The sequence below is a fragment of the Cannabis sativa genome, chromosome 2 (genome assembly GCF_029168945.1).
Source record: "Cannabis sativa cultivar Pink pepper isolate KNU-18-1 chromosome 2, ASM2916894v1, whole genome shotgun sequence".
Lineage (NCBI taxonomy): Eukaryota > Viridiplantae > Streptophyta > Magnoliopsida > Rosales > Cannabaceae > Cannabis > Cannabis sativa.
The window spans coordinates 6,604,682-6,748,860 of NC_083602.1; the positions used below are offsets into that span (position 1 = coordinate 6,604,682).

A 144,179-nucleotide genomic window follows, 5' to 3' on the forward strand; every position below is an offset into this window, starting at 1 on the left:
ATACAATTGTAAAATCCATGCTTCAAGCTAACATTGGGCCCTTACACCCACATAATGATGGTTCTTATACACGAGTACGTCACTCTGACTGCTTCCTGGACTGATGACTAACCCTACATACCAATATGAGTGTTTTCAACATGCTTTGTCCTCACTCGCACGCTTCCTGGGAAAACTTCCTAGGAGGTCACCCATCCTAAAATTACCCCAGGTCAAGCACGCTTAACTGCGGAGTTCTTTCATGATGGGCTATCAGAAAATAAGATGCACCTTATTGACATAGGTAGTACCAATCAATCTATTTAAGCCCTCTTCAACTGTGTAGTCCCATATCTACAAAGTCTCAGGATCATGACACTTAAGCTTCCCTAGGCGATGTGGGATTGCATAGCTCCCGATCTTTCCCCTTGAAGATCACAAGACTTTGACGGTCATAATCACCCCCCTTTTGGGGGTCTGACGTCCTCATCAACCACACTTCTGACTAGGTCAAGGCTCTGATACCATTTGTAACGTCCCTACTTCAAGCCTCCATCGGGCCCTTACACCCACAGAATGATGGCTCTTATACACGAGTACGTCACTCTGGCTGCTTCCTAGACTAACGACTAGCCCTACAAACCAACACGAGTGTTTCCAGCATGCTTTGTCCTTACTCGCACGCTTCTTGGGAAAACTCTCCAGGAGGCCACCCATCCTGAAATTACCCTAAGTCAAGCGCGTTTAATTGTGGAGTTCTTTCATGATGGGCTACCAGAAAATAAGATGCACCTTATTGACATAGGTAGTACCAATCAATTCATTTAAGCCCTCTTCAATTGTGTAGTCCCATACCTACACAATCTCAGGATCATGACACTTAAGCTTCCCTAGGCGATGTGGGATTGCACAGCTCCCGATCTTTCCCCTTGAAGATCATAAGACTTTGACAGTCATAATCACCCTCCTTTGGGGGTTTGACATCCTTGTTGACCACACTTCTGGTTGGATCAAGGCTCTGATACCAATTATAACGTCCCTACTTCAAGCCTCTATTAGGCTTACACCCACAGAATGATGGCTCTTATACACGAGTACGTCACTCTAGTTGCTTCCTAGACTAACAACTAGCCCTACAGACCAACACGAGTGTTTTTAGCATGTTTTGTCGTCACTCATATGCTTCTTGGGAAAACTTCCCAGGAGGTCACTCATCCTGAAATTACCCTAGGTCAAGCACACTTAATTGTGGAGTTCTTTCATGATGGGTTACCAGAAAATAAAATGCACCTTGCTGACATAGGTAGTACAAATCAATTCATTTAAGCCCTCTTCAACTGTGGAGTCTCATACCTATATAGTCTCAAAAATCATCACACTTAACCTTCCCCAAGTAATGTGAGATTACACAACTCTCAGTCTTTCCCCTTGCAAATCATGAGACGCTGTCTGTCACAACAATCTTCATGCCATTCCATGGCTCAATAGTACCAAGTGGAAGATAGTACAACCACTATTTAGCTGCATCCTTCAAGGAGAAAGGAAAAGTCTATAGATTGATTTATTCTTCAGTCATCAAAGGAGGTATCATACTAGAGCAGACAATATAAAACTCCTTCAAATGCTTGTTAGGATCTTCACTAGGCAACCCATGGAAAGACGATAATAAGTGAATGAGGCCTAATTTTAGTTCAAAATTAATATCCAAAGGTGGATAATGGATGGACAATGGTTGTTTGTGACAGTCAGTAGTCCCGTGATCCGTAAGGGGAAATACCAAGTAAGTTGTGCAATCACACACCGCCTCGGGAAGGTCAAGTGGGATGATTCTGAAACTGTGTAGGTATGGGACTACATAGTTGAAGAGAGCTTAAATGGATTGATTGGTACTACCTATATTAACAAGGTGCATCTTGTTTTTCGGTAGCCCATCACGAAAGACTTCTATGGTTAAGCGTGATTGACTTGGGGTAATTTCAGGATGGGTGACCTCCTGGGAAGTTTTCTCAGGAAGTGTGCGAGTGAGGACCAAGCATGCTGGAAACACTCGTGTTGGTCTGTAGGGTCAGTCGTCAATTCAAGAAGGATCCATAGTGGCGTACTTGTGTATAAGAGCCATTATTCAGTGGGTGTAAGGGCTCAATGGAGGCTTGAAGCGGGGACATTACAAACATAAATTAGAAAGCAAATAAAATATGATACTACGATATTCAAAGAATAGTGAAAGGTTAATCTCCACCCTCAACAATCATCCTTAATTCCTAATAATGTTTGTTATTTCGATTTTCCAATCAAACAATTAATTCAGCAGATAACGCTGAAGTAGTCAATTATCTCACTCTCCCTATTACAATTAATCAAGGCGAAGCACTCAATAAGTAATTCTTTTATCTAAGCAGTAAATCTATGAAGCATACAATTTATTTAACTTAGATAAAGCTTTAAATTCAATGGAGATAAATTAATCTAGGCAATAAATTAATGAAGCATATAACTTATTTAACCTAGATTTTATTCTTCATTGCAATTAAAAATACATTTGACAATATTAAAAATTGCAAATTATCACAAACACTTAGAACCCTAGACTATTAGGTGAATAATAATTCTAAGATGATAATAGATTAAAATAAAACCTAATTTAGTGATCATCTAAACAAGATTAAAACAATAATTATGGCATTGAAAATAGAAGAGTAGAAGTAATTCAATATAATGGAAACTAAGAAAATAACATTCATCATAGAAATTAAAAATTCATGTCTTGAGTTTTAAAATAACATTTAACTAAAAAAAACTATTCTGAACTAGACATTATAATATAAATCATAATAAAAAGTACGAGATTACGGAGAAGAAAAGAAATAATGATGTATAATAATTGGTGTCGCAATGTCCTTCTTATTGGTGTCGAACCCTATAAGTCCTATATATATCCCCTCAAAAATCTGCAATTTAAAAAAAAAAAAGATAAAAAGCTTTGAAAAGTAGGAATCATGTCCTCCCCGCAGCGAGCTTCACCCTTCATTACAGCCACAGTCTTCTATTGCAGTGAGCCCTTACCCTTGTTGCGTCCATAGCCTCTTGCAAGCTTCAATTATGAAATTGTTATTTCATAGCTTCTCTACTTCTTCCTTCAGGGCTAAACCTCGCTCTTTGTCCAACAGCCTTCACTTTTTTTGAACTGGTCGGAAGTTGGGATCAATATTTAGGACGTGCGAAATTATAGAAGGATCAATTCCGACCATATCCTCATGTGACCAGGAAAAAATGTCCAGGTTTGCCCTCAAAAATTTTATCAATGCTGATTTTACTTCGAGCAACAAACCTTTCCCAATTTTTAGCTTTCTGGTCGGAATATCTGGATCGATCTCGATCTCTTCTAGTTCTTCCACATGTCCAACATTGTTGCTTGGGTCCCCAAGTCGAGGATCCACATCTTCATCCCTGCCTTGGGAAGTTCCTTACTTAGAAATATTTTTTCCCTTGTCTGTGCTCTGGCTAAAGGATGCTTCCTTTTTAGCCTTGGCTACGGCAAGGTTATAACATTCCCGAGCAATCTGCTTGTTTCCTCTTAGACACCCTACCCCATTCTTTGTTGGAAACTTCAAGCATGAATAGAACATCGACGTAACAGCCTTTAAGTCACATAAAGCTGGTCAGCCTAACATGACGTTAAAGGCTGATGGAACGTCCAATACCAAAAATTATGCCATTATAGTTATGCTCGTCATAGCTTGCCTAACAGTGAGGGGTAGGCAAATTTTCCCTAGAGGTGCGACTCCTTGGCCGGAGAAACCATATATGGGCAGAACACAAGGGGGTTAGATCTTTGAGTTCGAGCCCCATCTTTTCATATGTGGTCTTAAATAAGATGTTGGAAGAGGCTCCATTATCTATCATGGTTCTAGCCACCATCTTGTTGGCTATCTGGACTTCCACAACCAACGGGTCGTTGTGCAGAAATCTGATTTTGACAGCATCCTCATCATTGAATGTTATGGTGGGCTCTCCTGCCCGTGGGATTTTTGGCTTCCTCTCTTCTACGGCCAGGACTACTTCTTCTTGCTCGTGTTGTACTGTTCGGGCATACTTCTCCTGGGCTTTGCCTGATGTGCGGGCCTCCAATAATGACTTGCACATGTCCATCTACTGGTGGTGGTAGCAAGTCTTGGTTGTTATCACCCCTCTGATTCTGATCGGTCTTTACAAACTTCTGTACGTGCGGATTAGTTTTCCTTATCAGGAATTCAATTTCTCGCTTCAGATTGTTACATTCATTGGTGTCGTGGCTGTAATCCCCTTGAAATCGACAAAACTTGGTCATGTCTCTCTTGCTAACATCTTTTTTTAGGGTTGGGGGCTTCTTGTACGGGGCTAATGACTGAGTGGCCATATAAACACTTTCTATGTCCTCCATCAGGACGATAAATGCAGTATACTTGGCAGGATTTTCCCGGGGAGCTTGTTCGATTTTGCCAGTGAACTTTCCCTTTTTCCCATTCCCTTGCCTATTATTGTTGTTGGACTGTTTACCATTTGAGCTTGAATTGCTTGGGTAATGGGGGAGCTGGACGGATGTCCCAGTAGAAAGAGCTTTTGACTTGCCAGCTTTTTTTCACCTTCTGCTCGCTGAATAGGCTCTTCAAGTTTGATAAAACCTTCTGAACGGTCAAGAAAATCACTTATCGAGTCCACTGGTCTGTTCTTCCTTATGTCCTTCCAAAGCTCACCAAGGACTTCAATGCCCCCCAGTATCGCAGACAACTTTCCGTCCTCGGTTACCCGTGAAACCTTAGTCGCCTCCGTCATGAATCTGCTGATGTAGGCTCGGAGAGGCTCTCCTGGTCTTTGCTTTACTTCGACCAGATCTCCTAGGTGCAACGGAAGTTGGCAAGAGGAGGAGAATTGTGCATGGAACTCTGAGGAGAAAGCCTTCCATGAGTTGAACTTTCCGGACGCCAACTTGAAATACCATTAATGGGCGGCTTCCGAGAGGGTGACAGGAAAAACTCTGCAACATACATCTCCTCGTACTCCTTGCGAATCCATTTGCATCTCGAAATATTTGAGGTGGGATAAGGGATCTTCCTTCTCAGTATACATCTTCCAGGTTGGCATCTTAAACTTATGGGTGCAACTCCAGGATATTAATCTCGGGGGAGAAAGGGGTTCCACGTGCTCGATCCAACTCGAGACCGTTGTTCCTTTGACTGGCCAGGCCTTGGAACATATTTTTTAGTTCGTCCAACTATGCCTGCACGGCTGGACTAACTTGTTCGGCCTCTTGGCCGATCTGAATCACATCAGCATCTTTTTGAGTGGGATTTTAAGAGCGGGTTTCGGGTTGCACCATTGGCGCGTCAAGCTGATCGTCCACTCCTCTCCTCCTGTTTAGATCATTTCTGAGATCATGAGTCATTCCCAGTCTATCAAATACAGAAACTGTTAGGTTTTATGCCCTAAATAAAACTCCATTTCAATGTAATCTATTTTATTCAACATCAATAAAGAAACAAAAGTATTTTTCATTCATTTGTGTATGTTTTGGTTCACTTTATCAATTGCTTGTCTATTTGATTTATAAATTCATCTTAAACCCTTTTCACATACTTGATCATGTTTATTGTGCTGTCATCACATTGGAAAGTAAACATGACTATGTGAATAAAGTTTCCTAGATTTATCAGACACAGGGTTTTACTGATATGATAATCTACAACAAGAGTTTACTTGTATTTGGAGAAATACTATGTTCTTTCCAGAACATTGGTTAAAGTAAAGCTCAGGTTGGATGCATGGAGTATGCATCGGAAGGGACCGATATTGAACTTTGACTTAGATTTAATTAAACTTACCGTAGAATCTATTCAAGTCAATATCGCCAAGTTGATCCTAGATCAAATGATCTTAATCCTGTTATGTTTAGGCTCAATCTTGAAAGGCTATTCGTGTTCTTTGATTTGTTAGTTAAGCCTACTTTTAGGTCAGGGTGATACGTACATTTTGGGAACACGGTAGTGCAATTGAGTGGGAGCGCTAGCATAAACATGGAATCTATAGCTTCTATCTGGGGAATAGTAAGCAAAGGATGATCTCCTTCGAGCTTGACCAAACGAAAATAAATGGTGGAGATCTCATTTCACATAAGCTGAAATATCATTTATACGGGGTCAAGTGTTTTAAGGATAAAATACATAGTAGGGTGTTACGGTAATCTAATCCATTTACTGTGTAGATTATTCATATAGAGGATCATTGATCACATTAGGATTATAACAATGGATAACTAATGATGTGTCTATATGGTGGAACATATAGAGCATTCTATATACTGGGAGTGCAATTCTAAGTTCTATGCGTGGATTCAACGAAGAATTAATAAGTTAGTGAATTTTAGTGCTAAATTCTTGATCTACTTATTGGAAGCTCGGTTATATAGACTCATGGTCCCCCCACTAGTTGAGATAATATTGTTTGTAAGACTCATGTAATTGGTTTTGATTAATCAATTATAATTCACAAATTAGACTATGTCTATTTGTGAAATTTTCACTAAGTAAGGGCGAAATTGTAAAGAAAGAGTTAATAGGGGCATATTTATTAATTATGATACTTTGTATGGTTCAATTAATAAATATGATAAATGACAATATTATTTAATAATTATTTATAATTATTAAATAGTTAGAATTGGCATTTAAATGATTGAATTAGGAAATTGGCATTTTTGAGAAAATCAGATACAAAAGGTGTTAAAATTGCAAAATTGCAAAAAGCAAGGCCCAATCCACTAAGCCATGGCCGGCCACCTTTGTAAGCTTTTTAAGTTGATATTTTCATTATTTTAATGCCATATAATTCAAATCTAACCCTAGTGGAATGCTATAAATAGATAGTGAAGGCATCAGGAAAATTACACTTTCTGAATCAAAAAAACCTGAGCCTCCTCTCTCTCTTCTCTAGCCGCCACTCTCTCTCTCTTCTTCCTTGATAATTTCGACCTACCTTAGTGATTAGAGTAGTGCCCACACACATCAAGCAATACCTCAATCATAGTGAGGAAGATCGTGAAGAAAGATCATCAGCAAAGGAGATTCAGCATCAAGCATTCAGAGAAAGAGATCCAGGTTCAGATCTTGATAATACTCTGCTACAGAAAGGATTCAAGGGTTAGAGATCTGAACGGAAGGAGTCATTTAATTCTGCTGCACCCAATGTAAGGTTTCTTAAACTTTATATGTGTTTAATTTATCGTTTTAGAAAGTTCTTATTTAGGATGTTAATAAACATACTTGTGAGTAGATCTAAGATCCTGGTAAAATAATTTCCAACAACTGGCCTCAGAGCCATGGTAATTGATTTACTTGCAAGAAATTTGGACTTTAAAACGATTGTTTGTATGTTTTTGGATGGTATCATGTTGTATTGAGTGTTATTTGATGATTGATTGATGTTTGTAAATTTTCGTGAAAAATAATTGCGATTCTGTTTCTGGAATTATTTTTATTGGATAGTATGGAAAAAATTAAGCAAGTTAGCCTTTTACAGAACTCAATTTCGATTTTATTTGAATTAGTTATGAATTTTTGAAGATTTGGAAAAATCGGAGCTCTGCTGAAATTTTCCTGCGATCGCGAAAACTGTCCGTACAGCTCACAATTTTTTCGTTTTACTTCGATTTTTCATGCTTTTTCATGGAATTAACTTCTGATTTTTTGTGTAGTTCTATATTTATACTATTACTATTCCTAATTCAATTCTAATTATCATTTTGAATTAATTTAATATTTTTTAAATTTAATTCAAGATATTAGTGTAATTTGAATTTGAATAGAATTAGTATCTATCTTCTTGCTTAAAAATCTATCTTATTTTAAAATTTGATTATATCTTATCTTATTTAAATTTAAAATAAGATAATTATAATCATGTAATTTTTAAATGATATAAGATATTTTGCTAATTTTTTAAATTTTGTTATTTTATTTATTTAAATTACATCTAAAATTTGAAAAAGATATTTATTAATCTTTTCTAATTTTTTATTTAATATTTATTTATAAAATAACATTTAAAATTTAAAAATAGTTAGCAAATTTTTGAAATGATATTTAGGTTGGTTGAAACCTAATTTTTCAAAATTGTAGGTTTAATTTTAAATTTAAATATTTAATTAAATTTCGAAATTTTTTTATTTTTTCAATTTTTTTTTTTAAATTTTCGAAAATCTATTTTATTAATTATTTTCGAAATTAATTATTTAATTTAAAATTAAATAAATCTTACATCCAACTATCCAACTAACCTTGTTGCAGGAGTATGCGTTTTTAACTTGTGTGTAAGTTTTCAAAATCTATTATTACTTGATTGCAAATAGTCATGGTTACTTTTTGCCAGATCTAATGATCTGATGGCTCCCTTGGTCAAGATAATAATTTGTAACAAGTATATTTACAATCTTCTTTCATCTGTGTATGACCTAGCAACATGATAGGACCCATCCAAAGTGTGCATGTGTGAGCCTATGTGTTTAATTTGATTATAGATGCATATAGGTATGTTGCTAAAATAAATTATCATAGTTCTTGATAGAATTTATTTAGGCCCATTTAGTTTTTGGGCCTATTCAATTAATAACAGTTGTTCTTATTAAGGTTAAATTCCTCTCTTTTGGGCTTTGTGTGAGAGTTAGGAGCCATAGAAGTGGGTACGACATACTGAACCCAGCACCCCCTCACATAAACCACCCCAATTGTGAAGGCCCATTTGCCTGATTTGAATGACTGTACTAGGTTAATTACACTAGTTTAACCTAAATAAAATTGATTAGCAACATAATTAATTTCATTTATTTTGAAATTAATTTAGAAAATCATAGTTTAAAGAATTTTATATTCTAAGCTAAACTATATGTATTTTCTTGTATTTAATTAAATATAGAATTATAACCATCTAGATTCTTTCTGAAGCTTAATTTAAATTTTTCATTAAATATTCCTATTTAAGTTGATATTTAGTTGTTTACAACTAACCAACTTAAATCTGAATATCTTTTGAATTTAAAATTTCAAAATTAAGTTGAGGAATTTTAGGCATTGGTTATTAAGATTCTTTAGATATTTTTTAAGTTAATATCTTTTCAAATATTAACTTAAAATGGAATATCTTCAAATTAAGTGGTTATAACTTAATTTTAAATTTAATTAAATCTGATTTGAAAGATATTTAAGTTGATTTTTTAGATTCTTCTAAAACAACTTAAACAAGATATTTCAAATTTGTTCCATTTTATATTCAAATTTATTTTTTGAATTTAATTAATAATTGAAAATTAATTAAAGTTGATTTTTTATTTAAATCAACTTTGATTTGTAATTTTTCATTATTATATTATGGAACTTGTTCGATATTTATTTGAATTTATTTTTCAAATTTAAATAATAATTGAAAATTAATTAAAGTTGATTTTTATTTAAACCAACTTTAATTTGTAATTTTTCATTATTATAATATCGAATTAAAATGATTATACAAAATACATATAATATTTTTTAAATAATGAGCTTTTAATCAAGAGACATTCGATCTCCATTGTGGGTTTTACACCGCGTTTGTTTTAGTGAGTAATCCTCCCTAATGGAGGAACGTTCATTAGCAATTTCGCACCGTTTAACCTCGCATCATAAGTAGTTTGTAAGTGTTTTGTATGGTAAAGATCACCCTAATGGTGGCGACCATACTTGACTTGCAAGTTATGAAACAATGGTGGAAGCTCATAAGATAGAATTGCCTTGACTCTCGCCTAAACGGGACAACGCTGAATTCCAATCTTGATCGAATAAAAGGTTGCTAGAATGGTTATCATTTTAGATGAGCTGACAACTCTATTCAATGGATGATGCTTTGACTCTCGCCTAAACGGGATACTGTATCAGTTTGTTGAAATACCTTGGAAAATAAACTATGTTAGATTTAGTATTTCTATAACATATGTCATTACTTGTTATTTTCTAAACTGTGTATGAATTTATGAGCCAAAACCTTACTTCTGTTTTATTGATGTGTTGTAGTGTCATTATGAATAACCCGCACCCCGATCCTCTCTTAGTTACTATCTTAGCAAAAGAGCTCTATAGTGTGAAAATGCATCCTGGTAGTTGCATTAACTCGCACCTGTTGATGATGAATCTGAAGTTCCAAAAGGCAAATCTACTAGGAATTGATTTATCGAGAGAACAATGGGTCCAACTTATCCTTAATAGTCTTCCTCCGGAGTATAATGAATTTGTTATCTCTTACATGATCAACAATTCTAACTCCTCCGACATGGACAAGCTCGAAGCAGAATTACGAGCCCATGAACGGAACTTGATTGCAATGGGTCCCCCTGGGTTTGCAATCAATAATCGAAGGAAAAGGACTAGGTATGAAGGATCTAGCAAAGCTGCTTCTTCAAGTACAATTATCAGACATAATCTTCTATGTTCGAATTGTAATGGAAAGGGTCATCATGAAGAACGATGTCCCAGGCTTCTAAACAATTCAAACGAAGGTAATGCTTTTGTCTTTGAATCATGTGTTTTAGAGAACGACAAATCCATCTGGATTGTTGATTCTGGGTCTACTAACCATGTATGTTCTTCACTGCAGTTGCTTGAAACTTGGGAAAATCTGCTTCCAGGAGAGTTACAGCTTAAAGTTGGCAATGGCGAATTAGTATCGGTCAAAGCTAGAGGAAAAGCCCGCATCAAGTTTCAACAAAGATTTTTAATTTTAGAAAATGTTTTATTTATTCCAAACTTTAGTAGAAACTTGATTAGTGTCTCATGTTTGCAAACACAATCTTATATATTGAATTTTTCGAGTACAAATTGTTCAATTTCTCGTAATGGATTTCAAATATGTGTTGCTATAATGGAACAAGGGCTTTATGTTTTAAGACCGAGTACTCAAATCTCACTAAATAGTGAACTTTTCAGTGTAGCTAGACCTAGAAACCTAAAAAGAAAAGAGATTGATAATGATGATCAAACTTATCTATGGCATTTACGTTTAGGTCATATAGGCTTTGATAGACTCAATAGGCTCACCAAAGACGGTCCATTGAAAAATGTCGTCTTAGGTGAACTGCCAGTATGCGAGTCCTGCCTAGAAGGAAAAAGGACTAAACGTTCTTTCTCTGCAAAGGGAGAGCGTGCCAAAATCCCTCTAGGGTTAGTGCATTCCGATGTCTGCGGACCTTTGAATGTCAAAGCCCGAGGTGGTTATGAGTATTTTGTCACTTTCATTGACGATTTCTCTAGATATAGTTTTCTTTACCTAATGCAAAAGAAATCTGAAACGTTTGAAAAGTTTCAGGAGTTTCATGCTTTGGCCCAAAACCAATTAGGTAAATCATTAAAGATCTTGCGAACTGATAGGGGTGGAGAATATATGGATATGCAGTTCAAAGATCATTTAATTGAACTTGGAATTGAATCCCAATACACTGCCCCAGCTACTCCACAACAAAATGGAGTTGCAGAAAGAAGAAATCGCACTCTTTTGGAAATGGTTAGGTCTATGCTGAGTTATTCAACTCTGTCTACGTCCTTCTGGGGATATGCTATACAGATGGCAAATGACATTCTAAATGTTGTTCCATCTAAAGCAGTCCCTAAGACACCCGTCGAACTTTGGAATGGTCGAACACCTAGTTTACGCCATTACAGAATTTGGGGGTGCCCTGCTCATGTCTTAAGAAAGAAAGAAGGCAAACTTGAATCACGTACCGAAGTATGCATGTTTGTCGGAAATTCTAAAGAGACTAGGGGTGGACTATTTTATAGTCACAAGGATAACAAAGTGTTTGTTTCTACAAATGCTACTTTCCTTGAAGAGAACTATATTAAAGACTACAAACCGAAAAGTAAAGTTGTTCTAGAGGAATTGCTATCAGATATAAGTCCTTCCAATGTTCCGTCCTCTTCCACTCGTGAAGAAGACGATCCCACTCCCTCAGTTGAACAAACTGAGAAATCTACTACTAAAGTTTCTGTTCAGAAGACAACCGTACCTCGTCGTAGTGGGAGGGTTTCAACAAAACCTGCTCGTTATGGCTTGGATGGTGAAATCAATATGGTCGTAGGTGACGGTATTGATGACGATCCATTAACCTATAAACAGGCAATGGCTAGTCCACAACGGAAACGATGGTCAGCCGGCATGGATTCAGAAATGGATTCCATGAAAAAGAACAAAGTCTGGGAATATGTAGACGCACCTGACGACTATCATCCGATAGGATGCAAGTGGGTTTACAAGAAGAAAAGAGGAGCTGGAGGCGAAGTCGAAACTTTTAAAGCTAGACTTGTAGCCAAGGGTTATACCCAAAGAGAAGGCGTGGACTATGAGGAAACTTTTAGTCCTGTTGCCATGCTCAAATCCATCCGAATTCTTCTCTCCATAGCTGTTGCTTTCGATTATGAAATCTGGCAAATGGATGTCAAGACTGCCTTCCTTAATGGAGTACTTGAAGAAACCATCTATATGGAGCAACCAGAAGGTTATGTTCTTCCTGGGCAGGAAAAGAAAGTTTGCAAGTTAAACAGGTCTATCTATGGACTTAAGCAAGCTTCTCGCTCATGGAATAAGAGGTTTGATGAAATCATCAAGACCTATGGCTTTCTTCAGAATGAAGATGAACCTTGTGTTTACCAACTCAAAGAAGACCAAATAGTAGTATTCCTGGTCCTTTATGTTGATGACATTTTGATCATTGGAAACAATGTCAAGAAAATGACTCACATCAAGGAATGGCTCAACACTCAATTCGATATGAAAGATTTGGGTGAAGCAGCCTATGTGTAAAGCCCGCTTAGTTAATTTGGAAATTAGCAGTTGTTTATGTTTAATTATGAAATTATTTATAGCTATTTAAATAATTTATTACTGTTATTTATGGAATTCAGAAATGCATGATTATGTCATCAGTAGTTTTTATATTTTGCATTTCCGGTGTCCGGTATTTTGGAACTCGGCGTTTGGCTCAGTAGAAATCACAACTTAGTATGTTAGTAGTTTGGGGACGAGTTTTAGACATTGGGAATGTCGGGAATGGCCGGGAATTTAGAATTTCCCAAAAATACCCCTTTAGTATGATTTATGTGATTTTATGGTGGAGGGGCAAAATGGTCTTTTTGCCCCATTAGTATTTTGTCTTCTAGTGAAATTATTAATGAAAAAGAAATGTTTAATTGTTTAATTGTTGGCTGAATAAAATGGAATTTTATGGCTTTTATTTCATTTTTCACACACTTAGCAAAAAAAATAGAATTTTCAAAAAGAAACTCTCTCTTTCTTTCCCTTCCATTTTCGGCCAAGCTTTGAGCAGCAAGGAGTGGGTTTTCTCCTTTGATTTTGGCTTGTTAATTCATCATCTCTTAAGGTCCATTGCAAGCTAGGTTGGTTCTTGTCTCTCCTTCTTTAATTTCTTGAAAAAAATGATGAAAAATGATGATGCATGCATGATTAATTGAGGTTGTTGCTGCTGTGTTTTGTTGATGTTTTCTGTGGTTCAAAGCATGTTTAATTGATGTTAATTGAGTTGTTTGAAGCATGTTAGTTAGGTTGTTCAAAGCTTTTAGTTTCTATGTTAAAATATGAATTTTTGAGTGAAATGGTTCATTTTGTTTCTGTGAAGTTGCTGGATGTTCTTGTGTGTTTTCAGAAGCTATTTCAAGCTTATTTGAGTAGAATTAACTAGGTTTGGATGCATGTTAGTGGATTTAACCAAGTTTGAGTTTTGGAACTCAAAGCTTGGTCTCTAATGGTGAATTTTGCCTCTGTGTTTTCTGGGTGGTTTTGAGGCCTTAGATTTGTTCTTTGGGGTGTTTAGAACAGGTCTGGAAAGTTTGGTACCAATTGGGGTTGAATTGGTCGAGTTATGAGAATTTTAGTTGGCTGCCTGCGAGGAACCGGAATTCCGGTTGTGCATCCGGAATTCCGGATGAGGGTTCTGAATTTTCCAGAACTGGAATTCCGGTTGGGCAACCGGTCTACCGGTTGGGGAAAATTCAGGGACCCTAGTTTTCCTCGTTTTTATGTTTTTAGGGGTATTGCCATGCTTTTTATCGATAGGGAAACTTTTAGTTCCAAGTTTTAGTCCCCGGGAAATGATTTAGCGTGTCACTTATAGCGTTGTGATTTTTATGGTTTAGGAGCCAGTAATCCGCCGCTCAGCTTCAGTTCCAGTCAGGTTGACCGGCACACCTGAAATCGGAATCCAGGTAAGATTAGTATAACAGTATGCATATGTAGATTACATGTTTAGCGTGCATGTAGGAAGCCTATTAGATTACATTAGTTGTATGTTGGCTTCGAACCATCCAACCCTGTCACGTCGGTACAGGCTGGAGTATGACCAAGAATGAGTATGACCGGTTTGACCGATCAGTGACACTTGGTTGGTGGTTCCGTGCTATTGACGTATCCCGTCGGTACAGTGGAGTATGACCAGCAGCCGGAGTATGACCGGTTCGGCCGATCAGAGGATATAGTAACACGTCGGTACGAGTGGAGTATGACCGGCACGGAGTATGACCGGTTCGACCGATCAGGTTGTTACGTGTCAATAGTACCGTCCCTATGAACGTTCAGAACTCAGTACCATGTTGGACATGGCAGTAGTGGCTCAGTACCATGTTGGACATGGCAGTAGCGGGACTCAGTATCGTGTTGGACACGGCAGTTAGTTTTATGTATGATATTATTATGCTTTTCTTACTGAGTCTGTCGACTCACAGTTTATGTTCATGTGTAGGTAAAGGCAAGGCTATAGCTGATGGACCGTGAGCGAGCTTATGAGATTGTACATGTCGGGGCGGTTAGGCCTGGAGCGTACGATCCTCGGGACAGTAAGGCTGAGTTTTTGTAACTGGTCGTTAGACGACTTTATTTTGATGTAACAGATAAACAGTTAAACTTTTTGTAAATGTTTTTATAATCGGGATCCCGAGTCTTTTATAATATGGTTTTATAAGTTTAATTAAAAAGCAAAATTTTAATTAATCACGTTTTTCCATAAACCTCGTTGATTAGCAACGAGCTTCACAGTACGTTTAAAAATCACGTAATACGCCTAAGGTAGTTAGGGTGTTACAATTTGGTATCAGAGCCGCCAGGTTGTCTTCCGAAGATCGTCACGACATGTACAATCATCAGCAGCAGTTAGCTCGGTTCACGGTTCAGTAAGCCTTTATTGCTTTAGTAGTTTATTTTATTCAGTTATGAAAAAGAAAAGCCTGTTAGGAAGCATGTTAGTAGCCTGATAGTAGAATAGGCGCATGTTTCATTTCTAATTTCCAAATTAAGCGGCATTAGTAAGCTCGCCTTGAATACGACCTGATATGCCAACTCTTGGTTTCGCAGGCGGTTCTAATCAGATGGACGCCAGGCGGACTACCAGGAGTCAGGGCAACTCCGTAGGGTCGAATCAAGGACAGGGAGCCCAGTTTCCCCCACCTGCCAGGGGCCGAGGTAGAGGTCCCCGAGGCAGGGCTCGTGGCCGGGGTGATGAGAACCCGCCACAGGCTGCCCAGGCTCCCCCAGCCGATCAGGGAGCCCCGAACTGGGAGTTACGGTTTGCGGAGATGCAAGCCCGGATCGAAGAGCAAGACCTCGAGATTTAGAGGTTGAGACAGCAGGGTGCTCCTGCAGTTCCAGTGCCTATAGTTCCAGTGGCACCTGCCCCTGCTGCTCAGGCCAAGATAGTGGTGGCGGCCCATAGATTGGAACCATTGTATGAGCGGTTCCGGAAGCAAGCACCTCCGGTATTCCTGGGAGGTCCGGATGTAATGAAAGCCAAGCAGTGGCTGACGGTGATTACCAGAATCCTAAACTTCATGGGTGTCACCGGTAACGACAGAGTGGTGTGCGCCACGTTTCAGTTCCAGGAGGACGCCCTGGTATGGTGGGACATGGTGTCTCAGATCCATGACGTCACCACCATGACCTGGGAAAGGTTCCAGGAACTCTTTAATGCAAAGTACTACAATGAGGCGGTCAGAAGCGCCAAGAGGAAAGAGTTCGTTCACCTGACCCAGCGGGAGAACATGAGCGTCACTGAGTATACTACTCAGTTTGACCGGTTGGCGAGGTTAGCCTCGGGAATTGTGCCGACCGATTTCAGCAAGAAGGAGAAGTATCTAGACGGGTTGAATCCCAAGATCAGGCATGATCTGATGATTACCACCGACGACAGCACCACCTATGCTCAGATGGTGGAGAAGGCACTGCGAGCTGAGGGCGCAGTGGGGTGCATGTCAGAATCAGCTAGTACTCCGGTTAGTGGCGGAGCTCCTACCCCTCCTGCATCAGGCTATAGCAGGGGGAGTAGTGGTTCGGCCATTGATCAGAGGAAGAGGGCACCCACTGCTTCCGGTGGCTCGAGTCAGAACAAGAGGTTCCGGGGGAACCAGAACCGAGGGAGTCGTCCTGGTGGTAATGAGACCCGATTCTCCTATCCCGAGTGCCCTAGCTGCAAGAGGCACCATCGGGGTGAGTGCAAAGGTCAGGGATGCTTTCATTGTGGCATGCCCGGACACTTCAAGAGGGAATGTCCCCAGCTCCGGACTCGGAGGCACCGAGAGCTCCGGCGATACCCACTCCAGCCAGGGTGTTCGCTATCACGCAGGCTGATGCAGATGCCAGCCCATCAGTAGTCACAGGTCAGCTTTCTATTAGCAACTCACTATATTCAGTGCTGTTTGATTCTGGGGCTACACATTCTTATGTGGCGGCCAGAGTCTTTAGTAAATTGGGTAGACCCTTTGATAGATATGAATCAGGGTTTGGAACCCTGTTACCTGGCGGAGAATTGGTTATCTCCAATAGGTGGATTAGGTCTATGCCGATCAGGATAGATGGTAGAGAGTTAAGCGCTGATCTGATAGAGATGAGCTTAGTCGAATTCGATATTATTTTAGGAATGGATTTCCTATCTAAATATTCGGCGAGCATTGACTGTAAGAGGAAGATGGTGGTCTTCCAACCGAAAAGTGAAGAACCGTTTGTATTTGTGGGTTCGGTTCAGGGATCTCGGATCCCGGTGATCTCGGTTATGTCAGCGAGAGAATTGTTGCATGGCGGTTGCTTAGGGTTTCTGGCCGTGGTGGTGGACACCACTCGGCCAGACACCATTCGGCCAGAAAACATCAGAGTGGTTCGGGAATTTTTGGACGTTTTTCCCGAAGAACTTCCAGGGTTACCACCTCAGCGGGAGATTGATTTCGTGATGGACTTGGCACCAGGGGTGGATCCGGTTTCCAAAGCCCCGTATAGGATGGCTCCAGCTGAACTTAAGGAATTAAAGATTCAGCTCCAAGGGTTGCTTGACATAGGGTTCATTCGGCCCAGTGTGTCACCCTGGGGAGCCCCGGTTTTGTTCGTCGAGAAGAAGGATGGATCTATGCATCGACTACAGGGAATTGAACAAGCTGACGGTGAAGAATAAATATCCATTACCTAGGATCGATGACTTGTTCGATCAGCTTCAGGGGAAGACAGTCTTTTCTAAGATTGATCTCCGTTCGGGTTATCATCAGTTGAGAATCCGAGAGGAGGACATTCCAAAGACGGCTTTCCGCACTAGGTATGGACATTACGAGTTTCTGGTTATGTCATTCGGACTAACCAATGCTCCTGCAGCATTCATGGACCTGATGAATAGAGTATTCAAGGATTTCCTCGATATCTGTGTGATTGTGTTTATCGACGACATCCTCGTGTACTCTCAATCAGAAGAGGAGCATGAGTTACATCTTCAGATGGTACTACAACGACTTCGAGAACTTAGACTTTATGCCAAATTCAAGAAATGTGAGTTCTGGTTATCTCAGGTGTCCTTCCTAGGGCACATTGTGAGTAAAGATGGGATCAAGGTGGATCCCGGGAAGATTGAATCCGTCAGGGATTGGCCGAGACCGAAGACAGTGACAGAGATCAGAAGCTTCTTGGGATTAGCTGGGTACTACCGTAGGTTCGTGGAGGGGTTCTCCAAAATTTCAATGCCCCTAACCGAGCTTACAAAGAAAAATCAGAGGTTTATTTGGTCAGATAAGTGCGAAGCTAGCTTTCAGGAGCTAAAGCAGAGATTGATTACTGCTCCGGTACTAGCTTTGCCTTCGGACAAGGAGAAATTCGTAGTCTACTGTGACGCATCCAAACAGGGTTTGGGGTGTGTATTGATGCAAGCCGACCGGGTTATCGCTTATGCCTCCCGTCAGTTAAAGGATTATGAACAGCGATACCCGACTCATGATTTAGAATTGGCCGCAGTGGTTTTTGCACTGAAGATTTGGCGGCATTACCTTTATGGGGAGAAGTGCGAGATCTATACCGACCATAAAAGTCTCAAGTATTTCTTTACTCAGAAAGATTTGAACATGAGACAAAGGCGTTAGTTGGAATTAGTGAAGGATTACGATTGTGAGATCCTCTATCATCCCGGAAAAGCCAATGTAGTGGTCGATGCCCTGAGCAGAAAGGGTCCCGGGCAAGTAACTAGCATGATTCAGATCTCACCCCATCTAGCTGAGGATATGGTTAGATCCAGCATTGAGTTTGTGGTAGGTCAGCTTCACAACTTAACGCTGCAATCTGATCTGTTGGAAAGAATAAAGGTCGCTCAGATGACAGATCCGGAGTTAGTGAAGATCCGAGATGAGGTATTGGCGGGTCAAGCCAAAGACTTTTCAGTGTCAGACAGTGGAATGCTTTTGTATAAAGCCAGGGTTTGTGTTCCGAACAGTGTGGAACTTAGAAATGAGATCTTTGAGGAGGCTCATTCTACTCCATATTCTCTGCATCCCGGCACCACCAAGATGTACCAAGATTTGAAACCGTACTTCTGGTGGAACGGTATGAAGAAGAATTTGGTAGAATTCGTATCGAGATGCCTCACTTGTCAGCAGATCAAGGCTGAACATCAGAGACCAGCAGGGTTGTTGCAGCCTCTAACCCTACCAGAATGGAAATGGGAGGATATTACGATGGATTTTGTGGTCGGGTTACCTAGGACCACGGGTATGTATGATTCCATCTGGGTAGTGGTGGACCGATTTACGAAATCTGCTCATTTTCTGCCGGTCAGAACAACATTTTCAGTGGATCAGTTGGCAGAACTGTACGTCAGAGAGATAGTGAGACTTCACGGGGTACCGAAGTCTATAGTTTCGGACAGGGATCCGAAATTCACCTCCAAGTTTTGGCAAAGTTTGCAACGGGCAATGGGTACAAAGCTAAAATTCAGTACAGCATTCCATCCTCAGATAGATGGTCAGTCCGAAAGGACAATTCAGATATTGGAGGATATGTTGAGAGCCTGTGTTATGGACTTTGAGGGCTCATGGAGTAAGTATCTACCGTTGATAGAATTCTCTTACAACAACAGTTATCAGAGTACGATAGGGATGGCTCCCTATGAACTGTTGTACGGTAGGAAATGCGGATCCCCTATCCACTTTGGGATGAGACGGGGAGAGGAAATACCTAGGTCCGAGTCGGTTCGGCGGACCAATGAGGCAATAGAAAAGATAAAAGCTAGAATGCTTGCCTCACGGAAAGCGAGACAAAACGATTCACGCAGATCCGAAACGCAGAGATGTTGAGTTCCAAGTAGGGGAACATGTGTTTTTACGGGTATCTCCGATGAAGGGGATTAAACGTTTCGGGAAAAGAGGCAAGTTATGCCCTAGATTTACTGGACCTTTCGAGATTCTCGAGAAGATAGGTCAAGTGGCATATCGGTTAGCATTGCCTCCAGCCTTATCAGCAGTGCACAACGTATTCCATGTCTCAATGTTGAGAAAATACGTTTCAGACCCCTCTCATATACTTAGTTATGAGAGTCTTCAGCTTCAGCCAGACATGACCTATGAGGAACAGCCAGTGCAGATCCTGGATAGAAAGGATAAAGTCCTTCGGAATAAGACCATAGCATTGGTCAAGGTTCTCTGGAGAAACAGTAAGGTGGAAGAAGCCACCTGGGAGCTAGAGTCAGATATGCGAGCTCAATATCCAGAGTTATTCAGGTTAGATTTCGGGGACGAAATCCTTTTAAGGGGGGAATAGTTGTAAAGCCCGCTTAGTTAATTTGGAAATTAGCAGTTGTTTATGTTTAATTATGAAATTATTTATAGCTATTTAAATAATTTATTACTGTTATTTATGGAATTCAGAAATGCATGATTATGTCATCAGTAGTTTTTATATTTTGCATTTCCGGTGTCCGGTATTTTGGAACTCGGCGTTTGGCTCAGTAGAAATCACAACTTAGTATGTTAGTAGTTTGGGGACGGGTTTTAGACATTGGGAATGTCGGGAATGGTCGGGAATTTAGAATTTCCCAAAAATACCCCTTTAGTATGATTTATGTGATTTTATGGTGGAGGGGCAAAATGGTCTTTTTGCCCCATTAGTATTTTGTCTTCTAGTGAAATTATTAATGAAAAAGAAATGTTTAATTGTTTAATTGTTGGCTGAATAAAATGGAATTTTATGGCTTTTATTTCATTTTTCACACACTTAGCAAAAAAAATAGAATTTTCAAAAAGAAACTCTCTCTTTCTTTCCCTTCCATTTTCGGCCAAGCTTTGAGCAGCAAGGAGTGGGTTTTCTCCTATGATTTTGGCTTGTTAATTCATCATCTCTTAAGGTCCATTGCAAGCTAGGTTGGTTCTTGTCTCTCCTTCTTTAATTTCTTGAAAAAAATGATGAAAAATGATGATGCATGCATGATTAATTGAGGTTGTTCTTCTTGTGTTTTGTTGATGTTTTCTGTGGTTCAAAGCATGTTTAATTGATGTTAATTGAGTTGTTTGAAGCATGTTAGTTAGGTTGTTCAAAGCTTTTAGTTTCTATGTTAAAATATGAATTTTTGAGTGAAATGGTTCATTTTGTTTCTGTGAAGTTGCTGGATGTTCTTGTGTGTTTTCAGAAGTTATTTCAAGCTTATTTGAGTAGAATTAACTAGGTTTGGATGCATGTTAGTGGATTTAACCAAGTTTGAGTTTTGGAACTCAAAGCTTGGTCTCTAATGGTGAATTTTGCCTCTGTGTTTTCTGGGTGGTTTTGAGGCCTTAGATTTGTTCTTTGGGGTGTTTAGAACAGGTCTGGAAAGTTTGGTACCAATTGGGGTTGAATTGGTCGAGTTATGAGAATTTTAGTTGGCTGCCTGCGAGGAACCGGAATTCCGGTTGTGCATCCGGAATTCCGGATGAGGGTTCGAATTTTCCGGGCGGAATTCGGTTGGGCAGTCGGTCTACCGGTTGGGGAAAATTCAGGGACCCTAGTTTTCCTCGTTTTTATGTTTTTAGGGGTATTGCCATGCTTTTTATCGATAGTGAAACTTTTAGTTTCAAGTTTTAGTCCCCGGAAAGTGATTTAGCGTGTCACTTATAGCGTTGTGATTTTTATGGTTTAGGAGCCGATGTCCGCCGCTCGGCTTCGGTTCCGGTCGGGTTCACGGCACACACGAAATCGGAATCCGGGTAAGATTAGTATAACGGTATGCATATGTAGATTACATGTTTAGCGTGCATGTAGGAAGCCTATTAGATTACATTAGTTGTATGTTGGCTTCGAACCATCCAACCCCGTCACGCTCGGTACGAGTGGAGTATGACCGGCACGGAGTATGACCGGTTTGACCGATCAGGCTGACACTTGGTTGGTGGTTCCGTGCTATTGACGTATCCCGTCGGTACAGGCTGGAGTATGACCAGCAGCCGGAGTATGACCGGTTCGACCGATCAGGAGGATATAGTAACACGTCGGTACAGCCGGAGTATGACCGGCGGCGGAGTATGACCGGTTCGACCGATCGGGTTGTTACGTGTCAATAGTACCGTCCCTATGAACGTTCGTAACTCGGTACCATGTTGGACATGGCAGTAGTGGCTCAGTACCATGTTGGACATGGCAGTAGCGGGACTCAGTATCGTGTTGGACACGGCAGTTAGTTTTATGTATGATATTATTATGCTTTTCTTACTGAGTCTGTCGACTCACAGTTTATGTTCATGTGTAGGTAAAGGCAAGGCTATAGCTGATGGACCGTGAGCGAGCTTATGAGATTGTACATGTCGGGGCGGTTAGGCCTGGAGCGTACGATCCTCGGGACAACAAGGCTGAGTTTTTGTAACTGGTCGTTAGACGACTTTATTTTGATGTAACAGATAAACAGTTAAACTTTTTGTAAATATTTTTATAATCGGGATCCCGAGTCTTTTATAATATGGTTTTATAAGTTTAATTAAAAAGCAAAATTTTAATTAATCACGTTTTTCCATAAACCTCGTTGATTAGCAACGAGCTGCACAGTACGTTTAAAAATCACGTAATACGCCTAAGGTAGTTAGGGTGTTACACTATGTTCTTGGTATTCAGATTATAAGAAACCGGAAGAACAGATCTCTTGCTCTCTCTCAAATAACCTACATAGACAAAGTCTTAGAGAGATTCTCCATGAGCAACACCAATGGGGCAAACATGCCTTCTAGATATGGTATACGTCTATCTAAGGAACAGTCTCCGACTGATCCTCAAGAGATAGAGGACATGGCGAATATTCCCTATGCCTCTGCAGTTGGAAGTCTAATGTATGCAATGTTATGCACTAGACCTGACATTTGTTATGCTGTTGGAATCGTGAGCAGGTATCAGTCTAATCCAGGACAAGAACATTGGAATGCAGTTAAGTATATTCTGAAATACTTAAAGAGTACAAGGAATCTTGTGTTAGTCTACAAGGGTGGTGCTTTAAATCCCATAGGCTACACTGATTCAGATTTCCGAGCAAGTCTTGAAGACGGTGAAATCTACATACGGGATGGTGTTTACTCTTGGGGATGGAGCAGTGGTTTGGAGAAGTGCTAAACAAACCGCGATATCGGACTCAACTATGGAAGTTGAATACATAGCGAGAAAAGGCTAAAGAACTTGTCTGGCTAAGAAAGTTCTTCACCAGCATAGGTGTTGTTCCTGGAATGGAAAAGCCTCTGGTACTACTCTGTGATAACAATGGAGCAATAGCAAACAGTAAAGAACCTCGAAGCCACAAGAGAAGCAAACACATTGAAAGGAAGTATCACATTATCAGAGAATACGTGGCAAGAGGGGATGTACTAGTTGAGAAAGTTGACACAGAGGACAACCTAGCTGATCCATTTACCAAAGTCCTGGCCGTGACAGCCTTTGAAAAGCACCGTCAGAATTTAGGATTAATTGATATGTACTAATTAGTTTTATATTAGTGCAAGTGGGAGTTTGTTAGGTTTTATGCCCTAAATAAAACTCCATTTCAATGTAATCTATTTTATTCAACATCAATAAAGAAACAGAAGTATTTTTCATTCATTTGTGTATGTTTTGGTTCACTTTATCAATTGCTTGTCTATTTGATTTATAAATTCATCTTAAACCCTTTTCACATACTTGATCATGTTTATTGTGTTGTCATCACATTGGAAAGTAAACATGACTATGTGAATAAAGTTTCCTAGATTTATCAGACACAGGGTTTTACTGAAATGATAATCTACAACAAGACTTTACTTGTATTTGGAGAAATACTATGTTCTTTCCAGAACATTGGTTAAAGTAAAGCTCAGGTTGGATGCATGGAGTATGCATCGGAAGGGACCGATATTGAACTTTGACTTAGATTTAATTAAACTTACCGTAGAATCTATTCAAGTCAATATCGCCAAGTTGATCCTAGATCAAATGATCTTAATCCTGTTATGTTTAGGCTCAATCTTGAAAGGCTATTCGTGTTCTTTGATTTGTTAGTTAAGCCTACTTTTAGGTCAGGGTGATACGTACATTTTGGGAACACGGTAGTGCAATTGAGTGGGAGCGCTAGCATAAACATGGAATCTATAGCTTCTATCTGGCGAATAGTAAGCAAAGGATGATCTCCTTTGAGCTTGACCAAACGAAAATAAATGGTGGAGATCTCATTTCACATAAGCTGAAATATCATTTATACGGGGTCAAGTGTTTTAAGGATAAAATACATAGTAGGGTGTTACGGTAATCTAATCCCTTTACTGTGTAGATCATTCATATAGAGGATCATTGATCACATTAGGATTATAACAATGGATAACTAATGATGTGTCTATATGGTGGAACATATAGAGCATTCTATATACTGAGAGTGCAATTCTAAGTTCTATGCGTGGATTCAACGAAGAATTAATAAGTTAGTGAATTTTAGTGCTAAATTCTTGATCTACTTATTGGAAGCTCGGTTATATAGACCCATGGTCCCCCCACTAGTTGAGATAATATTGTTTGTAAGACTCATGTAATTGGTTTTGATTAATCAATTATAATTCACAAATTAGACTATGTCTATTTGTGAAATTTTCACTAAGTAAGGGCGAAATTGTAAAGAAAGAGTTAATAGGGGCATATTTGTTAATTATGATACTTTGTATGGTTCAATTAATAAATATGATAAATGACAATATTATTTAATAATTATTTATAATTATTAAATAGTTAGAATTGGCATTTAAATGATTGAATTAGGAAATTGGCATTTTTGAGAAAATCAGATACAAAAGGTGTTAAAATTGTAAAATTGCAAAAAGCAAGGCCCAATCCACTAAGCCATGGCCAGCCACCTTTGTAGGCTTTCTAAGTTGATATTTTCATTATTTTAATGCCATATAATTCAAATCTAACCCTAGTGGAATGCTATAAATAGATAGTGAAGGCATCAGGAAAATTACACTTTCTGAATCAGAAAAACCTGAGCCTCCTCTCTCTTCTCTAGCCGCCACTCTCTCTCTCTCTTCTTCCTTGATAATTTCGACCTACCTTAGTGATTAGAGTAGTGCCCACACACATCAAGCAATACCTCAATCATAGTGAGGAAGATCGTGAAGAAAGATCATCAGCAAAGGAGATTCAGCATCAAGCATTCAGAGAAAGAGATCCAGGTTCAGATCTTGATAATACTCTGCTACAGAAAGGATTCAAGGGTTAGAGATCTGAACGGAAGGAGTCATTTAATTTCGCTGCACCCAATGTAAGGTTTCTTAAACTTTATATGTGTTTAATTTATCGTTTTAGAAAGTTCTTATTTAGGATGTTAATAAACATACTTGTGAGTAGATCTAAGATCCTGGTAAAATAATTTCCAACAGAAACGCCTGGCTGCCTCAGTGACTGGTTGGTTTGGCCAATTCGCTGACTGGCACCATTAACTTGGTTGGAGTTCTTGGGTATGACTTCTCCCGATGAATCACTAGACAAGGTCTGCCCGCCTACCACTTGGCCCATAAGTGGAACTTGTGACCGGGGATTTGACAGCTGACCATTTATAGTCTGGGAGGTATTCATCGTTGGATCTTCGTCTATTTCGCCCAAGGGAATGACATTCACAGGCTGTTTCCTGGTAGTCTAATAGGCTTTTCGTATCAGCACAGTGGCCTGCCGACTACGATCGTCAATGACTTCTTGCTGAGCCCTCATTGTTTCCATCTCCTTGTCCCTCCATTCAGCGAACATTCGCCTCGCTCTTCAAACGCGAGGTTCACCGCAGCACGGAGTTCCTCCTGATCATGATGCAGGGTGTTGGTATGACCCTTCATGATTCCAAGAGCAGTACGGAGGTTCTGGATTTTAGTGTCATCTCCAATGATTATTTGAACATTGGTAGCGGGCGGAACGACTGTGTTATGAATGCCCTGATTGGCTGCTGAACTGGTATTCCCAGTCTCTTGCACACCAGGCGCAATTTCATCCACAGGAGTAGTCACACGTGACCCGCAGTCGATGGTTGTTTGGGATTTACGGTTGGCAGAACCCTTTTGTTTCCTGGGTTCTGCAGTGCAGGATCCATCGCCTGTGGATTTGCTGGATCAACCACGCCCCTACGAGTTTGTACCACCATCGTACTTGTGATTAGATTTGGAATAAAGAGCGATCCTTGAGTTCAGCTCTCAATGAAAGCACCAAAATATTAACCTCGCTTTTAGCCAACGACAATGAGTTTAATTTTGTAAGCGACAAGTAGTTTAATACGAGTGAAACATAGTAAAGCAAATAAAGACACAAGAATTTTATAGAGGTTCAGCCCTGAACAGTTCGGTAATAGCCTAATCCTCGTTATTTGTATTGCCTTAAGAACAAGGAGAATGATTCCTTTTCTTAGAGCTCTTACAATAGTATCTCTGAATATGAATTCTTAGACAAAATGTTTCGACCTTTTGCCCAGTGAATATGAATCACTATTTATAGGGCTATAAGCTTGGAGACGAAGTCTTTCCCTTCTGGTTACAATTAAAGTAGAAAGATTGCATAGTAAATATAGAATACACTGATTGTGGGATTTGGACAGCCTTCCATATCTCTGTAAATCTGATCCCAAAGTTATAGGGATTTCTTTGATGAATCACGATGCAAAAGCTGAATTGGCTAAGTGTTGGCGTGCTGGACGGATTGCTCACTGCTCGGTTTAGAGGACTTCGTCCGAGCAAATGTATGAGGTGCCTTGTTCGGCATATTTCTTGCGGGCAGGTACCCAGAGTTGATTCCACGTGTCACCATCGTGTGATGCCACGTCAGAGTGCAAAAATTGGGATAACAATTGTATTGACTTATGAGAAGAGTGAACAAGAATACTCTAATCTCACTCAAAAGCTCTTACAATGATCTGTGGGTAATTTACTCTTAGATCGATGTTTCTCTCTTGAGTGTTCTCTTTCTGAATAAAATCGTGTCCCTGAATAGTGAAATGAGTCCACTATTTATAGCGATTGATTACATGAAATTGGTTTCCCTAAATCAATGAGAAATAAAATGAAAACTAGTTTAGTTTCTATAATTACAATAAGGAAAGTAGGAAACTTAGGTTGATTGCCTTTCTTCTCTAAAGATATGAATCTATCCCAAGAATTTAGGGATTATGTCATGACTTGCGAGCTTGCATCCCCTGGTCAGTGCATACGAACAACCTGTGTGATGGAAGTTGGTCAAACGTATATTCTTACTTTGCTTAAATGTCACAACTTCTGTCTGTGACCTTGAGATCAATCCTTCCTGTAAGGCTTATTAAGAGTAAATCATCTGCCCAGGTTATGAAATGTACTCCACGTGTCACCTAGATGGATGCCATGTCATTGTGCAGAAATTAGGATAATATTTGCCCCCAAGTCCACACAGGATCTTCTTGATTGCATGTGGACTTCCTCGATCACGAAGTTGTCTGGATGGGTGACGCGTGTCTGATTATTGTCTTTGATCCAACATGACTTGATTGAATGTCTTTTTGATGTTTGGGACATTTAATGTTATCTTGAAAGTTGTACCTCAAATTACACACTGACGGTTGCATGACACCACATACATGATGTCTGTAATGCTTGTAATGAGTGCTAATGTTCCATTTGGGGGGGCGGGGGGGGGAACCCAAAAAACTTGAATTTTGAATTAATTATCCCTCTCAAATACCTATAAAAAGGGTTTAAGCTTTATAGGGATTCTTTTAGCCATTTTATTTTTCAGAAAACCAAAGTAAAAAATTTCTTTCTTCATTCTTGAATTTTTCGAAGGAAACTTGTTAGAATCTCCATCGCTGAAACCCTCCAAGCACATTCAGAAAGCTTCAAATAGTGAGTAAGTTATCCTTCCCTTTTATTTATGCAATTTTTGTCAAATATATGCATAATTTTTCTGAATTTTGTGTTGCAAAATTTTTGTGTTCTTAAACTTGTTCTTGACTGATCCAAGAGTAAAGCATGTTAGGCCTTTTAACTTTGACTAACATATGCTTAGGTCATCTAATTTTCTAATTCTGTACCACTTTTGGCTTGAAATTTTCCAAATTCACACATTCGTGGGTTTCTAAAGAATTTCTAGGTATTCTTCATAATTTTAAACCTTTGGACTTGGGAATTCCATTTTGGAATGAAATTCCTTCTTTTTGAATCGCCCTGGTCGGCATATCAAACATGTTTTTCCTCATTTCCCTCGTTCAACTCTCACACATTGTCTCCCTCATTTTGTTTATGAACCCTGGTGAGTACTGGGGAGGTGATCATCATATCGACCAGGATCTCCTTCAACTTGTTTACGAGAATCATGCCCGATTAAGTGCGAACTCATCTTCATCTGGTGAAAACCTTTCAAATTTTAGTTTTGAAGACTAGGAAGTTAGCAGTGACCATTTAGAGTCCCTGGAGCCTATGGTACAACACCATCAATACCCCAACCAGATACGTGGAGAGGGGTACGGCTATTTTATCTAGGAACTGAAGAAAAGTTAGAGACGTTATCTTTCGGCTTCCTAAACATATAAGGTCTAACTAGGTGTTGTAGACACATTTTCGAAGGGTCGACCAGCTTCGTTGGCCAAGCATATCAATGTAATTGACATTGTCGTGACTGTTGCGAGGCACACCTTCGAGATAAAGCTACCGTCCAGGCATAGAATTATGGCACGAACCAAGCAAACTATGAGGAAATACTCAGCATCCAACCCTCACATTGCTCGGCTATTTCAACAACTGGGTTTGAACAAGCTAGGCCTTCGAGCGAAGATGTTGAGGTTGTCAAGAGGGGCATTAATGTCCAATATATTGAGGACCGGGGCGAGCTCCGTCCAAACAGTCCCTCTAAAGTTGAAGGAGAAGAAGAAGAGGTTTTAGCACTCCCCTTCGGTGGTTACAATGAACTCAGAGAACCTATCTCCAAGCTAGGGTAGGTCTTGGTGGTGGATCGAGATTATATTGAGGAGGAATACACAGAGGCTCATCCTCTAGGCACTTGAGGTTCGAATGGTCCTCAATGGGTCTCTCCACCATCCGTGTTTACGTTTAAGAGATTAACTAATCTCTTTGAAGAGGGCCTCCTCGGGAAGGTAGAGGCATTCCTACCTAGTCCTAAGTAACTTGCCATAAATCTCAGAGGAAGATAAAGCACATGTTTGGGGCCACATGATAAGTAGCGTGCCATGTTACCGTTGCATCCATATTTTATGGAGATGGCTAATTACTACCACGTATGTCCAACCCAGTTCACTCCCAAATGGATAAAATACCTGGTTGAATTGTTCGTGTTGTACGCTACCCAGGGATGGGGTTAGCCGTCCTCCCATGATACTAACTGGCTATTTGACCTGAAATCTAGCCCCAAGCAAAACAGATCGTGATACTTCTATTTTTCCCATAATGAATACTAGTGACTGAGTGACACTACGGACAAGGAGGTGTCCAAGATCGGTAGGTTTATTGAAGATTACTAATTTGTTAAGGACATGGGTACCGACCACGTCTCCTTTCAGCACATTGCTTCTTACTACCATCCTCCTTTTACGCTAGGTCTTAGGTCAAGAGCCCAAAAATTCTCCAACTACCAAAGTTAGCTCGGAACATTTCTCTTTTAGCCACTATAGACAATTTCATCAAGTACGAGCTTTACCCATCTGATGAGACTTAGGAGTCTGAGCAAGTGGCCGAGGGGCTTACGGCCGAGCAGGAGGCTCTGAAGAAGAAGAAGAAGAAAGCTTCTCAAGGTGACCAAGTACCAATTAAACAGCCTGTTAGGATTAGGGATGACCCTGAAGAAATTGCTCGTCCTACTGACCAAGTGGTAGGGAAAAGGAAGGTTGTGGTAGTCGAGGAAGAGGACGAGGATTCCTTTGATGAGGATGCCCCATCATTACTTGTTAAGGAGGGTGCTCCCACAGATGTACAGGGTAGTTATTTTTTTCAATTAGCCTTGTTTATTCTTGTTTGTCTATATTTCTAACAAGTGTTTTTCTTTTTATGCAGCCATGTCAGAGAGAATGATGCGTGCCTTGAGGAAGAGATCGATCAATGCTTCTGGTTATAAGTCTTCGGTCAAGCATTCAAAGGTGGGCGATGCTCTTCCCAAAGGCATTACTCTGAGCTCCAAGAATCCTTATGTAACGCCCTAATGAATAGGCACACTACAGTGATCTTTAGATTATTGTGCACTCCTTTGCTAATCAAAGGGTTTTCTCAAAATAGCAAAATAAAGCCTATAGTGAAGGCGTGTGTGCTCTCTCATCATTCTCCCATGCTGAAGAAACGACGGGTGATTCGAAAACCTGTCATTCGTCAACCCAGCGTGATTGAAACAGTGATTGAGAATAGAGAATTAGTATGTGATAAGGTGGAAGTAGAGATGGATTTGGTAGATTCATCGACTATCCAAGCTACGGATGGAGTGGAATGTTTAGATCTAGAATCAGAGGGAATTCAGAATGCAGAGGAAGAGAGGGTGGAGGAGGCTCAATCTTGGGCTGACAAAGTTGAAATTGATGATTACCAAGCACAATCTCAAGTACAGTGGCAGCACTTCGCTGATAGGAAGTTGCACATTCAAGAGGAGAAACTCTCGTTCAAAGAACCGTTATTCAAGAATGGAGTGAAAATTTCCTAGCTGGATGTGGAAGAGGTCAAACTACAAGCAAAATGTTGGGAATCAACTATTGTTTGTATGGTGCTAAGAGCTAATCCACCTATTGCAGTGTTTGAAGGCTTCATTCGAATTTGGGGCAACCTTGGCATTTCCCAAATTGCTAGGATGAATGGGGGTTGCACAATAATGAAGTTCAATGATGTAGCCACGAGAGATCATGTTCTAGAGAATGGTATCGTACAGTTTGATCGTAAGTCGGTTATCATCAGACCTTGGTCATCGGATCTGATTGCTATAAGATTAGTAAAATCAGTCCCTCTATGGATCAGGCTGTATGATTTGGGGTTACATTATTGGGGGAGTAACTATCTGAGTGTGTTAGTGAGCACAATTGGGAAACCAATTATGACTAATAAGGTTACTAAAGAGAGAACAATGGTGAAGTTTGCTCGTATCTTAGTTAAGATGGAAATAATGGATACACCTCCTAGAACAATTGAGTATGTTAATGAATATGGTAGACTTGAGGAGCAAGGGGTTAAGTACGAACGGCTTCCCACTAAATGTAAAAAATGTGGAGGTTTTGGGCATGGCATGGCAGACTGTAGGAAGGAGGGAAGTAGTAAATGGATGAGGAAAAAAAGGAGTGGTGGCCAAAAAAGAAAAGAAAGAAAATGACATGGGTTTGGCAGCAGTGCAGGACAAAATGATGAGACTTAAACATGTTCTTAGGAAGTTTAACCAAGTGGTCGTTGGAGATGTTTAAGTTAAGTACCACATGGCCAAAACAAATTACCAAAAAGCTAAAGAAGAAGCTCATTCTAATCCTAGGGATGACAACTTCTTACAAGCTGAAAAACAAGCTGCTAGTAATTTCCATTTCCAAGATGAGCTCCTTAGAAGTTTTTTGATGCAGCAGAGTAAAATCAATTGGCTAAAGAAGAGGGATGATTGCACAGCCTACTTTTATGCTTGCTTAAAAAAGAGGAGGGAAGAAAATAGAATCACTAGTTTTGTTGATGAACAAGGGATGGTGATTGAAAATTATTTTGATGTGGTGAATCACTATGTCAAACATTTTAAAAACTTCATGGGGAGTAAAAGTATAACTTTTGAAAGAATAGATGCAGACTGTTTGAAGATGGGCAACATTCTTAATCTGCACCAGCAACTGGAATTGATTCGTCCTTTTATAGAAAAAGAGATTAAGGCAGCCATGTTTAGCATTCTGAGTACCAAGAGTTCGGGTCCAGACGTGTATAATTCAAAATTCTTTAAAGTACTTTGGCTTGAAATAGGAGGGGAAGTGAGCAAAGCTATCTTGGCATTTTTCAAAACAGGTAATATTCCTTGCTATTTTAATGAGACAACAATCACTTTAGTACCTAAAACTGAGATTTCGAGTAAGGTTGTTGATTATAGGCCTATTGCCTGTTGCACAACCATTTATAAATGCATCACTAAGCTTATGTGTAAAAGATTGGAAAAAAAATTTCCCTCTCTTATAGACCTTAATCAAGAAGCCTTTATTAAACAGAGAGAAATTGCTCACAACATTTTAATTCTCCAAGATTTGGTTTAGAATTATGGGAGGAAAAATGTTTCTCCTAGATCTGCTGTTAAAGTAGATCTCAGTAAAGCGTACGATTCGGTTGACTGGAGATTTATGGAAGAGCTTCTTGTTGGATTGAATTTTCTTTCTAGATTTGTGAGATGGGTTATGGCTTGCCTGGAGGGATCTACCTATTCCATTGTTTTAAATGAAAGATTACAAAGGTCCTTCAAGGAAAAGAAAGGGTTGAGACAAGGGGATCCCCTATCCCCCTTAATTTTTGTTATCATTATGGATTATCTCACCAAAAGATTAAAGTTAGAAGCAACTCAACACTTTCAAATACCATCCACTTTGCAAGAATTTGAACCTGGTTAGCCTCTGTTTTGCAGATGACCTTATACTTTCCAAGCTATTAAACATCTCAAAAGAGCTCTAGTTAAATTTAGTAAAGTCTGGTCTTGGAGCTAATAACTCTAAGTCTATGGTCTACTTTGGGGTAGTTTTTAATGAGCTAAAATAGGGAATTCTTGATGTGTTGGACTTTGCAGAGGGATCTTTCCCGCTCAATTACTTGGGAGTTCCTTTGAGAATAACCAAATGGAGGAAGGAAGACTGTGAGCCTATAATTAAGAAAATTAAAATGAGACTTCTTACTTGGGCTACGAGACATCTCTCGTTTGCTAGAAGAGCCCAGTTGATTCATTCTGTCTTGCTGGGGTTGCACAACTATTGGATGAATATATTTATTCTTCCTCAAAGCACAATCAAAGAAATTAAAAAGTTGTATGGAGGTTTCCTTTAGGGTCTCAAAGAAGACAAAAGCAAGATACATGTGGTTTCTTGGGAAAAAGTGTGTCTCCGAAAAAGATATGGAGGGTTGAGTTTTCGAGAGGGAACAATTTGGAACAGAGCTTTGATTGGCAAGTATATTTGGGCCATAATGAAGAAGCATGGCCTGCTTTGGGTCAAGTGGATCAATGTCATTTACTTGAAAGGCAAAAAATTTTGGGAGTACATTCTCCCTAATGACACTAGTTGGTACAGGCATAAAATCTGCAACCTGAGATTAAAGTTCAATAAGCAGGTTTTGATGGCGGCTGAAAATAGAGGAAGGTACAAGACTTCAAAACTATACAATAGTGTTTTACACCAGCAAGAGCGAAAGTTGATGAGAATGAGCTTTAAGTCGCCATGAATGACCGTAATCTAATACCAATTGAGAAAAGAGTGAATCAACTAAGAAAATTTGGGAAAACTTGTGTATTGGAAATGGGACTCTCGTGTTATGATCGAGAGCCAAGAGTACATTATACTTATAGTTAAGCTTTTATAAATAATCAATAACAACCAATTCTAACAAATCTAACTGATTGTTTGTTCGGCCCATTCTTAATAGCTAATGTCTGAGCTGGTGCATAACAATTTCTCAACAATATCTTTCATATTCTAACATGGCCGGCTTTAACCCTGTGCAAGCTGTGCAATTGCACAGGGCCCAACCTTGCACAGGGCCCAACTAAATAAAAGCTAAAATATTTATCATTTTTAAATTTAAATCCTTTTCAGTTTATTTTTTTTTATTATTTTTTTAATTAATGACCCACCTCTTTATACCTAGAATCTCTTCCAATTTATGGTAGTTTACTATTTTTTTTTTTTCAATCTTTTATATTCCATTCAAAATATGTTTGATAGTAGAATATATATATATATATATAAATATATATATATATAATATCTTTTAGTTGTTTTAAAAATTGATTAATAAATATTTTTTTTCATCATATATATTTAAATATTTCTATTCAATTTTAAGTTTTTCATTTAAGAAAAAAAAAATATCAAAAGAGAAAAAAAAAATACACACGATTATATATATGAGTTAATGGCAAGATTTTATTTCTTTAAAAAAAAAATTATCAAATATGAATGAAACATTTTTTTTTTAACTAAATCTTCTAGAAGTAAATTTTTAAACTTGATCTACCTAAAAAAAATAAATAAAAAAATTGAACTTAGAATTTAATTATACTATTATTTTTATTAAAGGCCAAATTTTTAAGATTGGAACAGGGCCTCTAAAATATTTAAGACGGCCCTGCATTCTAAATTGAAAGTACCTAGACAAATCTTCCATCCCAAAAAATCAAAATAAACAGAACAAAATACAATGAAACCATAGAACAAATTTCTATGTCAGTAAGGGAATCACCACTTTAATTATATGGTTGAGATTATTTATACATCGAAAACGTGTAATTTAAGCGTGTCACAATCATTATTCATACATTTTGAGGTGCTACAATTTGGTGAGATAGTAAATGAATAATTTGTTAAATAAATAACAACTTTAATACTTGTAATTGTTTGAAATCTTGATACTCAAGGGTGTCCAAATTTTTCAAGCAGCTCTGAAAAAATGACATACCCCGCACCTCCGAGTATGATCGAAAGAGTTATTTTTCCTCCTGGAACCAGCTGAGGTAAGAGCATTGATGATGGTGATGAAGATGAGTATCTATCTGACCAGGACATTGCTGCTGGAACTACTCCAAACAATACCAAGACTAAGGAAAACAAAGCCCCACAAATTTTTCAGCTAAGAATGTTCTAAAAGAAAATTTAATTTTAAAAAAGAATGACTCTTTAGCAAGCAATAATAAGTAACAGAGACTAAAATGAGAAAGAAAGAAAGAAAATATATGTTACACCAAAAACCATACCTCCATAGGTTCCAGCAAAGTCTAGTGCTTTGAAAAAGATATCTGGATCTAGCAATGATAATGCCAGAGGTGGAAACAGGGTCAAGATATATGGCACGGGGCTTCCTCGATCAGCTGGAAGTTTCAGCACTGGATGTTCAATAAAAAATGTCAAGAGTTAAGACATCAATAGACAAATTGTTAGTGAATGAAGTGACTATATAGATACAACTCATAATATCCTACAAATTGTTATTCCATTTTTGTCACATTAGCATGATTTTAAATGTGTGAAGTTCACCAAAATAGACATAAAAATTATTCTGACAATACAAAAATAATTTGCAACAAGACATGGGCAATGTAAGGTAGTTCACTCTGTATTTGTTCTTTATTCTTATTTTATTAAAAAAGAAATTTCCTTACTCAACCAGAGAAGTGGCACTACTGTTTGAGCTACCCTTCATGGATGCACATTAATTGACCATTTGCATCATAACTAATCCATGAAAAGAGCAAAGAACATGAAGATCACATATATAAGATGTTAGGATGATACAAAGGGTGATATTAGCACTTACAGTCAGCCAGAAAATCGGAGAGCCCCAACACGAATCCAATGTAAGATGTTGCAATAGCGAGAAGAGAGAACGCCTCAACAATAGGCTGTAAGACGTGTTAAAAAATTAAGAACAAACACTTCAGCAAGGTTTCTTCAAATTCTTATACCATAAATTGTCTATAAACTTTGAGAATTATCTAAAGAGCTTACTCCAACAGCTCCATTGGAAGATTGCAATTGTTGTAATGGATCTATCATCTTATCAGCACCAAGTTCAAGATTTGTAATGGTTCCAAGAATAACAGCATTCCACACAAGAAACAGAATTAGAGGTATAGTTGTGCCTAGGATAATTGCAGTCCTGTAACAATGAGTTCATACACAGACCATAAATTCAATTAGTCACTTAAAAGTAGTAAAATAAAGCTACTGTAATGTGCTTCCCTGACCTATAAATGAAAATATCAAACTGAAAGCAATGTATTTTCGGTCAGTTCAAGTATCCACAGACCAATATGCCAAGTTTCCAAGATCATGTGTCTATCCAATATGACTAACACAAAGACAAAGACAGTCAAATATGTGGACATAACTTCTTTGGTAGATACATGGACCATGTAGGCTGTCATGAAGTTATGTTTCACAGTGCAAACAAAACCATTAAATCTCTACTCTGAATTTTATATACAGATACATACAAATACAAAATATGTGTTGCAAGGGAGTCATATTAACAATGACAACACAAGGGTCCTAACAAAATTATTGACAATATGTTATTATTCATTGTTATTACTGGTCTCCTGATAAGCATTTAGGTTCCATCTTGTTAATTGTTCCCATACGAAGAGTGTAACCGCAGTAATGAAGAGTGTGTATAGGCGCTAAAACTAATTAAAGAAGGGAGGATAAAGAGAAGAACTTGTGGCGTTTGGTTGGAGGTAATGAAATGGAATGGAAAGGAAAGGAAACAATCTCCATTCCATTCTTTTATTTGGTTGCATATTAAAGTGTTGGAATGTCATTCTAATGGAATGGCCTTTCCACCATTTTGGTGGAATAACAATTCCATTTTGAAATGGAAGGAAATACCATTCTGATGCATTATGAGAAAAAATTTAATAATATTTTTATCAATTTTTTATACATATTAAATTTTATTCCATTCCATTCCTATTCTCATTCTTATTCCTGTGTTTTCATTCCTCCCAACCAAACGCCACCGTTTTCTTTGGTGTAAGACATGCCATAATACTTGTGAATAAAGATTCAATGATCTTGTGGTGTGTTGAATGGTACCTAAAATCCTATCATCTTCTAAGTTATATTTTAGTTCATTACTACACAGGCCACCTAATAGTTGGCTAACAAGTCAAAGTTAAAACTCATATCATATAATAAATTAAGCCAACTCTGCAATGATAATATTTTTTCACCTTATTTTTGACAGATTTCCTTCAAGATCTGTACAAAGAACTGGCACTACATTCTGGAAAAAGAAAAAGAAAACAAATAGAAATGTTACAAACCCCTTAATATGAAATGACTAAAAGTTCAGTGTTGTTACCTGATATACAAAGGAAAGCACAATTATTGGTATACTCATAGGAACTGCTTGAAAGTTGGCTTTTAGAAGAGCATCCCATTGTAAATCTCCACTTGCAACTGCCTAAGAAAGAAAATTAATTCTTGCTAATCATAAAAGCAAACCATGTAGAAAATGTCAATTTGTAGTACTCAAAACTTATTTTAATTATGAAATAATTCAAAAGGTCTGGATGAGATAATTCAGACAATGACATAATAGAACTCCAATCCAACAAGATAATTCAATTTGTTGTATTTATTTATTTTTTTTCAAACTAGGATCCCCGTCTAACTCTACAATATTTAGAGACCACGAAACTATAGCAATTGTTGTGTAAGTTCAGGAAGATAGAAAATTACCACAAGAGCTCCAAATGAAACCATGATTCCAAGTACAAGAACCCCATTAATGGCACCGATAAAGCGCTGGCTAGATTTGAAAACAAAACCAGTCAATTCCAGCAATTCACAACCACAATTTAGATGCAATTTTGTATAAATCACAAAATGATATTGGCAATATACTTGTGTGGCCTCACCAAGGAAGAATATACATATCCTCTTAAGCCAATACATCTTAATCTATTTGTGTAGAGATTTGTATATCTTAAACTAAGTAATAATATTTTTTTAGAAAAAGAAATAGCAACATAATTTGCTAAAAGTGATTGTTAAGAGTTTGGAAGTGTGGTGAAGAAAGTAGAATAAAGTGAGTGTATGGTAAGATGGGTTCTATCTCAAAACTATTTAGTAATGACAGGAGTAGTCCATGCATCTTATATATGATTTTTAGTTTCTACACATTATTAATATGAGACTCTTTAACAACTATAAAAGTTGTCTCCTTGCTTCCCGGCAATAAAACAACTTCTATGCATAAGAAAAGATTAAGAAGCTCAAGTAATTCGCTTGTTCAAGCAGGCTTAAACTTTTGAAATATCCTAAACATACTTAAATTGTTTCTGAAAAAACATGAATCTCTCATTAAGTAATTCTCACAATTCTACTATTTAATTTGGTTATAATTTTATCCAAACAAACAAGTTAAACAGTACCAAGATTTTTTTCTCAAAAGATGAGTAATAACACTCAGGATTGAAAGGGAAAGAAAAAAGTCTTGTTATTATTTTAAATGGAACAAGACTAACTATTATTTGCTATACAAAGCATAAGAAAAGAAATCAAAGAACACACATTCAACAAAAATAAATAGATATACACTAATAATTCAAAGAAGGCAAAACCAACCTTCCAAGGTAGCATATGCCTCCAAGGACCAAAGAAAACAAGGCTGCACTTTCCCATCTGCAACCATAATGCTGCCATCAACACCTAAGACACACACAGAATACACTTGAATTGACATTAAAGAACCTACACAGAAAGCTACAAAGGAAAATTTTGTTTTTCTTTTTCGAAGGGTAACTAGGAAGAGATATCATAGTATGTACTGTGGAATATGGAGATAATTTGTCAAAATATTTGAAGAACGCGAGACATAGGCAACAAGGAGAGCATAGTGTATGAAAATGTACGACCAACTGCAACAATAAAAAAAGGATAACCATCAAACATGTGATGTAATATAAAAAGAAATTACTTCATAGTATCTATCAATTTAGGATTTAGGGAAAAATTTAGCAAGATGTTTTCTGTTAAAAAAATCTGTTATGTTCCAGAAGAATTATTATCATCGTCTTTTCCTTTATACAAAAACTCCTACATTGGTATCCAACTCAACTAATTATTCATCTATTATTGTTCCTACTAATAACAGAACATAACTCAACCAATTAGCAGAATTTAATGAGGTCTCTTCTGGTTTTGTTTTATTTAAATATATATATACATAAATATATATAGACATACTTGAGGGAAAACTTATGATTCAATAACCAGCTATAAAATGTATAAAAAGTTTATGCGAAATCAATTTACCAAACAACTTGTACTCCTGCTTTCCCCAGAGTTCTCATGGCCATCGATACCTGTATTCATAATATGTCAAAATAGAAACAAAATTGACAATTCTATTCATGAACACTTTAATAACAAATAAATATTGTAACTAACTAAAATATATGAAAATCTAATTTTGATTTTTCAGAAGCCGGATGTCAGCAATAATTATTGACACAAACCACATATGAAGTAAGAATTTGATAGGATGAAAATCAAAAGTAGCTATTATTGACACTAAAACTATAATTCCATTGCATTGTCTCTTTTTTTTATATATATATCCAATTGTTAATTTATACTCCGTTAGCCCAACGAGCTCATAAGATAACACTCCATCCCATTTTATACAAACATATTTTAAGGTGTGTTCTAGTTATAATTTTACTTTGAATTATTAATCTTATAAAATTCCACCCATCCAACAGATACGTGGGATAATAAACACTTCTCATTCCATCTTAGTCTCACATACTTGCTTATGAAAAAGAGAACATTTGCTCTATTTATTTGAGCAACCATTTTCTATTTGCACACACATATTTGAACAAAAGGATGAAAACTTACTAAGGATACACCTCCAGAACCCAGTTCGCACATAGTGTTAACATTTACTTCAGCAATTAGCAACCCTGTAACAACCTGTAGCATTTTGATAACACTAGAAAACTTCAATGTACACTCAAACTTATAGACAATAAATTATAGTAATGGTAGGATGTATAGTGATATCAAAACGGCTCTTGTTTTAAAGCAAATAAGCAACAGTGTTTAGTAAGATTATCAATGGATAAGTTTACATGGGTTGACACAATTCATAGGATCATATAGCCTAGGAGAATGGTTTGGCTGATTGGAAGAACCTGGGCTGTCCTTTCTACTTGTATTGTATTACTTTGTCAGCAATAGAAATCTTCATTTTCCCTATTGTATTTCTGCTTGGGTTCTCAACTATCAGTCTAAAGAAAATGTTGGCAACAGGAAAAATATCTAAAAATAAGAGAAGCTTGGTCTTGGTGGCATTACCATATAAACCCAACTGAAAATGCATGTCATGGCAGAGGCCAGAAACCCTGATTCTTGAGTCACAGCAGGAAGTGCAAGGATCCCAGCACCTACCTATATAAGATTTAATAGCCATTAAAAGAAAAACATATAAAACAGGGGGAAAAAGTGTAGCACTTAACCAAAACTACCCTCCAAAATCTACATTGTATCAACCAAACCAAAAATGAAAAACAATTATCATTGAGAGGAATAGACTATGCATCTTATATATGGTACTAAATTTCTAAACATTATTAATGTGGGACTCTAATGGAATGTGGAAATGCTGCAGACTTTAAAGAAAGTTTCTTACAAGCATTACAGAAATTTTTGCTTCAAATGACGCATCCTATTATATATATATACGTATCTATATATATACATTAATTGTTTACCGTAGTACCAGCTACAAGAAATATTGCACTCGATAAACTTCCTGCCCAAAAAAAGAAAACCAGTAACATTAGAACTGAACCAAAAATAAGAGCAACAGTAATAATAAGAGTGGGAAAGAGAGTAACCAGGTTCTCTTTTGAAGGTGACTTGGTTGAGATTAGAAAAGAGCCTCTCAAATTGAAGTTGTTGGGATTCGGACTGAGATGGGTCTTGGGAGAAGCATTTGAATTTATGAGAATGAGTCGTGGTAGTATTTGGGCAATACAACTTGAGCAGAGTGAGATGATCTTCATTACCGCCACTACCAAATGGGGACTTTTCCCAGAATCGTATATGTTTTCTTGATAAGGAATAGGACATTGATGAAGGAGAAATTATAGAGCTTGGGATTTGGAGAGATGGTGGAGAGTGAGAAGTGAGTGCCATTGCCATTGTCATACTTGGATTTTGGTTTGGTTTAGTTGGTTGGTTCTTGTAACTTCTCTTCCAAAGAGTTTGGGGTCACTTGGTCCAACATTTTCCACGTACACACAATATCATTACATGTTAATACTATGTATTTAGTTAGATAATGTTGTCTTTCATCAGAAAAGGGAAAAAAAAAGTAATTTAGTGTTGTTCTCATCAACCTACCTACGTCTTTTACTACAAACACCTTTTACCAAAGAAAAATTAGTAGGGGAAAATCACTTTCTAAGAAAATATTATTCAATTTCAAATGTCTTAATATAATTTTTTGAAAAGAAAATATTTTTATTTTAAAATTTGATTTTTCTTCTAAGATTTAAATAAATTAGCACAAATAGCTGGTCAATTTCTTATATATTTGGAACTAATTTATTATACTTGAGCAACTAATTTAGATAGAACTATTATCATATGAGTAATGAAATGTGCTAACAATTTTATCAAAAATAAATAAATAAATAAAATCAACAAGACAACAACTACGTGTTGATTCAGCTCAATGGCAAGTATAAAATAAAAAGTTTTGCCCAAATGTGCTAACGTGACATTATTTTTTAAAATAAAAATTTTGCCCAAATGTCGCTCACCTGAAAATCACAAAGGTTCTAAATTACTTAGAAGCATTTGACTGTGTTCACAACCAAAATCTAGATTTAAAACAGATTCCTAACAAGAACTCAAATATATAATGAAAGCACATTTTTTAAATATCTTCCAGAAAATGGCCAGCTCTATAGTTGTTTATCATTGACAAAGTTAATTAGAATTTTTGCTCCCAAATCATGTCACCGAACTTTTCAAGCAATTAAAAAAAATTCCAAACTATTGAAATTGTTAGATTCAAAAACATCTGCCCTATTCCATTCAATTTTACTAACGCGACGATTTTCCATATACTAAATCATGCTCTAAACTTTCATCCATGTCAAGTTTTAGTAAAAAATATTTGAATCCAACAAATTCAATAGTTTGAGAGAATTAGTTTGAAAAGTTCAGAAAACATGATTTATTACTTGTTAAAGTTCGGAAACAAATATCCTAATCAGTCAAAAAAAAAAAGGAAAAAAGAAAACGTAATCAAGTGAATAAAACAAGATCAAAGTTTATAGCTTCGGTGACTAGTACGAGGGTGAAAAGATTCTTCAGTCTAGTGGATGAGCAACAAATTTGTTACATAGTTCCCTAATTAGAAAAGCTAATTAATAAACTTTTGAGTGTCAATTTAAACAACAACTTCATTTGATCTAAAGTCTTGATTTCAGACTTTCAAAATTGATATCAGAAACTGAAAAGAGTCATCATTGTGTTACAGAATAAAAGAAAATGATGTTCGTAAGTACGAGTTATATTACAGATTCACATCTTATATAAACACATTAAATAGTAGATAGCAATGTTACAAACATCACCATAAAGAAAATGACAAAGTGGGAGCAAGCCTAACTAGGTCTATTCAAGCTACTTCCAACCCATTTTTATTTCTGTCATCTGAAATTAGATCAAGTGAAACAAATTAATCCTTAAACATAGTAAGAATACTTCTAAGTCAGAATTAAAAAATTTGTATTCCGCCTTTAAGGACTTAATTTAAGACATATATTCTTGTAATGTGACTGTGGTCGTTAGTCATTACCTCCGCAGTCATCTTGTGAATGGTCACTTCCTACTTGAACTTCCACAATAAAATGAATTCGTACTGACATCGTCAATTTGTTGTATGAATATTTGAGGAATATCTTCTCTGTTTTCATGAAGGGAAAAAAAATCACGGGGGAGTTATACTAGTATTATGCTTTGTTATTTGTACCTTTTATTGTAGAGAGTCTCAATACAAGTTCAGCTTAGAAAGAGAGAACCAATGCTATGTCATGCATAATAGGTAATGGGAAAAAGAGAAACAATACTACAAGCCGACAAGGAACACTAACCTTTCTTTAGCCTCTTGGTAAGTGTAGCTAGATGCAACAGCCAAAAGTTGTCCTTTATTGTTGATCGATAAGGATGAGATGCTATTTGGGTATCTAGGCAACTGAAACAATGAAAGTTAGAAGGCATTAAGACGTTGGTCATTATGAAATTGTCAAATAGCAAATGTGAGGTTATTGGGGTATCTAGGCAATGAAATTTTGGGAGAAAGAAGCATCAAAATCAGCCAACTCTTGCAATACATTTCTCATCATACTGGCAAGTATATTTAACCAGAACAATTATGGCAAGAAAAGAACAAGTGAATCTAAACTAGAAATGTACACAAAGTAAATTGACCCTGCAGCACAAATGCTCCCTTTGCTTTTGGATTTGCATAGATTAAAATTTTTAACCTAAGCCAGTTGCTATAACCTACAAGCTACAGCTGTTATCTCTTAAACATGCAGGCCTTCTATAGTGAATGACATCAACACAATAGGGTAGCTCAGATAGTCAAAGTAGGTGATTTGCTACCACAAGGCCCTAAGTCTTTTAGGTGCTTACATATCAATTCGTATAATTTTCTGGTTCCCAAACATTGTAGGATTAGTTGGGGATCCTAGATTCAAAAAGTAAAGTGAATGATAAGTATGCAATTTTCTTTGATATGCTACCAAATGTAATGTTAATAAATAGGAATCAGATAAATCATTCACTTGACAAACAATATATAATACCTCAAATAGTCTTTTCCTGCTTTGAGCGTCCCATCCAATAACATAACCCTCATTATCACCAGTATAAAAAGCACTGTCCATACTATAACACCAACAAAAACAATAGAAAAAAATTATTAAGTAATCATAAATTAGTGCTCATAAACTCACGATAGAACTCCACGTACAGTGTATTAAATACAATGTCATTCACTGACACTAGATGAAGTCTCTTTTCTGTTGACTTTGGATGACACCGAAACATGTATCTGCAATATAGTACCAAATATTTTCTTGAATTCCAGCAATTTGAACAAGGCCTTTATCTGGTAAAAAAAACAATAAAAGCTCGCGTTGACAATTGACATTAAACAATTATATAAAACTTCACCTGATGTCATTTGAATCTGATGAAGAAGACATCTCCAATGCTACACGTCCATCTACTGAGCCAACAGCAAATCCTGCAATGGTAAGTTTTACTTCAAATTCAAAGACTTTCTTTTTGGGGGGGAAAATCAAATTCAAAGACTTCAATCAGACATAATTGAACAGTCTAATGGTTGTCAGTTGTAACAAAAAAACAAACATAGATTTGGTGCCCTTGAAAATCTGAAAATCAATAGGAAAAATAAATGCAAATCCATTACTGCATGTGCATGCAAGCTATAACAAAATGAATTCTAATTTCTACACCATTTAATATCTACTAATATTAACAGTAGCTATCAAGAGAGCTATTATTTGTCTCAAAACCGATGACAGCTGAGTAAACATTTATCTTGATATACCTCTAGAATGAGGAACTGAACTGATGCACTTTATATTAACATCCATATCAGATTTTTTTGATGGAATCGATTTTGCTAAGTTACGCAAGTCATACACATACACTGATCTTCCAACTGCTACCATCATTTCAAATCCTGAAAGTGACAATGACTGCACTTCTGATCCTACATTTACCAAACACAAAAGTTCCTTCTCCATACGTGTGTCCCAGGCTAATATCTTATTGTCCAAACCAACACTGATTACTTGGCCTATTGTAAAGGGAGAAAAATTCCATGTATTAACTTCTTATGTTGAGACATGTAAAAATCACAATATAAGTACTAGTTCTAGAACAAGCAAAAATTGAACACAAGTTAAATAAGTGGAAGCAAAACAGGGAGCAGAAAAAACAAGGATCAATGACTACACTACATCTATAATTAAGAATGAAACTAAACGATGATAGAGGCTGGTGGTAAGTTTGCTTACATGTTTCATTAGAATATCCAACGCAAATTGAAAGATCGTCATGATTTCCAACCACCTCACTAGTTCCGGAATGAAAATCATACCTGTACCAATTACAGCGAAAAGGTCAGAGCAATTAGCTAGCACCAATGAACATAAAGCCCCCTTTCAAAATTTGACAAGAACATACAAGCAAATACAATTTTTAGATCAAAGATGGAATGCATTGCAGTAGAAAAATAAAATATTCTAGCAAAGTTGTACTCTTGTCATTTTTTCTTTTCATACAAAGATAAATACACTAACATACCAATTATTAAAGATCATATCAAGAGAATAAGAATATTATCCACCACAGAAGAAAAAAAATAGAAAATTTCTGTAGTACACACCCTAAAGGGGTGTTCTCGTAGACTCCCCATATGTTTTAGTATCCTGAAAAGTTTTTGAGTCTAATTTTTTTTTATAATCACGTGCGTTGTAACTTTTTAAGACTCCCTATAAAATTTCAGAAAATTCTGAATAGTTTACAATACCGAAAGGTTCAACGAATTACTTACTACATGTATAAGAAAAACTAATTGTGCGTGCAACAGAATATTTAAACCTTATTTTTGACATTGTAAACTACTTAAAATCTTCTAAAAATTTACAAGGGTCTTAAATAACTATAACGAACACGATCATGACAAAAAAATGGACTAAAAAACCTTACTGGATGTCGAAACAGATCATTTAGAGGGTGTACTATAGACATACCCTAAAAAAAATATACATCACTACAATACCAATGCAACACAAAACAAAGTCAGTGCAAAAACCAAGTAGAACTAGAAAATATCTACCTGCATTGGTAATTTATTAAGCCCAATTTCATTAATAACCATGATATGACATGAACTACATTCACATCAAAGTTAACTTGCAATGATATTCATAAATCTGATACATTCAAGCCAACATGACTTGCAAAACAGCAACCCATTACAAAATATGATAGAACCCACATTGGTTATTTCAGGTTTCTAAGATAAAGAAAAAGACGAACCTTCTAACGGAACCATCAGAACCAGCACTAAAACCAACGAGCTCGTTCTGGAAACAGCAGTCGAGAAGCGAAGCTTCCGAAGAAGCTTCTAACCTAAGCACCGAGCCATCCACATCGTACAACCGCAAACACTAAAGCATAATTTTGCCAAATTTAAATGCAGAAAAAGAAAATAATATATCAAATTGTGGATTGAAAAATGAGAAGAAAAAGAAGAAGACTCACAGAATCCCAAGAAGAGATGAGAAGGTTGTTTGATTGCGGCGCAAACTGAATGCTAGAAATGGCGTCTTGAATCGGAGAGTCAAATACCAAAGGAACTCCGGTCATTTTGACCCAAATATATTGTAACTGAAATTGTCAAAGAAAAAGTTTGCAGTTGTTGTTAGAAGCATTTTGTGTGGAAAGTTGAAGAAGGTGTGTAGAAGAGTAGTGTTAGCTTCATCTTTATCTTACAGGGAATATGAATCAGAAAGAGACAGCAACATTGGGCAGGAGAGATAGAGAAGAGGAGTTCAGAGTAAGGTTCGTACTGAGGAGTTTTACTTGAGAAATGAAATGATTTATGTGCACAAATTTACATATGCCAAATAATTCAAATTATGAGGAGTTTTTTTTTAAAATGTTACTCTTAAATCTTTCTTTTTTTTTTTTTTTTTGAAACAACTCTTAAATCTTTCTAAGCGTTTAAAAATTCATTTCGAATTGGTGAGAATATTGGATTTGAGAAATTTCTCTCACTTTTAATGCTTGAAGTTGATAAAAATTTAAGAAGTATGATTTGGTATTGTAAAATTGAATGAATTCAACAATTTTGGTCTTAAAAGTTTGGGAATTTAATTTAATAAATGTTAAAGAGCATAAAAATTTTAATTCTCCAAATAATAATCTTATAATGATTATATATTAAGTTAGAGCACTTAGACAAGTTTTAAAATATTTAAAGAAATAAATTAAAAATACATTATACCAATATTTTAAATTTTTTATTTATTTTAAGAAAAATGCTTAAGAGTACTTTAAGGTATCAAGTACTAGAAAAAATAACATAATATTATTAATGTATTTTGATATCAGACCTCACGTATTATAATTTAAAAAATAGTATATAAAACCAATAACAAATTATAATGTGTCATTGTAATGTTGGGCACCTCCAAGTGCCAAATAGGGATACTTTTAATTTAAAGTTTCTTTAAAATTTATACTTTTTAGGGTATTTACACATTTGGTATCTTATGTTTTATTTAAATATAAATTTGGTATCCTGTAATTTTAATAATACTTATTTAGTACCTTGTATTTTACAATCATACCTATTTGGTACCCTAAATTCAAATTCTTTTGATAAAATTTAATCAATACAATCAATAGTCTAAAATTTTATGAATTCTGAATTCAAATTTATTTATTTGATTACATATAATTGAGAACTGTTTGGTTAAATTAATAAAACTGTATTGATTAAATTTTATTTTAGGGTACCAAATATGTACAATTTAAAAATATGAGGTACCAATTAAGTATTATTGAAAACATAAGGTACCAAATATGTTTTTGGTAAAAACACAATGTACTAAATAAGTATATTCCCTACTTTTTATGCTTTGCATTTATAAAATACTAGGGAAGTTTTTATAACAATTGAGAATTGAATTTTACATTTTTGTAATGAATTTTATATATTATTTACAATATTTCTTAATTTTTATTTTAAAAGAAACATATATTATTTTATAATTCTCATTATCATTATTTAAAGTGGTACAACTTGTTATAAGAATAAATATGTATCTTATCCCTTAAATTGTAATCCAAAAAACGGTGTTTCTGAACTATTAATAATAATAAACATTTCCCCAAAATTATTCTCATTTTTTGTCCTACATGATTAAGAAAAAGTTTTTTTTTAAAAAAAAAAAGAAAGACTTTTTATTAATTCAAATCTGAGTACATGAGAGTTTTAAGTTCTACAAGAGTATTAGACTCAGAAAAATTACAATTAGAGAAGTATCGAGAGCTACCCAATGAGCTACTTGATTTGCTGATCATTTGATAAAAAATAACTTAACATTAATCAGAGAGGAAAGCAAAGTTTGACAATCCTATATGAGAAGTCCAAAGACAGAAGACATGGAAGTATTACTTTGAATTGCCTAAACAGTAACCATACTGTCTGTTTCAAGTGTTGCTCCTTGCCAATCATTGTTTTTTATCCAACTAAGGGCTTCTTTCACCCTGGCTTCAGCCACCTCCACCAACGGGGCACCTAGAAAGCAAGAACTCTTGCTCCTTATTAATCTGCCTGTATCATCTCTAGCCACAATTCTAAAGCCATACATACCATCCTCCTCAAACATTGCAGCGTCAACATTCACTTTGATTGTATTGGTTTCAGGTTTAGTCCAATGCTCACCGACGTCACAAGAAGAAGCAAAGTTAAGTGACAACAAAGAAGAAAAACATTGAGCTTTCTTCCATTGATCAAAACAGGTAGATGCCAAAGTTACAACATGGGAGGCAGATGATGTTTTGTTGTTCCAAACTTTATTGTTCCTTGACTTTCATAGTGCCCAGTATCACAGGCTCACCTTTTCAGGTAGTAGAACACCTGTGCGACACCTTGACTTCTCTAAGCCAAGGTCAGCCTTCCAACCATTCGAGTAACAATGGGCTCATTTTTTCGCGCGACCGTGTGCCTCGTGCACACTTCTGTCTCTCGAACAACTCTCGCTGAGTCATGCTCGCAAGCATCCATGAGTGCATCCAAGCATCGAGGCTCTCTAGCCAAGATACTCGCACTGTCCATAGGTTCTCACTATGATAAGGCAAATCCCAACACCGACGCTCACCTTGTCACTCGTGACCAAGGTAGCATGTGTGGCAAGATGCCAACACCAAGCCGACGTGACAACGCTTCTATCATGCCCCATTCGATACTGTCCGAACAGTCTCCCTCGTCTCCCAAGGACTCCCATATGTCCATGGACCAATCCTCAAGACGCCATGCCTCCATGCATGTTGGTAGGCCCTCGAGACAAGCCACCGAACTAGTAGCATACACTAGACCTCTGTCTCTTTCCAACATGGTGCATCCGTCCCATGTGCGTATGCAAACTAGCCCACGAATGACTAGCCGTGACATCTCGTGTTAAGACTCGTGGCCAAGGCGCACCACAACGTCTCTTGGAGGTTTAGGCCACGTCCCGTGCAAGCGGCATACCGGCAAACCAAGGGAAACGTACCTGTTAACCTCTGGCAGCTTCTTAAACGCATTACCGGGTCGGCCCGATAATGTCCACGAGTACTCTAACTTATAGAGATATATGAGTCTCCTCGTGGTCCTCATGTGCCCGTCCTACTAGTCTCGTTGACTAGTAGTAGCTCACTTAGCACCAAAGTGCCAGGGGGTGGTGGAGAGCTGACACCAGGGTACCCCCTTAAAGAGCATACTGAGCTTTTAGCCTTCTACCAGGAACTTACATGATTTTGGCTCTGTAGACATACGGCCAAACCGTAAACCAAATCACATATTTTTGCTAAACCGATTATACCATTGTATTTGTAGTCTCAAATAAATGGCGAATACCAAGTCCCGTCCCATTCCGCACAATATTGAAAATATTTACGAAAATGCCACTGCATACAAACTAAGCATCAACATGCCACCAGCATGCACCACAACATGCACCACCATTTGACCACCACTTGGCCAACTTGTGGGCATCACATAGCTTGTAACGTGCCATCTTAGCACGCACGTTACACCTAGCAAAGAACAACAACATTATTAATGATTTCTTCGTTGAAGCTATAGAAAATGGTGTTAAGCCAAGAGCCATAAGTAACAGCACTTACCAAACTAGTCGTTGCTGACACCTTGTTCAGGCAAGCATGAGCGAAAGGGCAAGTGACAAGAGCATGCATAATAGTTTCAATATTGCCTTGGCACAGGGCAGGTGGCTGGGACATCAACATTCTTGGTACAAAGCATAAAACTAGTTGGAAGACATCCCGAAACAGCTTTCCAAATAAGATTTTTAACTTTAGGAGGGATTTTTAATTGCCAAAGTTTCACCCAAAATCCTGAATAGTTATTACCAGTTTGCTCATCCTTTTGATCTTGCAGTAGGCGATAAGCACTCTTAACTGAGAACTGACCAGACCTTTCGCCACTCCAAGCCCAGAAATCGGTTGGGGCTAAAAAGCTAAGAGGGATACTCATAATAGCATCGGCATCAACTTGATTGAACGAATTGCGAACAATGCCAACATCCCACTGTCTAGATTCAATTTGGAGGAAAGAGCTAACTTGTTGATTCATAAGAGCAGGATGCAAAGAGGACACGTACGGATTATTAGGCAAAGGAAGCCAAGGGTGGCGTAAGATACTAGTTTGTTCTCCAGTCCCGATTGTTCTTCGAACACCCGATTTAAGAAGATCTTGGGCGCTCCAGATGCTTCGTCAAATAAAATTGGGATTATTTCCTAACTCAACAGTCAGATAATCTCCTCTTGGAAAATAACGAGCTTTGAAAAATCTGCTAGCCAAAGAATTAGGATTGAGCAAAAACCGTCAACCTTGCTTAGCTAACATAGCAAGGTTGAAGTCAAGAAGTCGCCGAAACCGCCTTGAGTTTTATGAGAGGCCATATGATCCCAGTTCATCCAGACAATACCGCGTCCTTTACTAGAAGTAGTCTTCCACCAAAATTGAGCCATAAGACGTTCAATTTCAGTACATGTTTTGACAGGGAGCAAGAAGACACTCATAGCATATGATGGCAGGGACTGGACAGCAGATTTGAGAAGAATTTCTTTTGCGGCTCGAGATAGAAGCTTACCGTCCCAACTGTTGATTCTAGACTTTATTTTATTCTTTAAGAAACCAAGGATGGATGATTTAATTCTGCTTATTATGCTGGAAAGACCGAGATACATGCTGTTATCAGTGGCTGCACTCATATTCAAGATAGAGCAAATCTCAACATATTTATTTATTTAGCATATTTGCAATATTTTTCATGTCACATTCTTTTTATTTATTTATTTTACTATAAAGATTTTAATTTGTATATATTTTCATAGTTTTTTTCTCAATTATAAAATTTATAAAATAAATTATATAATAAATAGAACGTTTAAAAAAATCATTCAACCAAAAATTACATAAAAAAACTATAAAACTTTACCTAATTGATAAACAAAATAACTCATTATTATCGGTCTTTTTATTTCTTTAAAGTGTTTTTACCATCTTTCTCCCAATTTTTCTTCATTTTAGTCTCACATTTTATCCAACAAACACACCTAAAAATAAAAAAAATAAAATAAAAAATTAACATAGTATTACAATTAATTACAAATATCATATTATAACAAAATAATAATAAAAATTTATAAAATTACAATATAGCTAATAAATTCAAAAATAATTAAAAATTTACTAAATTAATTAAAAACTTAAGATTAAATCATTTTAACTAAAAAAATATAATAAAATAACTCTAATTTTTAGAGTTATGACAATCCAAAATAATCGATCCTATCCACACTTTTGTCATATTGGATTTAATTAAATTTGAACTATTGTGTGAATTTGATTGGATTCAATATATGAAATTCGCACTTACATATTAGAAGCACTATGAGCAAAATAGTGCGAATTTTCTTGAATAAACACTCCTAGTATGTGTGTCCTATTGGGTAGGCCATAGTATTCCTCCGTGGGAGGGCCTCGACTGGCAACCATCTTAGGGATTGTGTATAAGCCTTAGCTTACTTCTCGGTGGTCTCTGGAATTGCTATTAAGCCGAAGAAATTTGGAATAGAATGTGTACCACATGATCCTTTTTTAATTATAAAAAAATTGTGCGGGCTTATTTACTAGTATTTTTTTTTTATTTTATTAGTTATTATTATATATATATTTTTAGTGAAATTATTATTCTTAAAAAATAGTTTTAATATGATTTGAGAGTTTGAGAGGGTTTTGCTCCAATTTTTTTTCAATAAAACCCTTAAACTGGTTTATTCTTATCCACGACTGGGGATAGTTATATCCTAGAAGCCAAACACACAATAATAGCCTCAAAACCCTAATCTTCTTCTCTTTATAAAGATTCATCGACTCATCTTCTGTGGTTTCTTCGCTGTGTATTTTTCGCCGCTGCACACATTTTCCTCAACGAAGCACCCAACCATGGTGGCCGCCAAGAAGACCGTAAGCTTTCTCTTTCTCTAAACATTGTTTGATTAGTTCCTCTCCCTAATCAATGTTTCGACAACCATTTTTATGGAGATCCTCCGATTTGACTCATAGATTCATCAGCTTCCTTCATTATAAATTATTTTTCTTTGTTTGATTTTTGTGTGGAATTTGATTTGAGCAGAAGAAGACTCATGAGAGCATCAACAACAGGCTTGCTCTCGTCATGAAGAGTGGCAAGTACACATTGGGCTACAAAACAGTCCTCAAATCTCTCAGGAACTCCAAAGGTGCTTTTCATTTTAATGATGTTTTATATTTACTTTAAGAGGAGCGAATTCAAATGCATTATATTAACGAACATTGTATGACTATGGTTCGATTTCAAATTTTTTAATATGAAAGGATAATTTTTTTACTTTTGACTAATTTGTGCATTCTATGATGTGGGTTTTTCTTTTCAGCTCAATACTATGGTTGCATTGATAGTTATGATAGTATAATTTTATTTTCTGTCTTGATGTTTTTTTTCTTTTTGGATCAATTTTTAAGTAGAGGCGTTGACCGTTAATAATTTAGGTGTAGATATAGTGTGAATCAGTCAGTTCATTTGTTGATGATGTGAATCAGCTCATATTCGATTGTTTTAACCCATAAATTTATTTATTCCAGGGAAGCTAATTATCATTGCTAACAACTGCCCTCCTCTAAGGAAGTCTGAGATTGAATATTATGCTATGTTGGCTAAGGTTGGAGTTCATCACTACAACGGGAGTAAGTTTTTTAACTAATGATCTTACATTTCTGGTGTAACAACATATTGAATTTACCCCATTTTGAGTTTTAGCCATATGATTTAATCATTCCTTAATTATTTGAAGAGTATTTGTGGACTTGTTTTGTATCTGTCTGCGTAATACTCAAGTAATATGCTCTTTTTTTTGCTAATGGTGTGTCGATCATGGTTTATTGCTCTGTGATTATTACTTTGCAAGATTGATCATGGTATTAGCTTTGAGGATTCTTTCCCATTGATTGTGGTATGATGTCTGGATACTAATAGTAAATTAACCTTCTTGTTTGTTTCAATTAGGTTTCATAATTTTTTTCTTGGTTGAGGTTTAGAAACACTCTTTTGTTTTAGTAAGCGAGAAGCAGCGGGAGATAGTAATTGTTACGTGTTTTGAGTCATTACTCAGTTTCTTAAATTTTATGCTCATTTTGTTATTGCATTTTGCCAGACAACGTAGACTTGGGAACTGCATGTGGAAAATACTACAGAGTATGCTGCCTTAGCATTATTGACCCAGGTACTTGGCCCTTCTTTTTATTCACAAACTCGAAGCTTTTGTACTTTGTTATAGTTTGCGATTCTTATTGGTTATCATTAAACTTTTCAGGTGATTCGGATATCATTAAAAACATGCCTGGTGAACATTAAGTAGCCCGTATGATCTGTAACAGGTCTTAGATTTTGGTCGGTCTTTTTTTTGTTTATTTTACATTTTGTTTTTGGGTTTGGAGGTGAGGAATAGCACTAGAGGTGGTGGCGAACTTTCAATGTTCTAAGTTTTAACTAGGAAAACAATACTAAAGATGTTGAAGGCTACCTGCATTTATGGTTCTTCTTGATTGCTTTATTGTGACTTATATTTTGTCTTGAAGGATGTCTTGTAACCAAATTTCCTTTTATCACTTTGGATTTTAAATTTATGGGAATGCCTATTTGCAAACTGTTTAATTTATTATATAGTTCCCCTTGTATGATAATATTAATACCACGAGTAGAAGTACTATGATGTTTACATCAAAATACTATACTTGAGAAATTAAGATGATTTTTTTGAATAGGTAGTCAAACATTATTTACCATCAACAACTTCTTACCCCAAACTAAAAATAGAGTACAAAATAGAAATGTGCCAATTAAAGATTTAATAATGTAGCATATTTTACACCTCTAGCTTTTAAGTATAATTTAACTTTGATTAGTTCTTTGGGTTTAATCCTTGACAAAAAGAACCAAGTACTGTGTATATAGGAAGCAATGGGGGATTTTTTTTTTTTTCAAAGGGAAGCATTGGTGGAGGATTAACGAAAATAAATTTTAGGCCATAGAAAATGCCACGTATTTCATACACATAATTTGGTCAAATGACTCGACTTTTACCAAACAAGGAAAAGAAAAGACTAATGGAGTTGGTGAGTAAAAAAATGTACTATTTTAAGTAGTTTTACCATAATAGTTTTTACCCGAGTGATTAATGTAAAATTAATGATATGTAAAGAATTACAAGTAAGAAATCTAGCTGATCTGAACAAATTAATAATAAAATCACGTTATATGTTATTATACAATGGCTTACATTTACATAAGATAATTTACACAGAACCATTTTGTATGATTTTTTACATCAATGAAAGAAGAAAAGAATATTGTAATAAATAGAATCACATAAATAATAAATTTAAAGAATTAAAGAATTTTTGTACAATATTTGATCAACATACGTTGTCCTTAGTTTTTTGCACCATTAACTAGTTTGTTAAAAGCTTTGGTGAATTTGGTGGGAACAGGGCGGATCCAAGCTTTGGCACCAATAAAGTCTTTGGTCAAGAAAGGCTCAGCCTCAAGGCTCGTAAGGTTACGACCATATTCCACTCTTTTACTCATAACTGCTCCTCGTCCATAACATTTGTATTGTCCATAATATACCGTACTACAACAATACAAAAACACACACCAAAATTAAACAAGTTAAGTAGAATAATAAATAGGATTTTTGGTCCCAAATTATTAATAAAATTTAAACAGTTTATGTTGGATTAAAATCTTATTATGGGCACATATGTATAATGTATATGTTATTATAAAGTGTGATATAAAATTAAGTGACCAATTATGTTATGAGTATCAAAAGGATATTAAATTGTTATGGAAATAATGTGTAGATACTGTAAGTTAATTTATAATTTGTTGATGGGTCAAATTCATAAATACTCAAAACTTGTTATATAATGAGCTTATAAATAGAAAGATAGTGTATTCTTGTAAGATCAAACTTTCTCTGCAATCTCCAGTAATAGTTTCAGGTTAGTGTTTCCGCTTATATCTTATCGCTATTTTATTATTTAATTTAACAAAAGCTATATAAATTTATGATTTAGGATTTTCTATTTTAAAACACTTTTTAACGAACATGATTTTTTATGTGATATATACATTTGTTAAGTGTTTTATAAATCATAACATTTTATTCAAATATACCTGTGTGTGTCTGAGTTTCCCCAGTCATCCCAACCTTGGGGCAGTATAGCACTTGATATGTAACTGAAAGCAAAGATGACCCTTGAGTAAGCTCCCCATGGCCTTCCTAACAAGGCAGTTCTCACACCAGAGATGTTGCACCCCAAGAAAACGAACCCCGTCTCCTCCGATGGCGACTGCCTTCGTTGCGCTGTGATTGATCCAGTTCCTTCTGCCAACGAATGAATATGGCATTTCTGCAAATATACATACATTACAAAAGGGATGTACCGATACACCTCTATCTGATTGAGCATTGAAAAAATATCTTATCATATACCTCAAATAGAGAAGCTGCATTGCCACAAATGAAATCAGTGGCTCCTTCAATATAACAGTTGCTGTAATAATGTCTACCAGTATCATCAAGTAAAGTATCTTGAAATGAAACGATTCTACAACCATAGAAGGCTGCTTTATCACCTGATACTCTCAACGCCACAGCTTTACCACTTGACCCAAATGTGTTCTGTAATAATAACTACACAATCAATTACTTCTGTTTACAAATAATTAACTACATTAATTACTACTATATATAATATTTATACCTCAATGGTAAGAAAACGTGCAACGAAATCAGAAGCCAAAACAGAGAAAGTTGGAGAGTCAAATATGTCACCACCATCATTCCAAGTGATAATAGTGAGAGAAGGTTTGGTACCACTAATTGTTATGTAAGGCTTGTCAGCTGGTACAACAATTTTCTCTTTGTAAATTCCTGGCTTAACCAAAATAAACACAAGCTCATTATTATTGGATGGAACTGCATTGATAGCATCTTGTAACTTGGTGAAGTCACCTTTTCCTGATTGGTCTACCCTTAATAGCACTGCTGGGCTATTTAAAGGTATTTCCTCCCCCAACACCACAAAACCACTTGATGAAAATGCCACCACAATAATTATTGGTAATAATAATATGTAATTGACAAAAGACATATTTGATGTTGGTTTGTGAAATGAGAATTAGTGAAGAAAGGAATGAATGTTTGGTTGCGTTGTGTTGTTATCACAATGTGATGATTTTGTTGGGATTTATAAGGTAGAGGTAGTCATATCCATAATTGCCATAGAATGAGGAGCCGTTTTCTTGATGAGAAAGGGTTTGGTTGGAAGAAATAGAAGTAGCCGGCGGCATGAACGTCACCCTATTACATTTAATTAATTAATTAATTATAAGTAAATTATTATATGTATTTAATTTAGAAAGTGATCTCATCAATGATTGTTGTGATTAGGAGATTAAATGTATCATTGGACATTGAATTATAGTTCGACTAGACTTGTAAAACAATTGGAGTGTTTCACAAGAATATTGGATCAGATATAGCTAGCTTTGATTCATTGTTTGTCTGTAAATTTAATGTTATAATAATCATTAATTAATGTATGACTAATTGTGTTATTGGGAAGGGTTGGACTTCTTGCTGTATAGGCTACCACATCATCAGCAGCTATAATAGTGTCAACTAATGATATTATGACAAGTGTAGTAAAGTGGCTGACTTTTTTCATTTGACTTTATGTTTCATCTAGAGACACCAACACACGATTTAGTTTGGGAAACATGCAAGTAATTTTACTTTGGCTTGTGTAATTATTTTTTCAATTTTTAATGATTTCTTTTGTGAGAAATGTTGAAAAAAGGAGATTATTATTATTATTTTTTATTTTCTTCTAGTTTGAATAAGGGAGTTGTCATTTATTATTATTTTTTTTTGAGAGATTTTTGGTTTGTAGCCGGTGGAGTTGGTTTGATATTTTATGTTAAAAAAAACCTAGTTTACTTAGAGCCTCCTAGATGAATTAAAATAGCTCAATGTTTAAATTATAGAGAAAATTTAGCTTCTAATAAGTGAAGCAAACCTTAATTATTTTACATATTTTTTAGCTCAATGAATAGTGCTAGCTAAATATGGAAATAACTATTCATTAAGCTAAACATACTTTAATATTATTTTCTTAACTTTTCTATATATATATATGTGCAATTAGGGATGCACACGGGGCGGGGAATTGGCGGGGAGTGCTCCCCCCGTCCCCATCCCCGTTAAGAATCTTAATTCCCATCTCCGCTTATTCTCCATCGGGTATGGGATGGGGAATCCCCTAATGGGAGCGGGGACGGGGCGGGTAATCCCCTAATAAAAAAAAAATATAGTTTATAATAAAATTTTTAACATACAAAAATATTAAAATACATAAAAATTAAAATATTATACATTAATTATTATTCAATAAACTAATTATTATCAAAAACATAACTTAAAATTTATAAAAAAGATACTAATATACTAAAAAAATACAAACATAAATTATAAAATATAAAATATTACTAAAAATATAAGATAAAATACTAAACGGGTCCCCGTCGGGGCGGGGAGTGTGATCTCCGTCCCCGCCCCGTTTAACATTCGGGGATAAAAAGTAATCCCCGTCCCCGCCCCGTTCCCCATTTAGACGGGGAATCCCCGCCCCATTAGGGGCGGGTCCCCGTGGAGAAAATGTGCATCCCTATGTGCAATAGTATATTAATTATTTATATAGAATGAGTAAAATATAATAATATTTAAATGATATAGAAAAAATAAAAAAGTTGATGTATGATATAATGTAAAAGTTTAAGATAAAATAAATAAAGTTGAATTTTAGTGATATATTTTAAAGAATATGGTAGAGAAACTATTAGTTGGGAATACTTTTAGCTTGAACTGTTAATTGTCGCAAATTATTAGATATTTAACTTATTATTATTGAATATTTTCCATTTATTCTCATAATAATAATAATAATAATAATAATAATAATAATAATAAAATGAACCTTAAAAAGTTTTTTTGAACTATAAATTTTATTTAACTAGATAAATTCAACCTCAACAATATTAGTAACATCAAAAGGGAGATTACATTCCGAAAAAATACGATCAACATATAAACAAAATGCTCTAGCTATAAGATGAGCAACCTAATTAGTAGACCGTTTGACAAAACGTAAAGAAACATCTCTAAAAGAAGATAAAAGATGTTTACGATCTTCAACGATACCACCAAAAGTAGATGACAAAATATTCGAATTTCTAATAGCTTGTACTAATACCAGACAATAAGATTCGATAATACTAACACCCACAAAATTGCACTTCAACCATGATAACACTTCCTTGAGAGTCATGACTTCAACAATCTATGGAAGAACTTTCCCAATTCGCAATCCCGTAATCTCAACCACGACCTGACCCTTGTGATCCCAAACAACCCCACCAAAACCATGCCTTCCCTCCTCGTCAAACAATGCAACATCAATATTCACCTCGAGTTGTCCATATTCTGATTTAGATCATAGTTGAGCCCCATCCAAAAGATATCAAGCATCAAATGCATGAAACAAACTTCTTTCTTGAGCTTTTCTCCACTGATCAAGAGTGATACGAGCCAAGTTGACAATGAACTACCCGACTTTTCCTACCCCTCCTTAAGAGTTGATTTCGTGCGAACTAAATCGCCCAAACCAACATCACCGCTTGAACACTTTATTCCTCACCCAATCGTGAAAATAAATTAACCTTAATTTCATGACAACATTAAACCAGTCCCCAAATAAACCCTAAAGAGTTAGTAAGTCAAATAATGTTAATTTTTTTTCCAAATTATTCACTTATAACCTCACAACTAAAATATAATTTTTAAGAAAAATTCTATAATACACCCCTAAAACATAGGTGCATCAATACACCTCTTGTTTTTAATATTCAGATAGTTTTAATCTTAATTTTTTTTTTTAAATCAATAAATATCATAATTATTTAAGACATTTTGTAAATTTTTAAAAAATTCAAAATAATGTACTTTTTATTATTATTTTTTATTTTATACACGTGTAAAACAGACTATATTATAAATTTATCAAAACATTACAAATTACAAGATATCTTAAATAACTAACGTTATAAAATATCTATTTAATATAAAATGTGGCTATGTAATATAATTTTTAGTTTAACGACATTTTTTAATTTTTTACGTTAATTTTAATAGAATATTCAAATTACTTAACATAATATTCTTTATTAATTTTATAATATTATTATATATATTTTAAAATAAAAATTATGTAAATATTTTATATAAAAAATTAATTTAATTATATATATTTAAAATATAAATTACATCTATATATAATCATATTTATGTGGGTAAACCCCCAATACTTTCGTTTTGGTTTCACTAAACCCCCACAACCCAAATTTCTGCGGGTAAACCCCCAAAACCACGAAACTGTTAGCAATTTACCCTTTCCGTCCAAATTTAGCTGTTAAGTGCCAGGTTGGCTTGTCCACATGGACACAATATACACGTGGCACAATTTTATTGGTCCACGTAAAAAAATTATTTAAAAAAAAAATAAAATTAATTTAAAATTAAAAAAATATATATAAATAAAATAAAATAATTTTTTTTTCTTTTCTTTCTTTTTCTCTCTGTAAACTCATTCATCTCTTTCTCTCTCTCTTTCTCTATCTTACCACCACCATCACTCCTCTTCAAAAATATCATCACCACCACCACCATCATCCAGCACAAATGCCCACCACCACCACCACCATTCACAGCCACCGAAACCACCACCCACCATTTCTAAAATCACCACCACCTACTGGTGCCAAAACCACCACCACTGTCTATTTTCAAATCCAAATCACAACAAAAAAAATCAAAACAAAACACCACCAAACAAATAAACAAACACACATATATACACAAAATTTTAGTCCAAAAACACATACACAGATCTATTAACAAGATTGCAAAGAAAAATTTTGAAAACCCTAAATGAGAGAGAGGGGGTATCAGGCAAAGAGAATAGGGCTCGGTGGTCCTCGGCCAATGGCTCGGTGTCCTCGTCAACGACCAATGGCTCGGTAGTCCTCATCGACGGCGGACCTGGACTTGCATCATCATCATCGAGAGAGAAGAGGGATGAGAGAGAGAGACAGAGAAGAGGGCTGAGAGAGAGAGAGAGAGAAAGAGAGAAAGAGAGAACGAGAGGTTTCACACCAGAAAAGGAAAAAAAAAAAGAAAAGAAAGGAAAAAAAGAAAGAAAAAAAAAGAAAAATTATTTTATTTTATTTATAATTTTTTTTTAATTTTTAATTTTTTTAAATAATTTTTTACGTTGACTAATAAAATTGTGCCACGTGTATATTGTGTCCACGTGGACAAGCCAACCTGGCACTTAACAGCTAAATTTGGACGGAAAGGGTAAATTGCTAACAGTTTCGTGGTTTTGGGGGTTTACCCGCAGAAATTTGGGTTGTGGGGGTTTAGTGAAACCAAAACGAAAGTATTGGGGGTTTTGCCGCCATTTACCCTAAAAAAAATATAGTTAGAAACTGTAACTATACGGCCCATAATGTGGCCAAATGGGCGTTTGCCAACAATGTTACTGGCATGGTAGAGATATCTACTATACCTGTTAATATCTTTTGTAATGACCATGAGGTCTAACTTCAATTTTATTTGTAAACGCATTTAAAAAAAAAACATTAATTTCATGACAACCTTTTGTTTTAAAAAGAGTTATTTGCGACATAACCTCCTTAAGTGGTCAGGTTTTTGCAACTAACTCCCAATTCTAAAATTTTTGCGGTAAAACTCCCTAAACTCAAGTTCTGTTAGCACTTAGCCCTTTCCGTCCATTTTTAGCTGTTAAGTGTCATGGTGGAATGTCCACGTAGCACAATTTTATTGGTCCACGTAAATAAATATTTAAAAAAATAAAAAATTTAATTATTTTAAAAATATAAAATTTTCTTTTTTAAAAAAATTAAAAAATTAAAAATTTAAAAAAATTAAAAAAAAAATAAAAATTAACAAAAACCCAATTCCTCTTTCTCTTCTCGTTCGCTCTTTCTCTCTCTCTCAGCCTTACCCGTCGCCCCCTCCTTGTCCTCCTCCCCCTTCTTCTTCTTCTTGTTTGTTTCTCGGGAAAATCCTACACCAATGTGAAAACTCAAAAGTTAATGAAACAAAACCTAAAAACCCAGCAAAGCAAGGAAAAAGGTCAGATTTTTTTTTGCTATGCCTCTTAAAGAAGAGAACTTTTTCTCATAAATTAAAAACCTAGAAAGAGAAAAGTTTTAAAAATCAAAGCTTTTCTGGGATTTTGAAAAAGAAAAAAGAAAAAAACTCAACACCAACAATGGAAGCCGAACCCAAAGTCTTTGTTGAGCTCGGAACCGAAGCCGACAGAGCTGCTCCGGTGGTTACAGAATCTTTAACTTCGACGGTGGTAGAGGAGCAGTCGGGGTTTCGAGGTTGGGGTCTAGTAAGAGAGAGAGGTTAGCGACGCCATTCACTCCATCTCTAGAACTCACTTCCTCAACTCCATTCAAACTCACAGAAACTCCGACAAGAAGAAATCCTCTACTGCCTCCGGCAACGATGCCCTTCCCGGTCACGGAGGTTTTGTTTTCGTCAAGGACTTCCGTCTCCACCACGATGCCGATTCTGCCATTCGGGAAGCCAATAGCCTTTATGCCATTCAAACCGCACTTGAGAACCTCGAGGACCAGCTCGAAATTCTCCATGTGAGTTTTGCTTTTTTTGTTTTGTTTCTTTTGTGTTTTTATCTCTCTTCTGAGAAAATCGCATGGAATGATGTATAAATGTGTTGTTTTTGTTTGTTTTCTCTTCGGTTGGTAAAGAAATGGAGCATGGAATAACTGATTATGGAGAAGAAGAAGAAGAAGGGGCGGAAGAGAAAGAGTGAATTAGAAAATTAGGGTTTATTTTTATTTTTATTTTTTTAAAATTATTTTTTTTTAATTTTTAATTTTTTAATTTTAAAGAAAAATATTTTTTATTTTTTATTTTTTTAAATATTTATTTACGTGGACCAATAAAATTGTGCCACGTGTACACTGTGTACACGTGGACATTCCACCATGGCACTTAACAGCTAAAAATGGACGGAAAGGGCTAAGTGCTAACAGAACTTGAGTTTAGGGAGTTTTACCGCAAAAATTTTAGAATTGGGGGTTAGTTGCAAAAACCTGACCACTTAAGGAGGTTATGCCGCAAATAACTCTTTTAAAAATTATATATATATATGCCTTTAATAATTTGTACACTTTATAATTATTATAACCACACAATCCTAACTGCAAATTAAGAATATTGTATTTATCACTATCATTAATATTTAAAAAATATATATTTAGACATAATATATAAAATGTATTTTAAAAGTAATTAATTCTTTAATCAAACTCAAATTTCATCAAAATATTTTCTAATATAATTCTTATATATATAGATCAATAAAATACGTGTATCAATAAAATTTATTCTTTTATTGTGTATATAAAATATGTGTAACAATAAAATTTATTCTTTTATTGTGTATATAAAATACGTATATAAAATCACATCTAAAGAGGAAAAAGCATATTAATATAGCCGCAATAGCTAAAATTTTTTTTCAAAGATCAAAATCTTAAACCCTATTTCTAAAATTAAAAAATAAAAATGCATTACCTAATTAAAAAAATTGAACATAACTTAATATCACTTAATTAAACCTAATTAAAAAATAATAATTATACGTGCTACACTTAACATTAATCTGGTAATCTGACTCCAAAGCTATTTTTATGTTGAGATTTTACTGTATTTTTTTAGGGAAATAACCTCATATATTGATTTTTTATTTTTTTTTTTAATTTACGGTTTGAATTTCTAAAGTGGGCACTGCAATAGGAGTTTCTATACGATTTTTTGTTGTGATTTATGTTGCAACGCTAGTTGCAATAGGGATTTCTATATAAAATTCCGTAAAAATGTAAAAAAAAAAAAAAAATTTGAAGTGTAAAAATGAAAAAGACCCATTTTTTTATCATTAAAGCTGAATTTCTCACTCACCCCTCTAGAATCTATAAATGATAAAATAACATTATAAAAAATAAGAGCAGCAGCAGCTACAGCAACCAACCACAGTTTTGTTTGTCCATTTGTTCTTGTCCTAATTTACTCTCCCTCTTCATCATGGCTCGATAGCGAAGGAAGTAGCCAAGTGAAGAAGCCATCATAAGTTTCTCCCTTCAACACTTGCATACAATATTCCACTACCATATTCCACAGATCCCCAACAGTCCATTTATGCACCAAAATCCATTCACTCACCTGCTTCACCCAGAATTTTAACAATATACATATATTATATTCTAAACCTTTTCTAGTTCTAAGACCTTTCTTTCTTTTTTTAGAATATAATGTGAATTATTTTTAACTAACCCGACGGATATTTCAACAAATAACAACCTATACTAAACAAAAAAATGTATAAAAAATGTGGAGTACCTGATCTAGGTTCTGCAATGCACGCAAGCCAAATGTGTAGTAGGTGATAAAAGGTCTTCGGCCCTACAACAAATTGTACCATTAAGATCAGATGAAAAATCTAGATGAGGTGGAATATAAGAGCTCTTCCAAATTCATATAATTGTGATAATTCCACACAATAAAATGCTCCAACCAAGAAGTTTGATCTCTTGAGAAAATCAAAGACTTCTCTCGTATATAACAGAATAGGTGGTCAAAGGTGCGGAATTGAAGAAAAAATAATAATAAACCTACAACTAGAATGTGATGGCTCTAACTTCGGTATTCAAGTTTTCCCGTTTCAAATTAGTATAAGTAAGAAGTGCTTTTTTAATCTAATTCTACCTGAGAAGCTGCAAGCCATTGAATTATGGTCTTCAGTTCAGGGTCTCCTCCAAAAGCACCACATCCCCAATTTCCTGTTGCAATCCCTATATCGTCTTGATTTTTCAGAGGCAGATGAGCATTCTCCTGACATGTTTCTGTCATTGGGTCTACAAACTCTTCCAATGTTTCAATGGAAGTTGAGGCAGCTTCTGCCTGGTATGAAGAAAATGGCCAAAAATTTAGAAAGCAAACAATGAGTACACAGGTTCTCTCACACAGGGATGCAAAGCTGGCCAGTATAATCTCGGGATCAAGTAGAGAAAAATATATTAATGTTTCTTTGAAACATGAAGAAAGATAAATGAAAGTCAGCCTTTTTTTTTTTGAACAATCTTAATCAGTGTGTCTAAATTAAAATAAAACAAATATTACTGCCAAGTTCAAACATAACCCTCTCGACCTCAAGATAAGCTTGAAACCCACCCCCACCCTACACTGCTCAGTCAACAACAATCGTTGCTCATCTTAAACATAGCATAATTTGCAGGTTGTAGACATGCATTAAGTTCTGATTCTGACCATGCTAAATGCCTTAACCAGCACGAATTCCTTTAACATGTGAAATGACAAAATGTGAAAAATACTAATGCCAGAGAAAAGCAAAGAGAACTCATACTTCAAGATTACTTGTGCCCTCGTAGTTGGGGTCTTTCATGTCCGTGTCTTGCTCATCTCTGGAACAATCATTCTTTACTAATCCTCTCTCATATTGGTCATATTTAGATTGATCCATAAAGCCACAGAATGCCTTGTTAATCTCCCTGTTGAAATAAACAAGCTGAACATATTGAATTTGTCATTGTCAAATAAAAATGACATACTGTATGTACAGAAGGATAGTTATCCCGATAAAAAAATTTGGCAAACTATTAACAAAATGTACATCTGAATTCACAGGAGCTACAGGCACAGCTTTAAGGATGACAAGAATTGGCCTGTTTTATTCTAGTTGAATAATTCAAATTTTATAGTGTTAATATTTTTTGTTTAGAGAGGCACTGAATATTTGACATGAGACATACTTGAATTTATATATATATATATTACTAATTTCGTATATCATTCTACAAAATTATTTTCTTTTGGTGCTTTTGGAGAACTAGACCTTTTACAAAGTCAACAAGTAGTTTCTGTAAAATAAATAAACTGTGCTGATATGCGTGTCTGTACATATTGAAAAATTAACTTACCGGAGAAGGTATTTTATTTTGTATTGTCTCATCCCCGGGTGGCATAAGGCATCAATTGCAACAATTCTCGTTTTGCGTCTTCCAAGAGAGTTCATTTCCTTTTTGTCCACATAGTCACCAGAAAAACGGAAAGAAGAAGCATACCTAAATGTCAGGCATTATATCAGATTCGGAGAAAGAAGAGAATAGTAATAAATTCGAAAACTAAAAGTACGGGATATTTAAATCAATACTGGGAAGTCTTTTAGAAATACAAATCAAAATCTATAGTAAATAGACAAGTTGTTAAGTTTTACTACATTTATACAACATATTATAAGGGCACAGCAGCAATCTGATAAATGAAAACCATATATATTTGAACTATGGACCTGTAACAGGGTACACTTTACAAATCCATTTTTTTCTAGGAATTTCAAATTAAATTAAAAGAAGATTATGCTTTTGTCACTTGTTAGGTGTCAGTAGAACTCACCCTGTATAGTTTGAGAACCTTTCTGCACCAACAACTTCTATTGATTCATTATCTTCCAATGCAGGCAAGAAAAGCATTCCAGCAATTAATTCTGGATTGATCATAAAACGGATCTCCTCCTACATTGTAAACAAAATGCATCACATTGCAACGAGAATATGATCTTCGTGATTCACAAAACATAATACAAGCAAGACTGCCATTACATATTAAGCATGTGACCATATCAGTAAGTAAGGTTTGAATTATTATTATTTTATCTAATTATTTCTTTTTCAAAAGTCTATCAAGCACACCTGTACACAGCCCCTGTGAAGAGCACCACCTCCAAAATATTTGTTTGCAAAATCTACTTCAAGAGCACCACTTGACTGATCTTCTATCAAACCGAAACTGCAGACCTGCAGAAATATAAAAGGCTCACCAGGTCTAAGCCTATACAATACTCATAATACTATTTTATATTAATTTCCTAGGTTTGCAACGTAATACACCAAATCTTTCTCATGTTTTTCTTTTTGTTCTTTCTCACCTCAAATTTACACAAAGGAATTGAGGAACCATTCCAGAAATTAGCATCTGGGTAGGAAACACATAAAGGACGTTGCTCTAAAGGGAGAACATTGCGCTCAAATGACACTGAACCTCTAGGGATTTGTGCACATATCCGTTCAAAATAGTGTATAATGCATTTTATCTTGCTCTGCTGCTTTTGATCACAGCTGTCATGTAGAGACCTGCATGTATCACACTTTCAGCTCTAAAAGTATTCAGTAGAAATATTAAAACTTCCAGTAATGAAAGAAAAATCAGATGGATAAACAACAGAATAAAATGAGAAACTTGCAAGGTACAACATCAATAAAGAATAATAAAACCTTAATTGCTACTAATTTTCAGTTATTATAATTACAATTTTCTAAGTTGAGTATTTTGACTTGAAAATTAGCAAACTTTCAAGAAAATCTAAGAATATCCTGGTCAAAGAAAAACATCTTTAGCCCATTGTGATAAAATTCTTCCAGCCTTCTGAAGGGGTAATTTTATGAGAATATTTTGCCAAAAAAATATTATTTTGAGAAAAATGGTATTAGTTTACTTCAAGCCAAATAAAAGTAATATTCTTGATTTTTTTTATTGTAAATAGATTTTAATATCTTCTATTATAGTCAATATGATACAGCAGAAACTTAGATTTTCAGGTAATTTACCCCACCTCTATTACTCAACCTTCAGTTCTATGAAAAATACCAGGACACTAATAATGCCACAGCTATTGCAAGTAAAAGTCACATACGCGAATAAATGATCAAAGTTGATTGTTGGAAGATGTTTGTCACCTCTGATAGCTACTGGAAACAAGCAAAAGAGAGAGCATCCAAGAAGAGCAGCAATCAATTCCTGATAATCAGTACAAACACTGACCAGCGAAATTGAGACAGTGAAATCATATGAACAAACAGACAAGAATGCTATTTAGCAAAACTATTAAGTAGTACAGAGGAGAACAAACTCAATATGTCACTCACTTTACATCATAAAAAGGAGACTACAATAGACCTATTTAGAAAAGATACAGAATATGAATGGAATATATATGCACACTCACCCCAAACTTAGAATTATCTTTGCAAGAGCTTGGCAGTATAACAAACCTTATTGTTCACAGAAGTTCTAATTTCTTTTGATCTAAAGTTTGGTAAAAGGACTTCAGTGCTTAATCATAATTTTTGAAAAAATAATAATAATAAACCATTTCTGCTACCCACATATGTTATCCTAGCAACATTTTTTATGCATTAAGAATTAACTACAAAGCAGAAACAACATACTACTGACAGAAAAGAGTTTTACCTTCAATAATAACCACTAAAAATTACTAATTGGAACCTTTTTCTGGATCCGTGATATTTTTTATAGGAGCATCAATGATGTAATCTACAATCATCAATCACAGCTATCATATAATCAGACTTTTTCCTCCTAAATTATCATCCTTGACAGTCATATGAATATTGGATACTTGATATAGATTTTAGGCTTACTCATAAGTCCATTGATTTCTACTAAAGTTACAGTAAAGGGTTAAATCCATAATATCTTTCAAATTATACAAGTCATTTCTAGCTTGATTTATATCAATTAGGCTAGTACGTAGAAAAATACACCTCAATGTTTTCCAAAATACATACTAATAAATTAACATGTAAAGAAAAAACCTAAATTGTGTTCTTTCCTCTAAGCAGTTCACAAAAAGATGAACAGTTACCTGACTGAGGACCACTAAACCGGCTTCTTGTGAATTAAGAATACGAAGACCAGTTTTAACTCCATTGATCAGATTATCTGCATTCTGATAGTGCGATTCGAGCAAAGAAGGAAACCGCAATAGTAAATTCGCCAATGCCGGAAGAATCTCTTCAAACCATTTCTTCGATTCCTCCGTAGATATTAACTACCCAAAGAGAAAGAAAAAAAAAACAAATAATAAATAAATCATCATAATATGTTTCAAGTTCAGTTCAAGAAATTTAACATGCACAAAAAAGAAAAATTGATCATAAAAGAAAAGACACATGAATTTGAGCTTTGAAATTGAATTGATTACCTGGTCGAAGAAGATAACGTAACCTTGATGAGCAGAAAAGGCCAATGGGTCGGAAGAGAGAGAAAGAGAGCGTCTGAGGTCAGTAATGGTGCGGAAGAAAAGGTCTCCGGAGTTAAGACGGCTACGGTCAGGTCCAGCAGCAAGTAGCTTGAGTATTTCAATGGCTTGAGAAGGCCAGAATAGGGTTGAGGAGCGTAAAAGCAATGGCAAGTAGGGTAAGATGGAGTTCAGATCTTCTCTGTCCTCCATTTTCATTTCCATTTCCATTTCGCTTTCTCTGTTTCAGTTACAGTCGGAGTCTCTGGAATTAGAATTGTTTTGGTGAGGAATTACTTTTAAAATTGTATAATAAAAAAATCAATTAATTAGTAAATAGATTAAAAAGATTTGTTGAAAGTGGGATTTGAACCCACGCCCTTTCGGACCAGAACCTTAATCTGGCGCCTTAGACCAACTCGGCCATTTCAACTCCTGGTGGTTCAGTTATATATATTTACTATTTCTACTGTTATTAATTATAATTACTGATAAATATTAATGGTCTTCAAGAAAAAAAAAATCTCATTTCTATATTAGGTAGGTAATAATAAAGATTAAATTGAGGCATTACTTTCAATATTTTTATTTTGCTTGTAATTAATTTTTAAAACTTAAATTTTAACAATAAAATTTTTAAAATTACTGTAATATAAGCAAAAACTCACTTCCATTCTTCGCACAAATCATATCACTAAAAATTATATGATGTGATGTATGAGCAATTAAAAATTTTAAAAAAAAATTATTCTTATGACAAAATTAATTAAATTAAAAGTATAAACTAAAAAAAATAAATGAAAAGGAAAGAAAAATTAATATTTGAAAATAAATATAAACTTTCACATGTTTTTCAACTTAAACAATATCAAAATAAAAATATCGAGAGAAAAAGTGAGAAGGGGGAAAGACACGAACCAAACCCAGCAAAACTATTATCATTGTCATGTGAAATTGAAGAAACCCAAAAAATTTGTGGAAGGCGAGGTCAGCTTTCTCTCGAGCAAGAGATCAAGCGTCTTGATAGCTCTGCTAGTTGTAACGTGCGTGCCAAGGTGGCACGTTACAAGCTAGGTGATACCCATAAGTTGGCCAAGTGTTAGTCAAGTGGCGGCGCATGTTGAGGTGCATGTTGGTGGCATGCTGATGCTTAGTTTGTACGGCAGGAGTATTTTCGTAAATATCTTCAATATTGTTCGAATTAGGATGGGACTTGGTATTCGCCATTTATTTGGGTCTACGTATACAATGGTGCAATCGGATTGGAAAAACTCTATGATTTGGTATATGGTTTGGCCATATGTCTACATAGCCAAAATCATGTATGTTTCTGGTAGAAGGTTAAAAGCTTTGAATGCTCTTTAAGGGGGGACCGTGGTGTCAGCTCTCCACACCCCCTAGCACCTTGGTGTTAAGTGAGCTAATACTAGTCAGTGGGACTAATAGGGCTGGGCATATGAGGACCACGAGGGGACTCATATGTCTCCATGAGTTGGAGTACTCATGGACATTATCGGGCCGACCCGGTAGTGTGTCTAAGAAGCTGCCAGAGGTTAACGGGTATGTTTCCATTGGCTTGTTGGTATGCTGCTTGCACGGGACGTGGCCTAAACCTCCAATAGACATTGTGGTGCACCTTGGCCATGAGTCTCAACACGAGATGACACAAGTAGTCATTCGTGGGCTAGTTTGCATACGCGCATGGGACGGATGCACCATGCTAGAAAGAGACAGAGGTTTAACGTATGCTGCTAGTTTAGCGGCTTGTCTCGAGGGCCTGCCAACATGCGTGGAGGCATGGCGCCTTGAGTATTGGTCCATTGACATATGGGAGTCCTTGGACGATGAGGGAGACTGTTCGAACAGTACTGAATAAGGCATGATAGAATCGTTGGCACGTTGGCTTAGTGTTGGCATCTTGCCACACATGCTACCTTGGTCACGAGTGACTATGTGAGCGTCAGTGTTGAGATTTTTCTTAACATAGTGAGTGTAACGCCCTAAATAATTAGGCACGCTACCCAAAATACTTAAGAAACCCTAATCCCCTAATCGGGATTACTAATCAAAATAGCGCAGAATTTAAACTTTTAAATTTAACAGAATGAAAATAAAACTTGTAATACATTTAAACTTTTTAAATAGTTGGGATCCCAAAAATATTTACAAAGGCTATTACAAGTCATTTCTTTCTAGCCGACCTAAACACCAAAATAGAATTCAAAAGTTCATCACTGATAGACCCTTAACCCGCTTGGTCTGATATGGCTTGAACATGTACATTCTTCACCATACTCCTGAAACTCATGGCTGATCAGCTAATGCCTTACCCTTTCCTGCACAGTAGAGCACCCGTGAGTCAAGCCCAGCAAGACAGTATAAATCATAACAATTATAATATGCTCATCATACTATTTAATAGATATGCCATTCACACATGTCTGTATAACACAGACCTGATTATTATACCAACATGCCCATTTATGTCTACGTGGCGTAGACCTATGTGTTGCGCTCACACATCTATTTAAATCTACATGACGTAGACCCACGTGTTGCTCTCACACGTCTAAATACATTAAGGCCTTAGAAGTGGTTCATCTCAGTTATGAGTACCGAGTCCAACCTGATTACACCTTGAGCGCATAATCCCTAAATCTCATTTCAATTAACATGGCATGGCATTTATACACATATATCACTAGGGTAATAACCCTAGGCTATTAGACCGTTCCTATTAGGGTAATAACCCTAATCCCGGTTACTAAACATTCATGCATATCATTCTCAATATAAGCGCCACTGCGCATACTCTTTGTGCTAATCACTATCTTACCTGTTGTCCAGCAATGGAAAGAGATTCTGAATCCCAAGGTGCTCCTGATCAGGTGCCCGTAATCCTAGTCACACAAATCCGAGATAATTTACACTTAGGGTTAACCCCTGACTTTCAACTCATAAAATTCAAGCATGGCATTTAAAATTCAGATAATCATATAGAGCTCAGAATGAGCTTTCCAACGATATAAAGAACTCCCAAATCGGAGTTCGGAATCAAAAGTTATGCATTTTTGAAATTTCAACTCAAAACTGCCCAAAAACACGAGGGCGGGCCGTGGCATGCCCAAACCATGCCGCGGCACCTGGGACCAATTCCCAGGTCCACTCAGAGGAGTGGGCCGCGGCATGCTCCAGAGCATGGCGCGACATCTGGGTGCAGATCCCAGAAAACCAGCAAGCTCAACTCGAATTTTCAGCCCAAAACTCAATCTTTTCACTCCAATTTCTCAATCAACTTTCAAATTAACATATATGATTACTAGCAATTATAAGATGCTCAAATAACATACTTCATGCATCCAAATACTCATAAAAATACCAAAATTCAGATTGAGAAAACACAACAAAATCATGCTTAAACTCAACAAGATTTCAAGTTCAAGGACATGAACTCAACCCAATACAAACCTAATAAAAATCCAGCAGCATAACACCACTTTAAACATGAAATTCCAACCTAGAAATACCATACAATCTCAGCCCAAGCTCAATAACAAAGCATACCACAAATAGAAGCTCAATTTCCACAAGATTAACATCAATTCACTCATCATGCAACAAGAACATTCAAAACTCAAAGAACATGCTTTTACCCTAAGAATTTCAGCAAGAATTCAACATTTAATTTCAAATAATTCAGCAAGAAACTACCTTAATTCCTTGCACAAGCTGTATCCCAATCTTCAACACAATTCTTCCCAATCAACACTCTTAATTCAAGCTAGAACAACACCAAATTCAAGTTACAAAATTGAGAGGGTTTGAGAGAGGGAGAGGGAGAGGGTGAGAGAGAGAGATAACCAGAAAATTACTTTGATTTTCTTAATAAAATCCAATTCTCCAAATATAATAGTAAGAGGTCAAATGACCAAAATGCCCTTAGGGCCAATTAACATGCATACACATTTCTAAGGGCAATATTGCCATTTCACACTCAAATAATACCAAATAAATTTCAGATTATCACCCATAATAAAAATGCCAAATAAATCAATCCAATTTACATTTCGGGCCCCAACCCAGTTCGACCTGAAATGCTCGGTTGTGACTATACCGCGCCAACCTGTCAGAACACACCTGAAAAGACAACACAATCATACTATATAATAATATAGTTCCATTAAGCACATAATTAAATTAATTTCATCATTTTACCCTTCTCGGGTCATAATTACCAAAATACCCCTGGCTCACCAACGGGGTCTTAATATATTAAAATTCATATTATTTCACATATATTGAACTATATAATAATATAATTCCTCTATTATTCATAATTATTTAATTAGGGTTTTTCTAATCTATTTCTAAATTCCAGGATGTTACAGTGAGAACCTATGGATGTTAGGTTATAATTAGCCTATATTTCGGGTCTTTAAAGTTAGCATTATCTCGTCTATTGGTGTCTTTTGGAGCAGTTTTACGCTTGATTTTCATTATTTCAGGTTCCCGGAGTGTTAAAGTTCAAATTCAGTCAGATGGCGAAAAACTGGGATAAACTGGAAAAAAATTGGAAAATTCGGCTTCAGAAGCTACAGTAGTCGCGACTTCATGAGAGCCAGGTCGCGACCTTTTTTCCAGGTCGCGACCCTGGTCGCGACTTCGAGATTTGGCAGAACCTCTGATTTTCGAGGTTTGCCTGTAGTCGCGACCAGCTTAAGGGCTAGTCGCGACTTGGTACGGACGTCGTGGTTTTGACCTAATTTTGATTTTTCTCTCAATTAGAGGCACACTACTCATCCCTATGTAAGGAATACGACACTGAAGGTCAGGATAGAGGAGAAATAGACCTAAATAGTGGATGCAAGTGGAGAGGAAGCTATCTTGAAGACCCGGAGCGATATCACCTTCTAGTTTCTTTCTTTTACCCTTCTTTATGTTTGTTTTTGTTTCTGAATTAATCATGGATGTTTTTAGAGTTATTATGAACTAAATTTCCCAATAAGGGAGGATGATGATTGTTGTTTAAGTTTATGCCTAGTTAATAAATAATTGCCATTTCTTCATCTTATGTGTGAATACTATCTTTATTTGTGTTTAATTCCATGTGCAAGCTTGATCACCTTTTACATGTTTAATGATCTCAATTCGAAATCTGAAAAGTGAGAATTGAGAATGCTAAAATTTGGATAGTCTAGGTTTTGATGTGAAACGAAAGTATTTACATAGCCTCAGTGACTAATAGATTATTGCTTAATGCTGATTTTGTGTTGATTTAATTAAGAAGTTAATTAGAGAACACATTATTTAGAACCTAAAAGATCTGAAAAGAGTTAGGTTAATTTATAATCTGTCATTCACATTGAGATAAGGATAGCAATTAGGTATTAACATTGGTAGCTTAACAACAGGATTCACCTCCCTAATCTCTCATCTTGATTAATCTTCGTTTATTTTCTCTTTAATTTCTGAGTTATTTACTTTCAAATTGCAAACTTATTATTTTACCAAATAGAATCATAAGTATAGTTCAGTAGTACTTAATCCAATTCCCTGTGGTTCGACCTCACTTGCGTGAGATACTACTTGATTGCGTACACTTGCGTAATAAACATAAAATTCGTAACAAGTTTTTGGCGCCGTTGCCGGGGAATTGTTTAAAGATTAATATTACACAAATTATACTAACTTCTACTTTGGTATATTTTCTCTTGCTGATTTTTCTAACCTTTTTCTTGCAATATTTTCGTGATCCATTTCAGGAATCCTAAGTGTATGCGCCGTCAAGGACAAGCTGTCATATTACCAATTGATCCTGAAATTGAGAAAACTTGTAGGAGAAACCGAAAGAACAAGAGGCAAGAAGGAGTTTCAGCAACTGCTGAAACTTCAGAAATCATGGCTACTAATGTGAATGCTAATGCTGCGAACAATGGAGGTAATAATGGTAATAATGGTGGCGCCGTGGAAGATCAAGCTAATGGCCGCAGCTTGAGAGATTACATTCTCCCTACTCTGACGGGAGTGCAGTCATGTATCAGGCCACCGGCAGTGGATGCAAATAACTTTGAGATCAAACCTGCCATACTTCAAATGGTGCAGTCTTCAGTTCAGTTTGGTGGCCTCCCTTCTGAAGATCCTAACCTGCATCTCTCTAACTTCATGGAACTTTGTGAAACTTTTAAAGTTAATGGAGTTAGTGATGATGCCATTCGACTGAGACTGTTCCCATTCTCACTCAGAGAACGAGCCAAGAGTTGGCTAAACTCCTTGCCACCCAACTCTATTGCCACCTGGAATGATCTGGCAACGAAATTCTTGTCAAAGTTCTTCCCTCTAGCCAAGTCTGCAAAGCTGAGAGGAGAAATCAACAACTTCTGCCAACAAGACAATGAATCTCTCAATGAGGCTTGGGAGAGGTTTAAAGATCTGATCAGAAAGTGCCCTCATCATGGTATAGAGAAGTGGATGCTGGTCCACAACTTTTACAATGGGTTGGTAGGAAACACTAGAACTCTAATAGATGCAGCAGCTGGAGGAGCCTTTATGAGAAAAAGTGCTAATGAGGCTTATGATCTATTGGAGGAGATGGCTCTAAACAATCAGCAATGGTCAACTGAAAGGAGTCAATCAAAGAGGGTAGCTGGTGTGTTAGAGGTTGATGCCATCACAAAGTTGACAGCTCAGGTTGAGGCATTGACAAAGCTAATTGCAGGGCAAGCTAAACAAGCCCAAGTTGTTTGTGAGTTATGTGGAGGAAGTCACCACTTTTCAGAGTGTCAAGCAGATGTGGATGATTTGCCAATGGATGAAGCTAAAGCCATTGGAAATTTTTCATAGAATAACAACAACAATTATGGGTTCAACCAGGGTAATAATCGAAGAAATAGTGGGTTCTATCAGCAACAAAATCAGAACCAGAATCAGAACCAACATTTTAATCAGCAACAAACCTCTGGTGGAAATTCTAGTTTGCAAACAGATTTATTGCTTCAATTCATGACTGAAACTAGATCTTCAATCAAAGACCTGCAGACACAGATGGGCCAACTAGGAACTCAAGTAGCAACCAGTCCTCAAGGGAATCTGCCTAGCACAACTGAAGTAAACCCCAAAGAAAACTGCAAAGCAATTACCCTGAGAAGCGGTAAAAATTATGATGGTCCTGAAATGCCACAACTAGCGAATGGAGAAAAGGAGAACGAAGCTCAACCAATGTCAACCCCAACACCAACATTAGAGAAGGCTACTGACAGCCCAACACAACCACAACAGTCTCCACCAATCAACAGTGATCACCATGTAAAAATACCCTACCCTCAAAGGCTTAGAAAGTCAAGCCTAGACAAGCAGTTCACCAAATTCTTAGAAGTCTTCAAAAGACTTCACATTAACATTCCCTTTGCTGAAGCTTTAGAGCAGATGCCAAGTTATGTGAAGTTTATGAAGGAAATTCTGTCAAAGAAGAGAAAGATGGAGGATTATGAGACAGTGGCTCTAACTGAAGAGTGCAGCGCCATTCTACAGAAGAAACTCCCTCCCAAACTCAGAGATCCAGGGAGTTTCACTATTCCTTGTACTATCGGGAGAATTGAAGGAATAAATGCACTTTGTGACTTGGGAGCCAACATTAACTTGATGCCTCTATCAGTGTTTAAAAGATTGCAGCTGGGTGAAGCAAAGCCAACCACAGTAACTCTCCAATTGGCGGACCAATCACTAGCCCATCCTAGAGGAGTCATTGAGGATGTGTTAGTTAAAGTCTACAAGTTCATCTTTCCAGCTGATTTCATCGTTTTGGATATGGAAGAAGATAGCAATGTCCCAATCATTCTTGGGAGACCATTTTTAGCAACTGGCCAAGCCTTGATCGATGTTCAGACGGGTGAATTAAAGCTGAGAGTCTAAGGAGAAGAAGTGGTCTTTAATGTGCTAAAGGCTATGACGTACCCAAAGGCAAGTGATATCTGTTTCTTTATTGACTTGATTGATGAAATTGTGGGTGAGAAAAAGCTGATAGATGATCCTCTTGAACTAAGCTTAATTGAAGATGAATTGACGGAGCAAGAGGGACAAGAGGTCATGGGTTATGTGAAGTGGCTTGATTCCTATGGGCCTTTGAACAGGAGGTATTTTGAGGAATTGGGAGCAGTTCCAAAAGAGCTAATGCCATCTACTGAAAAGCCTCCAGAACTTGAATTGAAGGTGCTTCCTAGTCACTTGAGGTATGAGTTTTTGGGTCAAGATAAAAAGCTGCCAGTTATTGTTTCAGCTTCTCTTTCTGATGTGGAAACTGATAGACTTCTGAGGGTACTCCGAGCTCACAATAAGGCAATCGCTTGGACACTAGGTGATGTCAAAGGAATCAGTCCTTCAACAGTGATGCACCGAATTCTCATGGAAGACAATGCCAAACTGACAATCGACGCTCAACAAAGACTCAATCCACCCATGAAAGAAGTGGTCAGAAAAGAAGTAGTTAAGTGGTTGGATGCTGGAGTTGCTATGTTTATTCTCTTCTTTTTTTTTTTTTTTTTTTTTTTTTTGAACTAAAATGGGTGGAACACCCCAAACTTAGTTGCAAGTATATGTATTTTTTTTGTTTTTTTTTTTTTTTTTTTTTCATTGCCGATTTTTTTTTTTTTTTTCATATATTAGAAAGACATGTATTACTATATTATACTTATATAATAAATAGCAAGAGAAGGTTAATTGAAAGTTCATACTCATATACTTTGTGAGCTAATTCCCCCACCCCAAACTTACAATCCAACATTGTCCCCAATGTGGCTAAAAGTATAACCTTGAATTAGCTCGCCACAAGTTACACTCACCGCACTCACCCCAAACTTAATGTGAAACTTGGCTCTTGACAAGTGAGCAATTAAGTTAGGACATATGTAGAAATGCAAATTAAGATTGGCGTTAGATGTAGGATTGGGTTGCACAACAATAATAGGCTAAATGGCTCAAACTTGGGTGACTAGGGAAAAATGGAATTCATAGGAAAGGCTAGAAAGGCTCAAACGTCCACAGATGGCCTAAATCATTTCTAAGTCATAAAGCTCGCTAGGATTTCGCCTCAAGGATTACACTAGCTAATTCTAGACGCTTAAACTCTCTCAAAGTGTTAGCTATTCTAAAAACTCAAGTTAAGGTGGGATAACACAAGCACACAATATTTGAAAGGATTCCTCATAAGCTAGCATTTAGACAAAAATAACACTTAAAATTAGCATTTGCAACACACAAACCAAGGCACTCCACAAATGGAGGAAAATGGATATGTTTCATCATCGAGCGCTACCCTAAACCAAGGCTGAAAATACAAGCAATATGGTTCTCATTTGCAAGCTAACACAAATTATAACACACATGACAAAAGAAATGATCAACACATTCAAAGCTTACTACACACACTACTAAATTGAACAACCACAGTAAACACATAACAAACACAAACAGTAGCACACTTAACTAACACATCACAGTTAAACTAAGGTAATTAATTCAGGAGAAAAGAAATACTCCCTCAACAATCCGAATCGCCACCACCAGAGTCCCTCTCTTCGTTGTCGACGGAGCCCCAAGGTGCAAGGATTTCTTCCGGGAAAGCAGGAAAGGCAGCGGCTGTTTTGGACTGGCTGCGACGAAGATGTTGCATCATCCATGCGTCTCGTTCCCTTTCATAGTTCCAGTGAGTCTGCAGCCGCTCACACATTTGTTGTTGTAAGGCCTCATGCTTGGACAGCCGCTCTTCCACTGGCTCTCTTGAAGTGGAAGCTGTGGCAGTGGATGGAGTGGGGCGTCTTGGGGCACGATCAGGCCCGAAACCAATTACCCCCTTTCGTGGAACTGGATCTTCATCATTCAACATTGGTACATTGGCACATCGGCACATTTCAGTAATGAGGCACGGGAAAAACAATTTCCCTTTTACTCGGTGTGCACAGTCAAAAATCTCCTTCGCCATCACCTTGCCAATATTAATCTTTTTGCCTTTCACGATGCAATAGAGCATCCACATCCGTTCCCGACTCACGGTGGAGTCATGTGACGTAGGCAGCAAAGTAGTTTGCACGAAATTATAAAGACACTTGATATCATGCTTCAGATCCGTCCGTTTAAAACGGAATACACCACGCCCATCGATTTCCCACACTGCCTCTGGAGTGGCCAATTCAGGCACAATCTTGTGCATCAGCTCATCAGTGAGCTTACCGACATCCTTGGAGAACTCACACGTCACATTTTTAAGCAAGTAGTAATGGTTGATGTCTTTGTCAGAAAATTTCACTTTAGTTTCTCGCACTATAATCTCAGCTGGCAGTTCATGCGCCAAAAAATTTGCATAGAATTCCTTTACTACTTCGCAAACTGCAGATGCCGGGTCTTCGCACAATTGCAGCCAATTCCTTTTCTTGATGTTCTCAATCAGCCATGGCGGCATACTGCCAAAGTCATCATCCCCTATTATCATACCTCTTTCGACATAGAATTCTTTTGGCTAACTGAATCAAGGTATTTCTTTTCAGCAGCTGGTGAAACAAATTTCTTAGCTTCCCGAGCATCTCTCTCAGGAGGCTTATGAGCACATCTCTTAATTTTCGGCATTTTGTCCTCTGTTTCAGCAAAAGTCAGCCACAATAATGTTGTTTCAACAATATCAACCCACACACCAGTATATTCACAGATAAACAGAACAAATTCAATATTTCTCCACCTCAACAATTTCCAAACAGCATAAGTCAAAATTATCTCCAAGTATCCATTTCATTCAAGGAACGGTTCAAGATACAAACCAGGAATTGGCTCGGCTTGGCCAAATTTTTCGTGCCCTGACCCTCTCTTCACTTCACCGGTTTGCTGGAACTGTCAAGTATGGTGGTGCGTGGTTGCTGTCGTCGGAGATGGTGATGGGTGAAGGCAGTGGTTCGGGTTGTGGAGGAGTGAATTTCAGCAGCTCGAAGGTGTGCGAAATTAGAGCTCGGTGGTGAAGGCGAGTTCGAACCTGTGGAATGATGAAGGCTGTAGAGTGGTGGTTCGGGCTGAGGATGCGAGCTTGGTGGTGCAAAGGTGAACTGGTGCGATTTGGTGATTCGAATGGTGGGTTGTGAATGAGGTTGAGTAGTGTGCGGATGGGAGTGGTCTGTGCAGGGGTGAATGGTGCGGCTGGGTTCGAGCTTGGAGATTGACTGGGGTGTAGCAATGGTGGACGGCTAGGGAGAGGTTGAAGGTGGTGTGCGGCTAGGGTTTTCAGGAAAGGAAGATGAAAGGGATAGGCTGATTTGGGGGTTTTCTTCTTCTTTTTTTTTTTATTTATTTATTTTTTTTTATTTTTTTTTTTGACATATAAATGTATTTATCATTACAAACTAAAACCTATGATAAGTTTTTTTTTTTTTTTTTTTTTTTTTTTTTAGAAGAAAACCCCTCAATCGCTGAGCATGTATGTTCACTTCCGGTATTTTTGAAACCCGAGACCTCCCAAGACAAAGATCACTACAAAGACATTTCTTCAAAGAATTTCATTTTGCAACCATCCCTGCTTCAGAAAGCTGCAGCAATGCTAATCCAATGCTGTACTGGGACCTACTGCTTCATCAAGCAATTTTGCTCACACCAGATTGCAGCAACTCTTTTACTGTCATTCCATTTTGCTTTCACCTGAAATCAAAACCACCACACCAGAGAATTAGAATTATATATATAATTATATAGGTAAGTATCTATGTATAGCTATATATATATATATTTTTTCTCTTTTCTTTCTCTCTTTTTTTTTTTTCTTGTTTTTGTTCTTGTTTTTTTTTCTCTTTTTTTTTTTGTTTTCTTTTCTTTTTTTTTTTTTTTTTTTTAAAGGGGTGGCACACCCCAAACTTATTACATAGTGTATATATAACTACATATAATCTTGTTCCTCCGCACTCGGGTTGCCCAAATGTGATTAACTAAAGCCTTGACAACCCGAGGCCTTCTTCCTCAAGCCTCTTCCAATGTGATGGAGGTCTTTGTTCGATCAACCTCCCCTCCGATGTAGTGTTTAAGTCGCTGCCCATTCACTTGAAATACTCTTCCGGACTGTTCATTCTTGATATCCACAGCTCCAAAAGGATACACTTTGACAATGGTGAATGGTCCCGACCAACGAGACTTTAACTTTCCTGGAAACAACTTCAGCCTTGAGTTGAATAACAACACTTGCTGCCCTTCTTCAAATACTCGGTGTTGAATTCTCTTATCATGCCATCTCTTAGTTTTCTCCTTGTACAACTTGGCATTTTCATAGGAGAAAAACCTCATCTCTTCAAGCTCATTTAATTGCAGCAAGCGGGCTTCTCCAGCAGCTTGGAGATCAAAGTTCAGCTTCTTTATAGCCCAAAAAGCTTTGTGTTCAAGCTCTACCGGCAAGTGACACGCCTTCCCATACACCAATCGATATGGGGACATACCCAAAGGTGTTTTGTATGCTGTCCGGTATGCCCAAAGTGCATCATCTAGGCGTTGGGACCAATCTTTTCTGTTGGGATTTACCACCTTCTCCAATATGCCTTTGATTTCCCGATTAGATACTTCAGCTTGCCCATTAGTTTGTGGGTGATAGGCAGTGGCAATTTTGTGTTTTACACTATATTTTGCCAAGAGTGCAGCCAACACTTTGTTCACAAAGTGTGTTCCCTCATCACTTATCAAAGCTCTAGGGGTCCCAAACCTTGTGAAGACATGTTTATGAAGGAATTTCATGACCACTCGAGCATCATTCTTCGGACTAGCAATTGCCTCTACCCACTTTGATACGTAATCCACCGCCACTAGGATGTAGAGATTCCCAAAGGATTGTGGGAAAGGCCCCATAAAGTCAATACCCCACACATCAAACAATTCCACCTCCAAAATACAATTAAGAGGCATCTCATTCCTAGCGGAGATATTTCCCACTCGCTGGCAGCGATCACATTGTTGAACGAAAGCATGAGCATCTTTAAAAATAGAGGGCCAATAATATCCTGATTGAAAGACTTTGGCAGCCGTGCGTTGTCCACCAAAATGGCCACCATAAGGAGCTGAATGACAATGCTCCAAGATGCTTCTAACTTCACTCATTGGTACACATCTCCGCATTATACGATCTGGGCATTGCTTGTACAAGTATGGCTCATCCCAAAAATAAAACTTGCTATCATGAAGGAACTTTTTGAGCTGCTGCTTGGTAAAATCAGGTGGATAGGCACCTCCAACTAAGTAATTGACAATGTCTGCATACCATGGTACCCGTGTTTGCTCTACCACTAGCAGTTGCTCATCTGGGAATGAGTCTTGAATTTGTATTTCTCCTTCTAAGTGGCTGCTGTGGTTGTTAGTTTCCAACCTAGAGAGATGATCCGCCACTTTGTTTTCTGTCCCTTTTCTGTCTCGAATTTCCAAATCAAACTCTTGTAGCAACAAAACCCAACGAATGAGCCTCGGTTTAGAATCTTTCTTGGCTATCAAATACTTGATTGCCGAATGGTCAGTATACACAACAACTTTGGTTCCCACAAGATAAGATCTGAATTTCTCAAAGGCAAAAACCACCGCTAGCAACTCTTTTTCAGTAGTGGTGTAGTGAATCTGGGCATCAACAAGAGTTTTGCTTGCGTAATAAATGGAGTGAAAGGTCTTATTCTTCCGCTGTCCAAGAACAGCTCCAATGGCAAAATCACTTGCGTCACACATGAGTTCAAAGGGCAATAACCAATCGGGTGCTACGATCACGGGGGCCGTAACAAGAGCTGTCTTCAACTTTGAAAATGCTTCATTACATTCAGCGGTAAACTCAAATGGCCTATTTTGTTCAAGCAAGCTACACAAGGGTTTGGACACCTTAGAAAAGTCTTTAATGAAGCGCCTATAGAAACCCGCGTGTCCAAGGAAGCTTCTTATGCCTTTCACCGTGGTAGGGGCTGGTAACTTTTCAATCACTTCTAGCTTTGCCTTGTCAACTTCTATCCCCTTTCTAGACACTTTGTGACCCAACACAATACCCTCTTGAACCATGAAGTGGCATTTCTCCCAGTTAAGCACCAAGTTGGTTTCTTCACATCTGGCTAACACTCTCTCCAAATTCTCCAAACAAATCCCAAATGATTCCCCGTAGATAGAGAAATCATCCATGAATATCTCCAAAATACTTTCAGCCATATCCGAGAAAATAGCCATCATACACCTTTGGAAAGTCGCGGGAGCATTGCACAAGCCAAATGGCATCCTCCTAAAGGCAAAGGTGCCATATGGACAAGTGAAGGTGGTTTTCTCTTGATCTTCTGGTGCTATAGAAATCTGATTGTAACCCGAATAACCATCAAGAAAGCAGTAAAACTCTTTTCCCGCCAAACGATCCAACATTTGGTCAATAAATGGCAGCGGGAAATGATCCTTCCGAGTAGCATTGTTGAGCTTCCGATAGTCCATACATACCCTCCAACCTGTCACAGTTCGAGTAGGAATCAACTCATTGTTCGCATTAGCCACCACCGTGATTCCTCCTTTCTTTGGCACACATTGGACAGGACTAACCCATGAACTATCTGAAATCGGGTATACAATACCATAATCCAGCCACTTTATCACTTCTTTTCGCACTACTTCCTTCATAACAGGATTCAACCTTCGTTGATGCTCAATGGAGTTACTACAGCCAGCTTCTAGGATTATTTTGTGCGTGCAAATCGCTGGACTAATCCCTTTTATGTCTGCCATAGTCCACCCAATCGCTCTTTTATGTTTCTTCAGCACTTCTAGCAACAAACCTTCAGCTTCAGCTTCCAAACACGCTGAAATAATTATTGGCAGCGTTTCATTCTCCCCCAAATAAGCATATTTGAGGTGGCTTGGCAAAGGTTTCAGCTCTAACTTTGGTGGTTCTTGGATGGAAGGCTTTGGAGGTTTGAAATTGCTTTCTTTCAACTCTAAAGACTCAAAAGATCTCTTGAATTTAGGGAAAGGTTGCATCGGCTCAACCCAAGCAACTTGGGTTTCTTCATCTTCACTCAAAGCTTCAAGATCTTCAAGAGAACTTATCACCTTCTCATCCTTCCACACTTCCTTGTGAAAACTTTCAGCCACAATAGACTCAATCACACTCAAACGTGAACATTCTTCAATCTCATCCGGGAATCTCATAGCATTGAACACATTAAAAGTAACCTTTTGATCATTCACTCTCATAGTGAGTTCCCCATTTTGTACATCAATCAAGGTTCTTCCGGTAGCAAGAAATGGCCGTCCCAAAATAATCGGAACTTCTCTATCGGCCTCATAGTCTAGAATGATAAAATCAGCCGGAAAAATGAATTTATCCACTTGCACCAACACATCTTCAATTTTCCCTTCCGGATGAGCCATGGAACGATCCGCTAATTGCAAAGTGATGGTGGTTGGCCTCGCTTCTCCAATTCCCAACTTCCTAAAAGTAGACATCGGCATGAGATTAATACTAGCTCCCAAGTCACAAAGAGCTCTTCCAACATCTCTACCCCCAATAGAAATTGGAATTGTAAAGCTACCCGGATCTTTCAATTTGGGTGGGATTTTACTTTTCAACATGGCACTGCAGCCCTCCGTCAAGGCGACAGTTTCAAACTCCCCAAGCCTCCTTTTCTTTGTCAAGATATCCTTCAAAAACTTCACATAGGTTGGCATTTGCTCTAAAGCTTCCACTAAAGGTATATTGATGTGGAGCTGCTTTAGAACATCAAGAAATCTCCGAATTGCCCATCGTCTTGTCGCTTCTTGAATCGTTGAGGAAATGGTAGAGGTGGCCGCGCAAAGGCTTTGCCGCAGCACAGCACGTCGACCGGATGCCGTAATCATCGGGGGAATTTCAGCATCCGAAGTTGCTGGTTTTTTCTTCATTTCCCCCTCTTTTTGGATTGAAGAGGGCTCTTTACTGCCTTTTGCAGCCACATTTGACTCAATTATTTTTCCACTTCTCAAGGTTACCGCTTTGCAATGTTCCTTCCCATCTCTTCTTGGATTTTCGGTGTCACTAGGCAAGGTGCCTTGTGGTCTATTCTTCAAATCATTGGCCAATTGCCCCAATTGAACTTCAAGATTCCGAAGAGATGCTGCTTGGCTTTGAATTACAGCGTCATTCTTGGCCATATAATCTCTCATTAAGCTCTCCAAAGAACTAGTTTGAGAGCCTTGAGGTTGGTGAGGTTGTTGAGGTCTTGGTTGTTGAGAAAAACCCGGTGGGAATGATTGCTTTCCTTGTCCTTGTGCTCCACTTGAACTTGCCCCTTGACCTCCCCATGAAAAGTTTGGATGATGCTTCCATGCCGGATTGTAGGAGTTTGAGTATGGATTGTTGTTGCGGTTGAAGTTTTGATTACCCACATAACACACCGAAGCTGGATTTGAGGGGCAATTTTCAAAAGTATGCCCATCACCACAATACACACAAGAGATTTCTGCCCTTTGAATGGCAGCGGCTGGTTGTACACTTCCTCCCATATTCATATTCTTCAAAATGTTGGTCATTGAGGCCATTTGAGCGGTTAGAGCGGTCAAAGCATCTACTTCAAGAACACCCGCTACTTTTCGGCTTGTAGGAGCTCTATTAGTTGACCATTGATAGTTGTTACTAGCTATCCTTTCCAAAATCTCAAAAGCTTCATTGTAAGACTTGGAAAGAATGGCTCCATTAGCCGAAGCGTCCAACACCATCCTAGAAGCCGCATTGAGACCATTGTAAAAAGTCTCAAGTTGGATACAATGGGGAATACCATGGTGTGGGCACTTCCTCAACAACTCCTTGAACCTTTCCCATGCATCACTAGTAGTCTCATCTTCCAATTGTTGAAAGGACATGATCTCGCTTCGAAACTTTGCATTTCTTGTTGGAGGAAAGTACTTTCTCAAGAATTTTTCAGCCAAGTCATTCCAATTAGTCACCGAATCGGGAGGAAGAGTATTAAGCCATGCTCTAGCCCGATCCCTCAAGGAAAATGGGAACAACTTCAATCTTAAAGCCTCTTCACTTACTCCTTGTAGCTTGAAAGAATCACTCACCTCCAAAAATGAGCGAATATGGAGGTGAGGATCTTCCGTTGGCGACCCACCAAATTGACCAACCGTTTGGAGCATTTGAAACATGACGGGCTTGAGCTCAAAGTGAGGTGCTTGGATTTCGGGTCTCACAATACCCGGATTTAGCTCATTGAACATAGGGGCTGCATACTCTCTTATTGCTCGGGCTCTATCATCGGCCAAAGCAATAGGATTGGCTTCATTATGAGCACCCCCAATTTCAAACCCATCGGCCATATTGCAGCGTTTTTTAGCCTTTTGTTCCTTCCTCCTTTGTCTAAAAGTGCGTTCAATTTCGGGGTCAATAGGAGCAAGTTCAAGGTCTTCTTCTTGCTCGTTCATACACTAGATTACACCTGAAAAAGAAAAATTCAGCGCACCAAAATAGGATTAAAACTTTAAACCAGAAAATAAATTGCAAAATAGTTGATAATACACAATTTTTAGTTTCAATCCCCGGCAACGGCGCCAAAAACTTGTTGTGAAAATTATATACGCAAGTATACGCAGTCACACAAGTAATAAAGTGATAAGTAAGATCGTCTCCACAGGGATTGCAAACAAAAATATCTTGTAAAACCAACTAATTACAACTTAAAATAAAAAGAAATAATATGCAAATGGTTGAGTAATGGTTCAAAATTAGAAATGACATGAATTAATCTTGTTAGAATTAAACTACTGCTGCTAAGAAAAAAAATGGTTGCAAGATAAAAGTTGTAATATGGTAAAAATGGCTTGAATAACTAATTCCTTCTAGTCAGGTTTTTTTTACAAATAAGAAAGATCGGTTCAGCATTACTCTAGCATTCTGCACAGAGATAACAACAAATTCCTCTAGGCTTGTGAGAATTTTCCAACACTCACAACTTTAATTCTACCATTGAGCTCAATATATTCCTATATCAAACCAGCAAGCAGAACACTATTCAAACATTAATTTTGTAAGTTATGCAAGGTAAATGAAATATTCCTATTCCACTTACAAAGAAAAGCCTAAATCTAGGTTTTCACTTGCTCCATTCAAGTTAAACTACTAGATCTAGCCCTTCCGGTACAAGATCTAGCTTAGCAAATTGTTATTCATGGCCAAGAAACAACAATCAATTAAAATGAAACTCACTTGAATGAACAAAGGCAAACAAATGCTAAAGTAAGCTTTTAATCTAATCATACCCAACTTAGAAGTTCATAGCCATTCAAGCCTCAAAAGTTTAGCTCATATTAAAGTAAGAAGTTAAAATCCAAGCTAAAAACAATTCATCCATGGCTGCTGCCCAAATTAACAATCTCAAGAAGTTTTTGATACTAAGTACAAACAACAATAAAAGAGGAAAATAAAGAAGACTATCAAGAAAGGGTAAAAGAAAATTCAAACACTAGGCTTGGTCCCCTCTTATTTCTTCTTTGTTGTACTTCCTGCTGCAATTAAAACTCCTCCATAGAAAAATGGCAGCTGCCCCGTACTGTACATACAAGATGATGAAGATGACTCTCCCCCCCGTACTTGCCTCTTTCCTTTTCTTTTTCATGTTGGGTTTTTAGGGTACCAACCTCCTCACCCAAAATAGAAGCCCAAACTTTTCCACTTTGGCCCACTAGGGTGAGACTCCTTTCTCCCATGTCAGCAAGCTGATGCAATTTGAGTGATTGGACCGGAATTGATGAGGTGGATAAGTGAAATTCGTGATTCCACGTCACTGCCAGGATGCTGAATTCACTTCAGCGTTGCTTTAGCATCGCTTCAGCAATCAACCCAGTTCCAGCTTGTATCTTTTTTTTTCTTCCTTGCTTCTTTCTCTTTTACCTGTCAATTTAATTCCTCCTTTTCCAACAAAATAAGCACAGTTAATTGGAAAAACACACCCACCAATATCAATATTTACAAAACTTCAAGGTTAGATTACTAAATAGAAAATAGCACTAAAACTAATTAAAGTTAAGCAAAATAAACACATTTTCATTACTCTCCTCACAATACTTTAGTTTAAAAGCATAAAAATTAACTCTATAACATAGAGTTATCAGAAGTGGTCAGAAAAGAAGTAGTTAAGTGGTTGGATGCTGGAGTTGCTTATCCTATTTCAGATAGTAAGTGGGTTAGCCCGGTGCAAGTGGTTCCAAAGAAAGGTGGAATGACTGTGATAAAGAATGAAAAGAATGAGTTGATTCCTACAAGAACAGTCACTGGTTGGAGGATTTGCATCGATTACAGGAAACTCAACAAAGCAACATGAAAAGATCACTTCCCTTTGCCCTTCATTGATCAAATGCTAGACAGATTGGCGGGGCAAGAATATTACTGCTTTCTTGATGGATATTCTGGATACCACCAGATAGCTATAGCACCTGACGATCAGGAGAAGACTACTTTCACATGTCCCTACGGTACCTTTGCTTTCAGAAGAATGCCACTCGGCTTGTGCAACGCCCCTGCTACTTTTCAAAGGTGTATGATGGCTATTTTTTCAGACTTGATTGAATCTTGTATTGAAATCTTTATGGATGATTTCTCGGTTTTTGGTTCTTCCTTCGATCATTGTTTGGAAAATTTGGAAAAAGTGCTAACTAGGTGCGAGAAGTCTAACTTGGTGCTAAACTGGGAGAAGTGCCACTTTATGGTAACTGAAGGAATTTTTCTTGGGCACAAAATTTCAAAGGCAGGAATTGAGGTGGATAAGGCTAAAGTTTCAACAATAGAGAATTTGCCACCTCCAGTTTCTGTAAAAGGAATGAGGAGTTTCCTAGGACATGCTGGCTTCTACCGCAGATTTATCAAGGACTTTTCCAAGATCTCAAAACCTTTGTCTAGCTTACTTGTCAATGGTGTTCCATTTGAGTTTGGAAAAGATTGTTTAAAAGCTTTCAAGGTTCTAAAGGAGAGATTGATTTCAGCACCGATAGTAACTTCACCAAATTGGGAGTTGCCGTTTGAGTTGATGTGCGACGCGAGTGACTATGCCATTGGAGCGGTTTTGGGTCAAAGAGTTGACTATGCTAGTAGAACTCTGAATGATGCTCAATTAAATTACGCCACTACAGAGAAAGAAATGCTGGCAATAGTGTTTGCTTGTGACAAATTCCGACCCTACCTGATTGGAAATAAGGTAATTGTCTACACAGATCATTCAGCGATCAAGTACCTTATGACCAAGAAGGATGCAAAACCGAGACTGATTCAGTGGGTACTTCTACTTCAAGAGTTTGACTTAGAGATAAAAGATAAGAAGGGCACCGAAAACCTGGTAGCAGACCACTTGTCAAGATTAGAGCTGGAAGAGAGTCAGAATACAAAGGAGGTACAAATAAATGAGCAATTTCCAGATGAACAACTCTTTAGTGTGAGGGAAAACCTGATGGTACCGTGGTACGCTGACTATGTTAATTTCTTGGCTGCAGAAATAACCCCTCCCGAGCTTTCGCGTCAACAATTGAAGAAGTTCTTTTCTGAGGTGAAACTTTATTATTGGGAAGAGCCAATCCTCTACAAGCACTGCGCTGATCAGATAATTAGGAGATGTGTGCCTGAAGAGGAGATGTATTCTATCCTAAATCATTGTCATGTTTTACCATGTGGAGGACATTTTAGTGGAAACAGAACAGCTGCGAAAGTGTTGCAAAGTGGATTCTTTTAGCCAACGCTATTCAAGGATGCTACTACATTTGTGAAAGCATGTGATCGTTGTCAACGAACAGGTAATATCTCAAGAAGAAACGAGATGCCTTTAACAGGAATTTTAGAAGTTGAATTGTTTGATGTGTGGGGAATAGACTTCATGGGTCCTTTTCCTTCTTCCTTTAGCAATTAGTACATTCTTTTGGCTGTCGATTATGTATCTAAATGGGTCGAAGCTGCAGCTACACCTCAGAATGATGGTAAGACAGTTCTCCGCTTTCTACAAAAGAACATCTTTACTCGGTTTGGTACTCCTCGAGCAATAGTAAGCGATGAAGGGAGTCACTTCTGCAACAAGCAGTTTGAAGCACTTTTTCCAAAATATGGCGTCCGACATCGAACTGCTTTACCATACCATCCCCAAAGTAATGGCCAAGCCAAAATTTCTAATCGGGAGATCAAAATGACTCTAGAGAAAACAGTGCAAAGATCAAGGAAAGATTGGTCAAGAAAATTAGATGATGCATTGTGGGCATATAGAACTGCTTTCAAAACACCGATTGGCATGTCCCCATATCGGTTGGTGTTTGGAAAGGCTTGTCATCTACCGGTGGAGTTAGAGCATAAAGCTTTTTGGGCCATGAAGACTCTTAACATGGAACTAAAAGCTACAGGGGAGAAAAGATTGTTACAGTTGAATGAGTTAGAGGAGTTTCGAAACGAAGCCTATGAAAACGCAAAAATATACAAGGAGAGAACTAAGAAGTGGCACGATCAAGGTCTAGTACGGAAGGAGTTTCAACCAGGGCAGCAAGTGTTACTCTTTAATTCAAGGTTGAAACTGTTTCCTGGGAAGCTGAAGTCAAGGTGGTCAAGACCATTCACAGTGGTCAAGGTGTTTCCTTATGGAGCGGTGGAGTTAAAAGGTGTTGGTCCAGTAACTTTCAAAGTTAATGGACAGCGTTTAAAGCTTTACTTGGGAGGTCAATTTGACCAAGCCAAGTGCGCCATGATTCTGGCGTCACTTTGAAGCAGAAGGCTCAGCGTCCGGCTATATGACGATAAAGACAGCGCTCTTGGGAGGCAACCCAAGTGTTTTCTTTAATCTTTCAGACTATTTCATTATGTTTTTAGTATGCTTTAGTATTTTTAGTATTTTCAATTTTTAGATTAGTACCAGACATTATTTCTTTTTAGTTGAATCGTGAAAAGCGTGAAAAAAAAAGAGAGAGTTTTTTCGACTAGGAGCCCAGAAGTCGCGACCTGGCAGTTCCTGGGTCGCGACCCTTTTTTTTAGTCGCGACCCTGGTCGCGACTTGGGTTTTAACAGAGACTCGTAAAAATTCTGAGTTTCAGAAGTCGCGACTAGGGACATTGCAAGTCGCGACCTATTTTCCAAGTCGCGACCCAAGTCGCGACTTCCTAATTTTCCAGAGAGGGCTTAAATCTGAATGTGAGCTAGTCGCGACTAGTCCTAGGCCAAGTCGCGACTTGCTCACGATTTTTTCTATAAATTCAAATTTTTCCCCCTCATTCAATCCTACACCAAAAATTTCAAATTTCAAATCCTCTCAGCCGAACCCTACCCCTTTCCATCTCAAAATTTCAATTTTTCATCTCTAATCTTCAATTAAACCCAATCCATTCAAAAACCCAATTTCACTCAACAATCTACACATATCATCAAAACTCATACCAAAAATCACCCATAACACCCCAAATCCGAAAATCACCATTGTCTTCAACTTCAACCTCAAGCTTTCAAGAACATTCAACAATGGAGGTGGAGTAAAGCTTTTTCGGGTTCGTAAGTATCACTTTCTTCAATCTTTAAGGAATTTGATTAAATTTTTCTAGATTTTGGGTGGTATAATTGTGTGTTGTGCAAAATATTGTTGATATTGGGTTTGTCATTATTGTATTGTGGTATTGAGTGTTTGAGAATATTCTTTGAGTGAATTTTTTATTTTTGGGATAGAGAAAAATTAAGGGGAGGTGCTGCCCAATTTTTTAGAAAAAAAAAAGTTTCAGAAAAAAAAAAGAGAAAAAAATTTGAAAAAAAAAATGGCACCTAAAAGGACTAGGAATGTAGAGGAGGGTTCGTCTTCAAACCCACCACCAACGGGTTTTGATAGGACCCGCTTTGGAAACATTGAGGCCCAAAATCGCTTCATGAGGCTAAAGAATAGGGCTTATATTGATGATCGGGGTATTGAATTCCCCGAGAATCCTTTGAGGCGTCAACCTCGATTTGAAACAATCAGAGCTCAAATAGAAAGAATGAAGTGGGGGAGTTTTGTGGATGCTCGGGGTCGGGCTAATGTTACTATGGCTTGTGAATTTCTTGTAAATTGGCCCGACCGCCGGAATGGGGAAGTGAAAGTGCGTGGGAAGAAAGTTTCCGCTACTGCTGATGCATTTAATGTGATGTTCTCTGTCCAAGATTACATTAGAGAAGAACAACGCCTCCGAATTATTGAAGAAGAAGAGCAGTTTGATATGGTGGATGTGGCGGAGACAGTGGGATATCCTCGGTTAAGGTTCCATGACAATGATGGCACAGAGGGGTCGCCAAATATCCTATACCGGTGTGAGCTGAACCCGGTGGCAAAAACATGGATGTACTTTGTGAGTGCTCGGTTAGTGCCAAATAAGCATTTTTCCGATGTCCAAATGGATCGCCTGAAATATGTGTACACCATAATGCTGAAATATGTGTACCACCACCTGATGCACCGCAAGGGCGTAGGCGGCAACACGAGCCTAGTGTTGAAGAAAAAGAGGAGCAGCCCCTACAATTGCCTGGGCCTATCGATCCTACAACACAATACACTCATGCACAACTGAGTTATATAATTCAGCAGAACAACCACATGCAACAATACATGGTGCAGAGGAGTATCTATGATGAGGGACAAGTTCAGCAACTTAACTCTCTTATCAACAGAATGAACATTGGGATTGATGACCCGAACTATTTGGCACAACCTCCTCGGTTCTATCCCTATGACCAGCCGCCACCACCCAACCCTTTCTGAGAGGGTCTCAGGTAAGTCTCTTTTCTCTGCATATTACTGTATACATTGGGGACAATGTCATATTTCGTTTGGGGGGAGAGACTTAAAAATTTTAAATTCTGCACTTTAATTTCTGCATTTTAATTTTCTGTTTTAGTTTTTTTTTACTTGCTTTAGTTAAGGAATGGCAATAAGCTTGACGATAGTTGTATACTGCTGATTAGTGTAATGTCATCTGAAATTGTAAAATAACTGTGTGCTTGATTTTGTTAACTCTTTGGATTAGTTTGGATGCTTAGAAACCTGTGTACAATTGCAATTACTCAATTTGTGAAAATTATTATAACTATTTTACTATGGTTTGTGGTAAGATTGACAGGATAGCTTAGAACTTGCATGGTTATTCTTTTGAGGCGAAATCCTTGATAGTGTTCAATTGGAATATGACTTAGGCATTTGTTGGATAGTTTGAGCCTTTCAAGCCTACCATAATAATGTGTATCCCTAGTGAACCTTTTGAGCCTAAACCTGTTTTGTTTTTCACCCGTTGATTTAAAAAATTTTGCAACCACACTATTAATTTTTTCTTCACCATGTTAACCATGATATCATAAGCTACATAATTAGTTTGGGGGAGAAGAAACATTTAGTGAGAGGAATTAGTGAGAGGGAGAAAAACTTGTAAGATTGAGAAGAGGAAAAATTGTAATTCAATGTCACTGGAAAAAAAAAATGAAATATGAAAAAAAAAAGAACAATAAAAAGTAAAAATATGTTTGAAAAAAAAAAAGATTCAGTGATGTTGGAAAAAATAATAGAGATATCTTCTATCAATCTTGGTAAATTTGGGGAACATTATGGGATTCTAGAAAATAAAAAAGTAAGAAGCTTGTGGGTTTTATTTGTGTACTTATGATATTTTGAGCCAAAAATTGTCTTTTGCCTATCCCTGAATATCTGAGCCATTATACTTAAGCCTTTAAAAGACCTAATGATTCCGAAGAATACTGTCAACATTAGTGGAGAAAGGTAAGCATGCAAGCTTATGAGTTATCGGATTGTGGAACTGTTGGGAAGAGTAAAACTTTTATAACAATATTTCACATTTGAATAAATTGTTGAAGTTGTACATAGTATTATTAATGGAGCATCCGAGTTAATTGTTAGAGTTAGTAGGATCAAAATTCTAGTTATGCAAGGAAGAAAACAGAGCATGAGTCAGCAGCATAGTAATTATCTGATAGCGTAGTTATTTTTTTTTTATCTTACTCAGGGGCGAGTAAAAATCTAGTTTGGGGGATTTTGTTAGGTTATAATTAGCCTATGTTTTGGGTCTTTAAAGTTAGCATTATCTCGTCTATTGGTGTCTTTTGGAGCAGTTTTACGCTTGATTTTCATTATTTCAGGTTCCCGGAGTGTTAAAGTTCAAATTCAGTCAAATGGCGAAAAATTGGGATAAACTGGAAAAAAATTGGAAAACTCGGCTCCAGAAGCTACAGTAGTCGCGACTTCATGAGAGTCAGGTCGCGACCCTTTTTCCAGGTCGCGACTCTGGTCGCGACTTCGAGATTTGGCAGAACCTCTGATTTTCGAGGTTTGCCTGTAGTCGCGACCAGCTTAAGGGCTAGTCGCGACTTGGTACGGACGTCGTGGTTTTGACCTAATTTTGATTTTTCTCTCAATTAGAGGCACACTACTCATCCCTATATAAGGAATACGACACTGAAGGTCAGGATAGAGGAGAAATAGACCTAAATAGTGGATGCAAGTGGAGAGGAAGCTATCTTGAAGACCCGGAGCGATATCACCTTCTAGTTTCTTTCTTTTACCCTTCTTTATGTTTGTTTTTGTTTCTGAATTAATCATGGATGTTTTTAGAGTTATTATGAACTAAATTTCCCAATAAGGGAGGATGATGATTGTTGTTTAAGTTTATGCCTAGTTAATAAATAATTGTCATTCCTTCATCTTATGTGTGAATCTATCTTTATTTGTGTTTAATTCCATGTGCAAGCTTGATCACCTTTTACATGTTTAATGATCTCAATTCGAAATCTGAAAAGTGAGAATTGAGAATGCTAAAATTTGGATAGTCTAGGTTTTGATGTGAAACGAAAGTATTTACATAGCCTCAGTGACTAATAGATTATTGCTTAATGCTGATTTTGTGTTGATTTAATTAAGAAGTTAATTAGAGAACACATTATTTAGAACCTAAAAGATCTGAAAAGAGTTAGGTTAATTTATAATCTGTCATTCACATTGAGATAAGGATAGCAATTAGGTATTAACATTGGTAGCTTAACAACAGGATTCACCTCCCTAATCTCTCATCTTGATTAATCTTCGTTTATTTTCTCTTTAATTTCTGAGTTATTTACTTTCAAATTGCAAACTTATTATTTTACCAAATAGAATCATAAGTATAGTTCAGTAGTACTAAATCCATTCCCTGTGGTTCGACCTCACTTGCGTGAGATACTACTTGATTGCGTACACTTGCGTAATAAACATAAAATTCGTAACAATGGACAGTGTGAGTATCTTGGCTAGAGAGCCTCGATGCATGGATGCACTCATGGATGCTTGCGAGCATGACTCGGCGAGAGTTGTTCGAGAGACGAAAGTGTGCACGAGGCACACAGTCGCGCAAAAAATGAGCCTATTGTTACTCGGATGATTGGAAGGCTGACCTTAGCTTAGAGGAGTCAAGGTGCTGCACGGGCATTCCATTACCTGAAAAGGTGAGCCCGTGACAATTGGTATTAGAGCCAAGTTCATCTCAGTTAGAGGTGAACCTGGTTTGCTTATCCTTGAGGGGATGTAAGTGTGAGGAAGAATGCTAGAAAGACAACTACCACGTGCAATTGTAGAGAGGCACAAAAAAAGATTTGAAACTCGTTGGCATAGTACAAGGTTGATTGGGTAGTCCATATTGTATGTTTGGTACACTAAGCCAAGTTTTCCTGAGTGACATCGTAAGCCCCAAGAGGCGCTTTTGTTGAAAAGGAAGCTTGTTGGCAGGGTTGTGGAAGTATTGCAGGGGTCGCCAGATTCTTGTTAGTCACGACAGTAGTTGAGAGTTGATGATCGAGTTGGTTCAAATTGGGATAGACATAGAATGCTCAGTTGCTACATGGGTGTGTCAAGAGGGACGCACATGGAGACCAAGGGGGGCAGATGCCGCAATCGTAAGAGGATGATTGTACTTGGAGGTGTTCGCATGTGACTTTTATTCGATCCATATGGGAAGCGTCGAGACAGTTGAGTGGGGTGTGTTGGCTGGTGAAAGCGCCAGTGGGTGTAAGTCACACAAAGGCATCGGCAAAGAAGCGGAGTTATAGAATGAATACATCAAAGAAGCCAACAGGGCTAAAAAGACCGAGCGCAAGTGTTCAGATGGCGCTAGAGTTTGAGTGAAGGCCAGAGGGTCGTGCCAGTGAGACTTAGTAGTCATGTGAGCCTGTGAATGTGAAAAAGGGTGCTAGAGTTTGTATGAAGGCCAGATGGATGCATCATTAGAACTTAGTACATCGTGGGAGCCATAAGGGGGTGATGCTAGCGTGAATCAGTTGGATGGTTGAGTGGATAGGGCATGTATATGGATAGGGCGTCAAAGTCTAATCCACGTGTAATTAATTGATTGGTGAGAGTAACGTGGAATGACATTGAGAATCCTGGCTCAAACACTACAAATAAACCAGCAAAATTGTATATGATATTACTTATTATATATTTTGTCATTTGTTCATCTTCTTCTTCGATTCGAGGATTAATTAATATATGTAACATACGTATACAAATTTTGAGTGTGAATGGTGGAGAATCGAATGAAGGCAGTAGCTTAGAGAGGATTAGCTTACGCAGAGTTCATACTACATTTCGTCTAGGTCTGCCAGCTTCTCCTTCTGCAACCTCTTTCTGCTTTAGGTTTCTCCACTTTTTAATTTCTTGATACATTTATACCAATTTTATTGTTTTACTTTCAATTATAATGATGTTTAAAATGATGTTATTTAAGCTTCGATCTGGTATTTTTTTTAATATCTGAAACTGGGCCAGGTTGGGCCCGACCCAAAATAATATGTATCGAGCTGGGCGGGGCTGGGACCCGAATCATTCGGGCCAAAGTCGCTCCGTTAGGCTGGGGGCCCGACCCGACCCACAAAAATGGCCCAAATTGCCATTCTTACTCCAGATAATATACATATCAGCCGCCATGTTTTGGCTCTCAGTGGACATGATTCTTCTTTTATTGTATTTTAAAAATGTGATGGCATTTTGTAATAAACTATTTTGTAATATTTTGTACAAGTTTATAATCAAGGGAATCCTTAAATCAACTAGTATTTTGAATGAAAAGTTCAGTTATAATTTAAATAATTTCTACTAAAAGTTTTAATTAAACCACATTTTTTTTAAACTGTTAGTTTATTATTATAAATTAATTAATAAAAATACACAAGTGGCGCCCTTACAATTTAGGGTGTTGCATTGTATTTCTCATTTCCATCACACCCAAAAATAAAGAGTTTCGAGTCTCTCATTTATGTAAAATAGTAATATCTTTGAGAACCGGTGACCAACTACGCCAGAACATATAAATAGACTAGGTGGTGTCAAAATATCACTTAAGCGTCTTAAAGGACATCCCTTGGATGTTTATACACTTACCCAGTGTCCAAGTTAACGTCATATGTCAACCTGGGTGGTGGGACCTGAACTGGCTTCAGTAAAATGGCCATAACTCACTCAATTTTTATTTGATTGATGTGATTCAACTTGCATTTTAAAGATATTTAAATGCTCTATCAAGTCATGTCTCACGCCCTAGTCGAAATTTTGAACCTATTATCGTCAAAATTCACCCCTAAGAGAGTTACGAAAAATAAGTTTTGGGTAACCCGCATTGGGACTCGTCGGGCACTAAAAATTGGCCATCACCATTAAAAGTTAATTTTCACTGTTCGATCATCATCAATGGTGGAAAATAACTTATTTGTATTTTTTCCTATTTTTTTGGGCCTCTTTCACCTTATAAAATAAGAGTTCCATTAGCTCATTTTTCACATTCAAAAAACTACACACAAGGTCATAAATTCTCTCTCTAGAAATTGGAGCTTCTGATACTTAACCTTTTTCTATAATACCATCTACTGAGCATCTCCCTCTAGTTTCTCAATGATAATCTTTGCCTAATGTGTTCTAATGAATTAGAGACAAGTCATCACGCTCTTTGGGATCGCCATCACCTTGATTCGGTTAGAAAGTTTTTTTCTTTCTCTATTGGAGATACTAATGCTTTTGTTAGTGATATCTATAACTCATTTGCAAATTTGTTCAACATCTTCCTCATAATGAAATTGAATTGATCTTCACGACTTGGTGGAGGATTTGGTGCCGTAGAAACAAATTTGTTCACAAAAACAAGTTGCTTCCTCCGGATCTCACTGAGTTGTGGGCTGCAGACTATCTCTAGGCCTATCATTTTGAGAACGACAATGATGCTTTAGGTCCTCTTTGGAAGCAACCGAATTTGGTGATTGATCTTACTGCTAGATGGATCCCCCTCCTCATATCGTTGCCAAAATCAATACAGATGCTACCATCGACAATACTAGGAGACTTGTGGTCTTGGCATGGTCGTTAGAAATTCTTTTGGAGATGTTCTTGCCTATGCTACCTGGTTAGTGTCATGTATTGTCTCCCCAAAGATTGTTGAGAACCTTGCTATCAAAAAGTCTTGTCCCAATGCGTCACTCTTGGTCTCACCAATGTTCAACTTGATACCGACTGTAAGAGTTTAGTTCACAAGCGTAATAACTATCTTGTTTTAGATTTTTTGTTGGGTTTAAATCTTGATGATATTAGATCGCTTTGTTCTTATTTTCCTATTGTGAGTTTTAATTATTGTCCAATATTTGTCAATATTGTTGTTGATTCTCTTTCTAAACTTGCTTTATCTAGTACTACAAGTATAATTTGGTGGCTTGACTAAACAAGTTATATTAGAGATCTTATTTTGGCTGATGCCTAGAATTAATGGATTTCCCTAGCTATCGGGCTCTTTGAGCTTTCAGCTCTTAGGTGGAGTTCTTTGAGAATTTTTCTCAAAAAAAAATAAATTATGGCATATATTTTATTAAAAATAAAAAGACAAATAATAAAAATTATTATTATAAAATTGTGTAAGTAAAAAAAATAAGATAAAAACTGAAATTTGTCAAGAGGAAAAGATTCAAATGACTAAACCCAACCCCAGAAAGTTTTAGAGATTTTATTACAATGGAAGAAAATTAAGATATTACAACTCTATTGCAATATAATACAAGGACTAACAAAGAGATTAAATAAATATTACAACACATAATATACAATATATATACACTATATATTATATATAAGAAAGGTAGAAGAAGATATACATATATAAATATATGTTACGTATACACTCACTCACAACCTTAAGTGTAGAATAGTGGGGATTATCATAACTTGATCAAGGTATTACACCTTGTCTAAAAGCTTATTTTCTCCTATCTCTAGGTAGCGTTTGGTTGGAGGTAATGAAATGGAATGGAAAGGAAAGGAAACAATCTCCATTCCATTCCTTTGTTTGGTTGCATATTAAAGTGGTAGAATGTCATTCCAATAGAATAGCATTTCCACCATTTTGGTGAAATGACAATTCCATTTTGAAATTGAAGGAAAGACCATTCCAATGCATGAGGAGAAAAAATTTAATAATTTTTTTATCAATTTTTTTTTTTTATGTATTTTAAATTTTATTCCATTCCATTCATATTCTCATTCCTTCCAACCAAACACCACAGGGAACTCTCATAGAAATAGCTTTGGAAATTATCAAGTCTTTTAGGATTTTCTAGCAAAGTGCTTTCTTGATAGAAAACTTGATCTCTCTCAAATGAGCACCAAAGATCTCCTTTTATAATGTTTAGGTGATCACACTTAGAATTCAAAATACACAATACTTTATTTCTCTCATATAAATGAGTTTTAATATAATTTGTAACAACTATATTTCATACCATTTGAATCCTATCATCAAATTGTGTAACAACCCTTTTATTATACTAATAATGTGTGATCAATACATGAGTTACAAGTGATAACAAATTATAACTCCTTTACGAGTTACAACATGTAGGTTACAAAAGTGTAAGTTAAAATCATAAGTTACATAAGACTGAACATTTTGACGGGGTTTGACTCGAACCCGACCAACCTACTTGGACTCGACCCGCTCAACCCGAAAAGTTTAAAAAACCCGTTCTGTTCAGACGGGTCGGGTTCAACCCGGTACCCTATTGGGCGGGTTCGCGGGTTGGTTTTTTATGACCACCGGGTTTCGGGTTGAACCCGAACCCGTTTGCCAACCGGGCCAAATTTATTTATTTTTTTTTTTATATTTTTCTTACATATATAATATATTAAAAATAAATAAAGAAATAAATTTTAAAAAATAAATGGATAACATTTTGTGTTATATATTATAAAGTTAATATATTAAAAACCAACAAAGAAGCCATAAGCCTTAAATATTGTTTTCTAATTTAGTTAATATTCAGATCGTATATTTAGCAAGGATAATGTTCCCGTTGATTTTCTTTCTATTGTAATGGTTGAATCTTCTTATTAATAAAATTACCATTTTCCTTCAAAAATAAAAAAATAAAAATAGTTAGTAATAAAATAAAAAATTAATACCCACATTATTAAATGTATGTTAGTTTAGTGAGAATTTGAGTTTTTTCTTTTTTACAAAAAAAAAAAAGGAAAAGAGTTGACCTGGCCAACCCGGTCAACCCGAACCTACGAACCCGTGAACTCGCGAGCCCGAAACCCACGAACCCAAACCATTTCACGAGTCGGGTCCAGGTACAATTTTTTGAACCTGAAACCCAGCTAACCCACACCCCGATGTTCAGCCCTAGTTACACATTTATATACCACACTTAATATATATTATTCACGTAATCATATATTTATCACATTTTAATCCATAATTATTAAATAATATAACAGAAAGATCTTATATATCCTACCCTAAGTAAGATTAAGTAATTAATATTTGCGTACGAGAATGTTTGATTTTTGTTTTTATTTTTTAAAAATGATTATTAATATTTATTTAAAATTGTTTTCTGTAAAAAGAAAAAATAATAAAATAAATGATTTAATATTACAGAGTCATAGAATTGTGTGAGCTGTACTCAAAAAAAAAAAAATAGAATTGCGTGAGCAACGGTAATATTTTGAATTATTCAAATTGTTGGACGGCACGTTTATGTCCCCACGCACTGTTGAATATTGAATGTGCCAATGCCCAATGATCATGAAAAGAAATGATGAAATAGAAGTACCAAGCAGGGACGAGGGGACCTTACTAAAATAATACTTTTTCTATTTTTTATAGCTAAATTAGAGATTTGGTTTTTGTTATAAAAAAGAATGGTTTATTTGCAGTCCAAGGTTTTTATATTGAAGGTAGAGAGTAGAGACTCGAGAATCATATTTGTCTCCTAAAAAATATATTCGGCTGTTTACTTATTAATTTATGACTACTGATTTTTTTTTTTAAATAAGCATGAACATTTATTAATCGAATAAAACAGTTAGACGTTACAATAATTACATAAGGCACTATTTTTTGTAAAATATTTACATTTTTACGTTCAAATAATATTTTTTATATTTTTACGGTTTTCCAAAAAATAACACGAAAATAACATAAAATCAACAAGAAAATAACATAAAAGTAATATGAAAATAACATCAAAATAACAGCAAAAAAACAACAAAAAATAACATATATATAACAAAAAATTAACAACAAATGAACAAAATTTCAACATAAAAGACCGTATTTTATGTAAATAAAATCAAAAAAATCGTAAAAATGTTTAAAATTCCGTGAAACCGTATTTTTGTTGTTTTTGTGCATTTGTGAAATTAACCCTATTATAAATAGATTTTTCGGTAAAGAGGAGATCGAAATAGAGTCATACAGTTGGTGGGAGAAGGCCCACTTAGTCACATTATGGGCAACATTGTTACAAGACCTACTAACATTAAAAAAGATACAACAAATAAAAGAGGGAGATGACTTGACACAAAATGAGACATAGTTCTCTAGAGCCCAATGAGACATCTTCCCATTGAGTGCATTAATAACTTGTCTCGAGTCACTCTCTACAATAACATACTTATACCCTAAATCCATAGCCAGCGAAACAGCCAAGCAGCAGGCTGCAACTTCTCCACATAACGCATCCGAGAAGTCCAACCAAGACGTGTTAACCCGAACCACCTTGCCCAAATGATTCATTGCTACAACAACAATGCACATAGTCTCTAAGCCCACTCTTACATCACAATTCAGTTTAATCCAATCCTGAGGAGGAGAGTTCCAAGTCTCCCTCGAGATCGAAGTAGAAGCAGGCAAGAAAGAATCATGTAACTCTGCAACAGCAGTACAAATATTGTCAATACATTTCATCACATCTGGATGAGTGTTATTGTGTACCATTTCATTACGCATCCTCCAGATAGTGTCAACAACAATCGATGTATAAAGAAATACATCCTCAGCACGGATCACCTTATACCTATAAGATCTCATATAAATTTAATCCAGCCCTAAACACGAATTCCAGTCTCGCACAATATTGATTTTACCCTTAATAATATAAGAATTGTTAAGTATCCTTGAATTTTTATTTACAAAAATTTATAGGGTCTGTCCCATTATTTAGTTTAAATGCTAATGTGACTTTGTAAATTAGTAATTTCGCCCCCTAAACTTTGACAACTATCAAATTGTACCCCCTCAAAATAAATATGAAAAAGATTCAATATTTTTTTTAGTAAATTTTACAAAATTAATTTAGATCTTAAAAAAAATTATTTTGAATGATTAAGAAAATTAAAAAAAAAAAAATTAAAACTGATTAAGCGATTTAAAAATTATTTAGTTTTTATTAAAAAATTCATTTAGATATTAGAAAAAAGTATATCAAAAATTCAATTTTTGTAAAACTTAAATTTTACGGAAACAAACTTGAGTCTATTTTGCTTTTTTTAAAAAAATATAAATTTATTTAAGTAAACATAACATTTTTTAGTTTAATTTCTAACTTTTTTTCAAAATAAAATTATATTTTTATTAAATGTTTAATTATTTTTCTTTATATGTTAAGATATGAGTTTATAAATATAAATAAGTTTGATTTTTTTTTCTTCAAACAATCATAGTTTATTTAAATTATTTATTGCATTTTTAATAATTTTGGTTTGATTTTTTGAGATTCGTGTTTATAATTATTAGAATATTATAATTTTAAAATTTTTTATAATAAAAGGGGGCATAATTTTATATTAGTCATAGTTCAAGGATAAAATTACTATTTTCTAACGGTAAAAGAAACAGAACCTAACAGAATGGACACAATTATGCAACTGATATATTTTAGGAGGAATTTTTAACAAGTCGTATATTTTAAGAGGTAAAATCAGGTTGTGCCGAAAGTTTAGGGGGATAAAAATACTAATTATTCTTAATTTAGTAATAACCATAGGGTTTATAAGAGCATCTTCTTGATACTATTTTTTTTAGCTAAAAAAGCTAGAAAGTTAAAATAGAGAGCGATTTTATTGTTATTGCTTCAAGTAATAATAGTTTTGATTAAAATGCTATTAAAAAAGTTTAGCAAAAATGTAGGGAGTTCCCTACATTTAGAGAGCTCTTTATTCTTTTGCTATTATAGAGAGTCATTTTTTGTATGGTTCGAGCTTATTTTTCAAGTTTCACTCTCTATTTTTAGCTAAGGAAAGTGTTTAAAGAGCATGGTTGGAGATAGTTCTATAAGTTCGTGCTGGCCCGATACATATTTATCTGTGCTTTTTAAAAAACAGGTCATGACGTGTCGTGCCACAATAAATATGAATCGTGTCGTGTCGTGCCAATATTTTTAAAGGGTAGGCCCGGCACAGTCCGTAGGCCCGCCCAGTATTTTTTGTGTCGTGCTCGGACTTGTTTCGTACTTTGCTTGTGCCAGCCTGAATTTTTTAAACCGACTAGCCTATTTTTATATGTGGACTTAAATTCGTGCTTTATTTTTTCATATTTTTTTACAATTACTAAATTATTTGTATATTTCAAAGTTTTAACTATATTTATATAACTTTTGAACAATATTTTACAGATAATTATATAAAATTTATTAACATCATTAGATTTTGAATATTTATTTATGAATACTCAAATTTTTATATCACACCATATAAATAAATTAGCATAATTTTAATTTTTCATGTATTAATAGTTTTAATTATAAAATTATAATATTCAGCATTATATTAAAAGTGTTATTATTATTTTATTTTATTTATAATTGATAAATTCATATCTTATTATTATTATTATTATTATTAAATTATAAGGTTTTTTAATATGGTGTGTCGTATTTTTCGGGCTTGTCGTGTGTCTTGCCTTTTGGGCTAGTCTATTTGTGCTTACGTGTCGTGCTTTTCTTGCTTCTCATGTCATGTCGTGCTTAAAGACATATTTTTCGTATCGTGTCATGCCAATTTGTAACATTGTGTCGTGTCGTGCCCAAGTCTATATTTTTTCGTGCCTATTCGTGCTCGTGCCGATTTCGTGTCGTGTCAAAAAATACCACCCGTATTTACAGCACTAATTGGAGATGCTCTAAACTACTGTGATAACAATATAATAATAATTAGAATTTTCTAACAAAAAAAAACACTTGTATAATAAAATCTATCAATTTTAACAACATGATTTTAATTTGTAAAAAAAAAATACATAAAATATTTTTATTTTGTTAAAATTAATAAAAAAATTTAATTAATATATTTTTTTAATATTGGGGAGGATAGAAACCTTTTTTTTTAAAAAAAAAAATAATTACATTAAACTATCATTTATCTAATTAGCAAAAGCTTAATAAACTTCATAAATCACTACTCCCACTACACGAGTGTTGAGTAATGCCCCAAAAGAAAAACTTTCCTAAAAAAATCTTCAATCATCATGGGAATTTATATTTTTATATCTACAGAATTGTGAGCAATAAGTGCGATTTTCATTTTATAAAAAATGAAAGTCTTATTTTAATTTTCTTCACTCTAGTCTCTAGATCTACTCAAACCAAATAGAAAACTCATATATGATTATAATATAATGAATAATTTACGGCATAAATACTTAAATTTAACTTCCAGTTAAAAATAAATACCTAAGTTTAATTTTTGGTGGTAATAGTATCTAAGTTATAATTTTGGAACTTCTGTAAGTATTCGGTTAAATAAATTGCCACGTGGCAATTCCTAGTTGGTCCAAGTCATTAAATTTTTATTATTTTTAAAAAATTGGTTCAAATATACCAATAAGAAAATGACATGTGGATATAATTGTTAGACGTTTATATATATAAATGTCTAACAGTTGGTATCATAGCGGTTTTTATCTCTGCCTTGATTTTAGTTTGAGTTTCATATATATATACTCGTATATACAGTGTTTATATATATTTAATTCAGTGTTTATATATATATATATTTAATTCAGTGTTGATATATATATTTATTTTCGTTTGTGTATATATTTATATATTCATATTCATTCAATCCCAATTATATATATACATATATACTTGTTTATTCATTCAGTTCATATATATATATATATTCATATACATATATATATATATTTTCTTCATTTCATTACGTATATATGTTGTATATATATATATTATTTATATATCTAAATGCTATATACAAATATATACATATATACATTTCATGTTTATATATATACATACAGTATTTTTATTTTTCTGTATATATATGTATATATATTTATATATATATATTGTATATGTATTAATACATTCAGTAGAACCTCTATTCAAGAATACACTTGGGACCAAGAAAATAATATTCTAATTGAGAGGTTATAACTAAATAGAGTTACACTTGAAAAAAAAAATCAAAATATCAAAAAATATCAATGTAACAAAAATACCAATAAACAATTCTTAATACTATATTATATTAAAATTATTTTCGAGTACATATAATATTTATACATGTACTATAATTTGAAATAAAATTATTAATTTTACATAAGTAAATTTATAAAATATATGTATATATTTATTTAAGATCTAATTATTCTTATATAGAGGTATATTTTATTAATACGGGACTTAAAAAATGTATAACTAATTACAATATAGAGGTTATTCTTATTTATAACTGGCCCAAATTGGGACTTCATTTTTTTATAACAAATTAGAGGTTATTCTTGAATAGAGTATTCTTGAATAGAGGTTCTACTGTATTAATATAGATTGTTCTAAGCATGAAAATCCACTTTAAAAAAAAAAACAAAGAAATATAACTTATGTATTATTACTGTCAAAAATTAAACTTAGGTATTTATTTACAACTGAGAGTTAAACTTAAGTATTTATAACGCAAATTACTCTAATATAATAATTGTGACTGAACAAATAAAGAATTAATTTATTTATAAAACTTACCAATTATATCCAACTTTCTCAATTTAAAAAAGTGAGATATCTTTTATACCTTAAATGAATCAATCAATTAAAAAAGAAATACAACTCAAACGAAATCCATATTCAATTTATATAATATTTTTATCAATCTATGCCAAAAATTAAATTAACAATATTTAAATAAATATAATATTTTTTAATATATATTATATATAATTAGATTTGATCCGTTTTTAATTAAATTTTGAAAGTGTCATTCAATAACTAATACAATTTAATTAGAATCCAACAATACACATTTAATCCAATCAAATTGTAATTAGATATCTAATTTTTTATAATTCAATTGTATTAAATCAGTTCGGTATAATTAGATTGATTTAGACGTTACCCGCTCCTACTTTGTATTTAACAAGAAAAAAATAAGAGATATGTGAATACAAATAGAAAAATCTATAGTAAAAATAAGACATTTTAATTTTTTTTAAAAAAAAATATATAAAAAACTCATCCTACAATATACAATATGAGATTTAGAGAAAAAGAAACAGTAAAATATATTGCCAAACATTATATGGAAAAAAAAATAAAAAAATTAGAAATTTATAAAGAACACATCTATAAATTAAAATTAAAATTAAGAGAATCTAGTGAAAAATTATTTTGAATCACTATATAAATACATAAATCTGTATGATTGTGTATGATATTTAATTAGCTTATGATGATGGTGAAAGATACTACTCTTGCTAACAGTGCTAAAAAAGAGGACCATTTATAGAGAGTATTAAGTTGGTGGATGACATATTAATGATTTGCAATAAAAACTTCAAGTTTATTAACTCCTCTTCTATGCACTCATGGCATATAGTTGGGTGCCAATAAATTTCTTCCTTCAGGCATGAAAGTAGAAAAAAATAGCAGTCATTATTTAATATTTGGAACATTAGAAAAGTGAGTAATTTCCTTATAAAAACAGTGAATTGAAAATTATGGACGAAGTACCTTAAATTATTAAAACAATAATGATATTATTAAATTATTTTGAGTTTTTCTTGTTCCCTTTTATTGAATTTTCCAATTATTTTTATACATATTAAAATTTATAATTTACTAGCAGTAGTATAAGGGGTGTTCATTGGATCACATCCAATGGATTTGGACACATCCGATCCAATCTAATTATTTATTGGATATTGGATTTCGCCATCCGATCCAATCCAATTCAATTGAGTCATCCGATCCGATTCGATCCAATGGATGTATTGGATTGGATCGGTTCCATCTATTGGATGCTTTAACTGGTTTTTTATTGGATTGGATTGGATCCATCCAATGGATCCAATGGATGAATCCAATCCATTTTAGCCACTATTTAGGTTGATTTCATTAAAAAAAAATATATGAAAAAATATAATTTAAAACCTAATAATCCAATAATAAACAATAGTTTAATCCAAATCCAACCTAATTTTCATGATCCCATAATAAAAATATAACACAAATCTAACTTAATAAGTAAAAGTCTTAATAAACAAGTCCAATACATCGAATGCAAATATTATATAAAATATTAAATCAATGTGTGCAGGTGCACAGTAAAACCTATTAATAATTAATATATTTTTTTTTAAAAACAAAATAATTAAATATATAAAATTATAAATATTAAATATGATTGGATGAACATTGGAGATATTGGATTGGATCGGTTCGGTTATCCATTGGATCGGATGTCTCATCCAACATCCGATCCGATCCGATTGGATTTTTAAAATTTGCATCCGATCCGATCCAATTATGATTGGATATCTGATTCTATTGGATCGGTTGTGATTGGATCGGTCGGTTGGGATTGGATTGGATGACTTTCTGCACACCCCTAAGTATAAGGGCCAGTTTGGCACAGTTATGCTGTGGGAAAAAATAGTGTTATGAAAAAAAAAAACAATTGTAGTTGTGCTGTGAATTGTTAAGATCTATTATAATGATAATGATAATGTTATAATTTAGTTTACTATAATCACAAATATGTAAAAAATTTATTTTATATAATATTTTACTTTTTTTATATATTTTTAATTTATATGCATTTGATAAAAATAATTTAGCGTATTTTTTTATTATGTTTTATCAAATGTAAACAAAAAATTAGAAACTCAAGTACATAAGGAAAATTCTAGGTTGATGTTGTTTGTTAATACTAAAATAAAATATAAATTATTTTTTTAAAAAATAAGAGATTTAATAATTATTTATTTTATTATAATTAGTTTTTTTTTATTTTTTTAATATATAATAAATAAGTAAATATAATTTTAGTACAAAAAAATATTTATTATAGTTTTTTAATTAAAACAATTTTTTGAACCTTAAGTAAATTGACAATTACACTATTTTAGTCCCTCTTTATTTACTAACTAAGATATAGATTTCAGATAAGAATAAACTATGATATAAAGGAAATAGTTACCCCTACAAAAAAAAAATAAAAATAAATAAATAAAATACATTTATATTTTGTCCTCCAATGTTTTCTCCTCTTTTGTATTTGTAACAACCAGTGTGAAACTTTGAAATTTTCAGAATTTTTGACAAAATTGCTGAGAGCATAAATTTTCACTAAATTGGTGGAAAATAAAATATCTTTTTTTTTTTTTTGTCAAAAATGTGGGGTTTCCACCAAAAAAAAGTAGGGTATATTTTTGGTGGGTAGAATCAAAGTACAAAAAGACAGAATAGACCCCATGCGATTTCCAATCAGATCATATCCCACGTGATGGTAATTTTCAAAAGATCAAAAAGAAAAGCCGAAAAAAGAAAAAGTTTCAGTAAAAAGGATGTATATTTTTATGTACATTAACAGCTCAAAATTTATTTATTTATTTTGAAACTAAAAATTTATTTATTTATGTAGTTATATATATTATTTTAGAAATATTTGAAGGGCCACTTTAACCTCACAAATTGTTATTAGTATATTTTACTATTAGGATATATATTTTAATTTAATAAATAATATTAATTTTTTTTATTAAATGTTTATTTATATATTTTAATTGTCAAAATATACGTATCATCTTAAAATATTTTTTGTTTATTTTTTCTATCATCTACCTAAGATTTATTATCACATATTTTTTTTTAAAACAAAACGCTATTGTTGACAACTCTAAAAGTTATCCATCAAGTTCCATATTATATTAAATTAATGAGTTTTTAGATAAAAATTATTTTTTTAATAAAAAATAAATAAAAAAAAATAATCATTTAATCATTGTCTATATTGAATAACACTTCACATAAAATTAATCTTGAAAACTAGACTAGATTGTGGCAAGATCACTTCAATGGACAACTCCCATTATATTAAATTAATGAAGTTTTTTTGGAAAAAATAGTTTTTTTACCTAAAAATAAATGATATAACTCTTGTCTCTTTTGGACAACACTCAACATCAATATTTTTAAAATTTATCTTAAAAATTAAACCACATTATATATATATGGTAAGATCACTCCAATGAACAACCTTCAAGATGGTCTAAGATGTCAAATAGCAATCCTAGTTGTTTTAAGGTGCAATGCAAATATCATCTTCTTGGTAAAATACACTAATATAACGATTTTTTTTAAATCACAAAGGAACATAATATTTATTTAATTATTAAAATATTATTTTGGAATTAAAACTTTCTAACTATTAACTACTAAACATAATATAAATACCACAAATTATTCACACAATAATATACCATATATATTTAAGAAAATCATAACAAACATAATAAAATTTTACTTCAGAGTTACTTTTAAAGATTTTTTTTTTTAAATAAACAAACGTGAGAGTTGCGTAGATGATGTTTACAACGGAAAAGATTTGTTTTCAAATTGTGTCTTCAATACAATTGTTAAATAAAAAAAAAAAAACACTTCCAATGCAAACTAGCCCCACAAAAAGGCCATTATCTGTATTCAAATTTGTTTTCAATACTCACCAAAAAAAATTGTTTTCAATAATTTTGTTGAAAAAAAGGAAAGTTTGTTAATTGTTTCCATTAATTTTGTTAAAAAAGGGAAAGTTTGTTTTCATTAACTGAATAAAAACTATCTCTATATTACCTGTGCTTAGGTCTTATTATTATTATTACTTGTGAAATTTTAATGATTTGAGATTATCCAAAATTGACTTGGTAAAAATGTAAACAAAAAGATTTCGGCTTATCAACTGATTTTAATCCAAGTCAGCTTGTTACAATCCAAAATCTATTTTTGATACAAATACAGTGAAGAAGATCTTATCTGTGTAAATAAAACTTTTTTTTTTTTGAGTAAATCTGTGTAAATAAAATTAGTTTCTCTTTAATAAATAAATAAATAAATTTAGTCTTCAAATATTAGATTTGCCTGGTAGAGCCTTGTTGGTCATTTCCATAATATAATAATATTATATATATGCTGCCCGTTACGCCCATTACGTAATACATTTCTTTCCCTTCATTCATTCCTTCCTTCTTTCGCTATATATATATTCTCTTCCACCTTCACTCTTCAATCTATGTCCCCCACCCTCTTCAGATTTAAATAGATATATATATATATAGAGAGAGAGAGCTAGTATTAACATTAGTCTACAGGTTTGTTTACATCTTAAAGCTCAAAGCTTTATTCTTTTCCTTTCTTTCTCATTTTCTAATATGAGTTTTGTTTTTTGGCGTTGCAGATAACAGTGTAGAAAAACTCCACAGAGCATAGATATGGGGAGATTTACATTACCCATTTTGGGTTTTCTGCTTCTATGTTGCCTAGTAGCAGAAGCAACAACGACCCCGAAATACAAAGACCCAACACAGAAATTGGGTGTAAGAATCAGAGACCTTATGAATAAAATGACATTGGAAGAGAAGATTGGCCAGATGGTTCAGGTAGAGCGAACTGTGGCAACCCCAGATGTGATGCAGAAGTACTTCATTGGTACGAAAAACTCTTTAAAAATCAGTCCTTTAAATCATGCTAAGATCACCCTTTTCGTGTGTGTGTGTGTGACTATTTTTCATTAATGGCTTTTGGGTTTTCTTTTTCTTTTTCTTTAGGGAGTGTATTGAGTGGTGGAGGGAGTGTACCAGCTCCAAAAGCTTCACCTGAAGCTTGGGTTAATATGGTGAATGAGATTCAAAAGGCATCTTTGTCAACTCGTCTTGGGATTCCTATGATTTATGGTATTGATGCTGTTCATGGCCACAACAATGTTTACAATGCTACTATTTTCCCTCATAACGTTGGACTTGGAGTGACCAGGCAAGTATATTTACAAATCCAAAAAGTTGATTTTGGTTCCTTTTGATTTCAACCAAGTCATTTCATTTTTTTTTGGTCTGTTTATCTTACTGTGGATGATTTTTGGTGTGTATTAGAGATCCTAAGCTTATTAAGAAGATTGGAGAGGCAACTGCCCTTGAAGTCAGAGCAACAGGAATTCCTTATGCCTTTGCACCATGTATTGCGGTAATTGCTCAACTTAATGTCAAATTCAATGTTATACTCATTTTGAGAACATTATTTTACTAAAATATCTTGTTTTTCAGGTCTGCAGAGATCCGAGATGGGGGCGGTGCTATGAAAGCTACAGTGAGGACCACAGCATTGTTCAAGCAATGACTGAGATTATTCCTGGTTTGCAAGGAGATCTCCCTGCTAACTCTAGAAAGGGTGTTCCTTTTGTTGGTGGAAAGTAAGAACTTTTTCTCTTTTACTTTTTTTCTTTTCATAATCTTTGTTGGGTGTCAATTTATTTAAAAAAAAATCAACTTTACTTAGTTACATCTTGTCTGTAAATGTGAATGTGTCAAGTTAAGGTTTGAAGAGTTTCTTTTTATACATTCATCTGCATCAAAGTGAATGTGCTTCCACAATCCACGCAATCTTTTGATTTTATAATTTTGTTTGCATTTTTTCTTGTCATTATCAAAGTGGTCACTTGAGGTAATTTACTTGTGATAGTTATTTTTTTTTTTAATGTCATCTGCATAGTTTGAAAACCTTGCTTTTGGACATTTTGATTCCTGTGGTGTTAGTGGGGGGGGACCCATCTAAATGGTGTTTTACAATTGTCCCCCATGTTCAAACTTCTCAAATACGCAAAAATTGTTTTGTACTAATCAAGATCAGCTGGAGCCTGCTTGTTTCAAAAATCTATAATAATCTATTTATCTACTTTTTTGTGTGGTTAAAGGGTATCTATCATTCATATGTGGTAGGCAGTAAGTTTTAAATGGGGGCCAATTTGGTCTTTCAAAAGTGTGGCATGAGCTTCACTTATTGATCTCCCATGTGCAAGCTTCATCTTCATGTTTTAATTTAATATGAACTCATAAAGTAATGTAATTTTACAGTTCCAAATGTACTTGATGACATGAATTTTTTATCAAATGACCTCAAAAGCTAATAATGTTTGCTTTTTCTTATGCATAGAACAAAAGTTGCGGCCTGTGCTAAGCATTATGTGGGAGATGGTGGAACAACAAAGGGCATTAATGAAAACAACACTGTGATTAGTTCAAATGGTTTGTTTAGCATTCACATGCCTGCATACTATAATTCCATCATTAAGGGTGTCTCGACTGTTATGGTTTCGTACTCAAGTTGGAACGGGAAAAAGATGCACGCCAATCGCGAACTTGTCACTGGATTTCTAAAGAAACAACTTAGATTCAGGGTAACAAACAGATAGTATAAATAATTTGTTTTAAAACTGATTGATTGAATGGAGATTCTATAACTAATCATGTTTTTTCTTTTTTGGTGTAACAGGGATTTGTCATATCAGATTGGCAGGGTATTGACAGAATTACTTCACCTCCACATTCTAACTATTCATATTCAGTTGAAGCTTCAGTAAATGCTGGAGTTGACATGGTTGGTCTAAATTCTAAATTCAATTATATGATTTATATACTTTCACTACTTATGCATTTGAAATTTTCTATACATCAATATGGAAAATTCTTGTTGACAAATGTATTTTATATGTTATTGTTGCAGATTATGGTTCCTTACAACTTCACCGAGTTTATTGATATCCTAACATCTCAAGTGAAAAGCAACATTGTCCCCATTAGTAGAATTGATGATGCAGTGAGGAGGATCTTGAGAGTTAAATTCATCATGGGCCTCTTTGAGAACCCACTTGCTGATTTCAGTCTGACCAACCAGCTTGGAAGCAAGGTCTGTTGTTTTCGATTTTTCATTTTGTAACCAGCAGTATTTTTGGCATTCTTTAAACACTCTCTCACCTTATTAATTATTAATCTTTATACAGGAACATAGAGAATTGGCAAGAGAAGCTGTAAGAAAATCTCTAGTACTACTAAAGAACGGAAAATCGGCTTCTCAGCCTTTACTTCCCCTACCCAAGAAGGCAACAAAGATTCTAGTTGCAGGAACTCATGCAGACAACTTGGGCAATCAATGTGGAGGCTGGACAATTGCATGGCAGGGACTTAATGGAAACGATCTTACCGTCGGTATGTTTACTTTTAGGCTTTAGTTTCAATCTTGAGATTACAGTATATTAGAATTAGTCTCACATTGCTAATGTGTGAAAATAAATTACCATATATAAGATAAATGGGATAGAAACTCCTATTGCCAATTGGTTTTGAGATGGAACCTCATTCATTTTATTTTAAATTCTAACACAGTAATAAAGATAAAAAGATTAATAAGAATCCAAACTACAGACAGAAAATCTTTTATTCTTTATTCTTTGAAAATGAAGCATTGATTTATGTAGTTTGTATGTCAAATCAAAGTATGTGTGTGACAAAACTATTTTTTTCACCAAACAGGTACCACAATCCTCAATGCAGTGAAGAACACAGTTGATCCCACCACTCAAGTTGTATACAGTGAAACACCTGAAGCAGACTTTGTCAAATCAAACAAATTCGACTATGCTATTGTTGTTGTGGGCGAGCCTCCGTATGCAGAAACAGCTGGTGACAGCTTGAACCTGACAATAGCTGAGCCTGGTCCAAGCACAATGAAAAATGTTTGTGGGGCAGTTAAATGTGTCGTTGTTGTTGTTTCTGGTCGCCCTGTTGTGATCGAGCCCTATGTTGCTACTGTTGATGCGCTCGTTGCAGCATGGCTTCCGGGAACAGAAGGCCAAGGTGTTGCTGATGTTTTGTTTGGTGATTATGGATTCACTGGGAAGCTTGCTAGGACATGGTTCAAAACTGTAGACCAACTTCCAATGAATGTTGGTGACAAGCACTATGATCCTCTATTTCCCTTTGGTTTCGGTTTAACTACTAAGGGTAAATACTAGAAAATCAATCAAACTCCACATGGGAAATTCTCCCCTCACTTTTCCTTGAGCCTGAAAAGTATATATCTTTGTCATTTATTCTTGTACTAAATTTGTCAAAACAATTTTATGAGTTAAATTATATTTAAGAATGCTTGGCATTAAGATTTTCTTTGTGTAATCAAAGAAAAAGTGAAACATTCGATGTTTACTTGAAGTAATTATAATTGATGAGCAACAAATACTTCAAAAATATTACCATATATGGTAATCAAATTAAAGATAGACATTTCATCTCAAAAAATAAAATAAAAAATATAGTCATTATATTTTTGGGTTTTTTTTAATATTATACCTAAAATTGATTTTATTTACAAAAATACCTTTAAGAAAATTATTTGCACAAATACCGTTGTGTCACGTCAGCATACATACCGAAATTCAAACAATTACCGAAAATAAAAAAAATGAAAAAATCTTGTTTCCAGAAATTTTTCGTTTTTTTGGGAGTTTTGGAAAAAAGCAACCATTTAGTTGCTTTTAATGTGAATAAGATATCAATTGGTTACTTTTCAATTAAAAAATGTATTTCAGAATTTTACAAATATATAAATAATAAAATAACCATTTTAATATGTGAGAAACATATATTTTTCGGTATCCAAAAAAGAACGACTAATATTAAAAGAAACTTTTTTATTTCTTTTTTATATTTTTAGGTTATATTATGTTATTTTATTGTTTATGTTGACCGAGATTTTCGGCAACTAATAAAATATTATAAAGTTACTAAGTTGTAAGAAATTGAGAGAAGGATTTTTACGTGGTTGGGGCGTTAATGAGCCTTAGTCCACGAGTCTTTGTTATTTATGGATGTCTTTAATACAGAGAATGTATTTGGGGAGTATTTCACTCTTATAAATACAGAGAATGTTCTTGGTGAGTATTTACTCTTGTAACACCCTAACTAACATAGGCGTATTACGTGATTTTTAAACATACTGTGCAGCTCGTTGCTAATCAACGAGGTTTATGGAAAAACGTGATTAATTAAAATTTTGCTTTTTAATTAAACTTATAAAATAATATTACAAAAGACTCGGGATCCCGATTATAAAATCATTTACAAAAGATTTAACTGTTTAACTGATACACAAAATAAAAGTCGTCTAACGACCAGTTACAAAAAATCAGCCTCGCTGTCCCGATGATCGTACGCTCCAGGCCTAACCGCCCCGACATGTACAATCCTCACAAGCTCGCTCACGGTCCATCAACTTTAGCCTTGCCTTTACCTACACATAAACGTAGAACTGTGAGTCGACAGACTCAGTAAGAAAAGCATAATAATACTCATACATAATTCTAACTGCCGTGTCCAACACGATACTGAGTCCCGCTACTGCCATGTCCAACATGGTACTGAGCCACTACTGCCATGTCCAACATGGTACTGAGTTCTGAACGTTCATAGGGACGATACTATTGACACGTAACAACCTGATCGGTCGAACCGGTCATACTCCGGCTGCTGGTCATACTCCAGCCTGTACCGACGTGTTACTATATCCTCCTGATCGGTCGAACCGGTCATACTCCGGCTGCTGGTCATACTCCACCTCGTCTACCGACGGGATACGTCAATAGTACGGAACCACCAACCAAGTGTCACTGATTGGTCAAACCGGTCATACTCCGGCTTGGTCATACTCCAATGTACCGACGTGACAGGGTTGGATGGTTCGAAGCCAACATACATAACTAATGTAATCTAATAGGCTTCCTACATGCACGCTAAACATGTAATCTACATATGCATACTGTTATACTAATCTTACCTGGATTCCGAATTCAGGTGTGCCGGTCAACGTGACTGGAACTTTAGCTGAGCGGCGGATTACAGGCTCCTAAACCATAAAAATCACAACACTATAAGTGACACGCTAAATCACTTCCCGGGGACTGAAACTAGGAACTAAAAGTTTCCCTATCGATAAAAAGCATGGCAATACCCCTAAAAACATAAAAACGAGGAAAAACACGGGTTCTGAAAATTCCCCAACCGGTAGACCGGTTGCCCAACCGGAATTCCGGTTCTGGGAAATTCAGGACCCCCATCCGGAATTCCGGATGCACAACCGGAATTCCGGTTCCTCGCAGGCAGCAACATCAAATTTTCATAACTTGCTCAAATCAACCCCAAATCACCTCAAACTTTCCAGACCTGTTCTAAACCTTCCCTAGAACATATCCAAGGCATCAAAACAACCCAGAAACTTCAAACACGAAAAATGCCATTGGAGCTCAAGCTTTGAGTTCTAAACTCAAACTTGAGCAAAACCACCTAATCATGCATTCCACTAGCTTAATTCTACTTAAACTAGCATAAAATCACCTCTGAAAACTATTAAAAACAACAGCAACATCACAGAAACAGATTACACAATTTTCATGTTGAAAACCAAACTTTTGCATAATAAAACTCTAGCATGCTCAACCTAGGAATCATACTTCACAAGTAGCTTAATTACCAACTAAAAATCATGCTTTAAACCTCAGAAAACATCCACAACATACAGCAGCAACAACAATTAAAAACATCATGCATGCATCACCATTTTCATCATTTTTTTCAAGAATTTAAAGAAGGAAGAACAAGGGCTAACCTAGCTTGCAATGGACCTTAAGATGAGATGAATCAACAAGCAAAAATCAGTGAAGAAATCAGCTCCTTGCTGCCCAAGACTTGGCCGAAAATGAGAGGAAAAGAGAGAGCTTTTTGGAAAATTCTATTTTTCTAACTTAGTAATTTTTGTTGTAAAATGAAGAGAATAAAACTAAAGTCACTTATCTCATTTACTTCAGCCAATAAAATAAACAAATAACATTTATTTTCCATTTTATAAAATCACAAAAGACAAAATACTAATGGGGCAAAAAGACCATTTTGCCCCTCCACCATAAAACTACATAAATCATACTAAAGGGGTATTTTTGGGAAATTCTAAATTCCCGGCCATTTCTGACATTCCCAATGTCTAAAACCCGTCCCCAAACTACTAACATACTAAGTTGTGATTTCTACTGAGCCAAACGCCGAGTTCCAAAATACCGGGCACCGGAAATGCAAAATATGAAAACTACTGAATAACATAACCATGCATTTCTGAATTCCATAAATAACAGTAGTAAATTATTTAAATAGCTATAAATAATTTCATAATTAATCATAATTAACTGATAATTTCCAAATTAACTAAGCGGGCTTTACAACTCTACTTGCTCATATGCAGCCCAAGATTCTCGATCCCATTTAATGAGCTTTGAGGGGGTATTTATAGTGTTTTTGGTGGGGTGATCCCCAGAATTATCCTTACAAGTGTATTTGTAAGTATCCATAAAGTTGGGCATTCCCAATGAATATACCATGGGTAATGCATGGTCAAATCCCTAGGTGTTGTAGGGTTTTTATGTGGAATGACCTGATTGTCTTTTGACTGATGTGACTCTTCACAGTGTAGCCGTCACTAGACTTAAATGATCATTACTGTGCAGCTGCTGGTTGGAGGTTGTGCCGTCAGACTTTATTGCGTGTAGCAGTCCCAACACGCTTCCTCCCATGTGGCATTTAATGCGACTTGATTGCTCAGGAGAAACCTGACACCTCGCGGAGATGCCTTAGCGTTATTCGAGCTTCCGGGGGCATATGGAGTTCCATGTGCCTTCTCCGGGGGCTACGTCCTGGACGCTACCTTATGGCATAAAGACTTAGCAAATATTGTAAATTGCTTGATCCACGTGTCCTTATCTGGTTGGTCCACGTATATTGGGCAAAATCAGGGGCAACATTTACCCCCAAGCCTTGTTTATTTGAAAAATGAAACAAGGCTTGTTCAAGTGCCTCCGGTTGACTTCTCGGTTTCCTGGCACGAGCTTTGAGCGCGTGAAGGTGTATTTAATGATGGCTTTTAATGCAGCGATTCACTTTTTGCAGGGGTCGATTCGTTTCGCGCCCATTGATTGATACGGCGCATTAATGGTGTCAGACGAATACTCAAACGTTTCCACCGCCTTTATTGCAAATCGATCTGGTCCGTTGATCTTTGAGCATTCGAATCGTGCGCTTCCCCCACCGTTTGATTGGTAGGTGATGACGCCTGTTCCTCATGCAGCTTTGCCACCACCTTTTCTTCATTTCGGTTACTTCCCATTTCTTGCCAACTTTGCTCAAATTTCCCAGAGAGAAAATTCTCAGACCCAAAACAACGCCTTTAAACACTTTGCACTTTTCTCCAGTTCCTCTTCGTTCGTTACTATCAGTCCTTCTTGTCTCTATTCGATTCACAACAGGACCCCCAGTTTAAACACTTCATCGTAAGTTCTTTGCACCCTTTGCTTTATTATTGAATGGCATGCTGTTACTTATCTGTTTGTTCTTTTCTGGGTTTGCATTCGAAGTTTTCGGGCATGCAAGTGTTTAAATCCTTCATATAATCGGTTTGGGTTTACCGCTCTAGTGATAGGATTACTGTTGTCACGTGTTTGTTGTTATTTTTTGTAGAAGACCATACGTTCTTCGTATAATGGTTGCTTAGGGCATAGGACAGACTGTTTTCTTTCTATCTTTTTCCTTTCCTTTTTCTTTAGTGTGCAAGGTCGTCTTCTGTGAATTTATTGCACCCGACTCTTGTCCAGGGAATCCTCCTAGGGTTTCCTGCATGACAGGTGTCCGGAGGGGGCCTTTTTCCAGCGGTTAGGGGACCCCCATTCCCTTTTTCTTGGTTTAGGGTTTGGTACGGGGCCTAACTGCTGGAATCTTACTCTTTTTACAGAAACGAAAAATGTCTGCTTCGGGCTCAAAATCATCGAAGAAGAGCGGTAAGCGCCTGGCTACCCTCGAGGAGGTCTCCCTGGGTCCTGTTGCCCAGGAGGGGTACAAGTCTCGGGTGACCGGATGGGAGGCGACCGAGCTTCACTCCACTCTAACCTATCCCCATCAGTTGGAGAACATCGTGGAGGTAGCTGGGATCAAGCCTTCCACATCAGGGACCTACCATCGGCCACCTCGCGACGCGGAGACGCCCAATCACAATTACGGCGGCTTCGGGGCCTGGAGCCAGACGCATCTGATGGCTGGGGCCATGCTTCCTCTTCAAGATTACTTTGTTAATTTTTTAGTTTTTGTCGGCCTTGCGCCATACCAACTTATTCCCCAAGCATACCGCCTGCTTTCAGGCTTATTTATTTTTTATTCCGCCCGGCGGAAATATTGTATTTTTATGAACTTGTTTCCGTCCCCAAGAAGGGGGACAAACTTAAGGACGGTTTTTATGGGTTCCGGGCGCACCCTGCTAATGAAGGGGTGGTCCCGTATAATAGGCAAACTCACGTTAAAGAGTATCGCCATCGTTTTTTCTTCTCCTCCAGGTTCCGGGCAGTTGACCATCCGGAGCTCCTTACTGAGTGGGTCAGGATTCCTCCTTACAAACGGACTGCACCTACTCAAGTCTTCCTTCGGAGAGCCCAGGCCTTTGCCTCTTATGACCGGGCTGATCTTGACGTCGGGGGCCTGGTCACTACGGAGAACTGCAAGAAGGCCAAACTCATCCTTCCGCACCAATCCGTGGAGGACTCTAACCTTTCCCGGGTTATCTGTCCCAACGTGAGGGCACCGGTCGCGGAGAAGACCTTCCGGGATGAGATCATTGCCACTGCAGAGAAGAAGTACCAGGAGTATCTCTACCGGAAGGCTCAGGAGAAGGCATACTCTAACGCCCAGGCAGCTTCCGGGAGGTCACTTCGCGTGGGGAGCCCGGTGGAGAGAAGGAGCCAGGCGATCGCCGGGAAGCCCCTTCATATTGGGGACTCAGCGGAGAGAAGGGCTCCCAGGCCACAGCCTTCGGCTCAGGAGCCGAACACTGGGGCTCCTGGTGCCAGCACTTCTGGCGCCGGCGGTAAGTCTCCTTTAGTAGTTCATTATGTCCCTTCTGTTGGCGAGTATGCCAGTCTTAGGCCCGTAGGGTTCGACGAGCGTCTTTATAGGTTTAGGATGCCCTCGACCCGGTGGGGAGACCATTTGTAGGAATTTTTATTTTTCAAACTTAGGAGATTTCCTAGGTCGGTCCCGGATGGGTTCTGGTTCTCCGGAGCCCGTTCCTTTAGGCCCTTCAGCTTACATTACATCCAGCTGGTTCCGGCCTTCGGACAGCTATCTCGGAGATGATGCTGCCAGCATCAAAATTCGGAACTTTGCTAGGGCCGAATTAGAGAGTCAGGGTAGGACTAGCTTGCTTGTCATATCTTGTGTTGGTGGTTTCCCACGGATGTTCTAACACTTGCTTTCTCTTGTTGTAGCAGGTGCTTCTATGGACGCCATTATGGTCGAACTTGCCGGGGTTCACACTCCTGAGGCTCCTCCTCCCTTTACTTCTTCCCCGATGGCCCCTGCTTTAAAGATTTCTTCCAGTGCTCCTCCAGACACTATTAATTTAGTGAATGACGAGGAGGTGCTGCCGGGAGAAGGTCAAGAAAAGCAATGGGGCTTTTCTGAGGAAGTTAAAGAAGGTACAGGAGGGCTCCGGGCTCTTCCTGAGGAAGCTGAAGAAGGTGAAGAAGAGCAAGAAATTGCTCTGATTCGCAAACGTAAGGGAAAAATGATTGCCCAGGAGGAGCCCAAGCGGCCTCGGAGAGCTGATACTCCGGCCCACAGTCTTGATGGTGGGGTCTCTCCCCTGGAAGAACATACTGTTGGAAATTATTTTACCAGGATCTAGATTTAGTAACAAGTATGTTGGATTAACAACCTAATATGAATTCTAAAACAATGAAAATAAACACATATAAAGTTAGAAAACCTTACAGTGGGTGCAGCGGAATAATATGACTCCTTCCGTTCAGATCTCTAGCCCTTGATTCCTTTCTATAGCAGAGCATCACCAAGATCTGAACCTGGATCTTCTTTTCTCCTTCTTTGATGCAGAAATTCCATAGTCTTACATACTATGATTGAGATACCACTTGATGTGTGTGGGCACTACTCATCTCACAAGGATTTCGAATTTTTCTCTCTTTTTCTCTCTTGAATTTCGTGGCTTATGGTCCATATAATATACAAGAGAAGAGAACAAGGGCTGCTATATATAGGGAGAAGGGAGAGCACAACTTTCCAAATAAACAGTTTTCTCTTTTACTGTGTAATTGATTAACTGCCTTATTTAGTGTGATCCACCACTTTCCTATTATAGCTAGGCTTTGATTAGCAATTACATGACAATTAAAATTGAAAATAATAATTGGGAAAACAAGCAAAGAGGTGCCGGCCATAGGGTGATATGGGCCTCACTTGGATTTTGCAGTTTCCTCAATTTTATTTCAATTTCTCCAAAAATGCCATTTTTCCAATTCTAATCATTTAAATGCCAAAACTAATTATTTAATAACTAAAATAGATTATTAAATAATATTGTCATTTAAAATAATTATTAATTAGACATACAAAGTCTCTTAATTAATAATTAAACCTAGAAACCCTTTTCTTTACGATTTCATCCTTAAACTGTGAGAATTCATAAAGTAGACATAGTCTAACTTTTAGAATTATAATTGATTAATTAAAATCAATTAACTGAGTCTTACAAGCAGTATGGTCTCAACTAGTATGGGGACCATGGGTCTATATAACCGAGCTTCCAATAAGTTGAACCGAATTTACCAAGTAAATTCCCTAACTTATTAATTCCTCATTGAATCCACACTTAGAACTTGGAATTGCACTCTCAGTCATATAGAAACGCTCTATATGTTCCACGATATAGACACGTCATTAGTTATCCATTGTTATAACCCTAATGTGATCAATGATCCTCTATATAGATGATTTACACTGTACAGGGATTAGATTACCGTAACACCCTACAATGTATTTTATCCTTAAAACACTTAACCCTGTATAAATGATATTTCACCTAAGTGAAATGAGATCTCCACCATTTATCTTCGTTTGGTTAAGCTCGAAGGAAATCATCCTTTACTTCTATTTGCCAAATAGAAGCTATAGATTCCATATTTATGTTAGCACTCCCACTCAATTGCATTACCGTGTTCCCAAAATGTACGTATCACTCTGATACAAAACTAGGCTTAACTAACAAATCAAAGAACACGAGTAACACTCTTGAAATTGAGCCTAACCATATCAGGATTTCGATCATGTGATCTAGGATCAACAGGTGATATTGAATTGAATAGATATTACGGTAAATTTTAACATATCTAATCAAAGTTCAATATCGGTCCCTTCCGATGTATACTCCATACATCCGATACTGGTAAACTTTGCCAATGTCCTGGAAAGGACATAACACTTTTCCAAGGTGTAAGAATACCTATCGCTGATTATACCATGTCAGTCTAAATCCAGTGTTCTGACAAATCAGGGAATCAACTTTTGAACATATAATAAAGATTATATTCCACTGTGCTGACAACACTATAATCTTTAACAAACTCATATGTTCTGGACTTAAAAAAAATTCATACATTATATACATATAATCATGAAATAAATCATGTGAACCATGCAACATAAAATGTTATTTCTGATCTTTATTAATAAGTAAATCTGATTATATGAAATGAGTTTTATTTAGGGCATAAAACCCAACAAACTCCCACTTGCACTAATATAAAACAAAAAGTGCATTTCAAATAATCATTAACACCTTCATACACAAATCAAGTGTATTAGTAGTAAACTCCTCGTAATAGGATCTGATAGGTTGAATTAAACACAACCTCTTCTTCAGCATTACTCTTCCTTAATCACAAAATCCATCATAATGTGAAATTCCTCTTTATATGTCTACTTTCTTGGGATATTGGATTCTATACTTTTGGGCAACTACTCTTTGGTTATTTAGGAAGTAACCCTAGTAGTTAAGGCAAGTTGGAACAGTCACAAAAGTATAGAACTTTCCTTAGACTGAATAAGTATCTTTCCTGCAACTTTTAACATTCAGTCTCTCTCTGGTAGACCAAGAGATTTCAGATAGGTTTTTACACTTCTCCAAAATCACTACTCCACCCCTAAAGTAATCACCATCTCATCAGCAGACTTTCTAGCACACAGGCAAGTCTCGAAATCTGATGTGGTGTAGTCTAAGAGTTTCAAAACCACCCTTATTGACTAACATATAGTTCCTCTTCTTAATCTTAAAATTTACTTGATTGTCTTCCAATGTTCCTCTCCTGGATTAGTCTGATACTTACTCATTACTCCCACTCAACAGCAGGTGTCTGGACTAAGGCATACAAAAGCATATCTGAGACCTCTCACTGTTGATTTAAGAAATTCTTCCATGGCTTTATCTTTTCTGGAATAGTTGACACTTTTCCTTAGATAACTAAAATCTATGCTCAGAAGTTTTGAAGCTTCTATAGATTGCCATTGGAAGGAAAATGCTTCAGCATCTTATGCTTGCATTAGAGTAAGTAATTACCAGGTATACCACAAGCCATAGGTTTAGATAAACTCAAACCTATAATACTAGGAACATGAATTTTTGTTAAGTCCATTGAATAGACTTATGAACGAAAATTTCCTTTCATGTCCTTGTAATAGAAAACTTTAGGTTACTCCATGTGAATGGATCAAACCATAGTTCTATTGGCTTTCTTCTTAGTTTCTTATCTTGACAATCCATTGCTTGTTTAAACTCACAATGGATTTTAATCACTAGTGTCTTCCAAGTCATAAGAAGGTGAGTTCCTAGAAACTCTCCCACTACGACAAGGTACTGTGAATTATGTCTAAGAAAACTAAATGGTATAGACCTCTTCAGTTGTGTTAAGACAACAGAGGCAGTGGGATCATCTTGTAAAATAAGATGATAGAACACTTTTGGAATCAAGAAAAAAAATATCTCCTTTATTTGTTACTTTATTTTCAGACTTAGTCATTTTCTTAGAAAATCAGTATTTGTTTAAACAAACACTTTCTTATCTAATGACTATGGGATGTTCCACCCCTAATCACTTAGAATAGCTAACAAACATGCAAACCAGGATTAGCAGTTCTAGCTTTTCTTTAGATTTCGATTAGGTCATCCATGAATCTAGTAATGATTTACATTAAGTATACAACCATTGCATCATTCTGAAATTTTATTTCCATAGAAGGATTTAGGCAACTACTAGTAACTAATCATCAATATGCAACTCGAATTTCTGGGGAGGTAAGTTTGGATATAATTCAAAATCAAATTAATGATCTTTGAACTGCATATCTACTAACTTTTTCTCCACCCCTATCAGTTCGCAAGATCTTTAACCACTTACCTTCACCATTGCTAGAAATTCATGAAATTTTTCAAACATTTCAAATTTCTTTTGCATAAGGTAAAATCTAGAGTGATCGTTTTAAGAATACAACGGAAACTCATATCCACCCCTGAATGTACATCCATCTGCGAATGAGATGAAATTACTTTCAGTGGATATAGGCATATTAACTCTTTGCAGAGAATGATCTTGTCAAAACCACTATGAACAAGATACAAATGCCATAGATTTATAAAATATGTGGTTGTATCTTTTGATGACTTACTTTAGTTACATCAAAGAGTTCTTAGAATAGTGCAAGTGGATTCTGGTCACAGAATACTAAACTCATACAGTTTAAATCCATTGAAAGAAAATGGTCATGAAACACTTGTGAAAGTGTAACTGTATAATTAATAATTCTTTCTTGGACCACCACTACTAATCTAACTCTATGATTTGCCTATACAAGTAGGAGATATCTAAGATTGAGGATTTATATCATTTTGGGATAGAATTCCGGGAATATAATCATATGCGTCATCTAATTTCTTAAGAGAAAATATGACTTTATATGATTTATAGACCATTCATCCAATGATATGTCATTAAGCTAATTCGAAATGAATAAGCTAAGAGGAATTAGGATAATTTCGTTTTAAATAAGAATCCAACGATGCTCCGATTAGCGAGAGTCAAAGTAATCTTATTTATACAATCTTCTTGTTTCATATTGTAAGATACTAGTCTAAGGTGTCATCAATTGATGAACAGCTAGATGTTGTATATACAATATTTATCTTTCGAGATCTAACACTATTATGTTAGTCTAATGGTGAAAATCTATTAGGGATTTATCTCATTAGAAAAACAAATCAAGTTAGACCAACAATGAAGATTCGAAATTAAACTACAATTTAATAACAGAAAATAACATGGTTCAATACAAATTCATACACAATTCAGAAATTATGAAGCACATAGCAAGTAGGAATGACAAGTGAAAATACTAAAACATACAATCCTAAATAATTTCCAAGGTTTTCAACAAACTGATATCAGTGTCCCGTTTAGGCGAGAGTCAAAGCTACCATTCATTGAATAGAGTTGTCAGCTCATCTAAAATGATCAACATTCTAGCAACCTTTTATTCGATCAAGATTTGAATCCGCGTTGTCCCGTTTAGGCGAGAGTCAAGGCTATTCTATCTTATGAGCTTCCACCATTGTTTCATATTCTTGCAAGTCTTATACAGTCGCCACCATTAGGGTGAGCATAAACTATCTAAAAAACTTACAAGATTACTTATCTTTCGAGATTAAACGGTGCTAACTTGCTAATGAACGTTCCTCCATTAGGCAGGATTACTCACTAAAACAATAGCTATGTAAAACCAACAATGGAGATCGAATATCCTTATAATAAAGCTCATTATTTAATGAAAGGTTGTATTTTCTTCTAATATTTATTTTAAATATATATTTATTTAATTAAAATTTCCAATTTAGAATGAAAAATTCCAAATATAAATTTTAATTTAATATTTATAAATTATACTTAGATGGATATGAAAATAACGTAAATTATTTCCATCTTAGTAATAATTTCCATAAATATTTAGAAAATTATTCAATTTAAGTTGTTTCAAAATTAATTTAAATTAATTTACAACTCAAATTTAATTTTCTATAAATATATATTGCATTTTCGAAAATGCTTTAAAATAAAATAAAAAATAAATTCTGGAAAATTACTCTAATTTTATGTTGGCCCAAAATTAATAAAAATTAATTTTCAACAAAAAATATAATTTCCCTATTTAATTAAATATCTAAGAAAAATTTCAAATATTTAAGTATCATGATTAAAAAATCAACTTAAATATTAATTTCTATTTAATTAAATACACTAGAAAAATACTTCAAGCAAAACAGATAATATCTATCTAGACTTTCATTGACTAATTAATCCAATTTCTAATTATAATATATTTTAGTTCATTTATTTTAATTAACCATTAAATGAAAAAATCACTGATTTAAGTTGGTCCAAAATTAAATAAATAATTTTCAACTTTAATCTATTTTTCAAATAAAATTCGAAATTTCTGCATTAAAGAAATGCAATTTTAAAATTTTGGGAAATGATTAATAAAATAAAATAGAATATATTTTGAAAATTATTCAACTTTAAGTTATTCTGAATAAAATTCCAAACTTAAAATAATTTTCAACTTTAATTAAATAACATGAAAATAACAATATTAAAGTATCATGATGAAAATCAACTTAGATATTGAAATTTTCAATTTAATTAAATGTATTAAATTCAAGAAATAAATAATTAAGTAAAGAGGAAACTTAATTATTAATTCTAGTTTAATATTAGGAAAATATTCTAAACTTAGATTGTACCAAAATTAATTATGAGACAATTAATTTCACAATCAATGATATTTTCCTATTTAATATTAGAAATAATAACTAGTACTAGAAATAACTATCTAGAATATATCATTGACTAAGTGTTTTTCTAAAATTAACTTTAAAATATTACAATGAAAAATAAATTTCATATATTTTAAAAGTTAATTATGTTGCTAATTCAATTTTAATTAGGCTAGACTAATATAATTAACCTAATACAATTATTTAAATAAGGCAAATGAGCCTTCACAATTGGGGTAGTTCATGTGAGGGGGAGCTGGGTTCAGTATGTCGTACCCACTTCTATGGCCCCCAACTCTCACACAAGGCCCAAAAGAGAGGAATTTAACCTTAAAATAAACAATTGTTATTCATTGAATAAGCTCAAATCTAATTGGGCCTAAATAAATTTCCTTATGTCAAAATTTATTTTAACAACCTATTCCATTTACTTAGTAAAAACTTAAATGGGCTTCCTATATGCATCTAAGCCCAAAAGCAAACATATAGGCTCACACAAGTCAAATGATTTGGATGGGCCCTATCATGTTACTAGGTTTACACAGATGAAAGAAGTACAAAATTTACCTGTTACAAATTATTTATAAGATCTATCGTCAATTGGACTATGATTAAAATCAGATCATTGGATCATGATCTGTCAACAAGTTAATCATACCAATTTAGATCAGATAAATAATAGGTTTATTAAAAAAAAGTTTTGAATAAACAATATAAATAAACAAACATTGTCCATGTAACAGATGTGAAAATAAGATATTAATATAATTAAATTATTATTCTTAAACTAACCAAATAAAGGAAACTAATTTTAAAATATCTAGGTTTATTTGAATCAAATTAAATTAAATATCTAATAAGATCAATGATTTGAAAAGAAAGAATCTTCAATATCACTTTCAGATCTTATAATTTAATAAAATAAACCAACTTTAAAATAGATTTGGTTAGATAATTATTATTTTAGGAATAAAATAATAAATGAATAATAATTACCATAATTATATGTCAAAATATCTCAAATTAAGCAATATTCAAATCTCTACAAAAATATCTATGTTATTTAAATATTTAAAATATGATTTATAAATTTCTAATAAGGAAAAAATGATATATATAAAAAAAATATATCATTTTTAAACTTATTATTTATAAATAATTAAATATTTAACAAAATAACAAATTTTTGAATTTGAAAACATTATGGTAAGTATATCTATAAAAATATCTATGTTAATTTCAAATTTATTAATTATTTAATTTGTCATATACGATAATTTTAATATAATATTTTAAATAAAAAGACAAATTTCTCTTTTAATTTAAAATATCTTAAATATGAAAATATCTAATCTTATAATTGTTGGAAATTATTTTACCAGGATCTAGATTTACTAACAAGTATGTTGGATTAACAACATAATATGAATTCTAAAACAATGAAAATAAACACATATAAAGTTAGAAAACCTTACAGTGGGTGCAGCGGAATAATATGACTCCTTCCGTTCAGATCTCTAGCCCTTGATTCCTTTCTGTAGCAGAGCATCACCAAGATCTGAACCTGGATCTTCTTTTCTCCTTCTTTGATGCAGAAATTCCATAGTCTTCCATACTATGATTGAGATACCACTTGATGTGTGTGGGCACTACTCATCTCACAAGGATTTCGAAAATTCTCTCTCTTTTCTCTCTTAATTTCGTGGCTTTTCATCCATACAAGAGAAGAGAGCAAGGTTGCTTTATATAGGGAAAAGGGAGGGCACAACTTTCCAAATAAAACAGTTTCCTTAATTACTGTGTAATCAATTAACTGCCTTATTTAGTGTGATCCACCACTTTCCTATTATAGCTAGGCTTTGATTAGCAATTACATGACAATTAAAAATGAAAATAATAATTGGGAAACACAAAGGGAGTGCTCGGCCATAGAGGGAAATGGGCCTCACTTGGATTTTGCAGTTTCCTCAATTTTATTTCTATTTCTCCAAAAATGCCATTTTTTCAATTCTAATCATTAAATGCCAAAACTAATTATTTAATAACTAAAATAGATTATTAAATAATATTGTCATTTAAAATAATTATTAATTAGACATGCAAAGTCTCTCAATTAATAATTAAACTTAGAAACCCTTTTCTTTACGATTTCATCCTTAAACTGTGAGAATTCATAAAGTAGACATAGTCTAAATTTTAGAATTATAATTGATTAATTAAAATCAATTAACTGAGTCTTACAAGCAGTATGGCCTCAACTAGTATGGGGACCATGGGTCTATATAACCGAGCTTCCAATAAGTCGAACCGAATTTACCAAGTAAATTCCCTAACTTATTAATTCCTCATTGAATCCACACTTAGAACTTGGAATTGCACTCTCAGTCATATAGAAACGCTCTATATGTTCCACGATATAGACACGTCATTAGTTATCCATTGTTATAACCCTAATGTGATCAATGATCCTCTATATAGATGATTTACACTGTACAGGGATTAAATTACCGTAACACCCTACAATGTATTTTATCCTTAAAACACTTAACCCTGTATAAATGATATTTCACCTAAGTGAAATGAGATCTCCACCATTTATCTTCGTTTGGTTAAGCTCGAAGGAAATCATCCTTTACTTCTATTTGCCAAATAGAAGCTATAGATTCCATATTTATGTTAGCGCTCCCACTCAATTGCACTACCGTGTTCCCAAAATGTACGTATTGCCCAGACTAAAGATTAGACTTAACTAACAAATCAAAGAACACGAATAATACTCTTGAAATTGAGCCTAACCATATCAGGATTTCGATCATGTGATCTAGGATCAACTTATGATATTGAATTGAATAGATGTTTACGGTAAGTTTCAAGATCTAATTCAAAGTTCAATATCGGTCCATTCCAATGCATACTCCATGCATCCGATACTGGTAAACTTTGCCAATGTCCTGGAAAGGACATAACACTTTTCCAAGGTGTAAGAATACCTATCGCTGATTATACCATGTCAGTCTAAATCCAGTGTTCTGACAAATCAGGGAATCAACTTTTGAACATATAATAAAGATTATATTCCACTGTGCTGACAACACTATAATTTTTAACAAACTCATATGTTCTGGACTTAAAAAAAATTCATACATTATATACATATAATCATGAAATAAATCATGTGAACCATGCAACATAAAATGTTATTTCTGATCTTTATTAATAAGTAAATCTGATTATATGAAATGAGTTTTATTTAGGGCATAAAACCCAACAAACTCCCACTTGCACTAATATAAAACAAAAAGTGCATTTCAAATAATCATTAACACCTTCATACACAAATCAAGTGTATTAGTAGTAAACTCCTCGTAATAGGATCTGATAGGTTGAGTTAAACACAACCTCTTCTTCACCATTACTCTTCCTTAATCACAAAATCCATGATAATGTGAAATTCCTCTTTATATGTCTACTTTCTTGGGATACTGGATTCTATACTTTTGGGCAACTACTCTTTGGTTATTCAGGAAGTAACCCTAGTAGTTAAGGCAAGTTGGAACAGTCACAAAAGTATAGAACTTTCCTTAGACTGAATAAGTATCTTTCCTGCAGGGTGCCTGCAGGGTGCCTGACCGAGAAAACTCGGTCAGCTGCAGGGTGCATGACCAGGCTTACGCGCGCGGAGGGGGAGGCTGATCCGAGGGTCTGGTGCGCATGAGCACCACCCTTGACAGCCTTGACTCCCGATTTTCCAAAATTCATATCTTTCTAAATTTTTATCGGAATCGAGTTCCGTAAAAAATAAATTTGCTTAATTTTTAACAAGGAATCCAAATAAAATATTTTCAAATATTGAAAAAAAATATTTTTCATGGAAAACGAAACTGTACAACATCAACATTCATCAAACAACACATAAACCAACATGAAGCCATCCAAATCAATACAAAAACATGCAAATCATCGTTTTAATTCATATTACATGAAAGTAAATCATTACCATGGCCCTGATACCAGTTGTTGGAAATTATTTTACCAGGATCTAGATTTACTAACAAGTATGTTGGATTAACAACCTAATATGAATTCTAAAACAATGAAAATAAACACATATAAAGTTAGAAAACCTTACAGTGGGTGCAGCGGAATAATATGACTCCTTCCGTTCAGATCTCTAGCCCTTGATTCCTTTCTGTAGCAGAGCATCACCAAGATCTGAACCTGGATCTTCTTTTCTCCTTCTTTGATGCAGAAATTCCATAGTCTTACATACTATGATTGAGATACCACTTGATGTGTGTGGGCACTACTCATCTCACAAGGATTTCAAATTTTTCTCTCTTTTTCTCTCTTGAATTTCGTGGCTTATGATCCATATAATATACAAGAGAAGAGAACAAGGGCTGCTATATATAGGGAGAAGGGAGAGCACAACTTTCCAAATAAACAGTTTCCTCTTTTACTGTGTAATTGATTAGCTGCCTTATTTAGTGTGATCCACCACTTTCCTATTATAGCTAGGCTTTGATTAGCAATTACATGACAATTAAAATTGAAAATAATAATTGGGAAAACAAGCAAAGAGGTGTCGGCCATAGGGTGATATGGGCCTCACTTGGATTTTGCAGTTTTCTCAATTTTATTTCAATTTCTCCAAAAATGCCATTTTTTCCAATTCTAATCATTTAAATGCCAAAACTAATTATTTAATAACTAAAATAGATTATTAAATAATATTGTCATTTAAAATAATTATTAATTAGACATACAAAGTCTCTTAATTAATAATTAAACCTAGAAACCCTTTTCTTTACGATTTCATCCTTAAACTGTGAGAATTCATAAAGTAGACATAGTCTAACTTTTAGAATTATAATTGATTAATTAAAATCAATTAACTGAGTCTTACAAGCAGTATGGTCTCAACTAGTATGGGGACCATGGGTCTATATAACCGAGCTTCCAATAAGTTAAACCGAATTTACCAAGTAAATTCCCTAACTTATTAATTCCTCATTGAATCCACACTTAGAACTTGGAATTGCACTCTCAGTCATATAGAAACGCTCTATATGTTCCACGATATAGACACGTCATTAGTTATCCATTGTTATAACCCTAATGTGATCAATGATCCTCTATATAGATGATTTACACTGTACAGGGATTAGATTACCGTAACACCCTACAATGTATTTTATCCTTAAAACACTTAACCCTGTATAAATGATATTTTACCTAAGTGAAATGAGATCTCCACCATTTATCTTCGTTTGGTTAAGCTCGAAGGAAATCATCCTTTACTTCTATTTTCCAAATAGAAGCTATAGATTCCATATTTATGTTAGCACTCCCACTCAATTGCATTACCGTGTTCCCAAAAGTACGTATCACCCTGATACAAAACTAGGCTTAACTAACAAATCAAAGAACACGAGTAACACTCTTGAAATTGAGCCTAACCATATCAGGATTTCGATCATGTGATCTAGGATCAACAAGTGATATTGAATTGAATAGATATTACGGTAAATTTTAACATATCTAATCAAAGTTCAATATCGGTCCCTTCCGATGTATACTCCATACATCCGATACTGGTAAACTTTGCCAATGTCCTGGAAAGGACATAACACTTTTCCAAGGTGTAAGAATACCTATCGCTGATTATACCATGTCAGTCTAAATCCAGTGTTCTGACAAATCAGGGAATCAACTTTTGAACATATAATAAAGATTATATTCCACTGTGCTGACAACACTATAATCTTTAACAAACTCATATGTTCTGGACTTAAAAAGAATTCATACATTATATACATATAATCATGAAATAAATCATGTGAACCATGCAACATAAAATGTTATTTCTGATCTTTATTAATAAGTAAATCTGATTATATGAAATGAGTTTTATTTAGGGCATAAAACCCAACACATACTGCCCCTCCCAATATTGTGCTGACTCCGGTTCCTGGAGATGAGGCGAGACAGGAGCTCCGGATAGCTAAACACAACTACGCCATGGACGAATACTCCCGGGGGTATGCTGAGGTGGAAGCCCTTAGGAGGGTTTTGCGGGTTGAGATGCAAAACACCATCAACAACCTGGAATACCAGAATCCGTGGGATCTAAATTTGGACCCCCTGTCGGACTGGTTTGGTCGCTTCCTTGGGCCCACCTTAGCTCCCTTTGCTGCGGAGATAACTGGCGAGTTCGCGTCTCAGCTTACCCGGTGCGCACCTAAGCGGTTCGCTGCTTGTGCATCCTTGAACTCCATCTTCCAAGTCCAGGATCTCAGCCACTCCCTCACTGTGGTAAGTGTTTTGCAATTTGCTTTTCCCCTTATTGTTTTCTTTTTTGGAGATTCTTTCTTATACTTGCATTGTTTTTTAGCTTGCTGCTGAAGCCGGCCGTCTCTCCAAGAACATAATCAACCATATCTTCGTCCTGTCTGATTTTGGGGACATGGACGAAGTCAGGAAGATTCTTCAGGATCTTACTGCTTAGAGGCGGCTTTACCAAGAGGCTGCTGAGCGTCGGGAGGCCGCTGCCAAAGCTAATGAGGAAGAGGCTAAGCAGAGGGAAGCCCAGGCGGAGGCGATGATCCGGGAGGAGGCCCTGCGGAGAGACAGGCTGGAGGCCAGGCACCAAGAGGAGCTGAGGGCGGAAGGCGAGGCCACTGCAAAGGCCAGGCGGGAGCTTCGAGAGGCCAGGGAAGCCTTGGACGAGATGGCTGCCAAGGTGAGATCCTTAGAGGAAACTCACCAGGCAAACTTAGAATCCAGGGCCACTCTGGCCGCGGAGCTGAAGGAGCTCAGGGACTTCAAGGAACAAGCCTTAAAGAAGGTAAAAAGAGCTGAGCTTCTTTCTCCTGTTTCCTGCAGCCGGTGCACTAAGCGCTTCGACGATGGCGTCTTCATGGCTTGGTCTACCAATGACCAGAATATCAAGCTTACCTTCTACCCCAAACCTGAGGAGATGATCGCCAAATTTTGGGAGAAGAAGAAAAAGCTTGATGCCATGGTGGAGGCACGCATCGGACCTCGTCTCCCTCCACGCATTGATTAGGCCGCTCGAGATTAACCCAGTACAACCAGGATTTCACCCACTTCTCTTTTTTTTTCTTTATATATTTGTTTATATACAGCTATTTTGAGACAATATTTATATAGCTGTTTTTATCTAGAGGGGAGACAATTTCTAAGGCCTGTTCCCGGGCCATTTGTATATATTTTGACCTGCCCTTTAGGGCTAGGATATTTATACGTGATCTTTTTTTATGCACATATTTCTCTTTTTGACCTGTCCTTTGGATCAGGATTTTTATACTTATGCTTTTTTATTTTTGTGCATACTCTTTTTGACCTGCCCTTTAGGTCAGGATATTTTACTTAGTTTGTTTTCTGTCTGTCCGTGCGGTATACCCTAGTACCCCCTGAATGGCATAGAAACTTTGTTTTTAAGGCACTCAGTTTTATTCAACATGTGGAGGATGTATACATTTAGAAGGTACAAACTCTTTAAACAAAGTCTAAGTTACATTTTTGGCTATTGGTAATATTTTCTGAGGTGATCGGCATTCCAGGCCCTTGGCACAATGGTTCCATCCATTCTTTTTAGCTTGTAAGTGCCTGAGCCGATTTCGTCCTCGATTTCATATGGTCCTTCCCAATTTGGCCCAAGTACCCCCACTCCGGGTTCTTGGGTGGCTGGGAAGACTCTTCTTAGGACCATATCCCCAATAGCAAATTTTCTGTTTTTAACTTTAGAGTTAAAATACTTGGTCACCTTCTTTTGATAAGCTGCCATCCGTATTTGAGACTCGTCCCGGAGTTCTTCGACTTGATCCAAGGCTTCTTGAAGTAAAGCCTGATTCGTGGCTGGATCGTAAGTCGTTCTCCTGTGGGACGGGAATAACGTTTCTACCAGGACCATCGCTTCACAACCGTACGCCATTGAAAAAGGCGAGTGACCGGTCGTGGTCCTGGGGGTCGTCCGGTAGGCCCATAACACTCTTGGCAACTCTTCAGGCCAGTTGTTTTTGCAGGCCAGCAACTTTTTCTTCAAGGTGACCTTTAGGATTTTGTTGACTGCTTCCGCTTGACCGTTTGTTTGAGGTCTGGCCACCGCGGAGAAGCTTTTCACTACTCCGTGTTGGTTGCAGAAGTCAGTAAATTCCTCGCAATCGAATTGCTTTCCATTGTCAGAGACTATTTTGTGAGGCAAGCCATATCGACACACTATGTTTTTGATAACAAAGTCTAGTGCTTTTTTAGCAGTTATGGTCTTCATGGGCTCAGCCTCCGTCCATTTGGTGAAGTAGTCTACTGCTACTATTGCATACTTTACTCCTCCTTTTCCTGTTGGTAAGGACCCAATAAGATCTATTCCCCATACCGCGAAGGGCCAGGGACTAGTCATCAGGGTGATTTCATTTGGAGGAGCTCTCGGTATGTTCGCGAACCTTTGACACGAATCACACTTTTGGACGTAGTCTATGCAATCTTTTTTCATTGTTGGCCAGAAGTACCCCTGTCTCAATATTTTCTTTGAGAGACTGGGTCCTCCCGTATGATCTCCACAGAACCCTTCGTGGACCTCTAGCATGATTTGTCTAGCTTCAGGGTCCGATACACACCTTAAATAAGGCATGCTGAGTCCTCTTCGATAGAGAATTTGATCCATCATTACATAACGATGAGCCTGATACTGAATCTTCCGAGACAGTGCCCTTTCTTGGGGCAACTCACCTTTTGTTATGTATTTTATGATGGGGACCATCCAGCTGGGTTCTTGCGCAACCGTTATTGTGGTCTCTTTTATTTTGATGCTTGGCTCTGCCAAGCGTTCCACTGGTACTACCCCCAACTCTTCGATTTCGCTATCTGAGGCTAACTTAGCCAGACAGTCCGCGTGAGCATTCTTTTCCTGGGGGATTCTTTCTATTTTGTAGTCCGTGAACTCGTGGAGTAGCTCCCGGACTATTGCTACGTATGCGGCCATTCGCTCGTCACGTGTTTGGTATTCTCCCGATATCTAGTTTACGACCAGTTGGGAATCACTATAGACTTCCACTGTTTTGGCTCCTACAGCTTTTGATAATTTCAGCCCTGCTATTAGGGCTTCATATTCGGCCTCATTGTTTGAAGCTGCGAAATTGAACCGTAGGGTCGCATGGAGCCGCAGTCTGGTTGGTGATATCATCGCCACTCCGACCCCGGAACCATTTTCATTGGAGGCTCCGTCCACAAATACTCTCCATGTGGGGAATGGCGGTACCGGCATATTTGTGGTCGCCTCGACTTCGTTGCATTCAGTAATGAAGTCCGCCAAGGCTTGGCCTTTTATAGAAATTTGGGGTATGTAGTGCAAGTCAAATTGACTTAGCTCCATCGCCCACTTGAGGAGCCTACCGGATGCTTCAGGTTTTTGGAGGACTTGCCGGAGCAGGTGGTTGGTCAGTATCTTGATCGGATGTGCTTGGAAATATGGCCTCAATTTCCTTGATGCCATCAGGAGGCAAAAAACCAGCTTTTCAATGATTGGGTACCTTGCTTCGGCTCCTATCATGCGCTTACTGACATAGTACACAGGATGCTAAGTTTTCTCTTCTTCCCGGACTAGGGCAGCACTGACCGCGTGTTCGGAGACAGCCAAATATAGAAATAGGTCTTCTCCGAGAACGGGTTTTGATAGGATAGGAGGCTTGGCCATGTGCTCTTTTAGTTTTTTGAATGCCTCCTCGCACTCGTCCGACCATTCAAACTTTTGACACTTCTTCAATATGTTGAAGAAGGGTATGCACTTGTCCGTGGACCGTGAGATGAAGCGGCTTAAGGCAGCTACCTTTCCAGTCAGGCTCTGCACATCTTTATGCTTTTTGGGGGATGGCATGCTCAGCAGGGCCTGGATTTTTTCCGGATTTGCCTCAATCCCCCTTTGACTGACGATGAAGCCTAGAAACTTTCCTGACTTGACCCCAAAGGTGCATTTCTTTGGGTTGAGCTTCATGCCGTATCTCCGGACCACGTCGAAACATTCCTCTAAGCCGCTTGCATGGCTGTTGCATGCTTTGGACTTGACGAGCATGTCATCTACATAAACCTCCATATTTCGTCCCAGGAGGCCTTTGAACATCCGGTTGACCATTCTCTGGTAGGTTGCTCCAGTGTTTTTCAGTCCGAAGGGCATGACTAGGTAACAGTATACCCCCTTATCGGTCCTGAAGCTAGTGCACTCCTGGTCTAACGTATGCATCTTTATTTGATTGTACCCAGCATAGGCGTCCATGAAGGATAATAGTTTGAATCCAGAAGTGGCGTCTACCATCTGGTCGATCCTGGGCAGCGGGAAGCAGTCCTTCGGACAAGCTTTGTTTAGATCAGTGAAATCTATACAAACTCGCCAAGTTCCGTTCGGCTTGGGCACCAGGACCGGATTGGCTAGCCACTCCGGATAGTATACGTCGCGGATCATGCCGTTAGTCAAAATTTTGTCCACCTCTTTCTCCAGAGCCTCGGCTTTCACCGAGTCGAGCGGGCGTCGCTTTTGCTGGACGGGGGGCATGTCTGGATTGACGTTGAGTACGTGGGTGATGACATGAGGACTTATGCCAGTCATGTCTTCTTGGCGCCATGCAAAGATGTCGATGGCGCCCTTCAGTGTTTTTATTATTTTTTTCTTTTTCCTCCGGATCTAGGTTCTTCCCCAGCCGGAGTACTTTAGTGGAGTCGAGGTCGCACACTGATAATTCCTCGACATCCTACATCGGTTCCACAATTCTTTCGGACCCCACACGGAGGTCTAACTCATCTTCTTCAGCCACTTCTGGCTCAACTGATTCCCGGACCATTAGTACGGGCAGGTGGGTTGCGACATTGTAACATTGTCTTGCTTCCCCCTGGTTTCCCCTTACCGTTCCGATCCCAGCTTCCCGGGTAGGGAACTTCAAGCACAGGTGCCGAATCGATGTGACTGCGCCAAAGTCTACCAAGGCCGGTCGGCCGAGGATCGCGTTGTAAGCAGTCGGACAGTCCACCACCACGAAAGTGCAGTATTTAAATGTGCTCTGGGGGGTGTCCGTGTTGGGTTTTATGCCCTAAATAAAACTCATTTCATATAATCAAATTTACTTATTAATAAAGATCAAAAATAACATTTTATGTTGCATGGTTCACATGATTTATTTCATGATTATATGTATATAATGTATGAATTCTTTTTAAGTCCAGAACATATGAGTTGGTTAAAGATTATAGTGTTGTTAGCACAGTAGAATATAATCTTAAATTATATGTTCAAAAGTTGATTCCCTGATTTGTCAGAACACTGGATTTAGACTGACATGGTATAATCAGCGATATATATTCTTACACCTTGGAAAAGTGTTATGTCCTTTCCAGGACATTGGCAAAGTTTACCAGTATCGGATGTGTAAAGTATACATCAGAAGGGACCGATATTGAACTTTGATTAGATATGTTAAAATTTACCATAAATATCTATTCAATTCAATATCACTAAGTTGATCCTAGATCACATGATCGAAATCCTGATATGGTTAGGCTCAAACTCAAGAGTGTTATTTGTGTTCTTTGATTTATTAAGTTAAGCCTACTTTTGGGTCAGGGTGATACTTACATTTTGGGAACACGGTAGTGCAATTGAGTGGGAGCGCTAACATAAATATGGAATCTATAGCTTCTATTTGGCAAATAGAAGTAAAGGATGATTTCCTTCGAGCTTAACCAAACGAAGATAAATGGTGGAGATCTCATTTCACTTAGGTGAAATATCATTTATACAGGGTTAAGTGTTTTAAGGATAAAATACATTGTAGGGTGTTACGGTAATTTAATCCCTGTACAATGTAAATCATCTATATAGAGGATCATTGATCACATTAGGGTTATAACAATGGATAACTAATGACGTGTCTATATCGTGGAACATATAGAGCGTTTCTATATGACTGAGAGTGCAATTCCAAGTTCTAAGTGTGGATTCAATGAGGAATTAATAAGTTAGGGAATTTACTTGGTAAATTCGGTTCGACTTATTAGAAGCTCGGTTATATAGACCCATGGTCCCCATACTAGTTGAGACCATACTGCTTGTAAGACTCAGTTAATTGATTTTAATTAATCAATTATAATTCTAAAAGTTAGACTATGTCTACTTTATGAATTCTCACAGTTTAAGGATGAAATCGTAAAGAAAAGGGTTTCTAGGTTTAATTATTAATTAAGAGACTTTGTATGTCTAATTAATAATTATTTTAAATGACAATATTATTTAATAATCTATTTTAGTTATTAAATAATTAGTTTTGGCATTTAAATGATTAGAATTGGAAAAATGACATTTTTGGAGAAATTGAAATAAAATTGAGGAAACTACAAAATCCAAGTGAGGCCCATATCACCCTATGGCCGGCACCTCTTTGTGTGTTTCTCAATTATTATTTTCAATTTTAATTGCCATGTAATTGCTAATCAAAGCCTAGCAAAAATAGAAAAGTGGTTGACCACACTAAATAAGGCAGTTAATTGATTACACAGTAATTAAGGAAACTGTTTTATTTGGAAAGTTGTGCTCTCCCTTCTCCCTATATAAAGCAACCTTTGTTCTCTTCTCTTAAAAGCCATAAGCCACGAAATTCAAGAGAGAAAAAGAGAGAAAAAATTGAAATCCTTGTGAGATGAGTAGTGCCCACACACATCAAGTGGTATCTCAATCATAGTATGTAAGACTATGGAAAATCTGCATCAAAGAAGGAGAAAAGAAGATCCGGGTTCAGATCTTGGTGATGCTCTGCTACAGAAAGGAATCAAGGGCTAGAGATTTGAACAGAAGGAGTCATATTATTCCGCTGCACCCACTGTAAGGTTTTCTAACTTTATATGTGTTTATTTTCATTGTTTTAGAATTCATATTAGGTTGTTAATCCAACATACTTGTTAGTAAATCTAGATCCTAGTAAAATAATTTCCAACAACTGGCACCAGAGCCATGGTAATGATTTACTTTCATGTAATATGAATTAAAACGATGATTGCATGTTTATGTGTTGATTTGGATGGTTTCATGTTGGTTTATGTGTTATTTGATGAATGTTGATGTTGTACAGTTTCGTTTTCCATGAAAAATATTTTTTCAATTTTTGAAAATATTTTATTTGGATTCCTTGTGAAAAATTAAGCAATTTTATTTTTTACGGAACTCGATTCCGATAAAAATTGAGAAAGATATGAATTTTGGAAGATCGGAAATCATTGTTGCTGCATGCAGCCTATCCTGGCAGTTCCCCACAAATTGCGAATTTTTGAGGTTTTTTCCCCAAAAATCCTATTTTTTCATGAGATTGTTTCCCAAAATTTATTTTTCCAATTTTAAATATTTTTAAATTGAAATGTTTCCAATTTTAAATATTTTCAATTTGGAATTTTTCCAATTTTTTAAATATTTCTATTTTGGAATTTTTCTAATTTTAAATATTTCCTATTATGGTCAGATTTAAAAATTTGTTAACTTCTTTAATATTTATTTATTATTTAATTATAAGATTAGATATTTTGATATTTAAGATATTTTAAATTAAAAGATAACTTTGTCTTTTTATTTAAAATATTATATTAAAATTATCTTATATGGCAAATTAAATAATTAATAAATTTGAAATTAACATAGATATTTTTATAGATATACTTACCATAATGTTGTTCAAATTCAAAAATTTGTTATTTTGTTAAATATTTAATTATTTATAAATTATAAGTTTAAAAATGATATTTTTTCTATGTATATCATTTTTTTCTTATTAGAAATTTATAAATCATATCTTAAATATTTAAATAACATAGATATTTTTGTAGAGATTTGAATATTGCTTAATTTGAGATTTTTTGACATATAATTATGGTAATTATTATTCATTTATTATTTTATTCCTTAAATAATAATTATCTAACCAAATTATTTTAAAATTGGTTTATTTTATTAAATTATAAGATCTGAAAATGATATTGAAGATTCTTTCCTTTTAAATCATTGATCTTATTAGATATTTAATTTATTTGATTCAAATAAACCTAGATATTTTAAAATTAGTTTCCTTTATTTGGTTAGTTTAAGAATAATAATTTAATTATATTAATATCTTATTTTCACATCTGTTACATGGACAATGTTTGTTTATATTGTTTATTCAAAAACCTTTTTTTTTTAACAAACCTATTATTTATCTTATCTAAATTGCTATGATTAACTTGGTGACAGATCCAATGATCTGATTTTAATCATAGTCTAATTGACGATAGATCTTATAAATAATTTGTAACAGGTAAATTTTGTACTTCTTTCATCTGTGTAAACCTAGTAACATGATAGGGCCCATCCAAATCATTTGACTTGTGTGAGCCTATATGTTTGCTTTTGGGCTTAGATGCATATAGGAAGCCCATTTAAGTTTTTACTAAGTAAATGGAATAGGTTGTTAAAATAAATTTTGACATAAGGAAATTTATTTAGGCCCAATTAGATTTGAGCTTATTCAATGAATAACAATTGTTTATTTTAAGGTTAAATTCCTCTCTTTTGGGCCTTGTGTGAGAGTTGGGGGCCATAGAAGTGGGTACGACATACTGAACCCAGCTCCCCCTCACATGAACTACCCCAATTGTGAAGGCTCATTTGCCTTATTTAAATAATTGTATTAGGTTAATTATATTAGTCTAGCCTAATTAAAATTGAATTAGCAACATAATTAACTTTTAAAATATATGAAATTTATTTTTCATTGTAATATTTTAAAGTTAATTTTAGAAAAACACTTAGTCAATGATATATTCTAGATAGTTATTTCTAGTACTAGTTATTATTTCTAAAATTAAATAGGAGAATATCATAGATTGTGAAATTAATTGTTTCCTAATTAATTTTGGTACAATCTAAGTTTAGTATATTTTCCTAGTATTAAACTAGAATTAATAATTAAGTTTCCTCTTTACTTAATTATTTATTTCTTGAATTTAATACATTTAATTAAATTGAAAAATTTCAATATCTAAGTTGATTTTCATTATGATACTTAAATATTGTTATTTTCATGTTATTTAATTAAAGTTGAAAATTATTTTAAGTTTGGAATCTTATTTCAGAATAACTTAAGTTTGAATAATTTTCAAAATATATTTTATTTTATTTTATTAATCATTTCCCAAAATTTTGAAATTGCATTTCTTTAATGCAGAAATTTCGAATTTTATTTGAAAAATAGATTAAAGTTGAAAATTATTTATTTAATTTTGGACCAACTTAAATCATTGATTTTTTCATTTAATGATTAATTAAAATAAATGAACTAAAATATATTATAATTAGAAATTGGATTAATTAGTCAATGAAAGTCTAGATAGATATTATCTGTTTTGCTTGAAGTATTTTTCTAGTGTATTTAATTAAATAGAAAATTAATATTTAAGTTGATTTTTAATCATGATACTTAAATATTTGAAATTTTTCTTAAATATTTAATTAAATAGGGAAATTATATTTTTTGTTGAAAATTAATTTTTATTAATTTTGGGCCAACATAAAATTAGAGTAATTTTCCAGGATTTATTTTATTTTATTTTAAAGCATTTTCGAAAGTAGTATTCTTACACAGTTCATTTTTCGAAATGCAATATATATTTATAGAAAATTAAATTTGAGTTGTAAATTAATTTAAATTAATTTTGAAACAACTTAAATTGAATAATTTTCTAAATATTTATGGAAATTATTATTAAGATGGAAATAATTCACGTTATTTTCATATCCATCTAAGTATAATTTATAAATATTAAATTAAAATTTATTGTAACACCCTGTCCAACAGGGACGCCACGTGTGTGCATTTTATTTAAAATACCAATAATTATATAAGATGTAATTATACTAAAAGTGTGGGTAATTAAAATTTTGATAGTTAAAACTCAACCTTTAAAGTGTTTAACAACAGATAAGTAACATGATTTATGGGGTCCCCCTGTTTTCAAAATATTTACAAACTGGTTTCAAAGTATTTTACAACATAAGCTTTATATTTTCCAAAATACAATCAAAATAGAGCATCCTGTAAACTGGGCTGCCTGCGGCTGGTATGTACATTGCTGCTGTGACCATAACTCATGGTTGTTCGACTTTAGCTTTTCCTTTACCTGCACCATAAAGCACCAGTGAGTCACAGAGACTCAGCAAGAAAGTGATTAAAACAATAATTGAAAGAAAATGATTATCAACTTATTCTCATGCTATTATGTTTACTCACTATTCGATAATAATAAGCATTTCCTTAAACATCATACATTCCTGGTACTTAATAAAGTACCACTTTTACCACTCGTTACATACGAGCTGAATATGTCACTATCGTTGCCCGATAACGCAAACGATAAGTAAGAAACCTAACCGCGGTTTCAAGAGTAATTACTCATAACGGTAATAACCGTTTCCAACCCTAGGTAATAACCTAGGCTTAATAAGCTTTAGTCAACATCATAATAATAATTAAGGTCACCTCCATTCATTCATCGATTTTTAACCACATACGGTGCTTACCACTTTTCTTACCTTAATTCAGAAGTCAAGAATATGGCCGACCTGGGTGGAAAAACAAGCTAGGCAATCCCGGTCCTATGTCACGACAATTGAAACACAATAAATACCTTAACATAATATTCCGGATTAAAACCCTAATTCTAAACCGATTAGACTTAGCCTTCACCATCAATATAATAATTCAAATAACTCAAAATTATACAAAGGCAGGTACTAGGTTCAACCCCGAGCTAAACACGGATCAGAGAAAAACCCGAGAATTTTTCCCCTCATGTAGGTCGGCCAGGATTACGATATAAACGAGAACCAATAGGTCGGCAGGTTCTTCTAGAACAGAAAAAAACTCGGGTTTTTCTCCTCCAGCTGAACCAAAACCATTTCATACCTAATTTGCACTTCCAGAACAGTTCAATATACCAAATACAATACATTCAACACATCATTTAATCACAATTCACCATTTAACTCAAAATCAACATCTCACTTGATAATTTGCATAAAAACATCTCTTTCAACACCTATATAATTGCATGACCCCTCAATCTCACTCAATCTTCATTCACACAAGTTTCAAATCACCCTAAGAACCTACCCTAACTACAGTTTATACCCCAGCTCTGAATTACATGAAAACCCTCACCAAAACCTAAACTAAACTCATAAAAACCAACCAAGAAAAGAGTAGAAACCATACCTCCACTTAGCTAGCTTCTAGGGTTAGGATTTGCTCAAGAAATTGAAGAAAAAGAAATGAGTTTTCCCTTGGTTCCAGCTGCTACATGAATCGGCAGAAGGAGAAGAAGAAAAGAAGCTTGGAGTTGTGTTTTTGCTTGCTTCCTTGCCTTGGAAGCAACTTAAATAAGGTATCTCTCTCTTTTTTTTTTTTTTTCTCTTACTAACAAATCAGCCACCAACAAATGAAAAGTCAAGAAGTCAAAACAAAGAAAGAAAAAAAATGACTAATTTACCCTTAAAAAAAAAACTTAAACTAAAATTATAACCTAGGGGCATTTTGGTAATTTTACTAAT

General features: G+C 35.7%; 8 protein-coding genes and 3 non-coding genes across 13 annotated transcripts; 5 read left to right on the top strand and 6 right to left on the bottom strand.

Annotated features, from left to right (window-relative positions):
* The first annotated feature begins 9,685 nt into the window (after positions 1-9,685).
* On the top strand, positions 9,686-10,862 carry LOC133033912 (uncharacterized). Its single transcript, XM_061108978.1, has 2 exons — positions 9,686-10,534; positions 10,633-10,862. The coding sequence occupies exons 1-2, from the start codon at positions 10,012-10,014 to the stop codon at positions 10,638-10,640; spliced, it is 531 nt and encodes a 176-aa protein (XP_060964961.1). The 5' UTR covers positions 9,686-10,011; the 3' UTR covers positions 10,641-10,862.
* A 23,307-nt stretch (positions 10,863-34,169) lies between these two features.
* Positions 34,170-40,755, bottom strand: LOC115720766 (uncharacterized). The gene is made up of 14 exons (XM_030649943.2): positions 40,354-40,755; positions 40,228-40,268; positions 39,812-39,904; positions 39,353-39,427; positions 38,765-38,814; positions 38,278-38,367; positions 38,075-38,131; positions 37,187-37,256; positions 36,807-36,908; positions 36,676-36,728; positions 35,450-35,600; positions 35,259-35,343; positions 34,699-34,827; positions 34,170-34,542 (listed from the first exon to the last, which is right to left on the bottom strand). Exons 1-14 carry the CDS (start codon positions 40,664-40,666, stop codon positions 34,358-34,360), a joined length of 1,494 nt encoding a protein of 497 aa, XP_030505803.2. The 5' UTR covers positions 40,667-40,755; the 3' UTR covers positions 34,170-34,357.
* Positions 40,756-41,934: 1,179 nt separating this feature from the next.
* LOC115720767 (mitotic checkpoint protein BUB3.3) lies at positions 41,935-46,156 on the bottom strand. 2 transcript variants are annotated; one of them, XM_030649944.2, is made up of 11 exons: positions 46,067-46,156; positions 45,836-45,961; positions 45,611-45,741; positions 44,584-44,666; positions 44,112-44,363; positions 43,712-43,784; positions 43,509-43,589; positions 43,342-43,423; positions 42,625-42,725; positions 42,330-42,437; positions 41,935-42,184 (listed from the first exon to the last, which is right to left on the bottom strand). In XM_030649944.2, the coding sequence occupies exons 2-10, from the start codon at positions 45,938-45,940 to the stop codon at positions 42,353-42,355; spliced, it is 993 nt and encodes a 330-aa protein (XP_030505804.2). In that variant the 5' UTR covers positions 45,941-45,961; positions 46,067-46,156; the 3' UTR covers positions 41,935-42,184; positions 42,330-42,352. The 2 variants fall into 2 exon arrangements, with proteins under 2 accessions (XP_030505804.2, XP_060965996.1); XM_061110013.1 differs by having other exon boundaries at positions 45,836-46,145.
* A 5,508-nt stretch (positions 46,157-51,664) lies between these two features.
* LOC115720746 (large ribosomal subunit protein eL30) lies at positions 51,665-53,551 on the top strand. Of its 2 annotated transcripts, XM_030649921.2 has the most exons (5): positions 51,665-51,833; positions 52,003-52,108; positions 52,491-52,592; positions 53,060-53,128; positions 53,219-53,551. In XM_030649921.2, the coding sequence occupies exons 1-5, from the start codon at positions 51,813-51,815 to the stop codon at positions 53,257-53,259; spliced, it is 339 nt and encodes a 112-aa protein (XP_030505781.1). In that variant the 5' UTR covers positions 51,665-51,812; the 3' UTR covers positions 53,260-53,551. The 2 variants fall into 2 exon arrangements, with proteins under 2 accessions (XP_030505781.1, XP_060965998.1); XM_061110015.1 differs by having other exon boundaries at positions 51,676-51,833; positions 53,060-53,551.
* A 701-nt stretch (positions 53,552-54,252) lies between these two features.
* Positions 54,253-57,071, bottom strand: LOC115720742 (putative pectinesterase 11). The gene is made up of 4 exons (XM_030649915.2): positions 55,677-57,071; positions 55,406-55,594; positions 55,087-55,322; positions 54,253-54,538 (listed from the first exon to the last, which is right to left on the bottom strand). The coding sequence occupies exons 1-4, from the start codon at positions 56,064-56,066 to the stop codon at positions 54,337-54,339; spliced, it is 1,017 nt and encodes a 338-aa protein (XP_030505775.2). The 5' UTR covers positions 56,067-57,071; the 3' UTR covers positions 54,253-54,336.
* Positions 57,072-62,994: 5,923 nt separating this feature from the next.
* LOC115721312 (poly(ADP-ribose) glycohydrolase 1) lies at positions 62,995-68,609 on the bottom strand. The gene is made up of 11 exons (XM_030650586.2): positions 68,169-68,609; positions 67,830-68,015; positions 66,858-66,961; positions 66,093-66,297; positions 65,857-65,961; positions 65,561-65,679; positions 65,086-65,229; positions 64,512-64,656; positions 63,854-64,048; positions 63,488-63,550; positions 62,995-63,310 (listed from the first exon to the last, which is right to left on the bottom strand). Exons 1-11 carry the CDS (start codon positions 68,433-68,435, stop codon positions 63,155-63,157), a joined length of 1,689 nt encoding a protein of 562 aa, XP_030506446.2. The 5' UTR covers positions 68,436-68,609; the 3' UTR covers positions 62,995-63,154.
* On the bottom strand, positions 68,557-68,637 carry TRNAL-AAG (transfer RNA leucine (anticodon AAG)). Its single transcript has one exon. It is a non-coding gene; the product is annotated as a tRNA-Leu (tRNA).
* A 5,918-nt stretch (positions 68,638-74,555) lies between these two features.
* Positions 74,556-74,662, bottom strand: LOC133035258 (small nucleolar RNA R71). The gene has a single exon (XR_009686535.1). It is a non-coding gene; the product is annotated as a small nucleolar RNA R71 (small nucleolar RNA).
* Positions 74,663-84,966: 10,304 nt separating this feature from the next.
* On the top strand, positions 84,967-85,073 carry LOC133035286 (small nucleolar RNA R71). Its single transcript, XR_009686562.1, has one exon. It is a non-coding gene; the product is annotated as a small nucleolar RNA R71 (small nucleolar RNA).
* A 4,280-nt stretch (positions 85,074-89,353) lies between these two features.
* LOC133034091 (uncharacterized) lies at positions 89,354-89,920 on the top strand. Its single transcript, XM_061109111.1, has one exon. The coding sequence runs from the start codon at positions 89,354-89,356 to the stop codon at positions 89,918-89,920; it is 567 nt and encodes a 188-aa protein (XP_060965094.1).
* Positions 89,921-109,626: 19,706 nt separating this feature from the next.
* On the top strand, positions 109,627-114,036 carry LOC115719357 (uncharacterized). The gene is made up of 10 exons (XM_030648361.2): positions 109,627-110,112; positions 110,199-110,449; positions 110,569-110,773; positions 110,890-110,980; positions 111,061-111,206; positions 111,947-112,190; positions 112,286-112,390; positions 112,517-112,699; positions 112,794-112,998; positions 113,323-114,036. The coding sequence occupies exons 2-10, from the start codon at positions 110,233-110,235 to the stop codon at positions 113,802-113,804; spliced, it is 1,878 nt and encodes a 625-aa protein (XP_030504221.2). The 5' UTR covers positions 109,627-110,112; positions 110,199-110,232; the 3' UTR covers positions 113,805-114,036.
* The last annotated feature ends 30,143 nt before the right edge of the window (positions 114,037-144,179 follow it).

Bases quoted from the DNA above. Each gene is read 5' to 3' on its own strand.
- LOC115720742 (XM_030649915.2), bottom strand. From the start codon at position 56,066: ATGTCTTTTGTCAATTACATATTATTATTACCAATAATTATTGTGGTG. The intron at 55,323-55,405 runs GTATATGATAAG...GTATATTTGCAG, and splicing joins ATGCAGCTTCTCTATTTGAG to AAATGCCATATTCATTCGTT. The intron at 54,539-55,086 runs GTATATTTGAAT...GTATTGTTGTAG, and splicing joins GGAAACTCAGACACACACAG to TACGGTATATTATGGACAAT.
- LOC115720746 (XM_061110015.1), top strand. From the start codon at position 51,813: ATGGTGGCCGCCAAGAAGACC. The intron at 51,834-52,002 runs GTAAGCTTTCTC...TGATTTGAGCAG, and splicing joins TGGTGGCCGCCAAGAAGACC to AAGAAGACTCATGAGAGCAT. The intron at 52,593-53,059 runs GTAAGTTTTTTA...GCATTTTGCCAG, and splicing joins AGTTCATCACTACAACGGGA to ACAACGTAGACTTGGGAACT.
- LOC115720767 (XM_030649944.2), bottom strand. From the start codon at position 45,940: ATGACCGGAGTTCCTTTGGTATTTGACTCTCCGATTCAAGACGCCATT. The intron at 45,742-45,835 runs GTGAGTCTTCTT...ATTATGCTTTAG, and splicing joins TCATCTCTTCTTGGGATTCT to TGTTTGCGGTTGTACGATGT. The intron at 43,590-43,711 runs GTGAAGTTTTAT...ACTATATTGCAG, and splicing joins TCAGATTCAAATGACATCAG to ATACATGTTTCGGTGTCATC.
- LOC133034091 (XM_061109111.1), top strand. From the start codon at position 89,354: ATGACTCTAGAGAAAACAGTGCAAAGATCAAGGAAAGATTGGTCAAGA.
- LOC133033912 (XM_061108978.1), top strand. From the start codon at position 10,012: ATGAGCCAAAACCTTACTTCTGTTTTATTGATGTGTTGTAGTGTCATT.
- LOC115721312 (XM_030650586.2), bottom strand. From the start codon at position 68,435: ATGGAAATGGAAATGAAAATGGAGGACAGAGAAGATCTGAACTCCATC. The intron at 68,016-68,168 runs GTAATCAATTCA...CTCTTTGGGTAG, and splicing joins ACGTTATCTTCTTCGACCAG to TTAATATCTACGGAGGAATC. The intron at 66,298-66,857 runs GTATGTGACTTT...TGATACATGCAG, and splicing joins AACTTTGATCATTTATTCGC to GTCTCTACATGACAGCTGTG.
- LOC115720766 (XM_030649943.2), bottom strand. From the start codon at position 40,666: ATGACAATGGCAATGGCACTCACTTCTCACTCTCCACCATCTCTCCAA. The intron at 39,428-39,811 runs GTAATGCCACCA...AAAATGCTACAG, and splicing joins TTTTCAGTTGGGTTTATATG to GTTGTTACAGGGTTGCTAAT. The intron at 34,543-34,698 runs GTATGGTTTTTG...TGTTTTCCTTAG, and splicing joins CTTTGCTGGAACCTATGGAG to TCTTGGTATTGTTTGGAGTA.
- LOC115719357 (XM_030648361.2), top strand. From the start codon at position 110,233: ATGGGGAGATTTACATTACCCATTTTGGGTTTTCTGCTTCTATGTTGC. The intron at 110,981-111,060 runs GTAATTGCTCAA...CTTGTTTTTCAG, and splicing joins CCTTTGCACCATGTATTGCG to GTCTGCAGAGATCCGAGATG. The intron at 111,207-111,946 runs GTAAGAACTTTT...TCTTATGCATAG, and splicing joins GTTCCTTTTGTTGGTGGAAA to AACAAAAGTTGCGGCCTGTG.